Source organism: Dermacentor andersoni, chromosome 3, assembly GCF_023375885.2.
Source record: "Dermacentor andersoni chromosome 3, qqDerAnde1_hic_scaffold, whole genome shotgun sequence".
NCBI classification, from domain to species: Eukaryota; Metazoa; Arthropoda; class Arachnida; order Ixodida; family Ixodidae; genus Dermacentor; species Dermacentor andersoni.
Window position 1 is genome coordinate 78,254,339 of NC_092816.1, and position 144,179 is coordinate 78,398,517.

Here is a 144,179-nt window from a genome sequence, read left to right on the forward strand (position 1 = left end):
AACTCGAACAACATTTCGCTGTTTTTTGTACAAATGCCAAGGCCAGAAATGAAGGTGATTGAGTTGTTTTAGTTTTCCTGGATGCTGAAGCGTGTTCGGGCATTTTAAGGCTAAGGAATTACTTTCAGCTAGAGATCGAATTAGAAGACGTGCTTTGTAAATGTAAGTGGGCTCTGCGGTCAGGTATATAGCAATGCAAAGCGCATTCGTTATCAGAAAATTGCGGTACAATAATCAGCTCCTCTAATTACGGTCTCATTCATCATTATGGCTTCTTTTCTTTTGTAGGGAATCGTCCACGTCGCAAGCGCCATGATTTTCGTCGACTTGATCAATGTGATGCTGTTCGAAAACATCTTGACATTCATAGGTAAGTTCGCGAACTGCGACAACCCAGGTTCTGCAAGAGCGAGCCTTCCCGGTCGCTTCCGTTTTCCCGCGCAAATGTTACGGGACGCGCCGAATCTGCGTCGCGAACACCTACGTGTTCCTACGGCATACCTACATATCTATTGGAATAACGGAACTGCTCGGGAAACCCCGAGTGTTGTTATCGCAGCGCCCAAACTTTCGCAATATAGGCCCGCCTGCGCTCCCCTCCCAAATAGGTCTCCCTCGTACATCAACGAAATAATATGTAGTTGACAACATCGTCTTCCCAAGGATTCGATCTTGTTTTAAAAGGTACCTGTACAGCGCAACAAAGCAAGGACACAAGAAGAAACGAAGACGAAGACAAACGCTATCAACAACGAAAGTTTACTTCCGGGATCGGACATACGTATCTGTCACAGTCATCACGTATCTTCACCGTTGATATCATAGCTGTGCACGTGGTTGTTTGAGGGTATATGACCGATCCCGGAAGTAAATTTTCGTCGACGATAGTTAGCGCTCATTTTCGTCTCCGTTTCTTCTTGCGTCCTTGTTTCGTTGCGCTATAGCTTTCGATGACGACCGACCAACAAGCCCATATCGCCAGCCTCTGCGATGTTATTTTTGTTGCCGCGGTGCCCGCGTTCCGTTGTGCAGCGCGCAACGTCGCGCGTTCGACCGCAGGCTACGTGAGCGACTCGGAGCTGGAGCGGCTGACGCTGCGCAACGCGCTGCGCTACCTGCGCCACACGTCGCGCGTGGCGGCGCATGCCGAGCGCGCCGAGGCGCGCTTCGTGCCCGTCGACTGGCGCTGGGTCACCGGGCGCACCTACGTCACCGACCTGCGCAAGCCGTCGGCCAAGGGGTCGACCGCCGTGCAGCTGGCCGCCATGAGGGACGCCGACGGAGTCGCTGTGCGTGTGTACATGTGTGCCACCGGCGTGTGTGTGGGGGGTTTATAGGTGGGCTGCCTCGCCCATTATATATATGGCCGTTGCGGGTGATAGCGACGCGCCTATTGTGACCGTACGTAGCCACACTCTTAACCTAGTTCAGCTTAGGCTCTAGCTGTGAACGTTCATTTCTTCTTTCGCAAATATTGTCCTTATCAAAATTGAACGGCGTTTCGCATAAAATCTCGAGGCTCCAAAAAAATATTACGTGTATTTAAAAGCCAAACAATTCTAAATCTGTTTTAAGAACTGTCTGCTAGCATATGCCTGGGTACATGCGTGGATCTCGTCAAGCTGTCATGGAACAAGCGTTTATTTTTACTTCTTTTTTTCTTATTGCCTGCATTTCTCGTGTATAAAATGCAGAAGTAAAATGAATGAATGAATGAATGAATGAATGAATGAATGAATGAATGAATGAATGAATGAATGAATGTCTTGGACGTCATTCCACATATTGTGTTTTTGTGTGGAACGTCGTTCCATTTAGATAAGGGAGAAATATTGGCAAAAATTGTCCGATTATAGCTCAAATCTAAGTGGAATTAAATTAAAAGTGCTAGGCACGTCTCTATATTCGCTGACAGAAGTTGTAAAAGCCTCTAGTTTTCATGATATGAGTCTCAGGACGTCCATACGTAACAGAGAGAAGAGGAGAAAATCGCCAATAAAGAGGAAGCTTTAGCTCTGGAATTTCTATCGAAATTAACGGTGAAATCGTTTTTCTTGGCACGCACAGTACCGAATTTGACGAGGTTTTGCTGCACAAATGCAATATCTGTTTTTGGTACAGTATTAGGGATTTGCAAACTTCGTGCGTCAAAAGCTTTTGTTTTTTGTTTTTGTTTTTAATTTATCAATTTTCGTCCCGTTGATGATAAGTCCCCCTTGTCGAACCGTTGGCTGTAGCGTCACCGCTTATTTGAACACTGCCCATTTTTAACGTATTTGCAATTTTCTTAAAACTCATGCCTTAAATAAAAGTAATGCTTTCTACAGTTGGTAGAGTTCGGCTTTCGCTCCTAAAGACAACGAATTTAATTGAAATTAGTTTAGTGGATGTCTTGACTGTTTCTTCGTTTCACATGTATTTACGTGTATTTGAATAGGGGATACGCTCAGAAGCAAGCTTCCATTTAAGTACATGCCCCTACAGCTGGTGATACCGGGTGTTTCAGCGAAGACTTCCAATATTTGTAAGAATTGCCTGTGGTAGATAGCACAATTCTAGCCCTTGAGCTGGTCTACTCGAAGAAGCGGGCATTATTAGCGAAAAAAATTCAAATGCACAATCGACTAATTAACAAAAATCACTAATTAGGCTTTTACTAATTACCTTAGGGCACATATTGCAATTCACACATTCTAGTCGGGGAGTTCGCAAGGCGGATCCACCTGGAAATAATTCTAAGGATGACACCGGTTTCGAAATATTAATTCCCGAACTTTGCGGAGAAATGCACTGGCGTTCCAGCTACTTTTGTGCTTCAGTGCATAAAACGACAATTTGTTAAGAAAGTAAGTGGAACGACAGTACATTTTCACCGCAAATCTGACGGCGCATATCTCGTAACTGGTGCAATTCGCGCAATCATTTTCAACTGGATGTGCCTTGCAGTCTCACCCGCTAGAATTTGTAAATTGCAATATGGGCCATGAGGTAGTTAGTTAAACATTTAATTAGGGACTTTTTGTCAATTAGTCGATTATGCATTTCATTTTTTTGTTTGCCGCTAATGTCCGCTTCGTCAAATTGGGCGAGACGTTGAATTCACTTCGTTACTTTTTCAACGCATATGTCTCTTTATGAATAAATGTGTACACATATATTCATTTAACGAAGTGCTTTCGATTCCTCTGTACAGAGGAATCGGAAGTACTTCGTTAAATTGAAAGTTTTGTTGAATCGGGTTACGGTAAATCAAATTTTGACTATACAATTGACTTGGACCTGGAAGTAGCGCGCTTAAGTATTTTACCGGCTACAAAGCTATCTTGGTCGCCCTCCTGTATATTGACCTTTAGCAGACGCTATAGTTAACTTCTGATACGTATGTCAGTGCACATTGCGCGCTGCTGGTTGTTAGGTAAGTGCCATTCCGTAAACCATCTGTATCGTCTTAAGTATAGTGCGCCTAAAGGGAAGCTGAAGAGTTTTCCAGAAAAAATGAGGGAAGAGCTGTACGTAATGGTTTTCAACCCTCTGAATCCGAATATCGCATCGAAATTGAGCGAAATAAAGCGCAAATAGATTTTATTTCGACGAAAAGTGCAGCAGTAGACTCGGGCAGCTCGCGCGCCTCGTTTCCGCCTGTGATTGGTCGGGCGCCTCGTGACGTCAACATTGGTGTTCGTCCGGACCGGCCGCTGCTGCTACACATGAAGCACGGTGCAAGGTGGTTTGGTGATACGGTAATGTTAAATTTCGATAGCTTGCGTCTCTCCGAGGAGTTCGGCGTTGCTCCCTACATGTATGCGTAGCCGGCCTCAAAAGAAGCAAAAGATGCTGGTAGCAAGCAGTACTTTCGACGCGAACGAAAGCGAAGTGTTAGCATCTCCTCGTGTTAGAAATGTTCTTTGGTGAGTATGTTTTTTGCAAAGCTGTATTCAGCGATCCAGTGAGTTCGTTTCCGGGCAAACAAATGTACTGTTATGTTCCTGCATGCCTCCTCGTGGAACGTAAGGAGGGATGCGATCGTCGGCATTTTTGCGCTGCCCCAAAGCTGTCGGCAATCTACACAGACGGTTTACATGTGGGAAAAGTTTTTCGGCTCTTGTAGCACGTGTAGTGGCCTTCATCAGCGCGCCATCCGCACGCTACTCGTAACCGGAGCCTAAAGGCGGCGAATTCCGTCGGCTGCGTGAGACAGCCGGTTTCTCTATGTGCGCGAGGGGGAGCGCAGCGTCTTGGCGTGCGCCGGATTTCAAACACATGAAAACTTTACACTTGCACTGCATTATAATAGCTGTATGTTGGCTGTTTCACAACACACGTGCGAATAGAAAATTAACGGCGGTTTGCGACGAAACCTGCGTCAAGGGTGGGAGATGAACATGTACCTTCCGTTCAGCCTGCAAACACGAAGGAGCTAGCAATAAATCAAAATCCAGGTTTGAACGAGTTCGTGTATTCATAAGGTCTCCCAAGACCAGTTACCATCCGTCCGCCCGCACCCGTCTCGCCTTTGTGCGTTCGTTGCACCGACCTTTTCGCGCTGCGTTTAGAAAGCTCGCTAGCAGAAATTTGTACTCTCATTCATTCACGTATTATTGATAAACTCTGGTAGTAATCGTCGTCACGGAAGTGGTTGGAGCACAGCACTGTTGTCCTTGAGCGCTTGAAATTCTTTCCATTCGCAGCAACCTCCCACTTAGCTGCAAGCTTCTTGTCTTGCGGGAAGTAATGGAACATCGTCGCGGCCGCTTGTGTTCGTGCAACCGTAGGCTGCACAGAACGCCGGCATGGTCGGCCCACCACTTCAATTGATGCTGCGCACGTCAACTACCACTCTACATACACACAAACAAAAGAATGCAGGCTCGAGCGAGGCAGATTATGACGGCACGCACGCAGAAACAAGCGCGGTCAGGCACGGTCACGGAGACTGCGAAGGAGCGGAACACCAGTGCTGACGTCACTACGCCGCGTTTTCCGGTCTCCGCTCGCATCGTCAGCGTCAGCAGCAGCGCGCGGCGCTCGACGGGGGGCGGAGCGACAGCGCAATTTTAACCGGCGATTACGTCGTTCCTAAGTGAAAAAACCCGCCCAGAACTTTACGCGCACGGTTTATAAGGTTCCCGCATCCGTATATGAGCGTCTTATTGAATTCGACAGACTCTTCAGCTTCCCTTTAACGAACGGCCAGGCAAAGCGCTCCAATGTTCTTTGTGTGCATGCGTGCTTGCGTGTGAGCGTCTCCATAAGTTTACACACAGTGCCTCAGTAGGCCTTGCAACCGAGCGCAAGGTCATGGGCTTGATCCCGAGCGCACAGCCCGTAAAACTCCAGAATTATTTTTTTTTATTTTTAGTTTTAGCGTGCCTGCGTTTCCTGGTGCATGCGTGCGCTGGTGTTACAGCTTCCGTTTAGTTAGCCCCTCGTGCATACAAACACAAGCATTTCAGTTGCTACACTGGGCCAACACGCTATGCACCTCCGAACTTATAAACTGGCCGCACTCTCGATGTTCTGGATTCTTCTCAATCAAATGTACATCTCAGACGTATACCCTGCAGTCCTTTAAGTTCGCAGGATTTAGGAATACGGCTGTACGTACCAGTAGTCTGCGAAATGATGGCAAGCGTCTTTCTTTTTTCCTTTTTTTTTTCAGAACGAACACCCAATTGAAAACTTCAGTGCAGACCAGGAAGCCGCCAACATGAAGGCTTACGAGTTTGCTATCGAAAACGCCATCCGCATACAGAGGGTGAGTGTAGGCGTAGACTGGATATTAATTACTACATCAAATTTCTCCGCTTTGAATGTCCTTTACCGGGTGCAGTTTACAGAACTATGATGCTTGTTCTTGGTGCAGAGCTACGAATTTGTAAACTTCGTGCTTCTATTTGTTTATTTTTTTGTTGTTGTTTTGTTTGTTCTTTTTTTTAACTTACCGATACTCGGCAATATTCAAGCCTTACGTAAAAATTCTGCTCCGAACAGTCACTGAAAATTTAAGCTTTTCCCTCAAGTGCAACAAATTTTATTACAATCGTCCCAGCTATAGGGGTTATCACACAAAAAAAAGCATTTGTATGTTTTACGTGTATCGTGGCATCGTAATTGGGCCCGAGCACCGTTGATGTGGCCTTTCGTCTCCAGCATCCCGATAATTATGTAATCTGTCAGCCACACTAATAAACAAATAAGTAAATAAATAGGTCAATAAATAAAATAAATAAATAAGTAAATAAATAAATATAAATATACAGGCGCTTGTCGCGGAGCTGCTCTACCGCGAAATCGCTTTGTCTCGCACCGCGCAGCTCCCTCTTCAACGCCATTTCCAGGCGCCCGCCGCAGTATTACGTATGTATACTCGTAAATACAGCTCCCTCACTATGGAGTTGCGCTGCTCAGCAGGACACCGTGAGTTAGATCTTGGTCGCGGCGGCCGTATTCCGATGGGAACCGGAATGCGAGAATGCTCTTTCTTTTTTTCCTGCGCGTTTGGTGCACGCTCAAGAAACCGCAGGCGGTAAAAAAAAAAATTACTCCCCAGTCCCCTACTATACTATACGTATACGGCTTGCCTCACAGTCAGATCGTGGTTGTGGCAGACGAAGCTTCAGAACTTAAGTTACAGTCGAAGCCAATGCGACTTACTAGAAACGTTCCAACAACGTTGCAGGTCAGCTACCAGAAGCAGTACCGGTCGGGCATGATCCAAAAGAAGACGGAGGCACGCCTGCTCGCCGCCTTGCAGTACCCGTACGAGAGCAAGACGTGAGCACGCGACGTCCTCGTCGCCGGCGTTTCTTTCTTTTTCTTCCAAGATTGGACACACACAACAGATTGACTTTTTCGTTACTTCGTAATATAGGCATACAATAAGGCGCAAAATACTGATAATATATACGAATCGCAATTGTACGTAGGCAATCGGCATGCGGTATATACTTAATAACAGCCGACTTACGCGCAGTAATCTCATAGACTATATAGATCCGAAGTATACAAGGCTTCAGCGCGCCAGTTCGCGCCATTTACTGGTTCTTCTTTTTTTTTAGACTTTCTTGCCAATTTGAAATTATAATTCCTACTTAAACCGCGAACGGCGGGCTCGATTCATTCCATTTCCACCAACGTCCCTCAACGCGTTCTTCTCAGGGCATTCGACTGTGTCAGCCTGCTGGAAACCCTGTAAGTGCTTATACAAAAGGGAAAAACGAAGCCCACGCTAGACTTATATAGAGAGCATATATATATATATATATATATATATATATATATATATATATATATATATATATATATATATATATATATATATATATATATATATATATATATATATATATATCTGTGTGCGTGTGCGTGTGTGCGTGTGCGTGTGCGTGTGTGTGTGTGTGTGTGTGTGTGTGTGTGTGTGTGTGTGTGTGTGTGTGTGTGTGTGTGTGTGTGTGTGTCATTGCGGTTGCGTTGGTTGTGGTGCACTCATAATGGCATGTTGGCCCGTTTTTGACGATGGACAGCAGCATTTGGCCTTCGGCTACTGTGTCTGCGCTGTAATACTGCCTGCCGTGGCAGTGTTCATAAAACGGGTTAAAGACAGAAGACGAAATGAACAAATATGACAGGACGGGCGCTAGCTGAACTTCCAACTAGCGTTTATTTATTTATTTATTTATTTATTTATTTATTTATTTATTTATTTATTTATTTATTTATTTGCGATACTGCCAGCCTCAGTGAGACCAAAGCAGGTGGGCATTGTATTAGACAGTTTTACAAAAAGAAACAAGCAGGTCATGCTACATGGTACACTAAAAGAAAAAAAAAAGAGAAAAAGCTTCCTTGACTGCTGCAGAAATCACCAATGACGATGTGAAACACAATACTTTTGCTTGGTATAACAATATCGCTGAGTAACAAATGTAGCATTACTAGAATTTATATAAAGATAGCGAATAAATGACCTGTAAGATTAGAGAAGTTATACAGCTAACAGATAACAGCGCAGAAGTGACCACTTTAGGGCTTGAAATGCAAAAATTCCAAGGGCAGAAATAAGTGTTGCAGTTATGTGGGTGTGTTAAGTGGCGTCTTCTGTGTTTGATGTCTCATTTACTTCAAACCATCAGCTGTTTTATGCTCTGCCAATCGGGTACATATACCGAATCGGTACACACACACACACACACACACACACACACACACACACACACACATACACACACACACACACACACACACGCACACACACACACACACACACACATATATATATACACGCACCCGCCGTGGTTGCTCAGGGGCTATGGTGTTGGGCTGCTGAGCACGAGGTTGCGGGATCGAATCCCGGCCATGGCGGCTGCATTTCGATATGGAAAAACACCGATGTACTTAGATTTAGGTGCACGTTAAAGAACCCCAGGTGGTCAAAAATTCCGGAGTCCTCCACTACGCCGTGCCTCGTAATCAGAAAGTGGTTTTGGCACGTAAAACCCTATAATTCATTTAATATGTATATATATATATATATATATATATATATAATGTCATCAGCTTGCCCTCGCATCTTAGTCGGCTCAGCTTAACGCTTTCTTTCTTTACTTCTGCCATGGGTAGAAAGCACACTCCACGGGCGAGGCTCGTCCAACGATGAGAATTAGTGCTATAGAAATAAAAAAGGTGACAGCCTTAGCTTAGATAACTGTTTTCATTACACTTTGTTCTTTGAAAGCGTTATACGTACATAACACTAAAACAAGAAAAGTGAGAAGTGCAGGTTTGCTGGTACCTGACCGAATAAGTAGCTGCAGCGCTAAACACACTAGAAAAGAAGGGGGAAAAAAGGGGGGGGAGACGTACTAAGGCGCAATAAAAATGTTCACAGGCGTTCCTGCGTTTTCTTTTTTTTTATAACAATATATTTATTCTCACGCTGACAAAGTGATATCTTCCGAGTGGTCTCAGGTAAGCTGAAACCGCGTCGAACAGAAATAGTCCTTCGCTAACAGTATTTTAAGGCGGAAGCCTTTCTAAGCTCATGGTGAAGTTTGTGTGCAGACCTGACCGCCGGAGTGTCCGCCGAAGAGTCATCACGCCTGATGAAGACAGATTAAAGACAGATTAAAGAATGGAAAATGATTGATAGTGACAGTTAGTGAATGATAACGTTATGATAGAGATTGGTAGAGGTTAATAATGACTAGTCATGACTAATAATAATGACTCCGAAATTACCATTATGTCTAACGACGGCTTGTAATAACCACAATTGATTACAAACGACTAAAATGCTTGCTAGTGAGCAGTAATAGCTAATATATTGACTGAAATGACCAATATGTCTAGCGATGGCTTGTAATGATCACAATTGATTACAAATGACTAAAGATGCTTAGTAGTGAGCAGTTGAGACTAATAATGACTGAAATGACTTGTAATGACTATGATAGTATTACGATATGCTCAAGCGATGCTCAAGAAATGAGCCGCTGCGAGAACGACGACGAAGTTGGGCGGTGCGCTTGGCGCGAGCGAGTGTCAGCCTGGCTGCCTGGCTCCAGTGTAAATAGCCTGTAAATAGCCTCTTCTGTCTGTGTCTTTCCACACGCAACATTCTGGTGGAGGTCAGCGATCCCCGTCCTCACCACGGAACTCAGAAGTGGTCGGCACACCGAGCTCGTCACCATGCCTCCCGGTGACGCGCCCACCTCTGCAACGGCTTCGGCATGTCCCACTGCTCCAATCGTCACGGTCGCCCCACATCGCGACCCAGGTGTGTTTTCTGGCCTGGAGGGCCAGGATGTTGACGACTGGATCAAACTCTATGAACACGCCAGTGCTAATAACAGGTGGGACCCAACGATTATGCTCGCCAATGTCATCTTTTATCTCGGCGGCACCCCACGCGTGTGGCACCAAACGCATGACGACGAGATAACCAGTTGGGACAATTTCAAAGCGAAGCTACGGGAACTGTTCGGCGACCCCATTGGGCGCAAGGCTGCCGCGAGAAAGGCTCTTGCGTCTCGTGTACAGTCATCTACGGAGCCGTACGTTTCCTACATCCTCGACGTCTTAGCTCTATGCCGCAAAGCTGACGATGGTATGTCCGAAGCCGATAAAGTGTCACATATTCTAAAAGGCATCGCCGACGACGCTTTCAATTTGCTTGTTTTCGGCAACGTCTCGACTATCGACGCCATCATCAAAGAATGCCGTCGCCTTGAGCAAGCTAAGAGCCGCCGTATTACACACCACATCACACGGTTACCCAACACTGCTGCTACGTCGACATGTGAGGGTCGACCACGTCAGACCACCACCTCTGACGACGTCACCAGTATTGTTCGCCGCGAACTCGAGGCCACCAGTTCGCCAGCTTTCTCCACGACGCCTCCCGATCCGCCAGCAACCACCATTGCGATGATCCAGGCCGTCGTCCGACAGGAATTTCAGAACATGGGTCTGAACTCTGTGTGTTCCACGTCTCAACCCAACGTTTCCCGGTTCTCTAGCGGCCCTCTTCGTCCTCGGCAGTCTTTTTCCGCCACATCTCGCCGCAACCCGTCCGATTGGCGTACCTCTGATGACCGGCCGATCTGCTTCCACTGCTGTCGCATCGGCCACGTCGCTCGTCGCAACCGATGGCCACCAACTCCTCGGACATACACCGCCGCTTATTCCCGCACCGTTGGACCTTCCGTTCCCTTTACCAGCCGCCATGAATTTACTGCCGCTGATGCTCCTGCTCCGAACCTTCGGTACAGCCACTCGCCCTCACCTCGACGCCATCAGTCTCGTTCGCCCCAACCCCGTCGCTTCTCTTCGCCGCCTATCGCCTCCCGGATCCAGCCGGAAAACTAGGCACTGCAGCTTCTGGAGGTGAAGCTGCATTATCGACCCTGCCCTCAAATCCTCTGCTCACGTTACCCACGAACCGAAACCTTCTTGACGTTGACGTTGACGGCTATCCTGTCACGGCACTCATCGATACAGGAGCACATCTTTCAGTTATGAGTGCTGCCTTCCGACGACGACTCAAAAAGCTCCTCACCCCAGCGTCGGCCCGCGTCGTACGCGTTGCGGATGGCGGTACTGTGCCTATCATCGGCATGTGTACAGCACGCGTCAGCATCGCCGGCCGCCACACTCCTGTCCTCTTCGCCGTAATTTCTCATTGCCCCCACGACCTCATTCTCGGCCTCGATTTTCTCTCCGCACATTCTGCTCTTATTGACTGCTCTTCCGGTACCCTTCGCCTTGAGTTGCCGATGCTCGCAGAACCTTCTGACGCACCCCACTGCCGCTTACGTCCCACCGGTTTTCTTCGCCTGCAGCCAAAGTCAATAGCCTACATTGAACTGTGGTCTTTCCCACCAGTTCCTGATGGCGAGTACCTCGTCACTCCTCTGCCCGACATTCCAATAAGGTATGACGTTACAGTGCCTCACAGTATACTTAATATTACTGGGAACCGCACTCGAATGCCTGTCTGTAACTTTGGATTGGCAAAGCAAATTCTACCGCAAGGTATTTGCCTTGCCACCGTTGATTGTCTCGACGACCAATACGTGGCAGCGTTATCGGCCGATGATTCTCGCGAGCTTAGCAGGCCCCTCGCGCCAGCCTCGGGTGCCGATCCCAATATAAAGAAAATGGTTGCAACGGACCTGTCCTCGGCGCAGGCTGAAGAGCTTTGCCAAGTATTATCGTCCTACCGAGATATTTTCGACATCGACGATCGCCCTTTAGGCCAGACGCTCGCGGTCAAGCATCGTATTCTTACTGGCGATGCTACGCCTATTCACCGACGACCGTATCGAGTTTCTGCGTCGGAACGCCGAGTAATTCAAGATGAAGTCAACAAAATGCTCGATAAAAACATCATTGAGCCTTCTTCGAGTCCCTGGGCGTCACCTGTGGTGTTGGTTAAGAAGAAGGACGGCACGTGGCGCTTCTGTGTAGATTACCGTCACCTGAACAGCATTACAAAAAAGGACGTCTACCCGCTCCCACGTATAGACGACGCCCTTGACTGCCTGCACGGTTCCCTTGAACGTCTCACAACTATACTTGATGTATTTCGAAAGGCGAAGCTGCAACTTAACTCGTCCAAATGTCGTTTTGGCCACCGGCAAATTACTCTTCTGGGCCATCTCGTTGATGCTTCCGGAGTACAGCCTGATCCCGACAAAACTCGCGCTGTCAGAGAGTTTCCGGTTCCGAAGACAGCCGCAGACGTTCGAAGTTTTGTAGGGCTATGCTCGTACTTTCGTCGTTTTATTCAAGATTTTGCGGCAATTGCTAGACCCCTCACTAATCTTTTGAAGAAAGGCGTCCAATTCTCGTGGGGTACTGTAGAAGCCGCCGCCTTCTCTCGTCTCGTTACTCTTCTCTCCTCACCACCCATTCTCGCCCACTTCGACCCTGATGCCCCTACAGAATTGCGTACAGATGCCAGCGGTCATGGCGTAGGTGCCGTCTTAGCCCAGCGTCAGCGTGGCCAGGATCGCGTAATTGCTTATGCGAGCCGCCTCCTCACACCATCGGAGCGCAACTATTCTATTACGGAACGAGAATGCCTTGCTGTAGTCTGGGCGGTTGCGAAGTTCCGTCCTTACCTTTACGGTCGCCCTTTTTCCGTAGTAACTGACCATCATGCTCTCTGCTGGCTCTCTTCGCTAAAAGATCCTACAGGTCGGCTTGGTCGCTGGGCTTTGAGGCTACAAGAATTTTCATATTCCGTGGTGTACAAGAGTGGCCGCCTGCACCAAGACGCTGACAGCTTGTCGCGTTACCCTGTTGACGACTCTGACTCCTCTAATATTGCCAGTGCTTCTTGCGTATTCTCTGTATCATAGCTGCTTCATTTCGCCGACGAGCAACGCCGTGACGCCTACATCAGAGCACTCATCGACCGTTTTGAGCACTCTCCGGCCGATGCTACTCTACGCCTCTTCGTCCTCCGCGACGGTACTCTGTACCGTCGTAACCTTCATCCGGACGGCTCTGAGTTCCTACTTGTAATACCTAAACACCTCCGCTCCATCGTTATAGAAGAGCTCCACGACGCACCAACGGCAGGACATCTCGGCGTATCTCGAACCTATGACCGTGTACGTCGCCGTTTTTTCTGGCCTGGTCTTGCCCGTTCCGTACGACGTTACGTCGCCGCTTGTGAAGTTTGCCAACGACGCAAGAAGCCTTCTCAGCTCCCCGCTGGTTACCTGCAGCCGCTCGACATTCCTGCCGAGCCCTTTCATCGTGTCGGCTTAGACCTTCTCGGCCCATTTCCGGAATCTACATCAGGAAACAAGTGGGTTGCAGTCGCGGTGGACTACGCGACCCGCTACGCCGTAACCCGTGCTCTTCCGACCAGTTGCGCAACTGATGTTGCGGACTTCCTCCTACGTGATATTATTTTGATGCATGGTGCTCCGCGTCAATTGCTAACAGACCGTGGCCGTACGTTTTTGGCCAAAGTCATCGACGACATCATGCGTGCCTGCTCAATACGTCACAAATTTACCACCTCCTACCATCCCCAAACGAACGGCCTCACTGAGCGCTTGAACCGCACCCTTACAGACATGCTATGCAAATACGTTTCCGACGACCACCGTGACTGGGACCTGGCTCTACCTTACATTACCTTTGCATATAACTCTTCCCGTCTCGACACTGCTGGCTTTTCCCCGTTTTACCTCTTGTATGGCCGCGAACCAACGCTACCACTGGACACTGTGCTTCCGTCCGCCACAGCTTCAACTAGCGCTTATGCCCGTGATGCAATCGCCCATGCTGACCACGCTCGCCAACTTGCGCGCAGTCGTCTACAAGTGTCTCAAGACAAGCAGAAGCAACGCTACGACCTCCGTCACCGTGATGTCCATTTTGTGCCCGGCAGCCTCGTGTTGCTTTGGTCACCTTCGCGTAAAGTTGGCCTATGTGAAAAACTCCTTTCTTGTTACACAGGCCCATATCGCGTGCTCCGCAAAGTGACCGATGTCACCTATGAAATCGTTTTAGCCACGCCCACTACGTCCTCCGCTGTGACAACCAGGGACATCGTCCACGTCGCCCGACTCAAGCCCTACAACTCTCCACGCGCCTTGGATATTTAACAGCACCGTGGCGGTGCTTTTGCCGCCGGGGGGTAGTATTACGATATGCTCAAGCGATGCTCAAGAAATGAGCCGCCGCGAGAACGACGACGAAGTTGGGCGGTGCGCTTGGCGCGAGCGAGTGTCAGCCTGGCTGCCTGGCTCCAGTGTAAATAGCCTGTACATAGCCTCTTCTGTCTGTGTCTTTCCACACGCAACAATATGACCAAGATATCTAACGACGGCTTGTAATCATCACAATTGTTTAGAAATGACCAGAAATGCTTAGTAGTGAGCAGTAATACGGCGTTTCTTATCTCAAAGAAAGCAATAACTTTTTTTACAACACGTATTGCCGTCTGCATGGTGCGTTCTTGCTCTCTCACAAGGACCTCCGCAGCTACCCTGGTTCTTTTTCTCAACTTAACGCTGAATATCGCCATTATATCAAGTGTTCTCAAATCTGGAGGAGAAGTAATAAAGAAATTTATTCCGGACAAACACCCTTCAGTTGCTGACTATCGAAGCGGCGTATACAGCCTTGAAAAGGGACGAATTCGATTCTTCGCAACATTTACAGACGGCTCGATCTATAGTGCAGACAAGACGGTCTCCAGCTATCCGAAATAGGAAAGATCGTGAAGTCACGCTGCTGATGTGGGGATAATCACTTTGCGCTAAGATAACCGGTGTAAGGTTACCGTTATCGTCGAGTGTTTGACGAAAAATCGTACGACGAGGGAAGATATGATAGGTAGAAGAAAGCGTAAGTGCGATTTCTTTTTTTGGCATGGAGCCATTTTGGCACAGGAAGACATATATTAAGCAGTCTCTTGTCTGTAAAGACTGCAACGTAGTCCTTCTCCGATTAACGTTTAACTAGACCCGAGGAGACATTGTTAAAATCACTTACGTCCCTGCGAACCGTTGCCGGGACTTCAAGGTGACGTCGCCACCTGTATCGGTTTTTCAAGCGAAGCTTGTATTGGTTCACAAGTTTCGGTGTTGGTCTGTTCACGCAAAACCCTAGTTGTTCTCAGAGCGGAGCAGCTGCAGGAAAGGGCGGTTTGATGAGCTGACAGCTGCGCCGATGCCGGAGCGGGAGTCATTAGCAAGGATTCCAGGTGCATAGGCGCACGCTCTCGCCACGCGCGCAACCAGTCAGAGCCGTTTCACTTCCGCCGGGGAGGGAAAGGGCAGGAAAGGGTTTCGCGCACGCTGAGCACGCTGCGCCGGCTTCGTTTCCGTTCAGTTCATTCTCGGAAAACGGGTGGGACGGCCACGCGCCGTGCGTTCCCCCGAGGAACTGGCAGCGTTCGACGAGCGGCGGCGAGAACTCGCCCGTCAACGGGCTAGCCGTCGGCGCGTCGATCCAGAAGTTAAGGTCTAAATGTAGTCCGACATAATGCGAACGCGCGCACACGTTACGTCACGTTGGCGAGAACAGCGTCTATAGTACAACGATTGGTTCGACGCACTGGCGCCGCCAACGTAACCAGACGCGCCCGTCGTGTAACGACGCCTGACCGCGCGCTGATAACGTAGGACTACAAACGCGCATTTAAAGCCGCCCGAGCCCGGGCAACCAACCCCACAGCAACGAGAAGATCCCGAGCTGGAGTAGGGGGAGGCCGAAGCAATCCGGCACCGTTACATGGGGGTTACTTAAACGTGACGAAGGTCAGGGGCACGCAGGACAAGCTTGGCTTACCCACATTTCCCGGTAGGGGAAGGGGTCGTAATTTTTTTACCTTTCTTTTTTCTTCCACAAGAGTGGCGTTTTTGTTGTTGCAGAAACGTAATTTTCCAGTACACCTTAAGCTCATATTGCTCCTCAGTGTCGCTTCAAACTGTTACGTGCAAACTTTCTGATACGGCAACATCTGGTCGATTGAACTTTTCGCTACGTGGGCAAAAAAAAAAACACATTTCTCATTCGTTGTAGTTACGCAGCATGTTTTTGTCGTACATGAAACGTGCGAGGCTTCATGCTACGCCACTCTCCTTCGCAGGTACCTGAACATCGACATGATCCGGCAACTGATTGCCGTGCCCCCGTGGGTCAACTGGCTGGTACGTGCGACGGTGGTCGATATAGAATCAGACATTTTTCACGCTACTCGTGTGTGCGGTTAAATTGCTCTGCACATATTTCGCTACGCGTGCGAATAAGTCTGTCGTATTTGCCTTCACGATCAGCGTCGTGTCGGCGAGGATTTAGACGGACACCCAACTGCGTGTCGTGGGCGTAAAAATTAGGCAACTCGCGATATTCATTGTGTAATGCTGTGCTACAAGTACATTTTGACTACACAGGGGGATTCACATAACTGTAGAGCCAAGCTTTCCGAATACTGATGCATCGTAAACGAATGTCACCAGCGGCGCCTTGTTCACAGCCTCCTTAAGTCACTCAAACCTTCGCTTTTCTTTAGCTAAGTTACTTATCTGATTCACTAGTAACCGTTATATGGACTCTCTAATAATTGTTTTATGGAAAAGTTACGCATGTGAAGTTTAGAGCTACTTCAGAAACTGCCAACGCACTTCTTTCCGTGAAAATATTTTACGCGGCGCACTTCTTTTCCTGGAAATCTGAAGAAAGGTTATAGATAGCTTGCATTGACGTTATATGCTGTGGTCGCCACGTTTGGGTATACCAGCACGTCCAGAAGCTGTGCTAGCTAGCAAGAAACGTGACAGCACGCCAGGCGCGTCTTGCGCTGAGCGATAAACTCATAACAGCGATAATGCGGTGAAACACGGTCATCGTGAAAAAGCAAAACAACGTATACGCGTGATAATAGGGTTCATTGAGTTCATAGGGGCCGCCACGTTCGGGTACTTACACGCCGAGAAGCACCGTCCGTGACGCCACGTGAAAACTTTCCTAAACTGCGGCAAGTGTGATTTCAATAAGCGGCGTCTTCAAATTAACGTTAATGCCTCTGTGTATGTTTATATCCAACGTCAGCGCAAGTCTCTGTGCGTTTAAGTATTGCCATCACATGAATCTGCGACAAACATGCGCTCAACCAGAGCTAATGGTTTTCGAGTCAGCAAGGAATCCAGCGACCAGAATTAAGGGCCTGAAGTAAAGCGTGCGTCGCATCACTTCCGCCCGCTGAGAGAACGAGTTTCTTCGATCCCGCTGCCTAGCTGTTATGTAAAATAAGCGTCGCCGTGCGATCTTCCGGCCTTTCGAGTAAAGTTGTCGTGGAGGAAGGAGAAACATAAAAGCCTCAATTTTGCGTGATAACCAACACCGATAGCTGCAGCATTTTATCAGACCAGCGTGTATCCTTGTCTGTGTTCCTGATAAGGTGTCGATGGACATTTCTATCCCATTTCGCTTAATCTGCACGAACTTTGTGTTTGTGATAGCGCAGCAGTACTAATGCGAGAGCAACAGCAACATCAGTACGAGCGGTGAAATAGTCCGTGTAACAGCTATCGCTGTAGATAGCTACGAATAGGTGCTGTCCATAGCTGGATATGAAAGTGTTGCAAACGTGTCACGTGTCATTTGTTTGCTGCGGATCTTTTCCAAAATGGAAGACCCCTTCCTTGTGATTGGGGGGACCAATGTGCCACAGCTGCCAACAGCGTTGCCATCTTTACGGATTATTCGCTATATGTGGCAAATATTTGTTTTTCCATTATTTATCTGTGAAAAGCGTTTTTAGAGTTCAGGCATGTATTATTTTTCGGCGGTTGCACACAAAATGCTCCTGAGCAGTTCTTGTACCCACCTCCCACTATATGCCCTGAATAAAAACATTAAAAATCCCTATCGCAGATCATCCTACGCATTGCACACTGCATAGCACACGGAAGAAGACGCGACGCATTTGTGCGTCCATGGTAGCGTGTGCTGTAAAAAAAAAAAGTGCGTCTCATTAACTGTAGCTCATACGTATCCTTCTACAAAGAAAGAATTGAGTGTTGGCTGACTGTTTCTTCTTGGGTGATAGCAAAAATGTAAAGTTTACGTGCTCTCTTCTTGCACCTGGACCGAGTCGCCTTCGTAACCGAAGCTCGAATACAACGTCTAACAATTCGCGAAATCGAAACGTGCGGGCAACGTCGCCGGGCGACCGGGTCTAAAGCGTACCACGGACGTTTAGTTTGTTAGAAGTGGCTTTGAGACACGACGGGACAGTACGCATGCGCGTTTATCATGGTGCGGGCATAGAGAAACATATATTCTTTTGCTGTTTACTGTATGGTTGTGACCTAAGTGCATTTTGTATTTACCGCTTTACTATGTTAGTGTGCTACCGATTTATCATCACGTTGTAAACCCAAGCTAAATCTACATAATCAGAAACCTTTGTACTTAAACTTTCTAACTGCTTAAATTTGCTTCTTTCTTTCATTTGGTGTAACCTCCCTTCATTTATGTTTTTGGTCCTGAGGGTAATATTAAATAATAATAAATAAAATGATACTGGTAAAGAGCGGACACTCCTGTAGGGCGCTGAGGCCGAGCTACTGCGCTGCCCCCAGCGCCCTGAGCGGCCAATCGGACCGCTCATTTTGTCTTCCGAGACTTTAGACGGGTGGTTTAGCTCGGTTTTGGTTTCGATAGCGATGCTTTCGATTCTGGTTTACATTGGGCGCAAAAGTGTTCAGTATACGTCGTTTCTAGTGAAGCGCGAGAGCTTTAATATTTCCTTTTTAAGCGTACCGTACAAATTGACGTAATAAGCTCGCGGATCGCAATCTTTTTACTGGAAAAGCCGCCAAGCTCCTCGAAGAACCAGCATCGCAGAATTAGCTCATGCAGACTGCAAAAATAATGCGGTCAGGGCTCTCTTTATTGCAGTTCTTTCGCCGTTTCTGAGCCGCTTTTCTCAGTTGCACACAATAGGAAGCAGTGGTTCCTAACAATAAAGTTTATTTTTTGGTTGTTTACATAGGGAATTGGACAGAAAAAATGCTGGATGACACACTTGGTAAATACACAAACTATACAAGAAGAATACTTTAACAATAACAAGCTACGCGTCAAGTAAAAGTGGCACTTGCGAACTGGGCCAGGCGCATGCCGCGTGCAGTGAGGTAAACGTCCTTCACAAAACGATCCCAAATGCGCATTACACTGCTCGAGCCGCGCCAAATGAAACATTTGTGTGATGGTACGGGCGAGCCGCATATAACAAGTTCTCTACTTTAAACCTAAGGTCTTGCGAGGGACTTATAGAAAATTAGGCGTTTGAAGCAATGCATGTGCTCTTCTGGAAAAGATGGGTGCAAAAACAAACGGATGCCTGCATGGTTAACGGGAGCCACGGTTCATATTATATGCTACACGTGCAAGCTACGCTCACCCGGCTTAACAAACGTCTTCCTGACAATGTTCTTAACGCAAAAAACAACAAAATTATCTCTGCAGAGAGAAGAAAACACCTTACCGCACGGGCGAGGCGACGCGTGGAAAAGCGCGGTGGAGTGGTCGTAAACATCGGCACATGACCGACGCACCACCAACGCCTCTATGGAAACGGGATGCGTGGACGTAAACCCGTATACGTATGATAAGCCGTCAACCTTTGATGTGAAGTGGAAGCGCAAATCGCTACGCCGCCTGGCGGGTGGTCAGACCCTTACTTGCTAGGCCGCGAAACGGCTCGAGTGTCGTGTGCACTTTACTTAGGTATAAGACAATGGTACGGCACGACCAAGCCAATCATTCGCATTGAATCTTATAGGGCATATTCGGCTGGTCGTGTTCGAGCCCTCCGGCAGCGATTCCATAGTTGTATAAAACAGCAACCACTAGTATAAACAGACTCCAATGACGACTCGGTATCTCTGACAGATTGCGTCTTCTACGAACCTTGAAGCATTGCCAGAGTGCTCTAAAACGAAAAGCCGAGAATTTGCCAGTAGTACTAAAGGCACGCTGTCGCTGACATCATCGGCTTTCGCTCGGCGTCTGAACGAATGGCAATCAAGCCTATCGCTGTAGAAGACACGTGACGATCTGCACGAACATCCGTGGAAAGCTGAGCAACTCACCGAACCTGAGCTAGTGAGTAAAAAATTGACTCACCATCCCGGTCCTGCGGAAGTGAACGTCCAGCGAAGCTGTTGCAAGGCCGCTGCACCTGCTAATAGGGGTATGAAGTATTTTATTGCTTTAGAGTAATGGCAGTGAGGATCGCTTTGTGCGCGCTCTGGTAAATCGTGGTGGGCTCCACTACAATTTCCGCAGTGCACACTCTGAGGTTTGTGACGTGTGAGCGCCTCTCTGACAACACGGACAGCCATTTCCTTCTTCGCAGCGTCTTTCATTCTCGAGATATACAGGTCACTTTCACATCACTGGCGGTCACATACACTGCATGATACACCAGATGCGTGGCCCACGAACTGACGCTTGAATTCGGTGTCGGCCCCCTTGAAGTTGGCCAGCTGATCCACATGGTACTTCTGTCATTCCGCAGCGTTCTCAGCTTACCGGCGCTCATCGTCGTCTTGGCGGGCTCGTCGCTTGCGCTCCGCAACTCTGGCGCGGACGCCCTCACCCTGCCGGGCTTGTCTATTGCACTGAGCTTTTTGAGCAAGGGCGTTCGGGTGGTCGTCCCTGGCTTGACGCTTGGGATCGGCTTTCTCGGGCAAGATTTTCATCTGTGGCCCGTGCGCGTTGCCGTTGTTGACATTGACGTTTCTGTTCCCTTCGACGTTCTTCGTATTCACGCTGTTCCTCGGGAGCCCTAACTCTGTGTGGCCTATCCACAGCAGTGCCGCAACAGGAATGTTTACGCGAGCTGCAATAGGGTTGGTTCAGCCAGCACGGGAATCATGGGTAGTAAGACTTCGTCCTTCTGGCTTCAACGACTACGCTACTTTGTAAACCCGTCATTTTCAACAAGGTGCTGTCTAGTAAATGAATAAGCATTATTGAAACTGTCGGACTGCAGGATTTCAGCACGTGACCTCTAGTACAGAAGCCCGATATTCAAACCACTATACGGCACGGACATATGCATCGAGAAGTGACGCAGAACGCCCTTGTCAATCTTTCTCTGCCTAGCCATCAAATATGTGGTTCGGATGCTTGTTTTCTGCTTGCTCTTTAATGAAACGAATGGTGTTCTGCATGTTGCATGCGAGATTCCAAAGAATGTTCGCACTTTTCGCTTCACTTTGCGGAGTGCTTGAAGCGTGCTTCACCTGAGCAGCGGGGTCGGTATACGGCGCTTGATGGTAACATTGAGCGTTTTCTTTCTGTTCCGTGAAAACTTCTTTACTTATATCTCTAATAATCACTACGAAGTTATTTGGGGTGGCGACTTTAATATTGATCTACCTGCATTAACCCCCTTGTGTCGTGACTTTAAGCTCTTATTACATGCTTACGGTTTTTCAAATGTTATCTCATTGCCGACAAGAGTGACCGGCCACACAGCCACCTGTATTGATTTATTTATTACCAATTTCCCTGAGTGTAATACGGAAGCTGGGGTCTATTCCTTTGTTTTGAGTGATCACATGCCAATTGTTTTCAGTGTAAACCACAAAATTAAGAGATCTTCGCCATGTGAATTTTCCACCCGGCTAATTACTCCATTGCGAATCCATAAATTTCGTGATGAACTGCGACATATTGACTCGAGTTAAATTTTCCAGTCAAACTGTGCTTACTTCGCGTATGAAACTTTCTTGGGCATTTTTTGTGTGCTCTACGACCGGCATTTTCCAACTCGCACTAAAACAAAGCGCTCCTCAAAGCCACCTTCATTATTGCCGCCTTATTTGGGGCACCACAGCTGTTACAAGTATTAACCGTTTGCTTGTAATACAAAAGAAAATTGTTCGCGTAATTAGTGATATGCCCTTTGACTCCCCATCTGAGCCCCTATTTTAAGAACTTCGGGTAAAGAAAGTCAGTGATATGTTTAACTACCGCCTTGCTCTTGGATACTTAAAAGAAACCAAAGAGAACTTAAGCCTTGTTTCATCTCTGGCTAGATTGAAACACAACATCCCATGTTATAACACCAGGTCCCTGGAATACTGGCATATGTGCCGCATATGCGTTCAACTTATGGTAACCCAGATGACTTGTTACACTCTCCCCACTTTGCTGTATAATCTCAGGTCTGCGTCCATCGATGTACCTAATTGTTCTGGTAGAGACAAGTATAATTTCTATTGCCCCAAGAATTGGGTTTGACCATATACCTAATCTTCTTTTTTAAAGAGTTGTGTGTATCTATATATCTATATCGTTTGTTTTACCAGAGCTGTTTGATGTGCGAAGCAAATTTGTTTAAATGAGATCCCCCTTGGTGCTATATGCCCTTACTCTCTTTTTCCTTTCTCTTTTTTCGTTCTTCCTCTTTCCTTTCGTTTAGTTTTTTTCTCTTCATTTTTTTTCTCGCTCCTTGCCGTCTGCTGCCTTTTGGACCTTCCATTTATTAGGACCAGACAAGTTGCTCTTTTTATCAACTTTTTTCCTAATCCCTTGGCACATTGTAGCACTTGCTTTCATGGATAAATGTATTATTATTATTATTATTATTATTATTATTATTATTATTATTATTATTATTATTATTATTATTATTATTATTATAGCACTACCTCCGGAATCGGTCCGCATTCTTGCCCACAAAAAAATGCTGACCGACGAGAGGCTCACAGTTTCGCTGTAAAACCGTTTTACCGAAGATCCGGCCCCTCTCACACACACGGTCGCACAGGGAGAGGTGGAAAGTGGCGCCAGGCTCCTCCTTCCCCGCGGGCCCCCTCTCCCGTCAAATATGTTGGCAGCGCGACGGTGGCGGAAGCAACTGGAACAAAATGCCGCGCAGGCGTCTCTGTTCGTCCGTTGCTCGTAAGACGAAGCTCAGTAACACTTTCTTCGCTAATAAAATAAAGAAACTAAACTTCTAAATAACAGTTGTATGGTATGGAAGCTCCTTTTAACAAAGTTGTAATGCTCATCTTGAGTGTTTTTAATTGAACGCTTGTGTAATGCTCTCTCACGTAAAAGAAACTAGAACACTGTGTATGGGCAGCGGGAGCCAGGTGAATCCATCTCATTGATCCGCATTGCTTGCATCGTACGTACTAAGTCTTTCAAATTGTTGAATCAGCTGATGCCCTCCGGTGGAGCTTCGTGTGCGAACTGCTGGTGCCAAAACATTGGATGAATGCACAAGAATCCTAGAAAAGAAGCGTTAATATCGAGCAAAGTGCTTCTCTTGTGGAACACATTTCGCCCGTCTCTGTGCTTTTCTGGACTTCTCAGTACACTTGTGGGGTCTACCGCCCCCTACATCGCGGTGATGGATGTACAGCACCCCGAGGACCCCCACGGTGCTTGTTCACCCGCGAGCATCAGTTCGAGGAAGCGAGGAGATACATCCAGTGATAGCGAAGGCACAGAGCTGTACTCCGCATCAGGAGATGAGTCCTCAGAAGACAGCTTTCGACTTGTCCAGTACCGCAAACCAAACGAAGAATTCTCAACGGATCTTCGGCGTCCAGCTCGAACACCGTGACAATTGCACCTCAACGATGGCCTCACTCCATCCTCTTTGTGCCACAAAACGCTACTGACAACCTACGCGTCCTAAACAGGCAAGCACTCTCCCTCTACCTAGAAAACACCGTGCCGAACGAGATAAAGGATGTCAGGATAAACACTAGGCGAAACATCCTGGCAATCGATGTTATGAACCCAAGCGCGCTGAACATACAACATGTAACGCAGCTGGGTAACACCAAGGTCCGCTCCATCGTGCCAGCGAATGGTGCCACCACAACAGGAGTCATCTATGACATTGACGATGAAATACCTAACGCAGACCTCCCAGTTCTAATAAAACCAGCAAGTGAACACAACGTCATTGTGCATGTTGGTCGCCTCCGGAACACACGTTGTGTGAGGATAACGTTCAAAGGTGACTGCCTTCCGTCCTACGTGAAGGCTGGTCACTTTCGCCACCAGGTTCGACCATTTATTCCAAGACCAATGCAATGCTTCAATTGTCAGAAGATTGGCCATGTGAAAGGTGTTTGCAGAAATACCGCCGTTTAAAAAATTAAATTATGAGGCTTTACGTGCCAAAACCACTTTCTGATTATGAGGCACGCCATAGTGGAGGACTCCGGAAATTTCGACCACCTGGGGTTCTTTAACGTGCACCTAAATCTAAGTACACGGGTGTCTTCGCATTTCGCCCCCATCGAAATGCGGCCGCCGTGGCCGGGATTCGATCCCGCGACCTCGTGCTCAGCAGCCCAACACCATAGCCACTGAGCAACCACGGCGGGTGTAAAAAAACCGCCGTGTGCCCTCGATGCGCCGAACCCTACTCTGAAGACAACTGCAGCGCTACCACTTTGAAGTGTCCTAACTGTCAGGGTGATGACTGCGCCTCTTCCAAAGACTGTTCCCAGATCAAGAAGGAGATCGCCATTCTTAAACAAATGGTGAGAGACAGCTCTACCCACAAAGAGGCCGCGGGGAAAGTGCGGCGAAGACGACGTCACCGTCGAAGGACTACACAACGGAGGACATCAACTTTTCAAGAAAAGTCAACTCGTCACGCAGCACCATCAGCGGAAGTCTCCAGCACCCCAAACACCGATGTCGGAAGGGAGAAAACTCTCTCTCTACAAAGGAATGGCCGCCACTTCAGCGTACACGACCGGCAGAAGAGCCGCAGAAAAGGCCGCCCCCAGTACAGCAAGGTGCTGTATCCGAGGAGTCGCGAAAAACAGATGAGCAAGTGATAGCTCTTATTCGGGCTTTAATGAATGCCGCTCGCGTGTTGCTAAGCAACATGCACACACCGTCTGCCAGAAGTGCGCTCCAAGTACTGGACGGTCTGAGTCCGCTGATGGCAACCCTTGAGTAGATCATGGCTCCCCAGCCACTGTCCTTCAGGGATGAGGTCCGACAAGCAGCTATTCTTCAGTGGAATGCCCGCGGACTCAGAGCGCGCATTTCGGATTTCCGTCGCTTCTTGTATGCCAATATTTTTCCGACTGTCGTCATTAGCGAGCCGAACTTATCGAACCCGATCAGGGTTTCTGCATATGAATCGTTTATGTCGCGAACTCTTGGCGAAAGTAGTAAGGTTTTGGTGTCATTGACATTGAAGTGCTCAGGACCCATACAAGGCATCTAACCAGGACTCCTCGTCACCACTTAGCCTCTCTACCAGCGGACAGACCTCGCACATCTTTCAGCCAAACGATTACCGCACGTGATGAATCACTGCCATCTTGTTTCACTCCGGCTGCGAGACCTTCGATTCCTCCATGGTGCCTCACTCAGCCAAAAATCAACCTCACAATACCTGGCATCACGAAAAAAGCTGATCTATCATCACCAGCCCTGAAACAGCTCACACTGCTATTTTTGTACGAGAGCTATATACCGTGACTCTGCACATATCTACACTGATGGATCTGTCTTGCCAAACAGCTCCGCGGCGGCAATCGTGCTACCAGCGACAGCCACAACAATCAAATTTAAGACGACTCACGCAACAACGTCGACGGCAGCAGAGCTCGCAGCACTCTTTACTGCCCCTTATTACATTGGTAATGAACAGCCACACAAGTGGACGGTATTCTGCGATTCGAAGGCGGCACTGCAGTCTCTACTGTCACCTTTACGACGTGGACCACACGAGTAGCTAATATTTCACATTACAGAGACGTTACACCATATAAATGATGCCGGCCATGAAATAACCTTCCAATGGCTTCCAAGTCACTGCGGGATTATCGGCAATGAACGGGCCGATCAAGCTGCCCGCTGTTGCGTACTCCAGGGTAGCGTATCGTACTGCTGCCGAGAAGTAGCGACGCCTGCCTATCGAAGCTCGACCGACCTTACTTATTGGGTAGCGTGGCGTTGTCGGCGGGCTGCAGGCATCCAGTAGACCATGGCGACCAAGCAAGGGCGAGACGACTTCTAGTGCGAAACTTGCATGGTTTATTCAAAGGTAGATGAAAGAAAATGAGAAAAGCATGAAGTGATTAAAAGTACATTTCGGAGCCCCTTAAATAGGCTCTCTAGAATCGTGGGCGGGATCTTGCTTCCGTCGACGTCACGTGACCGGCACAGAAAGAGGGCCCCTCCTTCTCTGGTTATACCGAGCCTGCTGAAAGGAAGAAGCCGTCCCGCCTCCTGGAATTGTAGACGCCTGTCCGCCTCTTCTGAGCGTTGCGGGTTCGTGGAAGTTCTCCTCTAGGTCCAATTCGAGAAAAGGGCCCCTTTAAACTCGCACACCCATACACACATACACACACAAACGGGGCTGCGGGGCTTCCGGCAAACAGGCAGACACTCGAAACGGTCATGGCTGATTAGAAAGTCACGCTTCATTTCGATGAGGCCTGGTGGAAGAAGGTCGGTTGAGAGGAAGTTCTTTCTGCAAGTGGATCGGGACGCCAACGATAGCAGGCGAAGTCACGCCTCATTTCGACGAGGCAGGGTGAGATGGTCGGTTGAAATTCCTTTCAACACGTGGTGTCAGACGCCAACCCTAACACCGCTCAGCCCATATTGAAGAGCACCTCGTACTAATTCCGCTTTCTAGAACTGACGCAGCACGGAAGCTCCGCCTGCCTGCTCAGCAGTGCACCACGTCGCAATGGAATGAGCCACATTTAAGAAATACGCGACTTTACTCCCTTGATCCGACATTAAGTCTCCGAGCGCCATCACAGCTTCGCCGTGGAGACGCCACTCTCTTGTGTCGACTGTGGTTGGGCGTTACCTTTACCAAAGCCTATGCATTCCGCATAGGGATGACCGACACCGCAAACTGTGACCACTGCGGCCATGAAGAATCAATTGAACATATTTTGTGCGCTTGCCCGCAGCACAGTCCACAAAGGGTATGCCTTCGCCACGAACTTGACCAACTGGACGACCAACCGCTATCGGAAAAAAGAATTCTACACCACCGAAGGAACTTAACGTCACAGAAGAAGGCCGTGCAAGCGCTATTGCGCTTTCTGCGATCTACCGGCCTTCGCGAACGTCTTTAACTGGAACGCCTTTTGTGTGTGTGTGTGTCTCCATGTGTGCGTGTTTTTTTTTCTTTTTTGCGTTTTCCTCTCTGTCATCTTTCTAACCCCTATCTCCCATCCCCAGTGTAGGGTAGCAAACCGGAGACTGATATCTGGTTAACCTCACTACCTTTCCTCTTCATCTCTCTATCTCCTCATTTCGCAAGGCGTCGTGCGTCTACCTTATGCAATTGCACGTTGCATAGATTCGATGCAGGCTTGTAAAGATAGTTCGCAATGATTTTTACTAAATAATAAAACGATTCCCTACAGACCGCGCGTGGTTGAGCAGTAGAAGCGAAATATCAGATGCTACGGCGATCAGTGCAGCCGGCGCGACGTGTGCCAGCTAGCGTTCAAAACGCACGCGCCCAAAACCGAAACCGGAAGTGTGGTTCAGGTATTAATGCCGGCGGCTTGGTGCGTTGCAGCCAATTTGGGCGCTGGGCTCGATGGGAGTGTCCGTTCCTTTTTAATGTCTTTCTTGATGTCGGTAGCAACACGTCCTAGGCGGTGGCTGGCGACCACTTATAAACAGCTAAAAAGAAATGACAGAGCTTCATGCTGGAACGCGCCGCGTTTGATTTTTCGCCGTCTATGGCCATCGCTGGAACTTGAGAGTGTGCGGGCCCTGGCGCAGCTGCGACGCCTCTCCGCAGTGGATCACGTGACGTGACGTCACACCTTGCCACTTGCGCGCCTGCGGCAGAAGGTCAGACTCGTGCCGAGACTGACTTTGGGATTTGCACCTCGAGGTGTAGAGCTTTCGCTCTAAAACAATGCGCCGGAGCGATGAACGCTGTTGCCCAAACTCTCTAGTCTATGACGATGAGTGTAGAAACGTCAGTGTATGTGTATAAAGTAAAAAATAAATGAAATTTAAAATTTACAGAAGAAAACAAAGAAAACCTAAAGAACGAACAGAAGAAAGCAGAAAAAAAGACGACACAAACAACGAAGTTATGTGTTTGTGCCTTTATTCAACCAATGTAGCATAACCACCATATAGAATTTAATATAGCTGTTGAGGAATACAGCTTCGCTGGTCTTCCTTCCTTGCATAGCGGAATTTTTTTCACTGTCGCGTCGCCAGTTTTTGGCCAGCCATTAAATGTCGCTTGTCGCCCAGAAGTCCACGCGGCGACTTCCGCCGGGGACAGCGTGATTGCGCAACAATAAGGAAGCGACCAGTCCGCCTGATTTGATCTAAACTTGCTCTTGCAACTTCCTCTCTCTCGTGACAGCAAAAAATTTAAAAATCGAGGGCATTTAGGTATCCCTACGTCGATGAATGCGAAAGCATTGCGACGGCTTCCCGATGACGACCCGTTTTACAAAACGTAATGGTATTGTTTTCACGTTGCCGTGCATCACTTGAAGCCGCTCATCTACAAAAGGTTCTTAGACGATATATTCTTTATTTGGTACCACTACGCAGGAAGTCTCCTCAGTTTTGTAGCAGATATTAATTCAGTTCACCCATCTATTTCACATACAGCTATTCTAAATCAGTTGTAAACTTTCTTGGTGTCACTGTACAAATTGAAGACGATTGCGTATTCACAACGTTATATAAAAAGCCAACCGACCCCCACCAATATCTTCAGCAGCTATCCGCAACATTGCGAGAAAGCCATCCCGTATTCACAAGCCCACCGGTACCGCCACATCTGCTCTGGCGAGATAGATATCGAAATTGACGCGATCGAACTAAAAACGGCCCTGTTGGCGAAGGACTACCCGAAAAGTGTTGTTGATGATGCTGTAAGCCGAACACAAGCCTTAGACAGAAACGAAATCTTGACGGGCTCAAATCCGCGCCATCCTAAAAATCCAACCAACTTCGTCCTCGCTTACTCATCTACATTACTGCTAGTCAACAATATCTTACCCAAACACTTCAATATTATTCAGCAGCGCACGCGTATGTGCTCAATTTTAACATAGCCACCCCGAGTTGTATATCGCCAGGGAAGGAAGCTAAGAGATATCTTCGTCAGAGCTAGAACAACCACCTTCCAAAACATAGAATCAGGCTGCGGGTTTTGTGATAAACAATGCTGCAAAGTGTTCAAGCATATGACTCCAGCCTGCCTGCTAAGGCTACTTTCTCTGATTTTACATTCAAAATTGAGTGACCTCTAAATTGTGACAGTAGCAGTGGCCCACATGCTCCATTATAACGTCTGCGATCAACAGTGTATAGGCCAGACTGGGACCGCGTTCAGACCCCATCTAAATAACCACAGAGCTCACGCCCGCGCGCTGCCACATCTATTTTCAGAACATCTCAGTCTACCAGAGCATTCATTGACAAAATACGTGTCACCCTTCTCCCGTTAGGCTTCCGCTCTTCTCGTGAACAGGAACGGAGAGAGTCATATTTTATTCAGAAATTTAGAACATTCTCCCGCGGCATAAATGAACACATGGGAGCCTCTCGTTTCTTAGTCCATAAGTTAGGGTAACTAAATAATAGTGCTTTAGTTGAGCATGTTTACGCTCCGCTAAGCAGTTAAGCGGAGCGGAAGCGCGAATGCGCATGCGCCGTCCGCTTAGCCGTAAGCGGGATAGCGGAGCGAGGAACACAAGCTGCCTGAGCGGAGCGTGCCGCGCAGCACTTTGGCTAGCGTTGGCGTCCGAACGAATTGGATTGGATGCCGAAAGCAAGCGCGCTGGCTAACACGTGGCGTTCCCCAAGACGGCGCTTTATTTTCCATTGGATAAAATGGACCGGTAACGCATTACAAGCGCACGTCTAGATACTTCATGGAGAAACAAGTTATATATATACATATATACGTTTTACGGTATAAGAGTGATCATAAATTGTTTTTATTTTCTTTCGTTACCCTGAATTTAGCCAGGGGGCGCTGCAACTACGAAAGGACCGCTCCGCTACGCTAAACGTGCAACTAAAACGTGAAAATCGCCCGCCGCTCCAGCGGGGCCGCTCGGAGCGGAACGTACCGTAAAGACGCTCAACTAAAACACTCTAATAACTCAATCACCGCATACGCAAAAGGAATACGTGGGTGATGCTGGCCCACCACTCCATTGTGGGAGCCGACCGACCCGTGCACATTACGGTACCTTCTTTTAGAGCGAAAGCTCTACTCCTCGAGGTACCACTCCCAAGGTCAATATCAGCGCGAGTGTAACCTTCATCCGCCTGCGCGCACGTGTGACGTCACGTCACGTGATCCGCTACGGAGAGGCGTCGCAGCTGCGCTCGCTGGAGCCTCGTCGCCATGTGCTCGCCACTGTGAACCACGTGACTAGCGGAGGGTTCCAAGGGCCGACGTAGCGTGAGCGCGCGCATACGTTACATCACGTTGGCGTTACATCACGCACTGGCGCAGCCAACGCAACCGGACGCCGCCAACGCGCTCCGACGCACCCTGCGTCGAGCGACGCTCGCCCGCGCGCTGATAACGTCGAACTACCTACGCGCCTTAACATAGATGAAACACGCGCCGGGGCGAGCGCGTCAACTCTTCGCCGCAGGCGCCAGGCTGCGCCTGAGCACCCTGTCGATATAGCCTGCCGGGAAGGAGGACTGAAGAACCGCATCTAATTAACCTTGCTTAACAGTGCTCTCACTCGTTTAACTAGGTTCAAGCCACGTTCAGCCCCAGCAAATGTATTCTTTTTTTCTTTTCGTTCTTATTTCGCCACATTATTATTACGGTTTTTTTTTTTCTAGATTGATTTTTCTAGCGTATTTCCTGTTTTACCCTTTTTCTTTTCTGTCATGGTCAGTTCTACGTACTCCTCGGAACTGACTCTGCCCCTTGCCTCTTTAAAGGGCCCCTGAAACGGTTCGGACAAATTTTGTAGGCGCGTAGGGTACAGCTTAAGTAGAACATTCGCACCACAATTTAAGTGAAGCGTTACGTATTAATAGAGTTACAAGCAATTAGAAGTTACCCTCCTCCCTAGCCATGCCTTTCCTCCTCAACTCGCTCGCCGAGCGAGCGGCGCTAAGCTCCGCCTTCACTGGTCCTGCGTCACGATGCAACGTCACATCGTCCACTTCCGGTTGTTGGAGCACGCCTCCTCCCGCGCGAGACCTCTCCGCTGGCCGCTTGGCCGTCGACCGAGAGCCATCGAAGCAGCGTGCGTTGCGAGCATTCTGTCGTAGCGCCGAAGGTGGCCGGTATTCCGGTAACCACAGGCAAGCTGGTCATTTCGGCAAATGACTGGAGGCATAAACTCAAGCTGATGAAGGAACTTCAGAGTAGACGTGCGTGAGCAGCCTGATCGGTCTGCACGGTCCAGACACTTGTTGGCGCAGCGCTTAACCAGTCAAACGAAGCGCTAATATTGCTCTAACCAAGTGTAAAACATTTTAAACATTTATAAGAACAACGTGTTGATCATTACACTCCTGCGAAAAATACACACCAGCAGCAAAGAAGAATGCACTTCGTTGCTGCTACTGTGTATGGTTGAGCTCTGTGCCACCAGGTGGCTGCACCGTGCAGACCATTCACATTTACCTTTCTGCTCATCTCATGGCTCATCCCGGCACAGTCAAGCGGCCAGACCCTGTCCTCTTGCGCTTGTGTTTGCCCTAATACCGGACTTGCGAAACGCTATTGCGTTAGTAATCTTCCGCTGTAAAGTGACGGCCACAAACGCGCAAACCCTGGCGCCCATCGGATAGCCGCAGTCCGATGCGCAGCAGCCAGTTCGCTCGTATGCTGCCTTGCAGAGGGACACGATTTCGCAACTTCACATCTTTCCAGTCGCTACGTCTGCAGCCCACAACGCAACAAGGGTGATTCATCGTGCTCACGAAAAGACTGATCGACACTGACGGCGGAGCTCTCGTCAAAGACTGCGCACGTTGTAACACAAGCAGACGACACTTGCTGTGTGCCGGAAGTGCTCAAGTGTACTAAAAAACTATTCTTGTGTATTCTCTTTAAGTTATTTTCTTTTTACAAAGACAAAGTAACTAACATTCCAACTATTACGAGCATCATTTGTTCACCATAAAGTTGGAAAAATTATCGACCACGCGCCCTGGTCAGCCAATCAGATAGCTCGCCCATGTGACGTCATATGGGTTATTTGCATCATATGGGTAGGGGCGGCTTAAAATTCCGCCGAGCAGTGCGCTGCGATCGACAGCGATGTGCATTTTTAAAACCTTATAATAAATTACACGCTTTACGCAGAGCACTTAGATGTGTCAATTAATGATCAGAAGAACCTACTCTAACGACTCAGTACGTTTGTAGAAAATCGCCAGAATCGTTTCAGGGTCCCTTTAAGAGCGGAGCGCTTTAGGGGCCCGGGATGTCGTCCGTCCGATTTCGTTGGGTGTCACGCACACAGCCTGATGCTGAAACTAGTCAAGAGAGGGCGCCACAGCTTCTATGAATATAAGTGCAGCCATAATGAAGCACAGAGCGTTATGGGGATACAATAGGTACGAGGTGCTTGGAGGTGTGTGGGAAGGTGTAATGGTTCCAGGACTTACTTTTGGAAATGCGGTTGTTTGCTTGAAATTAGGGGTACAATCGGGACTCGACGAGAACCAAAGGTCAGTGGGTCGCCTCGGATTGGGCGCTCACGGGAAGACTACAAATGAAGCTGTGCAGGGTGATATGGGCTGGACTAGTTTTGAAGTGAGGGAAGCTCGCAGTAAAATTGAGTATGAAGAACGACTGAGGAATATGGAAGAAGTAAATGCGCTGGGAGAGTTTTGAGGTATCTGTACAAGAAAAACGTTGATTCACAGTGGAGGCAAAGGACTAGGAAGCTTACAAGCAAGTATGCGGCCTGTAGGGTAGGCAACACAGCAACAAAGAACGTCAAGCGGAAAGTCAGAGAGGCTGAAATAATCTCATGGGTGGCGGCAATGGAAAGGAAACCGGCCATGAGTAACTACTTAAGAGGAAAAAAACGAAATCAGGAAAGAAACAATTTATGATAACTCAAAGGGAAGCTCATTACTTTGCGAAGTGAGATCAGGATGCCTTAGAACACGCACCTATAAAACGAGCTATAAGGAGGAAGGAGAAGCATGTGCTTGGCTGCGGTAAAGATGGGGAAACGATGGAGCATGTTTTATTAGAATGTGAAGATGTCTGCACAGCGGTCGATTTAGAAACCACTGACCTCCTTGAAGCACTTGAGTTCAGCGAGAGCAGGGGAAAAGTAAATATGTCCGCAATAGAGGTTAGTAAGAGGCGATTGGAGGATTGGTGGAAGAAAAGTGGGGAAACGACAAAAAACGGAGACGTGCAAAAGCACTGTTCGCAATAGGGGATCAGAAAATCTGGTTGTTGGAGTTCATAGTATTTTTTTTCTTTTCTTTTTTTCTTGTTTAACCTAGGTAGGACATTAGGCACTATAATAAGAAGAGTTTGGTGGCGCAACCCACCGCACCGTTCCAAAGGGTACGCTCATAACATCCATCCATCCATCCATATAAGCTTCCGAATAGAGCCTGCGAACAAAGAGCCGGTCTTTCCCGCCACGGACGCCGAACAGTTGGCACGGATGAAGCGACAGCGGGCGCTTGCTTGCGAAAGACAGCGACGCCGAAGGGCAGATTCGTCTGTGCGACAACGTGAAGCAGAAGCCAAGCGTCTTAGTGCACTTTGAAATGGATCCAGTAGAAGAACCACTGGCGGTTCACTTCACTGACCACAAAGCCGCAATAGTGAAAAGAAAACGCAACCCTGCGCTTGGCACTGCATACGAGCACCAAGAGGATGAACCAGTGCAACAAGAAGAGGACTATTCAAACTACCAACAACAAGACAATACGTAATCATGATGTCAAAGAAGAAAGCATACGAGAAAATGTACACACACATTGCCAATGAAAAGCCAAATGTAAATAAATGTACATATGTAGTAATGTACATATGTAGAAAGTTTAAACCATGTCTACTGTCGTTACTAAATGTACTGAAATTACAAAAAAGTCAAATGTAAAGTCAACCTCAAGTAACAAAGGAGAAAGAACCATGGATAAAGATAAAAAAATTATAGATAAACAAAAGCAAAACACAGAAAAAGAAAACCTGAACAGAGAAAAAGAAAAGCTAAACAGAGAAAATCTTTGAATAAAAACAAAACACTGGCGAATCACTGCTCCGCACTTCCGACAGCTTTCACGTTGAGTGGAACTGCATCCATTTCTTCTTCTGTTTTTGAATTATTTCATTATTTTTTTTAATTATGGGGTTCTACGTGCCAAAACACTTTTCTGATTATGAGGCACGTCGTAGTGGGAGATTCCGACCACCTGGGGTTCTTTACTCTGCACCCAAATGTAAGTACTTGAGTGTTTTCGCATTTCGCCCCCATCGAAATGCGGCCGCCGTGGACGGGATTCGATCCCGCGAACTCGTGCTCAGCAGCCTAACACCATAGCCACTGAGCAACCACGGCTGGTTCAAATTATCTTATTACTTTTACGCCAAAATGTAAAATTGTTTTTTCGTAATGTCTTTGTTTTACTCATTCTAATAATTTTGCAACGCCTTTGTTTGATTAGGACACCACAAAATGGATTGCGTCTTTGTCCTCCATGTAAAAGCACGCATCACGAATTCATCTCACCCCATTACCCCATGACACCTGTCCTGAGGGATGTATCAAACACTGAACACTACCAATGATGAGGGGAATGACCCCGCACATCCACCAAGAATAACCCCGTTACCAAGTAAGCTCTTTCCACTTCGGGCTTCGTTTCCTTTTTTTTTTTTTACGCATTCTACTCAATTTGATTAGGACACCACAAACACTAAAATATGGCTTTCCTGTTCGTAGATCATGCAGAATCACGAGTGACGGGGGCCGTGTCAACGACCTGCACACTGCCGATGATGAAGGGGCTGACGGATGCGCCGTGAATAATCCCGTTACCAAAGCGTAGTAGTATGTATCTCTCTGGCCCTATAGGCTCTTTGCCTCAGGCCTTTTATTTTTCTTTTGCTTTTCTTTACCCTCCCTCTTGTTCCTTTCTTATCGTTCATATGTGTATATTTATATATGCGAAGCGGTTGCATACGTAGATCATTTGTAGTGCAGATCACATAGCCCACTGCAGATTATTGGCACACCGAAAGAAACGCGGCACACCTGTGCGTCCATGGCAGTGCGCGTTGCGAAAAAAAAAGGGGGAAGAAAGAAAGAAAAGGTACCTCTCACTAATTAGCTCATACGTATACTTTTACAAACAGAGGATTGAGCGTTGGCTGACTGTTTCGTCTTGGTCATAGCCAAAACGTAAATTTTACGTACTGTCTTCTTGTACTTGAGCATAGGCGCCTTCATAATTGAGGCTGGAATACAACGTCTAACGATTCGTGGGCAACGTGTGCGAAATCGGAAAGTGCGTGCAACGACGCGAGGCGACCGCGTCTAAAGCGTGCCACAGACATTTCCGAAGTGGCTTTGAGACACCGCGGGACAGTGCGCATGCGTGTTTATCATGGTGCTGGACAACGGCACGACACGACCAGGTCGCACCGGTCTGCCAAGTCGAGCCTTCGCGTTCAATCTTATGCTGCGGCAGTGATTCAATGGTATAAAACGGCAACTAAGCTTTAGCAGTAGTATAAACAAACTCCAATGGCGATAATGAAGACTCGGTATCTCTCACAGATGGTTTTATTCTCGCAGTACAGGTATAACCGTCTTATGCGAACCTTGAGGCATTGCTAGAGCGCTCTTAGAGGAAAAGCCGTCAATATGCCAGTAGTACTAAAGCGACGCCGTCGATATGATCACCGGCTTCCGCTCGGCGTCTGTACTAATGGCAATGAGGCAATGAGTACATGATTACAATGAGGCAATGGCAATGCGTACATCGCTGTCGAGGACACGTGACCATCTGCACGAACATTCGTGGAAGGCGGAGCAGTTCTCCGAATCTGAGCTATAGTGAGTAAACTATTGACTCGCCATTCCGGCCCTGCGAAGGTGGAAGTCCAGCGAAGCTTTTGCAAGGCCTCTACATCTGCTGATATGAGATGCTTTGAGATGTTTTATTGCTTTAGAGTAATGGCGGTGATGATCGATTTGTGGGCGCTGTGGTAAATCGTGATCGGTGCCGCTACAACTGGCGCACTGCACTCCGAGGTATCTGACGTTTTCTCTGGTAAGCGCCTCCATGAGAACAAGGAGAGCCGTTTCCTTCTTCGCAGCGTCCTTGATTATCGAGATATACAGGTCATTTTTATACCACAGGCGGTTACATACACTGCACGATACACCAGATGCGTGGCCCATGAACTGACGCTTGAATTAGTAGTTGGCCCCCTTGAAATTAGCCAGCTGATCCATGTGGTACTTCTGTTGTTTCGCAGCGTTTTCAGCTTGCTACCGCTCATCATCGTCTTGGGGGGCTCGTCGCTTGCGCTACGCATCTCTGGTGCGGGCACCCTCATCCTGCCGGGCTTGTCTATTGCACTGAGCTTCTTGAGCAAGGGCGTTCGGGTCGTCCCTGGCTTGACGCTTGCGATGGGCTTTCTCGCGCAAGATTTTCACCTGTGGCCCGTGCGCGTCGCCGTTGTTGACATTGACGTTTCTGTTCCCTTCGACGTTCTTCGTATTCACGCTGCTCCTATGGAGCCCTAACTCTGTGTGGCCTACCCGTGGCAGTGCCGCAACAGGAATGTTTACGCGAGCTGCAATAGGGGTGGTTCAGCCAGTACGGGAATCATGGGTATAGTACGTGGATTTGCCAGGACTTCGTCCTTCTGCCTTCAAGCGGCTACGTGACTTTGTAAACTCGTCATTTTCAACAAGGTGCTGCGTAGTAAATGAATAAACATTATTGAAACTGTCGGACGGCAGGATTTCAGCACGTGACCTCTAGTACAGAAGCCCGATATTCAAACCACTATACGGCACGGACATATGCATCGAGAAGTGACGCAGAACGCCCTTGTCAATCTTTCTCTGCCTAGCCATCAAATATGTGGTTCGGATGCTTGTTTTCTGCTTGCTCTTTAATGAAACGAATGGTGTTCTGCATGTTGCATGCGAGATTCCAAAGAATGTTCGCACTTTTCGCTTCACTTTGCGGAGTGCTTGAAGCGTGCTTCACCTGAGCAGCAGGGTCGGTATACGGCGCTTGATGGTAACATTGAGCGTTTTCTTTCTGTTCCGTGAAAACTTCTTTACTTATATCTCTAATAATCACTACGAAGTTATTTGGGGTGGCGACTTTAATATTGATCTACCTGCATTAACCCCCTTGTGTCGTGACTTTAAGCTCTTATTACATTCTTACGGCTTTTCAAATGTTATCTCATTGCCGACAAGAGTGACCGGCCACACAGCCACCTGTATTGATTTATTTATTACCAATTTCCCTGAGTGTAATACGGAAGCTGGGGTCTATTCCTTTGTTTTGAGTGATCACATGCCAATTGTTTTCAGTGTAAACCACAAAATTAAGAGATCTTCGCCATGTGAATTTTCCACCCGGCTAATTACTCCATTGCGAATCCATAAATTTCGTGATGAACTGCGACATATTGACTCAAGTTAAATTTTCCAGTCAAACTGTGCTTACTTCGCGTATGAAACTTTCTTGGGCATTTTTTGTGTGCTCTACGACCGGCATTTTCCAACTCGAACTAAAACAAAGCGCTCCTCAAAGCCACCTTTATTATTGCTGCCTTATTTCGGGCTCCACATCTGTTACAGATATTAACCGTTTGCTTGTAATACAAAAGAAAGTTGTTCGCGTAATTAGTGATATGCCCTTTGACTCCCAATCTGAGCCCCTATTTTAAAAACTTCGGGTAAAGAAAGTCAGTGATATGTTTAACTACCGCCTTGCTCTTGGATACCTAAAAGAAACCAAAGAGAACTTAAAACTTGTTTCATCTCTGGCTAGATTAGAACACAACATCCCATGTTATAACACCGGGTCCCTGGAATACTGGCATGTGCCGCATATGCGTTCAACTTATGGTAACCAGATGATTTGTTACACTCTCTACCGACTTTGCTGAATAATCTCAGGACTGCGTCAATCGATGTACCTAATTGTTCTGGTAGAGAACTGTATAATTTCAATTGCCACAGGAATTAGGTTTGACCATATTGACACGTGTACTTATCTTTATCGGGCAACCACGTTTCGCCGCCTAACAAATGTAATCGCACAGCGTGGGACGCGCCTGCATGTATCCGAAGTTTCTGGAAAGTTATCGATGCTTCTATCCGTTGTCTGTTGTCGCCGAACCTTATGTTATCTGATTTCATCACCTGACGCGAATGGTGTAGAACTTTGTGGAAGGCACGCGGGTCCGAACGATTAGTCTGGAACATTCGACGACTGCTCTATAAAAGCCGACGCGCTTGACCCGCTGATCAGATTTCCGACGATCGCCGACTGTGTTCGCCGCTTTCGTTGTGCTATAAGTGTAGCCTGTATTGTGGGCACAGGTTCGCCCAATAAAATCTAGTTTTGCCTTTCACAGTATTGCTACTGTGTTCTTAACGTCACCACCACGTTACATCTGGTGGAGGTGCTTTTGGTCCATGTACCGGACGCCCCCGACAAGCCGTGATCCAAGCCCGGACCGTAAAGAGAGCACCAACGTAGTCACGGACCATCGAGTAAGCCGTCGTATACAACAGCTGCCCCCGGAACACGGACTTCTACCTGAGAAGACCAAGAAGATCGTGGCCAAGACAACCCCAATGGCTGCCCCAGCGACCCCGGTTGTCCTGCAACAACCTCGGGACCCACCGACCTTCCATGGAGCAGCAACTGAAGACCCGGAATCCTGGTTGGAGACGTACGAGCGAATCGCGGCTTTCAACAACTGGGACTCCGACGACAAGTTGCGGCATGTATACTTCGCCCTAGAAGACGCCGCCAGAACGTGGTTCGAGAACAGGGAGTCGACATTGACAACATGGGACCTGTTCCGTACCGGCTTCCTGCGCACCTTTACAAGCGTCGTGCGCAAGGAAAGGGCCGAAGCTATGCTGGACGCCCGAGTGCAGCTACCTAACGAGAACGTCGCCATATTCACGGAAGAAATGAATCGCCTGTTCCGCCACGCCGACCCGGATATGCCCGAAGAGAAGAAAGTCCGCCTTCTCATGCGTGGCGTGAAGGAAGAACTTTTCGGCGCAATGATACGAAGTCCACCGAAGACCGTAGAAGAGTTTCTTCACGAGGCGACCAGCATCGAGAAGACACTCGAAATGCGGAACCGGCAATTCAACCGCCGCACGAACTCTACCAACTACACAGCAATTCAGTCACTGGCCACCGACGACCTGCGCGAGACTATCCGAGCGGTCGTGCGGGAGGAACTACAAAAGCTGTTCCCGTCACCGCAGCCTCAAGTGGCTTCGATTGCCGACGCCGTACGTGAGGAGCTCCAACAACAACTCGGAGTAGCCCCTGAATCGCCGCAGCCTCAGCCGCAAGCGATGACATACGCCGCTGTAGCCCGCCGCCACGTTCCCCCTCCGCGCCCACGGCAGGGCCCAGTGACGACACAGTTCCGTCGTCCACCACCAACCCCGCCGCCAGCACGCCAACCCGTCACCCCACGCGGCATTCCAAGGAAGACTGACGTTTGGCGCGCCCCTGACCATCGCCCGCTTTGCTATCACTGCGGAGAAGCCGGGCACATCTACCGCCGATGCCCATACCGGGAGATGGGACTCCGAGGGTTCGCCGTGAACGCGCCGCGACCACAGATTGGCGAACGACCTCGCGATATCGCCGACTACCTCGCCGCCACTAAGTGGAGCCCTCGACGACCGTCCCGTTCGCCGTCACCAGGCCGTTACCTGTCGCCGCAGCGCCGACCATACACTGGCCCAGCCCGGGGCCGGTCTGCGAGCCCATATCCGGAAAACTAAAAGCAGCAACCGATGGAGGTGCGGTTGCTGTTCGTCGAACTGACGAAGATCCTCCGACGCCGACGGTGACGCCGAAGAGACCATCTCCACGACATAATAATGACACGCCGCCGTCCCGACGAAGTCAGAAAGCCAAGACAACACCGACAAAAGACTACGTGACGACGCGACGTTCCAGCTTCAGTTTAACGCGACGCAGCCGTGATCCGACGCCAAGACCTAACTGCAACGCCAGACAAAGAACCACCGACCTCGACGTGCTTCTCGACGGCCACACAGTTACCGCCTTAGTGGACACAGGGGCCGATTACTCCGTTATGAGTGGACACATCGCCGCCCAGTTGAAGAAGGTTAAGACCGCATGGGAAGGCCCTCAAATTCGGACCGCTGGAGGACACCTCATCACGCCGACTGGAATATGCACGGCAAGAATAACCATTCATAACCGGACTTACCCTGCCACCTTCGTTATCCTGCAACAGTGTTCACGAGACGTCATTCTCGGTATGGACTTCCTGAACCAACACGGCGCCATCATCGACCTGCAGTCGAAGTCTATAACGCTGTCGGAAGATAAAGCGACACCGCCGGAGAGCCCTCGTAGTCGCCACGCCTTGAGTGTGCTCGAAGATCAAGTGAGCATCCCGCCTCGCTCCAGCATAGTTATTTCGGTCGGCACAGAAACACCCGCTGACGTAGAAGGCGTCATCGAAGGCGACCAACGTCTATTGCTAGACCGTGAAATTTGCGTCGCAAGAGGGATCGCTCGACTGCATGGAGGGAAAACTGAAGTGTTGCTGACAAACTTCAGCCAGGAGTTCAGGCACATCAACAAGGGCACGACGATCGGGTACATTGAGGAAATTCTGGAAACCAGTAATGCGTTTGTCCTCTCGGATTCCACCGCATCTGCCCCGACGACCATGGTTCCCGAACCAAACTACGACATTAATCCAAGTCTCCCCGTGATTAAGCAGCAACAGCTCAGAAGTCTGCTCCGACGATACAAAGCCTGCTTTTCGACATCATCGAGGCTTCGACAAACACCAGTCGCCAAGCATCGCATAATCACTGAGGAGTGCACTCGACCACTCCGCCAGAGCCCTTACCGAGTTTCGCCGCGAGAACGTGAAGCTATAAGGGAACAAGTCGACGAAATGCTGCGCGACGACATCATCCAGCCGTCGAAAAGCCCGTGGGCATCCCCTGTTGTCCTGGTGAAGAAAAAGGACGGAACCCTACGTTTCTGCGTCGATTATCGTCGTCTGAACAAGATCACGAAGAAGGACGTATACCCCCTCCCAAGGATAGACGACGCATTGGATCGGCTGTGCAACGCTAAATACTTCTCGTCGATGGACCTCAAGTCTGGCTATTGGCAAATAGAAGTCGACGAAAGAGATCGCGAAAAGACCGCCTTCATCACCCCGGACGGCCTCTACGAGTTCAAGGTTATGCCATTCGGACTGTGCTCGGCGCCCGCAACGTTCCAACGGGTGATGGACACGGTTTTAGCAGGTTTGAAGTGGCAGACCTGTCTCGTTTACTTGGATGACGTCGTTGTCTTCGCCGGCAATTTCGACGATCACCTTAGGCGGCTTGCAACAGTACTAGAGGCCATCATGTCATCAGGACTTACTCTGAAGCCGGAAAAGTGCCACTTCGCTTACCAGGAGCTTCTATTTTTAGGCCACGTCATCAGCAAATCTGGAGTCCGCCCCGACCCGCAGAAGACAGCTGCCATCGCAAAGTTCCCGCAGCCCATCGACAAGAAGGCAGTGCGTAGATTCCTTGGCATGTGTGCCTACTACAGGCGCTTTGTCAAGGACTTTTCACGCATCGCGGAGCCGCTAACCCATCTAACCAAATGTGATGTCGAGTTCAAGTGGGAAACGCCGCAGGCCGACGCATTTCAAGAACTCAAACGACGCATGCAGTCGCCGCCCGTACTTGCGCACTTCGACGAGCACGCCGATACCGAAATTCACACTGACGCCAGTAGCCTAGGCCTCGGTGCCGTCCTAGTCCAGAGAAAAGATGGACATGAACACGTGATAGCTTACGCTAGCCGGTCGTTGTCAAAAGCGGAAGGCAATTATTCTACAACCGAAAAGGAATGCCTCGCCATCGTTTGGGCTACAGCGAAATTTCGCCCTTACCTATATGGCAGGCCATTCAAAGTGGTCAGCGACCATCACGCGTTGTGTTGGCTAGCTAACTTAAAGGACCCTTCAGGACGGCTGGCACGGTGGAGCCTCAGATTACAAGAATACGACATCACTGTAACATACAAGTCCGGACGAAAACACTCAGATGCCGATTGCCTATCACGCGCCCCCATTGACCCGCCGCCGCAAGATGACGAGGGTGACGACGCCTTCCTTGGCATAATAAGCGCCGAAGATTTCGCCGAACAACAACGAGGGGACCCGGAGCTAAAAGCCCTAGTCGAGTATTTGGAAGGGCATACCGACGTTGTCCCTAGGGCATTTAAGCGTGGATTATCTTCGTTCACGCTTCAAAGCAACCTACTCGTGAAGAAGAACTTCTCACCAGTCCGCGCCAACTACCTTCTTGTTGTTCCGTCGGCGCTGCGTCCAGAAGTACTGCACGCCCTACATGACGATCCGACCGCTGGGCACCTCGGTTTCTCCCGAACGCTATCGAGGATACAAGAAAAGTATTACTGGCCGCACCTAACCGCCGATGTCGCCCGTTACGTCAAGACATGCCGAGACTGTCAGCGACGCAAGACACCACCGACAAGGCCAGCGGGATTACTACAGCCGATCAAGCCTCCTCACCGACCTTTTCAGCAGATCGGGATGGACTTGTTGGGACCATTTCCGACATCAACTTCCGGAAATAAGTGGATCGTCGTAGCGACGGACTATCTCACCCGCTTCGCTGAAACTAAAGCTCTACCGAAAGGCAGCGCAGCCGAAGTGGCGAAATTTTTCGTCGAGAACATCCTGCTGCGACATGGTGCTCCAGAAGTCCTCATCACCGACAGAGGAACGGCTTTTACAGCAGAGCTCACGCAAGCCATTCTGCAATACAGCCAGACAAGTCACAGGAGGACAACTGCCTACCATCCGCAGACGAATGGTCTCACGGAGCGCCTGAACAAGACCCTCGCCGACATGCTAGCAATGTACGTCGACGTCGAGCACAAGACGTGGGATGCGGTCCTGCCGTACGTAACATTCGCTTATAACACGGCGGTACAAGAAACAACACAGATAACGCCATTTAAGCTGGTTTACGGCAGGAACCCGACGACGACGCTTGACGCTATGCTGCCGCACGTCACTGACGAGGAAAATCTTGACGTCGCTTCCTATCTCCAGCGCGCCGAAGAAGCTCGACAGCTCGCCCGCTTACGGATCAAGAACCAGCAGCGTACCGACAGCCGACAGTACAACCTGCGACGACGCTTCGTCGAGTACCAGCCCGGCGACCGTGTTTGGGTATGGACCCCGATACGCCGACGAGGACTAAGTGAGAAGCTACTGCGACGCTATTTCGGACCCTACAAGGTTATCCGACGTATTGGCGCACTGGACTATGAGGTCGTGCCAGACGGCATTTCGCATTCACAGAGGCGCCGCGCACGATCTGAAGTGGTCCACGTGGTGCGCCTTAAACCCTTTTACGGACGCTGACGAACTTCCTTATTTTGTTGTCTTCTTTGCTACGAGTGCTTTTCCTTATTACTTTCGTTTGTTTGCAGCATCGGGTCGATGCTTTTTAAGAGGGGGGTATTGACACGTGTACTTATCTTTATCGGGCAACCACGTTTCGCCGCCTAACAAATGTAATCGCACAGCGTGGGACGCGCCTGCATGTATCCGAAGTTTCTGGAAAGTTATCGATGCTTCTATCCGTTGTCTGTTGTCGCCGAACCTTATGTTATCTGATTTCATCACCTGACGCGAATGGTGTAGAACTTTGTGGAAGGCACGCGGGTCCGAACGATTAGTCTGGAACATTCGACGACTGCTCTATAAAAGCCGACGCGCTTGACCCGCTGATCAGATTTCCGACGATCGCCGACTGTGTTCGCCGCTTTCGTTGTGCTATAAGTGTAGCCTGTATTGTGGGCACAGGTTCGCCCAATAAAATCTAGTTTTGCCTTTCACAGTATTGCTACTGTGTTCTTAACGTCACCACCACGTTACAATATCCCTAATCTTCTTTCTTTAAGAGTTGTGTGTATCTAATATCTAGGTCGCTTGTTTTTCCCGAGCTGTTTGATGTGCGAAGCAAATTTGTTTAAATGATATCCCCTATGTGTTATATGCCCTCACTCTCTCTTTCCTTTCTCTTTCTTCGTTCTTCCTCTTTGCTTTCGTTTACTTTCTTTCTCTTCATTCTTTTTTCTCGCTCCTTGCCGTCCGCTGCCTTTTAAAAATTAAAATTATGGGGTTTTACGTGCCAAAACCACTTTCTGACTATGAGGCCCGCCGTAGTGGGGGACTCCGGAAATTTCGACCACCTGGGGTTCTTTAACGTGCACCTAAATCTAAGTACACGGGTGTTTTCGCATTTCGCCCCCATCGAAATGCGGCCGCCGTGGCCGGGATTCGATCCCGCGACCTCGTGTTCAGCAGCCCAACACCACTGCCTTTTGGACCTTCTATTTATTAGGAGCAGACAAGTGGCTTTTGTTTTTTACTAACTTTTTCCTAATGCTTTGGCACATTGTAGAACTTGTTTTCATGGATAAAGGTATTATTATTATTATTATTATTATTATTATTATTATTATTATTATTATTATTATTATTATTATAGCACTACCTCCGGAATCGGTCCACATTCTTGCCCACGGACGCGGACACACAAAAAAAAAAATGCTGACCAACGAGAGGCTCACAGTTTCGCTGTAAAACCGTTTTACTGAAGAGACGGCCCCTCTCACACACACGGTTGCACAGTGAGAGGTGGAAAGCGGTGCTAGGCTCCTCCTCCCCCTGGCCCCCTCTCCCGTCATATTAAGATTAGTGTTCCTGTATACGCTCCCGCAGGGAGCAGAGTTGCGCATAGGTCCGCCGTCGTGCTCCAGCTCTGCAGTGAAGCCACTCCTCGCGCGCGCAGGAGCCAAATGCCGCGCGGTGTTCCGCCTTTTTCTCTAGTGGTCGCGAACTACAAGCGCCAATTGTTCGCAGGCGCTTAACAAAGGGCACTTCTTAATACATGCTACGCTCGAACGAGTCATCCGTGCAGCCGGAGGGGGTGGGCTTCCAACCAACCGAAACTTTGTACGTACCTATGTAAACACGCATATACAAACACACACACGAACGTACAAATAGGGGGTAGGACCGCCTTCGATTCCCCAAAATAAAATACTCCCGTGCCTCGAACAGCGCCAAAGTTCGCTCGCAAACGCGCAGTACGTTGCCACAAAAAGCGGTGCAATAATTTTCGGAATGCATATGAAGTTGTCTTATCATGGTCAGAAACAAGAAATGTTTTAAAGAGTGTTTAAAGAAAACTTCAGACACGTAAGGTGGACACTTAGCGCATTTTGGCTGCCGAAACCAGCCGATTAATGACCGTCGCCAAGAGAGCTATCGTGCCTGCAGTTATTTCAGCGACCGTTAACAGAGCGTCATTTGTCACTAACCATCGTTCACAACAGCTGCACGTTTTCGATACATGCAGTGCAGACACAGATTTAAGCGCATTTCAAATGTTCACATGCGCACATTTTAAGCAAAGCTTACTTTACGATTCATTCATACCGCAGACTAATCAGCTATTTAGTAGCAGCAAATCTGCAAGTAGAAAAAGATTCAAGATGCAAGAGCTTCTAGATCAAATTTATTTCATACAAGGGAATGCATGAACGGCTGCTGGCAGCAGGCCAAGTGTGCTGGTTCTTGGAACCTTGGGGTCAGAATTCAAGGAAACTGGAAAGGCAACAAGTTATTAAGAGTATACAACAGGTTATTTTTATTGCACTAATCACATCAAGATGGCAAACTTGCAGAGTAATTATTCACACAGTGCAGACTGTAATATGACAACACATTTTTCTTCATCTCTTACCACTCAGAGAAGAGCCAGTAGTTGAAGACACTGTATCAAGTCAATGAAATCACTGAAGCAGGCTTGGCCAAAAAGCCAGGTTACATACCTTTGTGACCTATTGCATCAGAGGCAAGGAAATTTTACGCCATTCAACAGTGCATTCACTCCACTCCCGCCCACAGGAAACAGCATTCACCAAAGCACAACGTAGATTTCCAGCATGTTTAATTGAACGACAAGTTTTGTTCCACTGGCACCGCGTAGAGCGCTTTACCGCCTTCCGTGCGGTTTGTGCAGTGTGGTGCGCTGCACCCCGTCATACTGGAATACAAGTGCCACTACGATGTGTTTCGTATCACTTCACCAAGGTCCTTGACTTCACATTGTCGAATACCGTGCCTGGAACCCGCAGCTGCTCCTCTGAACGCACCAGTGGAACGCACGATCGACGGTCCGCTGATTACAATGGCGATGGCACTGACGGAAACGACGAGTTCGCATGAGTCGGCGATGCGCCCGTAAAGGTGGCTTCGCTGCGGCGCGGATCATTTGACGTCATTTTTCGCGCTCGGCCAATAGCGGTGCGAGCGGCGCCGGAAAAGGTATGCGCAACTCTGCTCCCTGCGGGAGCATATACAGGAATACTAATTAAGATATGTTGGCAGCGCCACGGTGGCGGAAGCAACGGGAAGAAAATGCCGCGCAGGCGTCCCTGTTCGTCCATTGCTCGTAAGACGAAGCTCATTAACACTTTCTTCGCTAATGAAATAATAAAACTAAACTTCTAAATAACAGTTGTATGTTAAGGAAGCTCATCTTGACAACGTTGTAATGCTCACCTCGAGTGTTTTTAATGGAACGCTTGTGTAATGCTCTCTCACGTAAAAGAAACCAGAATACTTGGCATGGGCAGCGGGAGCCAGGTGAATTCATCTCATCAATTCGCTTTGCCTGCATCGTACGTACTATTCTTACTAATCACACAATATGTACGTATGCGCCAATTTTTGGAAGGCTTCGCCCTTGTTGGCGAGGCCTGCTACATCCTCAAAATTAGACAAAACCTCGTGAACTTGCATTGTGCGCGCTATAACGCAGCAATGTATGTAGCGAATGGGGAGATCCGGTCAAAGTTCGCGATAGGAAATGCGTCGTATTAATATGAATGTCCTCTGTTAGCTGCAGCGACCACCGAAAGTGTGAAATTGTATAATCTTTCCCGCTAAAGCCGCAGAAGCTTTGCGTGTAAATGAACTCGTACTTTGCCATTTATTTTCTTGCGTCACCGAGCAACAAGCTAACGGCACGCCATCAAAGCGAGCGAGGCAGTTGTGCATGTTCCCCTATTCGGCGACCCGTCTCACGATTTTTCTCCCCCCCACCGTCGCCTGGTTTGTTGGGTTCCAGGCGTGTTCTTGCGCTCCGGCTGCACTTTGACACGGCACCACTTTTCTATTGGATTACGGCCAGGTAAGACATTTTGTCTGCCAGTCTGCGACGCATTTCAAGCAATTTTAGGCTTAATACACAGATCTGAGACTTGTGACGCAGTTAGCGAAAAACAGTTCCGCCGTCCTGGCGCATTTAATTTGAGTTAATGACTCGTACTGCGAGATATTTACGACGCTTTCTATGGGCCCCAACATTGCTGTAATTTATTTCGCTAGTTCTTGGGTACGCTCGCTGCATCCGGCTTTGTGACGCAGTTAACAAAAAGCAGCTCGGCCGTGTGACGCACTTAGTTTCGCGCGTACTGTACCTTGCTAGGACAAGTTCGTGACGTTTTCTCTTACGCTCAACATTATTGCAATTCGTTATTTTTGGGATACGCTTGGGGCGCGGTCGGCGCGCCTGGCATTGTGACGCAGTTAAGAGCAGCTCGGCCGTGGTGACAAAAGTATTTTGGCGTGTACTGAATCTTAGTGTGACAAGTTTGTGACGCTTTTTCTGGCCCCGCAACAACAGACACCTTCTTTCGGTGGTCACGCTTGTCCAAAACGCGCAGAACGATTGCCAAGAGTGATAAAACGGGAGTGTGTTTGCCTGTGCCGGCAGAACGCGTCAGAGATAATGCCAAGGAGCTCAAAAACCAGGAACTTGTAACCCGGCAGTTCTGTCTTCTGAACGATTGAAAACCGCCTTTGCACCAAGCATTTGCCTTGAGTGCGAGTAGAAGGCATTTTGCGAGCGTCTAGCATGGTGAGGGCCGCTATTTTGTAGCCATGCCTTATGCCTTATTCTATGCTATTCTTATCATCCACTACACACGGCCGCCTGATCGCGTTGATAATGTGAGCAGACCGTCGCTCTGACCAGTGGCCAAGTGCGAAAAGCCTGAAAAGGCATAGAATCGGAAAAGGCATCGCTACAAAATACCGGCCCTGGCTGAGAGCTTGTGATGTGGCCACTGTCTGTACGTCGCGTGTAGTATCACGTCGCCTATATATGGCCAAGTTGTTTTGGAAACGCGCAGTCGCCCGTGTATTTGGGTTCTTAAGGTGCAGGAAATAAGGCCCGGAAATGGGGGAATGCTTGGAAATCGGATGTTTTCGTAATATTTACGGTATTGTTTGGGATGAGTTGGATATTTTCTAGGCCATGTATGTAAAAGCCAATTGTTTTTAATGCCGCCCACTCACCACTTTCGCACGTTTCGCCTCTACACGCAGTATTCCCATAAGGTCTAAATACCAAAATGACACACGCTCTTAATTTACTTTCTTCAGCTGATGCTCTCCGGTGGAGCTTCGTACGGCAGCTATACTGCTGCTTACCTGGTGCCACAACATTGGATGAATGCACAAGAAGCCTGGAAAAACCATTTATATAGAGCAAAATAAACGTTTCCTCATTTCCCATGGCGTCTTGCGTCTACCTTATGTAATTACACGTTGCATAGATTCGATGCAGGCTTGTAAAAATCGTTCGTATTCACTTTTACTAAATAATAAAACGATTCACCAAGACCGCGCCCGGTTGAGCAGCAGAAGCGAAAAATCAAAAGTTACGGAGATCACTGCAGCCGGCGGGACACGTGCCAGCTAGCGTTCAAAACGCACGCGCCCAAAACCGAACCAGGAAGTATATGGTTCAGGTATTAATGCCGGCGGCTTGGTGCGCTACAATTCCGCCGCCGGGTTCAATGGGAGTATCCGTTCCTTTCGAATGTCTTTCTTGATGGCGGTAGCAACACGTCCCAGGTGGTGGTTGGCGACCACTTATAAACAGCTAAAAAGAAATGACAGAGCTTCATGCTGGAACGCGCCGCGGTTGAGTTTTCGCCCTCTGTGGCCATCGCTGGAACTTGAGAGTGTGCGGGGCCTGGCGCAGCTGCGACGCCGCTCCGCAGCGGATCCCGTGACGTGACGTCACACCTTGACACTTGCGCGCCGGCGGCAGAAGGCCAAACACGTGCCGAGATCGGCCTTGGGATTTGCACCTCGAGGAGTCGAGCTTTCGCTCTAAAACAATGCGCTGGAGCAATAAACGCTGTTGCCCAAACTCTCTAGTCTATATGACGATGCGTGTAGAAACGTCAGTGTATATGATTAACGTAAAAAATAAATAAAAAGTAAAATTTAAAGAAGAGAATAAAGAAAAGAAAACTTAAAGAACGAAAAGGAGAAAGCAGAAAAGAAGACGACACAAACAACGAAGTTATGTGTTTGAGCCTTCATTCAACTAATGTAGCATAACCAGCATACAGAACTTGGTATAACTGTTGAGCAATACAGCTTCGCTGGTGTTCCATTCTCGCAAAGCGTAATATTTTTTTACTTTCGCGTCGCCGGTTTCTGGCCAGCTAGCATTTTCGCTTGTCGCCCAGAAGCCCATGCGGCGACTTCCGCCGGGGACAGCATGATTGCGCGACAGCATGGAAGCCACCAGTCCGCTTGATTTGATCTAAACTAGCTCTTGCAACTTTTTTCTCTCTCGTGACAGCAAAAGAAAATAAAAAAAGTCGAGGACACTTAGGTATCTCTACGTCGATGGATGCGAAGGCATTGCGACGTCTTCCCGAAGACGATTCGTTTTACGAAACGTAATGGTATTGTTTTCACGTAGCCGTGTATCGTTTCTCACATCACGTGCCTCGGCCTTGATCGCGTGCTTGCGTGGACGTCCATCCAAAGGAGCCGGGCGCAGCTACTGACTGAGAAGTGGAAGGTTCGTTAATCGGAGCGCACGAAAAAACTCAGTGAAGTTACCGCACCCTCCATGGCAGCGCCGCCATGCCGGCCTTAAAGACCGGCCACCGGCGCGGTGTGTCTCCGCGACCACGTGACGTTTTGCACGATCTCCGTCAAAGGTTCGCCCATCGAAGCGCGTGACAGACCTCACCGAAATCATTGCATTGACTGGCAGTGGGTCAGTACAAAGGACGTTTAAAAAGGTAATTCTGGAGTGGAGGTGGTGCCCTGAAATTGAAGCCGGCTGCCGCCATCTTAGTCAGGGAATCGATTAATGTTAGGATGTGGCGGAGTAGAGGAAGCGTTTTCTTTCCGCTTTCAGCGGTTTTGAAACGGCCAGTTTTGCCATGCAGATTATTCTTGATGGGTCTGTCTGTGTCACTCGTTTTAGAATCAAAATTCAACGTCTTGACAACTTGTTATGGGAGATCGCGATATGATGACTAAGCCAATGGCAATATTCTAGCCCGAAACAACAAGCTATCGGCGCTGTCTTGTCGTTATCATTGACATCGGTTGTTTGTTTCGCCGGTGTTAGGCATGAGACGCCACCGAGAGCTGCGAAAGTGTTTTTAGGTTCTACTCACCAGATGATACCGCGGCATTTCACGCTGTCAGCATGGAATAGGTATCCACTAGCGATGATAGCGTACTAAGGCTATATCTGATACACGATACACTTCTACATCATACACACTTCTATGAAGACGTGGAATAGGCGATGGGTAAAGTCAAAACAAAATATACACTGTACTGATGGGCGACTTCAATGCCAGGGTAGGCAAGAAGCAGGCTTGAGACAAGTCAGTGGGGGAAAATGGCATAGGCTCTAGGAATAGCAGGTGCGAGTTATTAGTAGCGTTTGCAGAACAGAATAATATGCGGATAATGAATACATTCTTCCGCAAGCGGGATAGCCGAAAATGGACGTGGAGGAGCCCGAATGGCGAGACTAGAAATGAAATAGACTTTATACTCTGCGCCAACCCTGGCATCATACAAGATGTGGACGTGCTCGGCAAGGTGCGCTGCAGTGAGCATAGGATGGTACGAACTCGAGTTAGCCTAGACTTGAGGAGGAAACGGAAGAAACTGGTACATAAGAAGCCGATCAATGAGTTAGTGGTTCGAGGAAAAATACAGGAATTCTGGATCAAGCTACAGCACTGGTATTCGGCCTTAACTCAGGAAGAGGACCTTAGTGTTGAAGATATGAACGACAGTCTTATGGGCATCATTAAGGAATGTGCAATAGAAGTCAGTGGTAACTCCGTTAGACAGGATGCCAGTAAGCTATCGCAGGAGACGATAGATCTGATCAAGAAACGCCAATGTATGAAAGCCTCTAACCCTACAGCTAGAATAGAACTGGCAGAACTTTCCAAGTTAATCAACATGCGTAAGACAGCTGACATAAGAAAGTATAACATTGATAGAATTGAACATGCTCTCAGGAAAGGAGGAACCCTAAAAGCAGTGAAGAAGAAACTAGGAATAGGCAAGAATAAGATGTATGCGTTAAGAGACAAAGCCGGCAATATCATTACTAATATGGATGAGATCGTTCAAGTGGCTGAGGAGTTCTATATAGATTTATACAGTACCAGTGGCACCCACGATAATAATGGAAGACAGAATAGTCTAGAGGAATTTGAAATCCCAGAAGTAACACCGGAAGTAGTAAAGAAAGCCTTGGGAGCTATGCAAAGGGGGAAGGCAGCTGGGGAGGATCAGGTAACAGCAGATTTGTTGAAGGATGTTGGGCAGATTGTTCTAGAAAAACTGGGCACCCTGTATACGCAATGCCTCATGACTTCGAGCGTACAGGAATCTTGGAAGAACGCTAACATTATCCTAATCCATAAGAAAGGGGACGCCAACGATTTGAAAAATTATAGACCGATCAGCCTACTGTCCGTTGCAGACAAAGTATTTACTAAGATAATTGCAAATAGAATCAGGAACACTTTAGACTTCCATCAACCAAAGGACCAGGCAGGATTCCGTAAAGGCTACTCAACAATAGAACATATTGACACTATCAATCAGGTGATAGAGAAATGTGCGGAATATAACCAACCCTTATATATAGCTTTCATTGATTACGAGAAAGCGTTTGATTCAGTCGAAACCTCAGAAGTCATGGATACATTACGGAATCAGTGTGTAGACGAGCCGCATGTAGAAATACTGAAAGATATCTATAGCGGCTCCACAGCCACCATAGTCCTCCATAAAGAAAGCAACAAAATCCCAATAGAGAAAGGCGTCAGGCAGGGAGATACGATCTCTCCAATGCTATTCCCAGCGTGTTTACAGGAGGTATTCAGTGACCTGGATTGGGAAGAATTGGGGATAAGAGTTAATGGAGAATACCTTAGTAACTTGCGATTCGCTGATGATATTGCCTTGCTTAGTAACTCAGGGGACCAATTGCAATGCATGCTCACTGACCTGGAGAGGCAAAGCAGAAGGGTGGGTCTAAACATTAATCTGCAGAAAACTAATGTTTAACAGTCTCGGAAGAGAATAGCAGTTTACGATAGGTAGCGAGGCACTGGAAGTGGTAAGGGAATACAACTACTTAGGCCAGGTAGTGACCGCGGATCCGGATCATGAGACGGAAATAATCAGAAGAATAAGAATGGGCTGGGGTGCGTTTGGCAGGCATTCTCAGATCATGAACAGCAGGTTGCCATTATCCCTCAAGAGAAAAGTGTATAACATCTGTGTCTTACCAGCACTCACGTACGGGGCAGAAACCTGGAGGCTTACGTAAAGGGTTCTACTCAAATTGAGGACGGCGCAACGAGCTATGGAGAGAATGGTGGGTGTAACGTTAAGCGGTAAGAAAAGAGCAGATTGGGTGAGGGAACAAACGCGAGTTAACGACATCTTAGCTGAAATCAAGAAAAAGAAATGGGCATGGGCAGGACATGTAATGAGGAGGGAAGATAATCAATGGTCATTAAGGGTTACGGACTGGATTCCAAGGGAAGGGAAGCGTAGCAGGGGGCGGCAGAAAGTTAGGTGGGCGGATAAGATTAAGAAGTTTCCAGGGACAACGAGGCCACAATTATTACATGACCGCGGTAGTAGGAGAAGTATGGGAGAGACCTTTGCCCGCAGCGGGCGTAACCATGATGATGATGATGATGATGATGATGATGATGATGATGATGATGATGATGATGATGATACACGATCGCTAAAACAGTGACCTCGGTGGTACGTTTGAGACTCCTTTACGGACACACAATGGCATTTGTTCGGACATCAGTGCAAATTTGTCGCTACTCTTTTTCGCGGTGTCTTGTCCGCGCATGTGGTTGCTCCACGCCGCGACTCGACAGCGTGCGCCTGTCACATCGCTTGTCGCTGGTGCCTGAATATCGCGTGCATGTGGCTGCCGCTTTGGAACGCGGTTAGACGGTCTTCAGAGACGGAGGGACGCGGCAGTGAAATGAACGCACGATCAGGCTCCGCTCGATCGCCTCGGCAGCGTTCTGCCTACCGCTGCTGCTGGCATTATATCGTTGTGAGCACACGCGTCACATAGTGGTTCATCTATAGACTGGTCTGAGCGAAAGGGACAGTACGGTAAACACCGTCCAGCTAAATCAATCACATGTTTTCATTGGCTGGTGACAAACGCCGGCGGTTTACCGTCGGTCTCATCTCATGTGATGCGCTATATCGATGTGATGTGAGCTGCTTCTGCCGTTCCTCGTTGCGCCAGCGTTTGTGACCGTGGAGGAAGGAAATATATAGGAGAGGGCATTACGTCACGAAGCCAGCTTTGGCAAGCGAAACGCTTCGCGAAGCCACAATGGTCGCCCAACACGTGACCTCTTGCGTCGAGATCACGGAGCAAGAATACATATTTCCTGAGATGTTTGATTTCCAGTAGCTGTGCCAGTAATTTCTATTCCACGTTTTTATTCGGTGCGCATTTTTTTCGGCTGCCCTGCCATGACTCTGCCTGCAGACAGGGCGCACCAAAACCAGCCGCGCACTTTGACGTGCGATCACGTGTTTGGCCGACAGGTGTGGCTTCAGTCGCGTTACGGTGTGATCCCTCCTATCTCTTCCTCCGTGGTTGTGACACGGCTGGTATCGGTTATGGCGCTGTTTCCACTGCACAACAGCAGTTGTTGCGCCATGCTGGCCCCGCGTATTGCTGTAGGTCAGGACGCCGTGCGAGGAGCGAGAGCGCCCTTGCAGTCGTTTTTAAATGCTTACAACTTAGGGGCGAAGGATTTATTATTGCCAAAGAATTATATGTCCCATCAGGCAGCTAAGCCGGCGTTGTTGCCAGCAACCAGTGGTACCAAAAATACGCCATCAGAGCCTTGTATGACTTCAGTAGCAATACAGAGTAAGTTAGATAACGTGACTTTAGGTGGAATAAAGTTAATTAAAGCTAAGTAAAGTAAATGAGGGTGATTGAAAATGAATTAAGGTGGATGAAGGTGAATTAAAGTATAATAGTATAGTTTAGGGTGCATTAAAGTGGTTTAAGGTCAATTTTAGTGGTGGAATAAAATGGATTAAGGTTGGTACAAATTAGAGCAACCTGGATTAATTGGCACAAATTAGAGCAAGGTGGATTAAAGTGGATTAAGGTAGAGCTGTAAAGGACCCGTGGCAATGTATGACGTCACATATCATGGTGACGCGATAATTGGAACTTAGTGAAGTCATAATGCGTTCGCATTCAAATGGCGTAAGGTTACTTAAGTTACTGTCAATTTATTTATTTATTTATTTATTTATTTATTTATTTATTTATTTATTTGAAGATACTGTCACTCCAGTATTGAACCTAGATAGGAGTGCTGAACACAGTATCAGATGAACACATTAGTACATCTATACGATAACACTTTGGTACATCACTACCACAAAAATTAGGCATTATAATTTCAATGACGTAATGCTATACAAAAGCTATGCTTGCCATCATTGTGAAAAAATAAAACTCACCGCGACGATTTCGATACTCCCTAATGCAAGATTTGAGCGCAGCTCTATAGCTGTTTTCATTTCACGATATATTGGCTGGCGTGGACAGTCTTTCTTCTGCGACACGTTGCAAATGGAGTGAAGTGCGACGCGACTGCCTCGCTTATCTGGAGGTCGCGAGATCCAGCGCGTGGGCGCGCGTATTCACAGCGGCCACCGCCGTCAGACCTCCCAGACGGTGCGCGCCGCTCTGGCGCCATCTCGTAACCATCGTCGCCGCACGGCGCTTTTCTCCTCACGCTTTCGCCACACCCTCCTCCGCTTTCCGCCTCATGGTTCCGCTGCACCCTCTTCTCCGCTTTCCTTCTCGGGTCTTTCATCCCCCGCTGCGCTCGGCGTTCGCTTTCATCTTTCACTGCGCTCGTTCGCTCGGTTACGCCGCCGCCGCCGCCGCAGACGCTCGCCGTAGGAACGGGCGCCGAAAGGCGCCTTTATAGTCCGACGTGATCGGCTCGCGGGCGAGCGTGGCGTGACGCCGGGCGCGTCGGAGCGCGTTGGCCGCCTCTGCAGGGTTACGTTGACTGCGCCAGTGCGTCGAACCGCCGGTCGAACTGTAGACGCTGTTCTCGCCAACTTGACGTAACGTGTGCGCGCTCACGCTACGGGGGACTATACTTAGTCCTTAAGAGCAGCGCTCCGAAAGCTTAGAAAACAGTATTACGACACCTGCAACATGAGTAGGAATGCACAGTTTCATTCGTACACGAGCAGTATTGTGCAATGCATTAGCACTTTAGTAGACAAACTGATATGGCCAGTCAGTCTAGCGGGAGCCCGCATGGCCGGATGAAAGTTCTTGAAAGAAAAAAATTGCCATCCACACGACTGCAGCATGAAGCTATACAAAGGAAGCCCATATATGGGTTTCCCAGAAGTGAAGCTTGGCAGTAGAATAAAATTTCGTCCTGGTTCGGGGATCCAACCCGGGAACAGCGCCTTTCCGGGGCGGTCGCTCTATTATCTGAGCTAACCGGGAGTGGAGGAAATTCACCCTTGTCTTGCATAATACCGGACCAGAACAATATCTTCGACTGTGAGCTTTCTTTCTGAGAAACTCGTATGGGCTTATAGTCAGGTGGATGACAATTTTGCCCTTTCAAGATAAAATAATACAATAAAGTTTCATTATACTAACACTATATCCAAATGCTATTCTTGAATATAGTCTAAAACTAGGATGAGAACAAAGGGTGCTTTTCGGCAATTCTAACGCAAGCAGGAAGACGATTTAATTCGTGCGCGGTCGACGAAAAAATGAGAATTTGAAATAGTTCTTTGTGAAATGTACGGTAGTTCCATCACATGTTCGTTAGATTTATAGCAAGCAATCCGCGTCATTTCTTTAATTTTATATATCGTTACCTTTGTCTCCCAGAACTAAAGCATTCAATATGCACTTAAACGGAGCAAGTCTTTCCTTCTCTGATCAAGAATAGACAGGTTCGCATCATAATAAAGTGGTATCACGGAGTCTTACCTTCTGTAATAGAAAAAAAGAAAAGACCATCTCTACACCTGCTTTAGTCATGCGACCAAGTCTTTGGTATAACATAGACAACGCCTATAGGCGTTATCTGTGGAGCCTTTAAGAACGCGTTCCTACATTCGTTATTTTATGCGTTGCATATTGCAATCACTCAGTTCAGCCCTTGGGCGCGGCCGGGCAGCCACCATTGACCTTTAGCGCAACCACGTGACGTGACATCACGACAGCCGGAGGAAAAGCTGGGCCCCAACTCGTGCGGTCGCGCGCGGCCGCAGCCACCACCTGACTCCCGCTCCTCCCGCTAGGGGCGCTGCGCCGGCGCGTGAGGCAACAATTTAGGCAAAAATTTAGGTTTGATATTTAGTGTTAGAAAATCAGGTGTTATGGTATTCAATGAAAACAGTGAACAGACAGTGGAAATACAGGGCCAAGAAATACCTCGGGTAACAGAATATAAATACCTTGGTATATGGATAAACGAAGGCAATGGATATATGGAAACACAGGAAAAAACCATAACAGTCAAGGGGAAGAGAAATACAGCCATAATGAAGCACAGAGCGCTATGGGGATACAATAGGTACGAGGTCCTCCGAGGTATGTGGAAAGGGGTAATGGTTCCAGGACTTACTTTTGGAAATGCGGTTGTTTGCTTTAAATCAGGGGTACAATCAGGACTCGACGGGAACCAAAGGTCAGTGGGTCGCCTCGCATTGGGCGCTCACGGGAAGACTACAAATGAAGCTATGCAGGGGGATATGGGCTGGACTAGTTTTGAAGTGAGGGAAGCTCGCAGTAAAATTGAGTATGAAGAACGGCTGAGGAATATGGAAGAAAGTAAACGGGCTGGGAGAGTGTTCAGGTATCTGTACAGGCAAAACATTGATTCACAGTGGAGGGAAAGAACTAGGAAGCTTACCAGCAAGTATGCGGCGTGTGGGGTGGGCAACACAGCAACAAGGAAGGTCAAGCGGAAAGTCAGAGAGGCTGAATTAATCTCATGGGTGGCGGCAATGGAAAAGAAACCTGCCATGAGTAACTACTTAAGAGGAAAAAACGAAATCAGGAAAGAAACCATTTATGATAACTCAAAGGGAAGCTCATTACTTTCGAAGCGAGATCGGAATGCCTTAGAACACGCACCTATAAAGCGAGATATAAGAAGGAAGAAGAAGCATGTGCTTGCTGCGGTAAAGCTAGGGAAACGACGGAGCATATTTTATTAGAATGTGAAGACGTCTACCCAGCGGTCGATTTAGGCACCACTGGCCTCCTTGAAGCCCTTGGGTTCAGCGGGAGCAGTGGTAAAGCAAACAGGTCCGCAATAGACATTAGTAAGAGGCGATTGGAGGATTGGTGGAAGAAAAGTAGGGAAACGACAAAAGACGGAGACGTACAAAAGCACAATTCGCAATAGGGGATCAGAAAGTTTGGACGCGGTAGTTCATAGTGTTTTTTTTTTCTTTTTTCATTGGTTAACCTAGGTAGGATATTAGGCAGCATAGTAGCAAGAGCTTGGTGGCACAACCCACCGCCCCGTTCCAAAGGGGACGCTCATAACATCCATCCATCCATCCACGTCACGGAGGAAAAGCTGGGCCCCAACTCGCGTGGTCGCGCGTGGCCGCAGCCACCACCTGACTCCCGCTCCTCCCAACTCCCAAATATGCAACGCATTCTTGGCTTAACCAAGCTAAGCCTGGCCATTTTTTTTTGTTATTCAGTGTTTGTGCAAGCCGCCTCTGCAGGTCTGGCAATTTCGAGTTGACAAGCGCAGTGCGTGCACTGCGCGTTAACAATTGTTTCTACTAAGTACATAAATTTAACATTCCTGTGCGCCGCGGATATAAGCTTAAATTTCAAGCCAAACCCCGTTTGCCCTTCTCCTCGGGGGCACCGCGCTCCCAGCCGGAGAGTCGACGTATATCGCACAAGTGCGCTTGCGCATATGGCAGTGCTGTGACGTCGCTCATAGAGGCACGTGACTTTGAGAATCATTCGAGCCAACAGCATTTATTTGTTTGATCTGTTGTTTCAATTGACCAATTAGAGTTTCGAGAAATAGTAAAACCTACAAACCGAATTTCTGCGTGTCTTTGTTTCACTTCGTACAGTAGCAAGAGAGCTGTGCTTCCGTTTCGTCTGCCTTTTCCCATGTAGTGCAGTCGCGCGCGCAGAAATCGAAACTATGTAGTTTTCTACTGTGTTCCATCGCGCCATCATGCTCTGTGGTCCGCTTGCGTCTGCCTTGGTGTTCATGCAGCAGTGACTTATACCGCTAGTAAGGTCTTCTCGCGCGCAGCGCGCTAAATCGTGCGCTGCGCGAAACGAGACAAACTAAACAGCTCGCGCGAGTGACCGCCAGTGGAAGTGCGCCTCGCAACAAAAAAAAAACAAAAAAAGCGAGGAAAATGAAGAAGGCAGGGCCCGTGACGTGTGCGTCACGCGATCATCTGGCTGCGTCATGGGGGAACGCAGGGAAAGAATTTCGCTTGCGGAGGCTAGACGAAAGGCAAGTGCAGAGAGCGTTATGTTGGTGGTGTCGCCAAGTCTCCCGGGGTTCGCGGCACTGAAATATTTCTGCCTCGGCTATTAACGAAACAGTTTGAAAAATTCTTGCAGTAGAACGCACCTATATAGGGCGCGTATAGCAAATTCCAGTGTATAACCAAAATTTGCCATGTGGCCTGATGAGGGGCCCTTTAAAAATGGTCCCACACCTCGCAGGCATATATTCTAACGCTGGAAGGACAAGCATCTTGTACGAGGCTAGCTTTATGTCTGAAGAGGCCAGTTTAAGCTCGCGTTTTAAATATGCTCACGTTTGATTACGATGGCAATCACGCACTCTCTCGAGACGCGCTCGAGTCGCCGCCTTCGTACTGTCCCTGTTGTGCAGCTCGGGCGTTGCGAGACATGCAACGCGTCTGGTTGCACACAGACACACAAAAAATGGCAGTTTCGTTTGAAGGGACAATCGGTAAAAGTGACAGCAGAGTTAAGCGTCGCACTGAAACTTATCAGAGTTTCAGTGCAGCATGAAAGAACGTTACGACGTCACCTGTTAAGGTAATGCGCATCTCTTGGCTGAATCAGAGCCCGTTCGTGCTAAAAATGCATCCTTGGAGCATAGTTAGTTACTGAGGATAAACTTTACCCTAAGCAATAGCTTCAGAGTGCTTTTGGAATTGGAATTAAAGAACCTAATGTTAGGGCATCAACGAAGCTTGATAAGAAGCTAATAAGGACTCTGCAACCCACCGGTGGAACGCAAGATACGCGTATATATTTGTAACGTTATGAGACAGCAATAAGGAGGCACGTATTAGCGACCAAGATTGTGTATACTGCCTCTTCTACTTCATATTAAGAGGAAGAAATTACGTTAGGCAGGCTGTGTGGTGCAGCGCGATGCGGAACAGGAGACACGGGAAAAAGCTAGGACAAGCGCTTTTCCCTGTGTCCCCTGTCCCGCTTCGCGCTGCACGACACAGTCTCATAGAAAACCAACTAGCCCAAACCATCACCCTTCTAAGTTAAGCAAGCCGTGTAATGCAGATAACCAGGCGGCCGAATATAGCAGTGGACTAGGTGGCCAAGGCAAAGGTAAAGACGTTGAGTAATGGAAAAGGTTTAGGTATATATATACAGTGTGGGGAGAACAGGAAGTTTGCAGGAATATATGTCTGCAACAGAGCCGGCTAGCACAATACGCGTAATTGAAGATCGCTAGGAGAGGCCTTTGATCGTCCTGTAACGAGCATAAAAAAAGATGATTATGATGGTCCTTACATCCGGCCTTGATGCCGCTGGTGCCCGTTGAATCTGAAGTGGATCGAAGCCCCCGTGTACACTCGCGCAGAAGTCCTTGCTGAAGAGCGGCACCGGCGGCGACGACTTCGGCTGCGACGGCCTCGCCGACCGGGGCGAGGGCGGCGAGTATTCGTTCGAGATGAGTATCCGCGAACGCGTCGTCGAGGTGTTCGAGCACCCGCGCTACGACCTGGTCCAGTGTTCGGTCACCGTTAGCGCAGCCGCTTGCCTCGGGGGCGTCCTGCTTCTGCCCATGTACGACCACCGGGTCGGAGTGCTGGCGATCGGCGTGCAGACCGCCTACCTGGCCGCGTTCGCCACGGAGATGTCCATCATGGTGAGAAGCTTCGCCTATACACACCACCAGCACGGCGCCAAGAGATGGCCCTACATACCATATATAGTGTACACGAAATCTTTCGTTCGTGGTGGACGTCTAAATATCTCCCGACGGCAGAAATATGCCTGATTTTTGAACTGCGGCTGCTGCATGCAGAAGCATATATATATATATATATATATATATATGTGTGTGTGTGTGAGGTCCGCAGACCAAATAGAAACGGGGAGCTCGATGATTGATTTGCGGTCATAATGCATTCCGTTGGGTGGCATCACACCCGGAAGCAGATGGTGCAGCGTGAATTCGATTGGGCGTCCTATACTGTGTGCAGGGGCGTTGCGTGGTCAGCCTCCCACCGGTAGTCGAGGCCCGTATATGCGCATGTGCTGGTTGTTTGTGTGCTGCGAACAACCTTGGCTGCTCGCAGCACACAAACAACCAGTACCGCGAGCACGTACGTTTACATGCGCGCTTTGCCAAACGTGTATCTACATGCCTCGGCGAACGTTACCGTCGCTTAGCTGAAGCAGTTAGCAAGCTAGCGAAGCAACCTTATCAGGAATGCCTTCAGAACGATTAGCCTTCCCCTGTAAGGGAGGCGCCACCGTGACGCGGCCATGACGTCTTCCCGGCGTGTGGCGGCCTGCATACTCCGGCCCGAAAAGAACGCTTTCCCTCTGGACGACATGGTGCTTCCATTGGTCACCGCAGACGCATCAGACCGGGCACATTTCCTAGTACCTCGGCGTGCGCCACCTTCTTCGTGTGTAGCTCGTATCTGTGCTAGAGCGTTCGCGTCAGTTCGTTCTCAGGTCCGTACTCGTATACACAGATCGATCCGCGCTAAGCCAAAGACTGAGTCGCCTCCGCTGTGAACCAATCCTGTGAATTCGTCCCACACGAAGCCCGCCCGCCGCTTGAACCAACGTGTAGAAGCCATGCCGCACCGTTGAACAAATAGCCAGAGCGCAGCACCTTGTGAACTGCACTCTAGAAAAACTTTACACCCTTTGGAGGTGTATCGTGTTCCCAAACAATAATCGTTCTATGTATTGTATTGCTTGCGTTTCCTTTCTTGAAAACTCGGCATTAGGTGCTTTCCTCTCAAGAATGCTGTTTCACGCTGATAATCTGCATGCCGTTCGTGACTTGGAAGTACCGGCTTCGCAGCGTTGAAGAAAAGGCAGTCAAGATAGATGATGGTCATTGTTTGGGGACAAGATACGCCTCGCGGAATGTTCACTTTTCTTAGAGTGTCATGGTTGAATCGAACGAGATATAGCCTAGCTCGAATATATTACAGTTAGACTGGATAGAGCGAATTAATCTCTATATCTTACATGCGAAACTTACCGATCGATACTCTTGGAAAATAACTCGCTCATAATGAACAACTCGAGGCGCCCGCTGCCAGCTCCATAAAGGTGCTCGCATGCTGCGAACGAGAGTCCGGGTACCAGTTATTTTTATTGCTTTTAGTCCTGCTATATTTTGCGCACTTTCTGCAGTATGTGTTGCGCCGGTTCTGTGCAAACACTGATGAAAGTAGGCTGCAGTATAGACCTGAGTTCAAGGCACGAATAAATATTGACTACACTACGCGTAGTTACTTTTATTTCATTTATTTATGCGATACTGCGCACTCATGGTCCAAGCATCGTGGTCGATACAAATACAAAAGAAATAGAAAAGAAACAGCAACGCAAGAAAGCAACAATAATACAAGCTCAGATAGGTTACTTCGCAGTTTGATCACTTGCCTTGGTAAGTCGGTTCGAAAGAAATTCTAAAGTTTCGCTTTCGTGCGTGTAATAGGGGAATGTCAATTGCTTGCATTAAATCAGAAGGTGAACCTAATGTGGAAAATATATTAAAAATAAGCTTTACGGCCTTTCTCTGAATACGTTCAAGACAATCAATGTTGCGCTTAGTATGAGGATCCCATATAATGCACGCATATTCCAGTCTTGGCCGCACAAGAGCAGTATAGCAGAGGAGCTTAACATTAGTGGGAGCAGTTTTAAGTTTGTTTAAGGACACAAAGCTTGCGGAATGCAGATGAACAAGCATTATCAAGATGAAGATTCCGAGACAGGTTTGAAGTGAGTGTTACACCGAGATATTTATAACAACTTACTTCTTGTAATGGCGAAGGCCCTAATATGTAGGTAAATGACAGCAGATTTTTTTGCGAGTTACTGGAAGGCAGGCACATTTGTTCGTGTTAAGGGTCATTGCCCATTTTGCACACCATTCATGTATATTGCCCAGACTAGTGTTGAGGTTGTTGTAATTGTTAGTGGAACTAATTTCTTTAAAGAAAACACAATCTTCAGCAAACAATCTTATTTCTGCACCAGGGCGAACAAGATCAACAATATCATTAATATATGATATAACGAGCAAAGGGCATAACACACTGCCCTGAGGTACACCAGATGTGACTGCAAGACAGCCCGAGTGTTGACCTGCTACATCAACGCATTGTTTGCGATTATTCAAGTAGGCTGAAATCAAAGCAAAAGGTATGTGTAGACTGCCTATTGTTTCAACTTTGAAAATGAGTTTACTGTGAGGAACTTTATCGAAGGCTTTGCAAAAATCCAAGAAAAGCATATCTATCCTACCGTGTCTGTCGAGGGTTATTGCGGGAGAATGAAATGATGTGGCGAGTTGAGCTCCGTTTGATAATGCTTTCCGAGACCCATGCTGAACTTTGGTCAATATGCAGCGTTCCTCGAGGAAGTTCGTTATACTAGTAGCTATGATATGCTGAATAATTTTACAGCATTGCGAAGTTAGTGAAATAGGACAGTAATTTCCTAATGTCAGGCGGTCTCCCTTTTCAAAGATGGGCACAATTTGGGCTGTCCTCCAATCGCTGGGCAGTTGTGAAGTCAGCAAAGAATTGCGAAAAATATTAACCAAAAATGTATGTTTTCAATAAAGTAATTGCTTCCTTGTTTTGTTTTTTCTCCACGGGAGATCATCATTCGTATATAACCAACACATCGCAAAAGTTCGTTTGAGTTCTCTACATGCAGACGACGATGGGCGTGTGGAATTTAGCTGATATATCGAACTTTCTTTAGCTCGCGTAAGCCTGCTCGTTATAACCTCGGGTTCGGCTTCATTTCGTATATTGCACACTTCGTGTCGCAGGTGTTCGTGTACGGCCAGCGTTTCGTGCGCATCGAGCAGTACAACCTGCTGGACTTGTTGCTGGTCGTGGCGTGCTCCGGGCTGTACGGACTCCAGGTGGCGCTGAGGGTGGTCGACCAGCGCCTCAGCGACGGCACCGTGGGCATGGCGCTGGCGACGCTCTTTCTGTGCGCCATGCTCATGCGCCTCGTGCACCTGACGCAGTACGGCGAGGTGAGGCGACGCGTGGTGCACCGCCTCGCGTTTGCATCGCTGGCGGCGATTTGGGGCAGCACCGTACAGGCCGCGTGAAAGTAGTTACACACCCTGGCATTGGAATTGCAGTGTAATGCAACACGCGCGGGCATATATATGCTCTAGCACAAGTGTGTGCGTTTGCGCTCCAGCTTCGGCTTTATACGGTATAGCCCCCTCGGCGGTGGCTGCTTCCTCGCTTAATGCGAAATCGGGCCCGCGGAATATGAGCCCCGAAACCGTTGTAGCTATATGAGAGCACGGCTGGTAAAGAAGAAAAAAAAGAATCCGCAAGAAACAGCGGAATCCTGCGAGAATCAAAAAGTCAGTGACGAAGCGCGATAATGAGCACGCGAGGGTTTCAGAGCAAGCCACTTGTGCAAGGTCACCTCTGTAGCGTTACACGTGGTAACTGCAGCTGCCTCGATCTGCTCCCAGGCTGGCGCGGTTAATGTTGTCGGCGACCTTTGCGTACAATGCCTCGTCATGCACGCAAACTGTTGCAATGCATCTAGCGTGTTGTTCACAAAATTGAGCTTGCGAATTCTTCCTGATGCCTCCTCTCCCTGCACGGGAACTTGGTACTTCGCAGAAATATCAGGGAAGGAGAATTATCGCATTGCGTCCGTGGTAAGCAAGGACGCGCTCTGCGGCCGCTATCCGCTGCCAGCTCGGCAGCTCTCTCCTCCTCGACTGCACATCTCCAACTGCTCTGCTCCGGTATGAGAGGAAGAAGATGAAAAGCTTTTATTTTACCCATTTTCGATCTCGTCGTGCACCGACCAACGTTACGCCTTCGGCCATTCATCCCGGCGAAGGCGCTGTCTTCACGAGTGCGCGCTCTCCTTGTCTCGCCACGAAGCATCGTTTGTTTTCTGCGCTTACGGAGGAGACGCTCGTGACGCCTTGGATGGAGCGGACGTGTTTTTATGTGCTCCGCTCTTCGATCCTGCTCGAGGGCTGCTACTCGCCACGTAGGCAATTGTTCGCATGCCGTGGTGATATCGGACAGTGCTCCCGGAAAGCCGAAGCCAGTTTATGTGCAGGTGGGTCATCCGCCGACCACTCTAGCGGCTTCTTGAATCACCAAGTGTACGGGAACGCTGGGTCGTGTTAGGCTTAGCGTCCCCCAACGCTTCGTCGGTAACACCGCGCCAACGCAAGCCCGTTAAGCCAAGAAGAATGGAATATACTCCTTTGCCGCTGAAGACGTTTCCTCGGAACAGCTCTCGAAAGAGGGCTGGGAACGAGTCCTGGGACACCACCAGAAGCACAGCCCCATCGGATCCAGGCAATCCGCCTGTGCCTAGAAGGCGGGAAGAAGCAGTGCCAAGATGGACGCCACAGGAGTCAACCTCACCGAAGGTGCATCCGAAATTCCCTCTGCCGGCAGACTACCAAAAAGTAGTCGTGCGACCAAGAGGTTTTGAGCTTCGGGCTTAAAGCCCCAGAGCAGTTCCTCAGGCAATGGCTGTCTCAGTGAATCCAGACCCGGTACCGGAACTCAAGGAAGATTGTGCTCGAGCCAACTTAAACAACAACATGATCACTATCGGCACCAAGAATCCCGATCGCTTGAGAAGTTATCGTCGTTTGCAATCCGTGAATCCGGAAGGCAAGGATTTTCCGGCTATGTTATATGTTCCATCACCCTACGACTCGATCATCCAGGGTTGTTATCTACGAAGCCTGTCACCTGAGAGAAACGCCCGATGCAGAACTGGACGCTGTAGCAAGCCACAATCCGGAATCGCCAATAATTTCTGCATGAAAGATTGGTAAAGCTCGTTTCGTTTTGGTGACGTTTGTGGTTGGAATTGTTCCAGTGCGATAAGTTCTGAGAAAAAGTCAAAACCTGCTTTAATTGCCGCATGATTGGACACCGCCGCGCTGACGTCTGCAGCAAGTCGCAGCAGCAGCGGTTCCACAGCTGCGGCGAACAACCATCACCTCCAGGCCCTGAAGAGCCACCCCACTGCACTCCTAAGTGCATTGTTCGTGGAGGCGCACATGCAACAGGGAGCAAGAACTGCAAGTACCACTTCGCGGATCAACTTAAGCCCGCTGAGCCGATGAACCGGAACTCTGAGGCCGGACCATGCCGCGAATCAAGACCAAAACAACGTCAAGACAAGGCGAGTGAACAACGAACGCAGTACGCCGCCCGTGACCGCTCCAGCTCATTTCCACCTCTCCGCGTAAAGTCGTAGTCTCCTTCCCGAGCTGCAAGGGACGGTAAGAGACAAGCAAGCCCGAGAAACGGGTGAGCTGGGTAGCCAGGGTCCCTTAAGACAAATCCCAGAAGCAGGAAAAAGACAAAATTGACTCCCCTTTTGAGTAAGTTCTTCAGGCCATTCGAAACATAAATAAGCGCCTAGACTTTATGGATCAGTGGATAGGAGCTAATCAGGCTGCCGTTAACAATCTATTCACCAACCTGCCAAAATTCTTCGCTGTTAACCCGCATCCTAGGACCATGGACAACCAAATCGTGGACACTACGGGCAGCAGCAATGGGCTCAAACGCCCTGCAACCTCCGATAAGGAACCGCAAGCCAAAAAGATGGCGGAAGCCCCTTCAGATAAGAAACCTTAATCTAAATCTGTAACCATATGAAAAGCCAATGAGTAATGTATCATTTACGTCAAAGAACTTGATGAGAAAGTTGAAAACATGTTTGTCAACTTTCACTCACAAATTATGCAATTATTTAAGTCCCTTCAAGAACTCCAAACCCCGCTTCCAGCTCAGGTAATTCAACTCCCCACGCTTAGTACTCCCGCCCCCAGCCAACATGGCTCCACTCACCCGGGCAATTGACGTATGGCAGTGGGACTGCAGGGGATATGTCGAAACAAAAAAGCCCACATGCAGTTCCGCTTTTAAAACCTTCAAAAACCTCCCGACATTATAGTCCTTCAGGAAACTAACGCCGTCGTAAAATTAGCAGGCTATAAGGATTAAGAAGTTTGCAGGGACGACATGGCCACAATTAGTACATGACCGGGGTTGTTGGAGAAGTATGGGAGAGGCCTTTACCCTGCAGTGGGCGTAACCAGGCTGGTGATGATGATGATGATGATGATGATGATGATGATGATGATGATGATGATGATGATGACAAAATGATGGCCTCTCTTTTCGCAATGACGCGCAAATTGTCACCAGAATAGGCAATAGCGTCAGTGTCGATACATCTCCAGACCTGACGCTTTACAGAAACATAGGTAATATTCGATGGTCCAACACAGGCGTCTCACTTGGCAGCGATCATTATATTATCTCAAGCACTTTTCAAATACAAGCCAAAAAGCCCCCCAACACCACCTCAAAAATCATGGATTGGGACCAATTTCGCAAAATTCGGGAGCAAACCGCTCCAACAATCTGACCAGGAACATTGGATCCCCGATCTTGCCTCTGATGTAAAACGTGTCACCTCAATGCCACCTGCGTCTGAAGAGCAACACTACGGACAGTAAATTACTCCAGATGTGGGAAACACACGCCAGCCTTCTTTAACGCTGGAAAATACAGCGCTTCAATAGGACACTCCGTGTGAAAATTGCTCGCTTAGAAAGGGAGATTGAACAGTATACCCTTGGATTGAAAAAAACAAAACACTGAGGCCAAATTTGCGATAGCTTGACTGGACAATTGGGGACAAGAAGACGTGGCTCCTATTCAGCCATCTCCTAGACTCTAGTACCAATACATCGACCAAAAAAAATGAATTGGCTCGACTTATACACTAGTACTCGGGTACAGAGGACACACTCGTTAATGAACTGCAACGACGATATGTAAACACTAGAGACAGTAGATCGCTGCGGACAATGCGTAACTAGACAGGGATAGCGAGGACGCAGAAGTGTGGAACGCGACAGGCGAACTCCACACAGGCTCAGCACCTGGAGCGGATGGAGTAACTAATAAGCTTCTCCGAAATCTGGACTCTCAATCGATCATCGCAGTAACGGATTTCCTCAACCATCAGTGGCAATCAGGCAGCCTCCCACAAGGGTGGAAACATGCCAAGATTACTTTCATCCCTAAGCCTGGCAAAAAGCTAGCGCTGGAAAATATAGGGCTCATTTCCCTTATAACCTCTTGTCTGGGCAAGCTGGTGGAGCATCTTATCCTTAATAGGCTTCAAAACTACGCTGAGGATAAGGCACTCGTCTGAGACACAATGATTGGTTTCAGGGCAAACTTGTCCACTCAGGATGTCATGAACCGTCTTAAACGGGACATCATCGACAGAGAAAGAAACAAACATACCAGAGCTGTCCTGGGCCTTGACCTGAATAAGGCCTTTAACAACATCTCGCACAAAATAATCCTCGTAAATCTAAGTAATATTAACCCAGGCATCAGAATTTACAATTATATCCGATCCTTTCTGTTCAAACGCACAGCCGTGATAACAATAGGAAACATAACATTCGCCCAATAACGCTAGGTACTCAAGGCACTCCACAAGGCTCGGTCCTATCACCATTTCTGTTCATTTAGGGCTCATCCGTCTTCCAGGTATACTTGCGAAAATTCAAAATTTGAATCACACCCTCTAGGCCAATGATATCAGCCTCTCGGCCAATAAAGGCAACGAAGGAGAAATCGAAGCAACTCTTCAATTGGCGGTTGATCAAGTAGAAAGTTACGCCGCACAAGCAGGACTCACCTGCTCGCGGCCTAAGTCTGAACTCCTCGCCATTCGCTGTAAGGTAAGAGGTAGGTGGGCACACCAAGATCCCTTGCTCATCACAGTTAATGTTAGCGGCCAACCCCTACCAGACGTCCAAACACTTATAGTATTAGGCCTATTCATCCAGGCTTTCTACCACCACCCATCACACAATCCGTCTACTCAAATGGATTGCAAACAGGAGAAAGGGCATGAAGGAGAAGGATCTGTGCAGGTTAGAGAAGGCTTTCCTTCTTAGCCGCTTCACCCACTCAGTGCCCTACCTACATGTCTATGCTGCAGAAAAGACGAAGCTTGAGTACCTAATCAGACAAGCATTCAAGTGGCGTCGGGGCTACCCCGCTGTACATTTACAGAAAAATCTCTCAAACTCGGTATTCATAACACACTTCAAGAAGTCTGCGCGGCCCACATCACCGCACAGATGGCGCGGCTCATGAAAACTAAAACAAGCAGAAGTGTCCCCGTCAAACTAGACGAAAACGTAAAACCACAAATAGATGAACCAAGGGACCTACCCACACCAATCAGGAAACGGCTCACCATTAAACCTCTTCCCAAATATAGGCATCCTATACACCGCGTAGGTAGGAGGAATGCCAGGGCTCTGGCAATCCATAAGGCATATAATTATAAACAGCAACGGGGTGTCACCTACGTCAATGAGGCTGAATATCCAACTCCGAATAGAGCATTCGCAGCGGCAGGGATTAAGGGTACATGCATGGCGCAGTCCTTTCCGCCTCCATCCATGTACGCACATCCGCAATGGCTGAGGAGGCGACCATGACTTTCGCCATTGCAAATTCACAGGTAGATATTATTTTCAGTGACGTCAAGACGGCTATACACAATTTAGCCCGGGGCAGAATTGCTCAATCCACTCTTAATATTCTTAGTAAGATCACCTCCCCACATAGGGTCATCGAATTGAATTGGGTACCGGTACATTCTGGCAACCCTCGAAACGAGGCGGCTCATCAGACAGCCCGAGGTTTAGTCGGCCAGGCAGTGAGCACCTCCGCTCTGGGAACAGCCAAGGATAGCATAATTTCATTTCACAATCTGACCCACCACTTCCGCCTTGGACGAAGAAGGCTTCCGCTCCCACGTAAGAAGCTCAATAAAGAGCAGGAATTAGGCTGGATGAGACTATACAAACTCTTTCCCTAACCCGGTAGTTATTTCCCATATGTTTCAAGCACAGTTTTCTCCCGATTGCATACTGTGCGATGATATACCCTAGGTATGCAAGGAAAACCACTCCCTCCCCCCAACCTCCAGAATTAGGGAAAATCCTGCTTCCAGACGACCGGGAGACCCTGCTGTACGCAACTCGGACCCGGGGTTCCAAGACCGGATCATCAAGCGCGCCCATGACGTCGCCAGTGGGATTGACCTGCTGGCGATCTAATAGTGCAATGTGACCCGGCCCTGCACCACTATCCGACTAAATATAGCTTTCCTCTCTCTCTCTCTCTCTCTGTTTCTCTCTGCGCTTACGGACGCTTGGAAAAGGTATCTCGCGGCGACACTGGTGGACGCAGCCAGCGTCTGTTAGAAACGTGCCAGGCACACGTATCCATGAGGATTCTACGAATCATCGTGCGCTTTCTTCTTATGCGTCAACGTGCAGGACCTGGTGGAGTGGGTGATCAGCCTGATCCACCAGTACATGGACTCGATCATCTACGCGGCCTACGAGACCGGGCTGGCGCTCATCAAGGGTGAGGAGGACGTGCGCGAGAACATCTGGAAGACGGTCGACGAGTTCATGGCCGACCAGATTCGCGGCCACGCGGGCGAGAACCGCCTCGAGGTATGCGCGCGCACTGGTGGCCGCGGGAGCGACACGCTGCGGCTGTTAGCTGAAACCTAGCAGCCGATTGTGGATCGATAATCGTTATGTATATATATATATATATATATATATATATATATATATATATATATATATATGTACGCTCATGCACCGGAGGTGGCTACCGTATAAACCCGCAGATGCAGTGCAAACGCATACACGTGTGCTGGCATATACATGTATATGCCCGTGCACGTTGCACTACAATGCAATTCCAATGCAAGGGTCTGACAATACTTTCACGCTGTCTGTACAGCGCTGCCCTAAAATATATATATATATATATATATATATATATATATATATATATATATATATATATATATATATATATATATATATATAGTTCTCGAGCGGAGCTTTCCAGTTTCAGTAGTACAACGCAGCAGCAATGAAATACGAACGTGAAAAATCACGAACGGCAGCACGACTCATTGGTCGACAAGTTGGTGTGGTCTTCCGTACGTTCTTTTCACTGGTGCATAGTAGGTATAGCACACAAAGCGCTCGTGGCTGTTCCATTCTCTGTGCGTTTTGTTTACTTCGCGCTGTTGAAAGCAATGTACAGAACAGAAAACGCATTTTTACATTCGCCAGTGTTAGAGGCGCTGCTGTGATTCGTTCGCAGACGCTTATACTCGTGTTGCTGGAGCGTGTTTAGCGCCAGTTTAACCGCAATCTCGTCTCAAGTTCAAGTATAATTCAGAGTAAAAGATGTTACACTATCCCTTCTCGCCTAGCTCATTCCGTCCATGGTAGCGTTCACCTATGCAAACCATCCGGCGGTCGCGAAAAAAACGGGTCAGTTTGCGGCGCATGCAGGTCCTTCGACAGGTGGTGGAAGTGCACAGCAAGTACCCGGGCGTGGCGGTGGCCTTCAAGAGCCGCCAGGCCTGTCAAAGCATCCTGAACGACGTGCGGCGACACATCAACGACCTCCTCCACAACGGCGCCATGGACACCGCCGAGCACCGCAAGATGATCACGGCAAGGGTGTTTTTTTTTTGCTTACATGCGAGCACAAGTTATGAGCTGCGGCATGAACCCGATTACGACGTACATACTTATGTGCTGGAAGCATACTTCAACATATAATTCGGTATACACCCGAACTCGACCATTGTGACGAACTTAAACGGAGTTTTGTAATGAGTTCGTCGTATATACACGGATTTCTTATCTCCCCTCGAGATATGAATCAAGAAATGAATCTATTTATCGAAACGTGAAAGTAGTAGAAAGTAATTTTTGCATCTGCTTTGAATATTTCTCAGTGCCACTAACAATGGCTTTGTCGATGCGTGATGTTTTTATGAGGGAGCTACATTTTACGTGGCTATCGGCCAGCGAGTCTCGCGTGTCCAAAATGAGAATAATTCGCGCCATTCATGCTCGCAATATTGTGGTTCGATTGTATGTGTAGTGGTCGGCTGAACAAGTCCCTTCGTCCTTCCGTTCGCAACTATATAGACCATGCAGTATACTTCGACTGGCGCGTGCCAGTGGTGCTCGTGACGTCACAGGATCTCCCCGCGGCGACTGCGTTGCCGGACCGCGGCGCCCGCATCCACAGCTGCAGCCGTAGACACAAACTCCTAGCGGACCTCGAACGTGGATCCCTGATAACGCGACGAGGGAAGCAAATATTACGCATTACTGGTTAAAAAGAACCGCGCATACATCAGCTGTCGTCCAATGAGGTATGCGCAGGGTAACTTCAATAATTCGATTTCAAAGGAAATCGGGGCTCCGAGCCGCGTTGCGTTGCATTTACACTTGACGTGGACCTCGCCGTCGCACGCCGGCCCTCGCCGCACGAGAACCGCACGCGGACGGGACGGCGCGCTCGCGTTCGTCCAGTGCGGCCGTGAGTGTGCGAACTACAGCGGAAGACCTCGTAACAGCTTCGTGGTAAAATTTACAATCGCCAGTGCAGCGCGACATGGGTAGTGGTGGTGGTGGGCGAAGTTTCCTTCATCGTCGCATGACAAGGACGAAGACAGAGGTGGCTTGACGATGATGGCATTATGAGAAGGACGAACGGACGAGAGCTTTGTGTGCGTCTGTGCGTACTAAACGCACGCCACTGGCTATGGGAGCGTTGCAAAGGCTTCAAGTATTAAACAAAGCGTGCGTTTGTGTGTGTGTGTGTGTGTGTGTGTGTGTGTGTGTGTGTGTGTGTGTGTGTGTGTGAGAGAGAGCGAGAGAGAGAGGGAGAGAGAGAGAGAGAGCGCTATGCCGTCTTTTCATGAGGTGCAGTAAATATGGAAGAGACGGACCTTAAATGTGCTGCTTGGTATTTCTTAGTATGTGCCAAAATTGGCATACTATGACAACAGTGTAGGACGAACACAAATGATAGGTCATGACAGGAATTTCATGATGTGCGTGTGATGTAGGTCATCAAACAGCCGCCTATGTCTTTGTGCTCTCATAGTCGTTTCGTTAACATGGTATGCGCCGAAACTGGCATAGTATGACGAGAGTGTATGACGAAGTTAAATGTTAAGTATGGCGTGAATGTCACGACTTGTGTATCATATAGGTCATGAAAGAGCCGCCTATGTTTTGATATGTACCAAAATTGGTATAGTATCACAACAGTGTATGGCGAACATAAAAGATAGTGTCATGACTTCCGTGTCATGTAGGTCATGAAACAGCCGCCTATGTCTTGGTGCTCTCACATTCGCTTCGTTCACATGGTAGGACTCCCCACACTGGTTCGCATAACAGCGATACCCGTAGAGCGTGGGATCTGCCGACTTGGTTTCTTTTTTTTTTGTTTTTTTTTTGTTTTTGTAATTATTCTTCGATTCGGCGAATATACCTGAACCGATTCAAATGAGTTCGAACCATTATTTTCTCGCCCTAGCGTTGAACTAGAACTGAACTGTTCCTAGTGAACCGCAAGGAATACTGGAGCACTGAAAGAAACGAGAGACCTTCGCTAACAATGTATAAGGTTTTACAGCTGTCGCTTCGCTAGAGGCATCCCGATGATTGCTTTGTGTGCCCGCATAGTTTTAAACGATTTACTCTTGTACCATTCTCACCAGTGCTATGAGCAACCACTTACCTAGATGAGCCGGTGCTGGGAGGCGGAGGGTGCCATCCTTCGCCGATGGTTCAAGGTATACAGTCGAGGTTGATCGCGCGCGCAACTACTATGCCGTATGTTGTGGTCAGTAAAAGCACAAAAGGTATCTGCAGGCTTGTTATCTAGCCGCAGAGTAGCTGGAGCGAATATATTGTACTGCTCAAGGTTTGAAGGTGTTTGCTTGGCACCCAGATACATATCGAGTGCTTTATCACTGGCATCAGGACTGCATCCCAAAGTTTCACACTCTTCTACTAGGTGCTTACCTTAGCGCATATTAGGAATAGACTATAAAATAATTGTTCCCACGAAAGCATTGATGGGCACAAATTCAAAGATTGTCTGTGACAAGTGGCGCCACGCTTGGCCATTTATTTTTAAATGCCATAACATTGTTCCTGCAGTAACAGTTTAGGGAGGCTCATTTGGGAAAAGAAAAATTTCTACAGGCATCCCTATTGGGAATAAAATAGGTTTGCTTTTAAATGCGAAGCGTTTCTTGGTGGACCTTTGTCGCTTCGATAGTATCTATATATCTATCTAGCCGCCTACGTCTTGGTGCTTTCATGGTCATGTCCTTACCTTGGTATGCACTGAAATGGGCATAGTATGACAAGAGTGAATGGAAAACGTAAATGACAGGTCATTACATGAACGTCACGACACATATGTCATGACGTTCGTGTAATGAACAGTTATTTACGTTCGTCATCTACTTCTAGCAGTATGCCAATTTTGCTGCATACCAGGTTAACGAAACGATCATCACAGCACCAAGACTAAGGTTGCCAGACAGACAGACAGACAGACAGACAGACAGACAGACAGACAGACAGACAGACAGACAGACAGACAGACAGACGGACGGACGGATGGACGGACGGACGGATGGACGGACGGACGGACGGACGGACGGACGGTGTTTTCCCAGCTTTCCCGGACGGACTGGCTGGCTGGCTGGCTATATATATATATATATATATATATATATATATATATATATATATATATATATAGAGAGAGAGAGAGAGAGAGAGAGAGAGTGAGACACACAGCGCTGTACAGTCTTTTCAGCTATTGAATAAACGAAAATAAATAAACGGAAATTAAATATTAAAACTATTACCACTTGCGAGACATCTTGGCTCACAGTGTGCTACGAAATTCACCGGCATTCCGGTTGACAGTTTCCCCAAAATCTTAAGACAAATAGTTCAGATGACCTTAACTGTGATGCCAATGCACTTTTTAGCGGATTTTGGAGGCGTACCTTAATTGTGTGTCTGCTAAGACACACAATATCAGCTAAGCTGGCAAAAGTTCACTGCTACTCGGTCTGTATTTCTTAATTGGAGCATGTGCCTTTGAGCGTGTAATTAAAAGTTAATTAGGGACGTCTTTTTTTTTTTTCACTTTTATTTGTACACCTGGACAATGTGATTTGTCGCGCTATATTAACGTCCGACTCTTCGGGCGATTCACCTCAACAGGCCGAATTGAGCGATGGGCTCCAGGCGATCCTTAAAGGAATCGTTAAAAATAAAATAAAGGGGAAAAAATACATTTTGCAGCGCGACGATGCGTGCGCAATGACGCAATAGAGCGCAACGCGTGCATGCAGGCCGCCGAGGAAGCGATGCAACAGGTGATGTCCGCGCCGTACAGCTTTCCCAGCAGCTACAAGCCCATCTCCGTGCTACGCGCCGTGCCATGGATGGGCACCGACCAGCTCAGGCAGTTCCTAGCGGTACGTCTCGTCTGCTTTCTCCGAGACTCGCGTGCAGTAGCATCGAGCATGCATCGAAGTAAGTGCAAAAGCCCGTAAACGGTCTTGAGCCATCGCCGTGGGGTAAAGGTTTCTACGCACCTTGGGGCAAGGGAATTGCCTCCTCGCCGAATAACGCCCTGTGAATTTCGACTTGGCCCAGTGACTTTACGACTAATCCACGGCAATTGCTGATGCCACGTGACCGGCGGTCATTCACAGGGAAGGCCGCGTGCCTCTTTGCGCCAACAGCGTAACGGTCCCGAGGTCACCTGGAGGCAGCCATTGGTATGTCGTGTCCTAGAGCCCTTTCACCACGTGTACGCTACTAATGCGTCAGCATTCTTAGTGAATTTCACGTCTCCGAGGCTATCTATCTATCTGTGTCTATGTTTGCATCTATGTTTGCATGGTCGAACGGCTAGGGTATCGGGCTGCTGTGCTGTGCTAATGGGACCAACCATCCGACCAACTTTACTCACCTAGTAGAAGTTTAATATACCTGGTAGCGAAGCTTACATAGAAGCCCATACTTTCAAAACATGGTGGTTCTTCGGTGGTGCATGGGGCTTAGCGCCATCTGTGTGACGAGGGAACACTTCCGGCGGAAAAAAATACAATGTGACGCCATATCCGTTAAAAACAAAAGTGACGTCATCTTGTTCTCAAAGGCGCGAAATTTGTTTCCGTGGCCTGCCATTAGAGCTGTGTATTCAAATGCCCCGCCATTCGACTTGATGGGCGTTTCGAGCTTTCAGCACGGAAAGCGATGCAAGAAAAGGTCAGCCGTACGGGTGTCGAAATTGCACCCCTGAACAGAGCATACTTTCTTTGGAGGCCGACGAAAGCTCTAGGTGTGCAGTGCTGGTTCTATCGTCGGACACCAAGCCCGTTGGCCTGCGCAGTCGCACGAGAACAACTAAAGTAAGCAATCATCTGGCGATCGCGACTCACTACTTTTGACTGAACAGGCTGAGAAACGATGAAGGTACCCGTGTCGCCAAATTCCGACAAACGTCGACAAGCAAAACAGCGCAACGTGTGAGGGGGCCGTATTCTAACAAGTGAACTTTACGAGCGCGCCTTCCTGCACACTTCAAGAGCTGCATTGCTTTGCAAGAGATAGCGGCCTCAACTCTTAGGAAGGGCGCTATAAAAAGGTATTTATTGACAATGATAAAATAATGTTGTCTTTTTATTACTCGTCACGCATATATGGATTTAACTGTGTCTCGCTCAAATAGAAAGCGATTTTCTCTTTCCCAATGTTTGCTCCTTCCAAACATAGCCGCGCTTCAATCGCCGCTCCCATAACCACCCTTGTTGGTGTCGGTGGCAATTAGTTCTGAACAGCGCTTTTCACCCGAAGCTTCGCGACCTATTGGGATTGACCTTGCTCAATATGTGGCAATATGTACATATGTGCCGCTCTTCAACGAACCTCTGGTCAACTTGGGTCAATGCGTATGCGACACTAGGTTTGCGGCAAGCGAGGGTCCAATTCTCAGCGTTTGCACGCATCGGAGCTCCACGCTTCTCGTCTCGGAGGCCACGCCCAGACTTCTCGGCAGGGCCACAAGGTGGCACAGCGTCTTTTGAAAGAAGCACTAGAGAGGATCCCGGCATCCGCATGACGCGTTTCTCAGCGTTTGCACGCACCGGCGCGCCATGCATTTCGGAGACCACGCGCAGGCTTCGTGGCGGCGCCGCTGGATGGCGCCGGGTGTTCCTAGGGAAGAAACGGGAAGAAATCCGTAGGTGGGGCTCGGTGGCTGCGCCACAACGCTGTCGCATGACATGCTAGTTTTCACCATGCAGATGATCACCGCCGTTGTTTGCGACCTGCTGCTGCCTCCACTGCAGATGGCTTGCATCGTGGCACCAACGGAGCATGCGCCATCGCTATGCCGATGCCCCAACCAGATTGACGTCTCACCTACCTTGGCTTCGCTGAAGGAACCTAGATCGCCACTCGGATACTGGATGTTCCAACCAGCGTGGGATCACGCATCGAAAGAGACGCTATCAAGTCTGTCAACTATAAAGGAGCAGCAACTATCGCGACCACCTTGTGGGCTCGGTGGCTGCGCCACAACGCTGTCGCATGACATGCTAGTCTTCACCATGCATTTCAGTAAGAAATGTGGTGCAGATCCCGAGCCCTCAGTGCTGCTTCGCAATACTTGGCGAATGTGCCTATGCCATTCAGCCATTGCTGTTGCTGTCAGGCGATGTCGAAACTAATCCGGGGCCTAGTATAAATGACGTTTTCGCTGAGTTGCGGAAGCAGACAATTGGGCAAAGCGTACTAATCACTGAGGCAAACGCCTAAATAATCAACTTTTGTGCACCGATGCAACACTAACGGATTTAAATAAGCGAATGATGGAACTGGAGCAACACTACCAGGCACTGATCCCCCTGCGAAGCGAATTAGAAGCTGTGTACGCTACTTCCTCTGAAACTGGTCGCCTGGCATCTAGCCTAGAGAGCCGCATAGAAGATACTGACAACCGTTCACGTAGAAACAGCTTAATATTGTCTAGCATTCCTGACTCCAACCCTCCTGAAACTTTTGCACCATCAGAAAAACTATTTGTTGATAACATTCATGAGCACATGTACATAAGCCTCGATCCGAAAGAAATTGAGCGTGCGCACCGGCTGGGACGCTATTCACCTGGACGTAACCGCGCTATCATTGTCAAGTTCGCATTCTATAAAACAAAAGAATTGGTCTTGTCTAATGGTCGCAAGCTAAAGGGGAGTAACTGCAGTACAGGCGAGACCTTTTCACCCGCTGTTCGAAATGCCCGCAAACAACTTGTTGTTTTCGGCAAAATCATGGCAATACCTTTCAAACTACGTACGTTTCAAGACACTTGTCATAGGATCCAAACACTACGAATATGACGAACCATCTAATACCGTAAAGGAGATTCACTAGCAATCAAAGTGCAATAGAGGTTCGCTTAACCCTCTCCACATAACCACAACGAATAACCTTTCTTTATCTGTTATTTTCACTAGCGCCCGTAGTTTTCTTCCCAAACGCGAAGATATATAAAGTCTCGTTTCTTCATCCGGCAGTAATCTTATTATTTTAACAGAAACGTGGGTAACATCGGAGATCAGTGACAACGAGATATTATTCGACTTGCCAAGCTTCGAAAATCATCGCTGTGACCGCCAAGGAACGCGAGAAAGGGGTTCTCATAGCATTTAGCAAGCAATTGCCGTGTACACCAATCGCGCCTCCTACTGCCCTTGAGATAGCCTGGCTACTTCTCCGCTCTTTCCCACAGGCTGTCCTGCTGGGTGTGTGTTACTGACCCCCTGTTAATAGCCCTGATTTCCCTGGAAAATTAAACCGCATTTTATGCCAGGTTACTGCCGCACATCCTAACGCTCATATTCTTTTATTCGGTGACTTTAATTTTCCTGGTATTGACTGGCGTGACCTATCTTCAGCAGCATGAACTAATGCTGAGGCGATTATTCGAATGCGATTATTATTATTATTATTATTATTATTATTATTATTATTATTATTATTATTATTATTATTATTATTATTATTATTATGCGATTAAATAATGCGATTATTAGAAGAAGAAAAAATGGATGGGGGGGGGGCAATTCGCGGCAAAACCTCAGCTCATCTACGTCGGTGTGACGTCATGGATCTCAGATTATTTCTTTTTTCGTATGTGCACCCTCGTAGCGCACTACAATTAAGTTCTCTAAACTTGCTAAGTTCAGTCTATTGGCTCATTCAAGTACAACGTTGCCTACTTTTAGAGATTAAAAATTTAGGCCAGAGCAGACGTCGTCAGAGTCCATGACCTCACGGCCAGGCATGGTGCAGGATCTTCAAGGTGGCGTTGCCACCTGTTTTTCGTTGTCGCGTCTTTGATGGCTTTCCGTGCCTCATCTCACAGTATATTTTAGAGCGCAGCACTTAGCAGCCTGTTCCTGCGTTCAACGACGGCATGCCTTGGCGTCGAGCGCAGCGGGAGATGAAAGAAGAGAGCGCAAGGATGAAAGTGGAGGAGGAGGACGAGGCTATAGTGAAAGCGAGGCGGAAAGTGGAGGAGGGGCGGAGGGGAAACGGCCTGCTGAGGTCAGTAAGCGGTACCAGCATGTGTGATCGGGATCACTCCTCCAGCAAGGGGCGATGACGAGCGGCTAGGAGTAAGGCTCGATGTGACGCTTCCTTGGGTGCTGTCGCCGCTTACATTGGTTGCGCGATTTCCCCGCGACGAAGGGCTGCTCTCGCCGTTGGTGGAACGAAAGCGGAAGAAGAAAAGCGCCGCGCAAGACGGGCTCTGCGGAGACGATGGCTACCATACGGCGCCAGAGCAGCGCGCGACGTCTGTATGGAACCAAAGCACTGCACGAGTGGTGGTCTGTCTGCGGCGGCTGTTGTGAATTGCGCCCACGCGTCGCCCACGCTCTGCCTCTCGCGATCTCCCGAATAGCGAGGCAGCCGCTCCACACTTCGCTTCGTTTGCAATGGGCCGCACGAGACAGATTGTCCATGCCAGCCACGCTACTCACGGCTTTCTGTTTCCTAATAAAAACCGTTTACCTATATAACCATAATACAAAATATTGACACTCGAAATGAAAACACGAGTTGCGCTCAAATTTCGCATTGGGGAGTATTGTAATCGTCGGTGAACGTGTGCGTATGCGTGTGCGAGCTTGCGTGCGTGTGTGTGTGTGTGTGGGGGGGGGGGTATTTTTGGGGTGCAACGTGGAAGCCAGCTGAAGAGTTTTTAGAAGAGGTCGCCACCACTGATCTGGTCGCTGTTACACACTTTATATAAGATGTTGTGCTTTTTCCCAGATGACCATCAGGCCTGTGTCCTACGATCCCGGTGTGGTGATCATACACGAGAACGAGGACACTTCCATCGTCGTAGCGACCTCCGGTATTGTGAAGGTCTGTACGCATTCACACGCAAGCGCCACCTCCTCGCACTGACTGTTGCTTATCATGCTGTTACTATTCCCAGACAACGGGTAATTTTAGCGTGAACGGAAAGCTGCATTTGCGAATCTGCCTTGGAGGCTGCAGCGTTATTGTTCATCATCATCATCATCATCATCATCATCATCATCATCATCATCGTCGTCGTCGTCGTCATCATCGTCATCATCATCATCATCATCATCTACTTAAAGTAGAAAAGCAGAAAACAGGCGTGTCACTGTAGTGCAGTAACCAGAAGAATCCAACGTTCAACTAAATTAAACTGGAAGACTACAATTTAATGCAACCACAAAAAGATACGCAAGTCCAAATTGCTAGCCGAGCGAACTACAACTAATTCAAAGAATACAAATAAGAGACGGCAGAAGCGTGTCTTACACTGAAGTCGCGTAGTAGTGCTTTTGAAGTAGGCGTAACGGCATGGAGACTCAACTTCCGTGCTGACAGGCCGCCAGGTGGCGCTGCCGTTCTTGCCGGAGCGAAGAACACGCACCTATAAAACGAGACATAAGCAGGAAGAAGAAGCACGTGCTTGCTGCAGTAAAACTAAGAAAACGACGGAGCATCTTTTATTAGAATGCGAAGACATCTGCCCAGCGGTGGATTTAGGCACCACTGGCCTCCTTGAAGCCCTTAGGCTCAGCGAGGTAAACGTGTCCGCAATAGAGATTAGTAAGAAGCGACTGGAAGATTGGTGGAAGTAGGGAAACGACAAAGAACGGAGACGTACTAAAGCAAAATTCATAATAGTGGGTCAGAAAATTTGGTTGTGGGAGTTCATCGTGTATTTTTTTTTTAACCTACGTAGGACATTAGGCAGTATAATAGCAGGAGCTTGGTGTCGCAACCCACCGTCCCGTTCCAAAGGGGACGCTCATAACATCCATCCATCCATTCATCCAAGCTTCGCCTCGGGGTGTTTCGGCGCAGGTGTCTGGCGAGGTGACGGAGAACGTGGACGGCGCGCTGCCCAACACGGCCTCGTTCCTGTACTTCTACAGTGATGGATACTTCGAAGATTACATCCTGGCGCCCGACATCATCGGCACGCTGAGCATCGTCTCGGACGAGCCCTGCGTCACCACGGTCACCGCCGAGACCGCCGTCAATGTAAGGAGCCTTTGTATATATATATATATATATATATATATATATATATATATATATATATATATATATATATATATATAATTCTTATAGGTTGTCTGTGGACGATAGCACAATTCCAGTTCATGAGGGGGGTCTGCTCGAAGCGGTGGACACTACTTGCACAAAAAGTTTAAATGCATAATCGATCAGTTAACAAAAATTCACTAATTATGTTTTAAACTAATTACCTTATGGCCTGTATTGCAATTTACAAATCCTGTCCGTGGAGTTCGCAAGGCGGATTCACTTGGAACGAATTCTGAGGATGACATCAGTTCCGAGATAATTCCGGAACTTTGCAGACAAATGCATTGGCGTTCCAGTTACTTTTGTGCTTGAATGCATAAAACGACGCTCTATTTAGAAAGTAACTGGAACGCCAGTGCACTTCTCCGCAATATTAAGGATTTCAACATCAGTCCACTACAACAATGAGTGAGTCGGCGAGCGAAAGACCTGAGAACTGTTCGGATCCATAACAGAAGCAGAAGAAGCTCTCCCTTTCTTCGTCTTTCCTTTTTTTTTTCTAATCTCGCAACTGCTAAACGTACATTCGCGGAACTTTTGTGCTTGAATGCATAAAACGAGCTTTTGTTAAAAAAGGAACGCCAATGCATTTCTCCGCAAAGTTCAGGAATTAATATCTCGAAACTGGTCTCATCCCTAGAATTCGTTCCAAGTGAATCCGCCTTGCGAACTCCACAGCTAGGATTTGTAAGTTGCAACATGGGCCATAAGATAATTAGTTAAAAACTTGATTAGTAAATTTTTCTCAATCAGTCGATTATGCATTTTAACTTTTTGTGCTAATATATGTACGCCTGTTCGAGTAGACCAGCTCATGAGCTATAATTTTGTTGTCTGCCACAGGCAATTTAAACAAAAAAAAAATGAGAGTGTTCGCTGAAACACCCGATATATGGTTCGCAGTCCTCGAACCACGAAGCACCCAGGCTTACTTGATGGTTTACAAAACACAGAACAAATGCTTGTCATTTGTGTTTTACGGCCATGGTTCTAGCTCCCGTTTTTCAGCTTTTGTTTAATTTGTTTATTAAAGGACCCTGATTCAGCTTCGGACGTACTAGCTCTCAAGCCCGTAAATGTGCACGCGACTACCAATTCCTCTGTAACGCTATTTCCGTCATCTTTTAAGTCTGTGTGGCAATGACGCATCCACTCGTTTCTACAGCTTTCTCGGTAAGTGTGAGATATTTCCACTCGTTTCTTGTTTGTCTTCCTGACTGCACAGCTATATTGCTGCGTAACATATATTGAAGCACAGACACTCTGAGATTACCACGCCTCTTCCTTTCAGCATGCTACAACCCTCTGTTTTTCCTATACCTGCAAAGCACCGGACTTCTACTATACGCATCACTTAACTCGAGAGCCGGGGATGCTCAAGTGTGTACGCGCTCGCAGGCATACCTGATCCCCAAGGAACGGCTGCTGGAGGCGCTGGAAGTGTTCACCGCGTGGCCCAGCTTCCGCTACCAGCTGTGGTACTTCATCTGCTCCACGCTGAGCACGCCTCTGCTGCAGTCACAGCCGCAGTACCAGGTGCATCATTCTCTCTATATGCGTTTACACCCAAATCATACAGTAATATGCGGCACGCACAATTGGCGACAGCGCAACTAGTGCCTGAAAACCAGAACCTGAGAGAATTTAGAGCTGACATTCTGAAGAAGTGACGTCGGTTGAACAAAACACAATGTCTTGCTTCATCGTTCAGCAGAACACAGGCATCAGCTCGTTATGTATACCCCGTTTCACAATAATGTAACAGCGGGAAAAAAAGGTACAGCTACGGTGTCAGCCAATCAGGAGCTCGGTCGTGCAAAATGCACGTGTCCCCACGCCGCGCTTTGCGTCACTTACGGCGAGCGGTAATGGCAGCGCTCTTCTTTTTTTTTCAATTTTGGTTTTGAAATTGTCTAAGTTTGCGAGCTTTTTAGTGAGGCATCCACTCGTATTTTAAGCGGACAATCTTACACGGGGGCTGTTCCATATATATGCACTATCTGAAACTAGTCTTTGCACGAGCTCCAAAACGTCGCAGTTGGCCTTTAAAGCCGCAGAACATGCGCAGAACACGTTCTGCGTTCCTCTCCTGCGCAGACGTGGCCCACGGAGAAAGTCAACAACCGTCTGGAGCGGATGCAGATGCCGGACCTGATGAACGCCAAGCAGTTCCAGGTGAGCCCAGACATCGAGGACCTGCTGCTCATCCAAGGTCGCATCATGGACGCCACCACGGAGGAGGAGTACCTGGCACCCATGTACATCCCGCGCACAGTCACCAAGATCATCTTCCCGGTACGCACGACATACACCAACCTGGTTGCTCTCTTGTCTTGCTTGGTAAACGTTGCTACAGTCTCTTACACGCAGTCACACGGGGCGCTTTCGGTCGCGGTCAAGCACTATCTGGATCGAAAGTGCCCCGTGTGACTAGATTACATTTGTGTGGAGCGCCATGCTCCAGTATTGGTGCAGAATCCCGAGAAATACCTTGCCTGAACCTCGAGATGCAAAATTTTAGGACATTATGAACGTCCTCAAGGATTTATTTTTGTTGCTGTTGTTTTAATTCAACTGGCGTTGTTCGTCTACTTTAGGTACTTCGACTCCATCCGTCCGTTCATCTGTCTGTCTGTCTGTCTGTCTGTCTGTCTGTCTGTCTGTCTGTCTGTCTGTCTGTCTGTCTGTCTGTCTGTCTGTCTGTCTGTCTGTCTGTCTGCCTGTCTGTCTGTCTGCCTGTCTGTCTGTCTGTCTGTCTGTCTGTCTGCCTGTCTGTCTGTCTGTCTGTCTGTGAACAGACAACCATCCATTCATCTGTCCACTACGCCGACCCAACACAATAAGTTGTTTACTAGTTTTGGCCATCCTATCGTCACCACGTCGCTACAATCATGCTGTCATTCAATAATGATCACATCGCCGTTGTCATGCCATTGTGGTCATTTCATCGTCATCGTATAGATGTCGTGATGCTATCGTGGCCGTCCCATCGTCGTTATTCCAGCTTCGTCATCCGATTTTCGTCGTACCATCTCTGCCACGATGTCGTCGTCACGTCATCGTCGTCACGTGATCGACGTCATAGAGTCGTCGTCGCGCCTTTGTCATTTCGGGCTGGTCATCCCATTATCATCATGCCGTCGTCGTCATATTACCTCGCCGTACGCACGGTCGTCATTCTTTTTTCGTCATTCCATCATCTTGCCACGTCGTTGTCACACAGTCGTCGTCATTCCATCATTGTCATGGGCGACCGATAGAGGGGGCATGTGAAAACGCCCGTTTGCCGTGGTCAGAATTAAACCGGAGCCTTCCCTATACATACGGTGTCCCCCATATAACCCTCTGTCCACTTTGGGCAACTTAACCCTACGACTAAAATCTGTACGCGGGATCGTTCTATGCTTCAGGGTGAGGTGTACAGCCGCCCGTGTCCCGTGATGGTGATCATCGCCAACGAGCAGTACACGCTGCCCGAGGAAGTGGACTGGGTGTTGCGCGAGCAGCGACGCGGCGACGACAATAACGAGCAGCGCGCCGCCGCCGCTCCCTCCGCCGGCTTCTCGAACTTCGACGAGATGACCTATGTGTCCAGGGTGAGCACTAACTGCAGCTATGGCGCGAGTTGGCCCAAGTGAGCACCGTCAAACCTCGATATAACGAACGCTCATATATAATGAAACATCTATCACGATAAAGAAAATAAAAAACTTGACTGTGTGGTTATGTTTTTCACCTACAGCGCTAGTTTTTTCAAGCACCATTACAACCAAACCTCAATATAATGAAAACGCATATAATAAAATACCGGATACAGTGAACCAAATGGAAACTTTGCTGATCACGCTCTACTTTAGCTAGAGTTCTGCCGGTGTAACAAAACCGAAAGTGTCATATATACTACTATCCTGCACAGAGATGTGAAAATAAGCAAATGCCACGTAGCAGGGCAGAACAACGGTAATGCTGTTTGCCGTTGCTTGGAGATAATCAGATTATTTTTGCGTTCCGTCTAAATACATAATCAGTCTTAATTAATTAATCAACTACTCCAATAAAATAATTAGGTGAAAAGTGTCAATGAGAAAATCGTAGAACAGCACGAAATACTCTTGATACAGCTTTCTGTTGCTCAATACATGCTACATTAAAGTCTTTTTGTCATAACACGACAATTTGCTTTTTTGCAATGATTTACGTACAGGAAAAAAGTCGCAGTTTCCGCCGAAAGGCAAAGCACCGATTGCTTAGTAAATTAGAAGACAGCTATACGAAATAAGGATAGTAGTTTTATCGGCCGTATAGACTTTGAAGCATTCACTTACTAACTGAATTAACAAGGATTGTGTCAGCGCGCACAAGAAAACATGAACATATTACGCTGTCAAAGCGCTGGTGTGAGTAAGCGCGGCAGCAGCAGCGAGCGAAGTGACCCTCGTGCCGTTTGTCGCTTTAACGCAACAGCGGCTAGAACACAGCGCGCACAAAGGTATGAGCCGTCTGCAGATCGCTTTCAAGATACGACGCACGCGACCGCACGCGGCTGTACAAAGTACGAACTTGTTGGCGGAGTCGAAGCTGCCCTCCCGCGCTGCCTCCCAGCTTTCCTCCATATATGGCGCGCGAGATTGAGCCGCGATCGTCAGTTCCTCTTGCGCCCGGTCGCGAAATGCGCAGTTGCGGCGGGAGCACTACGTCACCGCCCTCTCCTTCTCCCCCCACGGTATTTTGCTCGATGGAAGACGGCGCATTGGCTTCCAGCTTTCTACTTCGCACGTGCCACATTGAGCCGCGATCGTCGGCTTCCCTCGCGTGATTTTACTCGCCCTTACAGCATACAACGCGTGGCGGCGGTGTTATTGCCCCTGGACTTTATACGTAACATCACGGCGACGGTAAAAATACTCCTGGGGTGTCCATATAGTTACTATTGCAATAAAAACAAGGCTTGCGAAATAATTGCTCTTACTGTCTTGAAGTTTATCTGGCACCAAAACACCGAAGCATCGACTTGTAACCACTAAAAAAGAGAGTCGCACTTACGCCCGAAAGACGAAGCATCGATTGCGATAGCAGATTGATTGACAGCCATAATAATTAAGGATAGCAGTTTTATCGGCCGTATCAACTTGTAAACACTCGCTTGCCAACCAAATTAACAAGCATGGTGTCAGCTCGCACATCACACTCGATGGCCGCGGACATTCGCTGTCAAAACGCTGGCAGCAGAGAGTGAAGCGACCTTCGTGCTGTCTTTCGTTTCAACGCAAACTGAGCGGCGAGAACACAGCAAACACAAGACTACGAGCCGTCGGCCCACCTAGACTGTACCTCCAAAGCAGATCGCTTTCAAGAAAAGCCCGCGCCCGCACCATACGCAGTTGCTGCCGAAGTAGAACGCCCCCTGCCCTTCCTCCCCTCCCCCGGTGCCATGAGCGCGACGGAAGACGGCGCGCTTCCTCCCTGCTTTCCTCCCTTGTGCACGCGAGAATGAGCCACCATCGTGAGCTCACCATTGCACGCTTTCACTGTGCACACGCAGTACACGGCGCGAGGCGATGGTTTTATCACCCCTGCACTTTATACGGAACACCACGGTGACGGCGACTGCAAAAGTGTGCCTGGAGTGTCCACATAATTCCTATCGCAATAAAAAGTACGCATTATGAAACTTCGTTCCAGCGCACAATTGAACACGGACGAGACGAGAAAGACAACACGAACGCCGGACTTCAACTGTTGATTTCGACTGTTGCCTAGACCAAGGAAATCTTTTTGGGTGGTCCTGCGCACTAGCAGCCCCCCCTCCCTCCCCCTGTGTACATAAAGCCCTGTTTTCCATGAATAAAATTCAGTTGAAGTCCGGCGTTCGTGTTGTCTTTCTCTTCTCGTCCTTGTTCAATTGCGCGCTGGAACGATGTTTCATAATGCTAATCACAACCAACTAGCCCAGCTGTCCATACTTAGTAAAAAGTACGCACCTACAGGCTTTGTAAAATGTTGCGAAGCCTTTGCGTAGGTGACAAATCCCATCGATTGTACCCAGTGTGGCCTCCCGGATCGGGCGACGGAGGTTACGGCCGTACCATGTATGTTTCCTACAATAGTTGCTAGAGGAGACTCTGGCGCTGCGATCGTTCTATTACTAGGGTGCCTCGACGTCTTCCTGGCGCGCGGCTGCGGGCAAGGAGGACATCGATGCACCCTATCAGCTACAATGAGAATGATGGGTAGTTCGCGGATATGTCTGATCTTCCTCCTTGTGGCTTCTCACGTTCTTGTGGATTTGTAATTACTACGCTTTATCTCTGTAAATTTCTGAGTAATCAGCTTTTTACAAACCAGTGAAGGCAAATAGCGTCCGCGCACCTGCACAATCGCTGCGAACTGTTGCATTTATGGTGCAATATCCTGTTCAAAAATGCCCAGTTTGGATTGTTACAAAGTTGCTTGAAGACGGAAGGACCAAGTTTAGGCAAATCTACCTGTGTACTAACCATCATTCGCACGCTGCCTGAACCGTCATGCTTGCAGCTCCCAAACACCCTAAGCTCTTCTACGTGATTTTTTGCATAAAGGTGTATGGTCCCCAGGGGACCTGAGATAAATGGTGGGACTGTGCTAGCTGCTGATCTTCGCGTCGTCCGACATGTCCTGAAGATAGGACTCGATGACGAAGCGGCGCGGTGGATTCGCAACTTTCGGCAAATATTGTAAAAAAAAGAAAGCTAATGTGAAATTCTGATAAATCTGCATGTCCTCTGTTTCCTTTTCTAGGTCACCGGTGCGAAGAAAACTGCCGAGACTGAGTGAAACATTCGTGGAGCCCGAAGATATGTATGTGCGCCTACAGTGAAGTGCGGTGTGTAGTTATTTGATATATGGCGTGCTAAAGCTGTCTCCCTAATTAGTTCACTCGTACCAGTTAGCACACACATCTGTATAAAGAAATATTACGTAAGCATGACTTGCATTGGTGTACGACGAGTCCCAGCTGCAATGTTATCACTTCTTAATAAAGATACCCTTTTCTCCGAGCACCCTGCGACAACCGTCAAATGATTAAGCATAAGCAATTCGAGGCCATTACGCTACTTTCTAATATCCAAACTTCATGTATATGTAAAGCAACTGCGGACATCAGAATTTGTGCCGTAACTGCAAATGTAATTGTTGATCAGCGAAGTTCGAATACACAAGGTAATGAATGAACAAACTTAATAAATATGTGCACATCCCATGAGCTGTGCGAATCGGTATAGGCGAAGTTTTTATTGGTGTTTGCGAAGAACGTTGTTTTTGTTCAGCGACCTTTTGCAACTATCTGCACGCATGTTTCGCTGCAAAACGCCTCGCTCAACATGAACGTGTAGCGAACCTACACGAATCCCACGCATGACGACGAAGGCGTGACGATAATGTTATGACACTGGAACGACGACGACGGAATTACAATGACGACGGCATGACAATGGGATGAAGATGCAGGAATGACGACATCATGACGACGGTATGAGGAAAATGGCATGACGAAGCTGAAATAATCACTACAGAGTAGATATAATCTTCATATATAGATATTCATAAATGTATCCAACAAGGATACCAGAACGAGCGCCATACCCCCGGTAAGAGGCAACGAAAGCTGTATAGTGCTTCCACATATTAAAGAAAAGAAAACTTCGACTAAAGTTAGCTGAAAGAAAAGCAACCAACCAATTAAGATACCGACCACGGTGGAGGATAAATAATTAATTGACTGGTATTATGACGTGATAACATATGGCAAGCACCTCGCGGTGAAATTAAAGACGTGATAGAATGACGGGGAGCTACCTTTAAATGTATGGCACTTTTCAAGATCAAAACGTTTCCGATTAACCATGTGGCACTAAATGTGGCTGCTAAGTATATATACGTGAAAAATGAGAAATCGTTTTTCTCGACAGCCACTGCACTAAATTTGATGAGGATTGTTGCAATTAAAACGCAAAGTTAAAATCTAGTTACTATCGCTGGCGAATATTCAAATTAGACCATCATGTTTTATGTGACAGTTGTTGAAGATTGTGAATTTTCAGAAAGCGACCCTATCAAGCTTACAACTCTAACTCAGCAATGAACAAGGATATCACAATTATGTAAATTGCGCCTAACAGTACTTCTAAGGCGGACATAATTGATGTATTATACATGGCTCTCAAGATGGGCGCTACTATGTGAGTGAGACTTTTGCACCGCCCTTGTAAATTATTTAACGAATTCACATAAGATATAAATTGATACATCAATTTTGTCCGCGTTTGATGCTCTAACGGGTGCTGTTTACAGTACCGGAATATCTGTTCTTGGTGCAGAGCTACGAATTTGCAAACTTCGTGCTTTTATATTTTCAGACCTACCAGTTTTTGAAAATTTCAGTAAAATAATGAAGGCCTTAAATCAAAATTGTGCTTCTAACCGTCTTTATAGTTTAACCAATGCCTTTGGTTTAACTTTCTCTCTCAAACATAATTAAAATCGGTCCAGTCCAAAAGCGTGTCTGCGTATTCCATGTATTTGAATAGACAGCATCGGAGCAGAGCCAGAGATAAAGCTCTGAAGGGCCCATCACCAGGCCACATAGCAAATTTTGGTTATACGCCTCAAGCTGTTACGTGCCCTCTAGGGGGCGTTCTACCGCAAGATTTTTTTTTAATTAGTTTGTTATTAGCAGAGATAGAAAGGAAGTGTCGCGAACCCACGATTTCACGAGGCGAGCTTCATTGCCAACGTCGAAACTCTCGCCACAAGCGAAATTCCTTCCCTGCGTTCTCCCATACCGGAACCGGAGGATCGTGTCACGTACACGTCACGATCCCCACCTTCCTTTTTATTTTTTAATCGCGTTTTTTGCTGCGCGGTGCACTTCCGGTGACGGTTTCGCGCGCGAACTGTTCTGTTTGTTTCGTTTCGCCCTCTGCACGATCTTGCGAGCTGTGCACAAGACCTGCGTTGTTGTTTGGCTGCTTCTGCGAAATGGATCCCTCAGTGCGCGCACGCTTGGAGAGGCTAGCCTGGCTCATGAATCCTTACCGCGATGCATCGCGTCGTTCTACCGCTGGCACCAGACTAGCAGTATGATAACAGCGCCACACGAACACTGCGATAGACGCGAAATTATCAAACAGCATGATCGCGCTGACACACGGTAGAGAATTACATAGTTTCGTTCTCTGAGCGCGTGACTGCACGACGTGAGAACAAGCAGAAGAAAAACGGAAGTGCATCTCGCTTGCTACGGTACGAACTAAAACAAAGACACGCAGACATTCGGTTTGTAGGTTTTGTTATTTCTCTAAACTTTAATTCGTCTATTGAAGCAACATATCGAACAAATAGAAGCTCAATTACACCGGCGGCTTGAGCAGGTCGCGCGACCATTTGGGACTGGCGGCCAAAGAAGCACTGAAGGCGACCGATGCACACACCGACAAGCCCGGCTTAGCATGACCTGCAAGTCGCATTCCCGAATATTATCGTTTTCAGCGAGAACTATGTAGGGATCTATGCAGTTCGCGCGCACATGAGTGAGTGAGTGAGTGAGTGAGTGAGTGAGTGAGTGAGTGAGTGAGTGAGTGAGTGAGTGAGTGAGTGAGTGAGTGAGTGAGTGAGTGAGTGAGTGAGTGAGTGAGTGAGTGAGTGAGTTAGTGAGTGAGTGAGTGAGTGAGTGAGTGAGTGAGTGAGTGAGTGAGTGAGTGAGTAAACTTTATTGGGTCCAGCAAAACGCGATAAAACGCGCACCCGGCTAATCCCACCACGGGACTGACAGATCTAGCCTGCCGGCCCGATCGCGGGCGCGCTGGATGGCCAGGATTTCGTCCTCAAAGACGGGACTTCGCAGGAGCGCGTCCCACTCTTCCTTGGTGAACTTCGGGCCCAGCGACCCGCACTCCCAGCATATGAGGCAAAGTAGCAAACTCACCACAGGCCACGCAAGAACAATTCGGATAAATCTCAGGATATAGGCTGTTAAGGGACGCCAGATTTGGTTAGGAGTTCGTTTGCAAGAATCTGAGCTTGACCGCCTGCGGCCTGCTTAGCTTGGAGTGAGGCGGCGGGAATACCCTTCTCTCTAAGTAAAAGAATTTAGTAAGTTCATTGTGCGTGATTCATTGTCTCTGTGTTCTGTGTCATTGTCTCTTGAGTTCATTGTCTCTGTGTCCGGCGAGAGAGTCGCCCGATCCGAGGGCAGCGCGGTCGGTAAAGCCACGCGCAGCCTCGTGGGCAGCCTCGTTGAGGTTCAGAGGAACCCCCTCAGTCGCCCCGACGTGGGCAGGGAACCAAAGGATGGAGTGTATGGAGGTGTCGCCGTGTTTGGCGCCTTTCAGAATTTGAATTACCTGCCGGGCTACCCGGCCTTTCTGGAATGCCCTGACGGCCACTTTCGAATCGTCTTGCATGGCGAGTGCAATGGACACTTGCTCGGCCACCTGGGAGTTCGTCGTCCGGACGGAAGCACAGTTGATGACTTTGCCCAGCGTGTCCACGGCGGAAACCGCAAAAGCCTTGCCGTCTCGGTATGCAGCTGCGTCCACGAAGCTTGCTTCGATCTTGTCCTTGTTTATTTGCTTCAGTATATTCGATGCTCTTGCCTTGCGACGACCTGCGTTGTGAACGTGATGAACGTTGCGGGCCAAAGGGGCGACCGCGATCTTCTCCCCTATTTCTTTGGGGATTTGGGTGTTTTCAGCCAAGTTCTTGGTGGGTGCGAGTCCGAGCTCCTGGGGGATACGCCTGCCGGCCGGCGTGGTGGACAGCCGAGTTAGCTGAGCCCGTTCCTGAGCCTCGACTATCTCCTCCATGGTGTTGTGTATGCCGAGCCGAAGGAGGTCCTCGGTATGCGTTCTGACGTTCAGCCCGAGGGCTCTCTTGACGAATTTTCTAATGAGGGCATTAAGCTTTTCCCGCTCGGCTCTGAGCCAGTTGTGCATGGCCACCGTGTCGCTGAAGTGACACAGCACAAAGGCGTTGATGAGCCGAAGCAGGCTGTGCTCCTTGAGGCCACGATGTCTGTTCGCGACCCTTAAAAATTAAATTATGGGGTTTTACGTGCCAAAACCACTTTCTGATTATGAGGCACGCCGTAGTGGGGGACTCCGGAAATTTCGACCACCTGGGGTTTTTTAACGTGCACCTAAATCTAAGTACACGGGTGTTTTCGCATTTCGCCCCCATCGAAATGCGGCCGCCGTGGGTTCGCGACCCTTCTCGCCAGTTTCGCGTTCCGGCAACGAGCCGAGGATTTTGATCCGAGCGAAGAGGAAGACGTCATCATTGTGCTGACGTGCCCTGCAGTGGTGTCAGCTGTGGCAGCTCGGAAGGCCCCGAGGAAAAAGCGATGCTAGTGCGTGCGCCCGTGCCTCCGTTCACGGTAAGTGGCCGGCCACGCTATATACAGCCGCCTCCTGCCCGAACTGCGCGCGCATGATGAGAAGTATTATAGGGAGTAAGTTGTAATCTCGTAGTTCGCTCTGGCGTATAGTATTCGGTGCATAATTTTTTCTGCATTCTTTTGCTGCTGTTTAGCTTCCGGCGAATGCTATACCGCGTACATTCGACACCTTGCTGGAACCGCTGCGCACAACCGCATCACGAGGCAGGACACCAATTACATTCCTGCAATCTGCCATGGTGGCGTGGACTTTGTATTTGGTGCGACGCAGGAGGACGCTGGATGAAAACACATGCTAACATAAGTTTTGGCATGCAGCTGATTGGTTTAGCAGTTTTGCGACTACGGTCGCGCGACTGAAAAATCCTGTCAAAGTGGCTGATCTGACCTAACCTATGGACATAAGTTTCTTGGAGCACGAGAGTATCTACTTTTTTTTTTATTTAGCTAAGTTGCTAATGACCCGGTTCTGCCTTAAATCCCTTTGGCAGGAATGAGGCGAGGCGGGGCTGACGTCAACCGCGTCGCTTTCATCGTTCCTCGCGGAAGAAGTTCAAGGTGCCTACTACGAGTCCTCACGGCAAGGGGTCAGCAGTTCTGTGTAATTTTGAAGGCTGTCAGTGGATTCGTCGTGGTGCTCTGTGCCCTCGGACTCCTCAGTTCGACGCACTGAAGGGGGTTGGGAGTTTCGGAGAACTTTGAAAGTCGTCAGTGCAGGTTTGGAGCCCAGCACAAGGGTAACCACTTCAGAAGAACGCAGAGAGAAGGGGGAGGGGTGGGGAGCGCCCGTCGCCTCGATGTTAGGCACGTAGTGTAGCACAATAGTAGCTCCTCAACGGGAGAGAAAGGGCCCACGGGTCGTTTGAAGGAATGCCAAATTGCCCAAACCCGTTTGGCGGCGTACAACAGCGTGGTTGCCTTGAATCACCGCAGTTGGAACTGGCTCTGAAGTGGCTCGTTCTCCGTGAGTGGCTTGCTTTGCGGAGTAAACATACGATCACAACATTAAGCATTCAAGGACTCTGGTAGTAACTAGCAGACAACGCGGCGAGCCATCCGTATTATGCACGGTTCAGCCAGTGTCCGCCAGGCGGCGACTCCGCTCGATCTCGCTTCCATATTCGAGGATCCGGCATAGTAGCACAGGCTTGCAGCTGCGAGCTTCTGTGGGGCTGGTTGTACGAGACTCGGTGAGTAAAGCATGCTTTGTCGGTTCTGCGTTTGATCTTTCTTGTTTCAGGTTGCCGAAGGGAAACGGCCCTTCAACGCATTTAACGTAACACAATGATTGACCGCTTTTGCTAGCGAAACAAAGAAAAACTCAGTGCCATTCCACTGTGTGAAAAAAGATGACCAGCGAAGCTGTGTATGTGGGCCCCTTAATGGCGAACTACACCTCATTTGCGGATCTTGGGGGTCGGCGCACGTATGGGGAGAGCTTAATGCCTGCTTCACCTCCGCCACGGGTCGGCCCGGCATTGCACTATCTTCGGGATTTTGCATCTACATGCGGGCACGGATCCCTTAAAGGGCCCCTCACCAGGTCTAGCCATTTCGAGCTGACAAGCGCAGAGCATACAATGCGCGCTAACGATCGTGTTTGCAACGAATTACATCGCTACGCGCCGCGGAAAGGTCTGAAATTTCAATCCGAACGCCACTTTCCCTCGTGGCGACAGGGCTCCAAAGCGGACGGTGACGAACTCGTGCCCCTGCGCCAACGTACTCGTGTCCGCAGTGTGACGTCGCTTGCGCTGACATGCGACTTCGAGAATTATTCAAGGCAACACCTGTTATTTGTGTGATCTGTTGCTTGAATTTAGGAATCGAAGCTTAGAGAAATAATAAAACACAAACGGAATGGCAGGCGTGTTTTTGTTTTACTTCGCACCGAAGCAAGATAGGTGTACTTCCGCTTTGTCTGCTTGTTCCCACGGTCGTGCAGTCTCGTGCGCAGGTACCATAATGATGCCGTTTTCTACCGTGTTCCAGCGCGTGATCATGCTCTGCGATCCGCTTGTTCTGCCTCAGTATTCGTGTAGCACTGAATTACACCGCGAGTCATGTGTCCTTGTTCACAGCGCGCAAAATCGTGCGCTGTGCGTAACCAGACAATCAGAGCAGCTCGCGCGCGACGACGTCAGCGAAAGTGCGCAGCGCCGAAAAAAAAAGGCGAGGAGACGAAAATGAAGGCGGGGCCCGTGACGTATGCATCACGCGATCCTCGAGGTCCGGTATGGGAGAACGCAGGGAAGGCATTTCGCTTGCGGATAGGGCAGGGTAGGGCAAGTGGAGAGAGTGTCTCGCCACGCAGTGGAGATCGTGTCTCGCTCGCCCCCTGAAATAATGGTTCGCGGCACTGAAATATTTCTATCTCGGCTGTTCATGGGCCGATTTGAAAATTTTACGCGGCAGAACGCTCCCTAGAGGACACGTAACAACTTCCAGCGTATAACCAAAATTTGCTGTGGGGCCTGGTGAGGGGCCCTTTAAAGGAGTACTGACAAAATTTCGAAGACGAGTTAACGTGTGAGATCGATTTGTGTGGGCACACACTCACACATCGTCTGCAAAATATCCACGGCGAATATAGCTTAGAACGTATCTAAAGAGATGGATGACGCTTAAGCTTCGTCTTTAAGAGTGGAACGTGATAGCACTCAAAGATCCTCGCGCTTCCCGGCAACTGGAGCGTATGTAACCGTAATGTTTACCGGGTAAAGGCTGTTTCACATGGCGCGATTTTCAGTCAGCGACACAGCGAATTCTGTCGCTCAGCGACCGCCGCGACGTCGTGGGCTCTCCGCGACTGCATTCCAACAAGTTGGTCGCTCAGTCGCAGCGATCGGCGCAATGTGGGAGGGGCAATGTGTGTGATGAAACAAAGCGCCGTCAAAATAGGCGCTTTCTTGTTTTACCGCGCGATGGTAGTTCTGTTGAGGAATGTCGCGCTCCAGTTTTAGATATATGTTTAGGGCGTACCCACCAGCGTTTGCGGCTTAGGAGCTTCATAACCATTTTTCCTTTCTTCCGCTTACACAATTCGTTTGAAAGGAGAAGCTGCACGCTATCCAGGTCGGGAGAAGGACGCCGCTTCAACATAAGGCACGTACCCACTTGATCGCCACCGTCGTCAACCTCTTGATCGCTACAAATTACGCCAGCTGCTTATACATGCACACTAAATAGTAGCTTGTTCTCCTGCAAAAGCAAATACTCATCCAGGAAAGAAAGTTGTGGCTACCATAGTAACAACGAAACCAGAGTGTACTAAACGGAACCACGCCGCACAAGCCGCACGCTCATACTTGCGGTGTTGTGCAGCGCCTCACTCACCGTATCTGCAATGTCGTAAAGTCTCAACGCTTTTAAACGTTAAAAATGGTGTACCTATTCTAAAATAAATATAGGAAAATTCGAATATTTGGCTAGTTTCCATGTTGTTTTTATTTAGCGATGCAGACATGGATACTTCGTGAGTAGGAAGCAACCTTGCGCATCGCTGCGACGGATATCGCGCTGCCGCAAGCATGTGAAAGCTGTCAGCGAAAATCGCTCTGCGACGTGCGCGGCAGAACGATTTTTTTTCGCCCCAATCGCGCCATGTGACCCAGCCTGAACGCTTGCCGCGAACGCTATGCATGAAGGCGGGGGAGAAACGCGGCCTCTTGCGTTGCCCGCGATGCGGCGGAGGTGAGCCCCATCTGAAGGTATTGCAAGGAACCAGGCGCGCCGCCCCGTTGCCCCCAAGACCCTTGGGCGCCGACTCGCGCAAATGGCGGGCGCTGTGGCCGGTCTATGAATGGTGAAACGCTAGAAAAGGGGTTGTTTTGAGTTTTCGTGTAACAAAATTATGTGTTCTCGTATCGTCAAATTACAATACTATCACAACTGTAGGTTGTGTGCAAGACGTACTTTACGGTTTTTCTACGTACTTTAGCTTGAGAAATTCAATTAGTTCAGTAGCTTCCTTGCGCCACATGGAGGGCCTGAGTATGGCTGGTTCGAAAACTTTTTGCCGAAACGACGTCCAATGCCAGACGCCGACGCCGGATTTTCTGCATCACGGGTTCTTTAACGTTGTCGCGTTAAATCAGCTTTAAAGTACGTGCGCGCACTGAACCGCGGAACACAGAACCTCGCGGCATCGACATCAAGGAAAGATTGTAAGTATCTGAAAACGGGGAATGAGTCGAAAGAGGAGAATGCAAAGCATGTCAAATGTATGGCCAAGGACATCAGGGAGTTAGCTATGAAACGGGAGATAATCATCCTAGGGGACATGAATGCACATTTGGAATACTTTGACGGCGCGACAGATGCAACAGGGTAGATGTTAGTAGATTTTTGTGAGGCCCATGATTTTGTAATAGTTAATACTGAAATTAAATGCGACGGGAAGGTAACATGGGAAATAAATAACTCCCACTCGACAGTCGACTACTGCATAATGTCCCACAAACTTTATGAACGGTTGGGAGGTATTGAAATTGATGAGGAAGGTACAAAAAGCCTGGGGATGGATCACAAACGAATCAAAATCAGTTCTGGAAGGACAGTACCACTGATAGAAACTAAAGAAAGGAAAAGTATGAGCAAACTGAATGACAGGCAGCTACAAGAAGTGGCGAAAAACATTGAAAACATGGTATCCAAGCAACCGCAAAGGGCATGGACATACGATGAGTTAATAGGTATTTTTAAACGAGAGCTAGAGAAGAGACAGATTAGGAAACTAGGAAGTAAGCAGGGAAAACATAAACCGAAAAACTGGTGGGACCGAGAAGTTAAAGGGGCCATAGAGCAAAGCAAAGATGCGTGCAGAAAACACAGAGCAGCAAAGAAAAGGGGAGCCCCACCAGAAGAGGTGGAGACAAAATGGGAGAATTACCTTGCAAAGGAAATTGAAGCATCGGCATTAATTCAAGCCAAGATAGCAAAAGTTGGGGCACAGTGGTTGTTAGAGATATGAAAAAAAAAGACAGAAATGCCTCTAAGAAGTTTTGGGAACACATAAGGCAACAGAGTAAGAAGACAGAGGTGGCTCAGCACTCACTGACCACACCAGAAGGAACAAAGGTAGAGGGAGAGGAAGCTCAGGAATATATTAGGTTAACAATAGAGGCAGCATTTGCAGAGCCAGAGGGTAGCGAAATGGAGAACGATGACAACACAGGACAGAAGTAGAGGAAGAGAACAGAAGGATGACAAGTAAGGAATGGGACAGAATTGACCCCGTGGGAACAGTGACAGGACCTGATGACATACCTATGAAATTGATAAGCATATTAGGCCAGAAAAGTAAATTAAAATTAGGACAACTTATTGAACACATAGTTGTAGGGGGAGATGTGCAGGACTGGAAAACAAGCAGAATGATATTAATTTACAAAGGTAAGGGAAGCAAGGACAACATCAAATCCTACAGGCCAATAACTGTCACATCAGTCATATACAGAGTAGCAATGCAAATGGTGAAAATGAGAATGGAGGAATGGGCAGAATGTGAAGAGATCTTGGGAGAGCTGCAGAATGGATTTCGAAGGAACAGAAGGCTAGATGATAATTTATTTGTTATAACACAGTGCATAGAGATAGCGGCAGCCAGGCAGCTTTATTAGACAATAGAGGAGCCTATGATAATGTAAACCGAGAAAAGTTATGGAGCCAGTTGAAGGAATATGGTCTAGATAGAAAGTTGGTTGAATTCCTACAACAAGTTTATACAGATAATGAGGTTGAAAAACATGGGAGGGGGAAACTACAAAGCCAGCTAAAAGAAGAAGTGGTCTCAGGCAGGGCTGTCCATTGTCGCCCCTGCTTTTTATGATTTACATGAGCCAAATGGAAAAGAGGCTAGAACAGAGCACAATAGGAACCGACATAAGCTATATGCTGGAAGGGCAGAAGGTAGCTCAAGTACAAACCGGACTGATGTATGCAGATGATATTGTACTGCTTGCTGACACCCGAGTAGGGCTACAGGAACTAATGAGGATATGTGGAGAGGAGGTAGAAAAATTGGGACTGCAGTTCAGAAGAGATACGTCTTGGATAATAGTATACAATGAAGAAAGGGGGGAACCATTGGAAATGCAAGGCACTAAGATTGATCATGTCTAAAAATACAAGTATTTGGGTACATGGCTAAACGAGGGCAAAAAGTACTTGGAAGAACATGAAAAAATTGATTGAAAAAGTGAAAAGGAACTCAGCTGTAAGAAAACACAAGGCACTATGGAACTATAATAGGTACGAGGCGGTTAGAGGGGTATGAAAAGGGGTTATGGTACCTGGCCTCACATTCGGAAATTCTGTACTGTGCATGAAATCGGAAGTTCAGACATGCATGGAAACAAGACAGAGAAGTGTAGGCAGGTTGGCCTTAGGAGCGCACGGGAACACCCCTAATGAGGGAGTGCAGGGGGACATGGGATGGACGTCATTCGAAGGTAGAGAGGCAATAAGTAAGCTAAAATACGAACAGAGACTCCCAGCACTGGGGGGAAAAGGGTGGGCGGGAAAAGTGTACAAATATCTATACATGAAAAGTTTGATCACAAAGTGGACACTCAGAACTAGGAAGCTGAGGATTAGATGCCTACAGCCGAGGGAGGGGGTCCAACGTGGTTCTAGTGTGGGAGAGGAGGTGAAGGAGACGGGAAGAAAAATGTGGGAAGAAAGACTGCTCGGAAAGCCATCACTAGCTATGTATAGGACACAAAAACAAGAGATAAAGAGAGAGCTCTTATTTGATAACTCGCGGGGCAGCTCACTATTATTCGAAGCTAGGACGGGGGTTTTGAGAACGAAAACATACAGGGCTAAAATTGAAGACGTGGACCTCTTATGCACAGCTTGCGCAGCCGAAATTGAGACCACAGAACATATAGTGCTGAAATGCACAGACCTACGCCCGACTCTGGCTGAGGGAACAGTGACAGATATGGAAGGGGCATTAGGTTTTCCCGGGGAACGAGGGCAAATAGACGAGAAAAGAATGGCAGTAACGAAGGGGAGGCTAGAGGATTGGTGGAGGAAGTCAAGGGAGAGATAATACCATAAATCGGGGAGCTAATGTTTTCTGTACTATTTTAGATATTTATTCTGGGGGGAGGAGGGGAGTGCAAACTAGTTTAAGAAGAAGGGGATGTAAAGAAACAAAATAGGAGGGGGAGCAAAAGGCTAGGTGGCGCCAGCCGCCGCCCGTTACAAAGGGTGTAGCCGCCATCCATCCATCCATCCATCCATCCAAGCAACCGAGAAAACGCCACGTCACGAGTTTGCTCTGCCGTCGGTGCGGGCCCTGCGAACAAGTTTCCCGCCGCTCCAATCGCCCCGGTATATTTTTGATTGCGATAGCAATTATATGGACCCTCCAGGCGCATTTCTGCCGTCACCGTGAGATTCCGTAAAAATTCCAAGGGCGATAAAATCGTCGTCGCGCGCCGTATGCTGTATGTGCAAGTGAAAGTGTGCGAGGGTGAGCCGGCGAACGCTGGTGCCAGTCGAGGGAGAAGGGTCGTTCTTCTCCCGCGGCAGCTAGGGTGCCTCGATGTCCTCCACGCCAGCCGCTCCGTACAGACTGGAGAGACCATGGAGGAAGGAAAAAAAAGAGGAGGGAGCACACGGCAACGCGACTGAAGCCGAAATCTGCTGGGACTGTGGTGGCCCAACACGTGATCGCACGTCAAAGTGTGCGGTTGGTTTTAGTGTTCCAGCTCTGCAGGCAGAGCCACGGCAGGGCCGCTGAACAAGCGCGCACCGAGTAAAAGCTACTGGCATAGATACTGGGAACCAAATGTCTCAGCAAATCTCGATTCTTGCTCCGTGATCTCGACGCAAGACGTCACGTGTTGGGCCCCCACTGTGGCTTCACGGAGCGTTCGCTTGCCAAGGCTGGCTGCGTGACGTAATGCTCCCTCCTATATTTTCCTTCCTCCATGCTGGAGACAACCGCGGCGTTTACTACGGCGTCCACCAATCGCGTGCCAAACGCCGTAGTACACGCCTTTGTTTGCAGAGTGCGCGTAGTGCCAGTAGCTTCGTATGCGCTTTGCTTTTGACGTTTCCTTCGCATTGAAGCGATGGATGCACTAAGGTGAATTCGCTTGCTGTTGCCGCAATTCCTCACTCCAGCATTTTGACAGCGAGTTCCCGCGCTCATCGAGCGACATGTGTTTACCAGTGCGCGCGTGACACCGTGCTTGTCAATTTAGTTAAAACACGTTGGATAGAATGTGTAAGCGCGACTGAACAAGGACGTAGAAAGAAGCAGAGACACAGACAGCGCCGTCTCTGTTTCTTTCTACGTCCTCGTTGAGTCACGCTTACATATTCTATCATTGTTAATTTAGTTAGTAAGCGCATATTTACAAGTGTACACGGCCGCTAAAACGGCTATCCTTACTCAGCACAGCTATTCACTACAATCGGTGCTTGGCCTTTTAGGCGAAACTGCTACTTTTTTTTTTCACCGCTGACGGCAGCACAAAAATCAGCTAAAGTTCGTTTCCGACACGAAATAACTCAGAGTAAAATGACCTAGAAAGTGTGCATGCTATAAAACGTTGCGCAAAATAGTAAATTGTTGGCGTGGTTTTGACTCGCAGGCGGTCAGTGTAGCCGCCGCTGCAAGTCTCTGCGAAGTGGCTCGCCTAGCTAACGTGTTTTCTCATCGTTACCAACGGCGTCGGGAAAACTAATTGTATTGTCACTTATGAGCGGCGTAAATGTGCAGACGTTGATTGTGTTTACGAATATAGGTGCTTTATTACGAGCTGCGGACGGATCGCGAGGGCCGTCATCCTCAGATCCGACGGCCAGCGAGCGAGGCCGTTGGCTGGGCCTGTATACTGTTTCCCACCGATCGCCAGCTCGCCTGGCTTGCTCGTTCGCTACCGTCGGCGTCGATAAGCGGAAATGGTCCGAGCTCGAGCGCGCCGCTGGACGTTTGCTTGTTTCACTTCGAGCGTGCCTGGTATAAACAAAACCCGCTGAGCTTAGAGCAAGCAGTCCGATGATCTCCCACGAAGACTACGTACCCCTAAGCCTGATGCCATACTGATGCTGTGCCGACATTTACCCGGCCTTGTGGCCTGCTCCGAGATATGCTTCATTCCCAAAGCGCCTTCGACGAATGGTTCGTACTGCTTGGAACGGTGCGTATGCGTATTGATAGCTGTCGCTGGCCGCACTTTCCGAGTCGCTGCTTTGCAGTGGACCCGATCAAAAGTGGTTGACCACGTCTAATACGGCGGCGACTCCCGCCTGCAGGAAATAGTCCCCGCTGGAGGGCGAAAACGAGGACAACGATGATGGCGAGGACATCGCAAAGCACGTGCAGGCGTTGCAGACCAACTAGCAACACGAAGCTCGCGTGCCGGCGAGCACGCCGGTGTGCGCACGTCACAGTTTTGGGCGATCACGTTTCCAGCTGGGTCTACTTTAGAGTGTACTAGAATATGTTAGTCTAGTACACTCTAGTCTACATTCCTTTTTTTGCTCATCTCGTTGCTCGTTGAAACCGAAACTTGGACTGGTCGCTACAAACAAAACTCCAAATAATTACCTGTCGCGCTCTGAAGCAAATGATGTCTCGTGCCGTGATTATTGGTTCATTAGCTACTTACTGCAGCAGAAAAAACAAGATCGAAAATTTTTGTGTCAGTACTCCTTTAACAGTTTCGCTGTTAAAAAAAAAAACAAAGAGAGAGAGAGAGAGAGGTATAGAAACAACTAAGAGAGGACACGGACTTCCAATTAATCATTCAAGCGGTGGTTTATTTCATGGCGAATTCAACAAATCACATCTAGGCTCCATGGTCCATTATGATTGGATGAAACGGCACATCAGTGCGCCCCGGTGCGATTTGTGGAGTTTGCCAATAGATACGATTTAGATTCGTCTATACGGTCCATGATACAGTCTATACTGTATTTGAAGCTCCCGCTACGCATAGTGGAAGAAAACGTACGGAGCCAAGCGAGGTCAACTCACAGTCAAAATCGTAGATCTATCCAAAGCCGCTGTCAATGCCACTGTACGTGTGCTGCCATCTGCGTGAGGCGTGAAGGAAGTTTCGCCGGAAAACAGCTACGCTCGGTCAGTTCTCTCACTCTCCGATCCACGACGTTTCCGTTGCAGTGTTCTCAGCTGACGTGTGTTAAAATGAGTGGGTGATACCGCCCGTCTGTCGTCCAGCATGTGTTTATAAACATTACTTCAATAACCACCCGCCGCAAGCTGTTGCTACCGGTACGTACTCTTGCTTGCTGATCTGCGTGTTCGCTTTTCTAAACCTTTGCCGTGTATTCCCCCGCTGTGATGACCCAGTTTTCGGCCCACTGGTTCGCCCGACATGTCTTGGTTCTCTCGGGGGACTTGGGAAGCGCGCGAGTCCTACTGATTACGCCCACGCGAACGCATATTGTCAAGGCCGTCGATTTAACGACCAATGGAGGGCACGATCCATGTTTGTATGACTATCGGGGCCTTCTTGGTCGCGACGGCTGGCTGTTCCGTGTCGGGACGACCCGAGACTCCTTGCGAAACCAGAAAGACCGTCACAGTTGGGCGAGCGCGTGATTGCAACCAGTTTCGACGGTTTGATGTCCTACGATGCAGTACGGGTGGTCATACGGTTTAGGATCCTGGTTGTTCGTTAATGCAAGTTCTTCGCGTGGAAACTGGTTGTGGTCTCGCGATTTCGCGGTGACAAGACGCAGTGACACGACACCGCTTCCCGTGTCACTCGACGTAATCTCCTGTAAAGTTCCATGCTGATGTTGAGACGAGATAAACTTACTAATGCGCGAGGACGCATAATATTTTACCTCGCTCTGCTTTGCAGCAGCTTCTTCTTTTCTTTTTTTGCGGTTCTTGACTTGGATTTTGTATGCGTGTGCCTGCTACGTTCATGTCTACAGCATGGGGCCTTTAGTGTTCAGTGCTCCGTAGGCGCAGTACGGACGTAGACAACCCCGGGAACGAATGGCAGTGCGAGCGGTAGCTGTACGAAGGGGGAAAATAAACATACAACGAAAAAGTAATGTAGGAAGCACGCGCGGTTGTGGAGAGAAAAGCAGTAGAAGAAAAAAAGAACGTGCCGTCGTCTCAAAGCAGCTGAGTGCACAAGCCGACAGGTGTTTGAGGCTCTGAGCGCTACGTCAGCTTAGCAACGGCGTACGCGCGCATTCCGAGGTGGATCTTCTATTCGTCTGAAAGCGGCAAACAAGCTCGACTAAAGGTCCGCACGGAACGGCTCCCGAAGTAAGTGGATATTCGCCGCGGTTCGTGAACTGCAATTCCCCCGATCGAAGCGGTCGGTGCCTTCAGCACCGAGCACCGCGAACAGGCGGAATGTCGCGACCTTCTGCTCGCTTTGCAAAACGCAGCATTCGCGCTCCCGTAAGCATATGCTCGGCTGTTTTGAAGTAAAATTCGCTACTGGCTTTTGCGCTTGTTACACGAGCGGCGCTTGTTTTCAGTTTCGGTTGATCGATCACTGTGATATTGATATCACTTTGTTGCACGTTACTATTCGCCTCTCCATTCATTTTTTAACCCTTAAACGAAAGTAGGAGTTTCTGCAGATGTGCCTACTGGTAGATAAATAACGGCACAAATTTATTTTCATGAAATTTTGCTGTAACGCTAATACTTTGTTGCTCCCTATATGTTGTGTTTGCTTAGCTGTAGACTGTTTCCTTAGTAGTGTGATGAATTGCTAAATAGGTTCTATGATTATTGCGCTATTAATATTCACCAGCGGTCAGTTTTTGCTGTCATTAAACATATTGCGCCTAGTGAGTAGTCCACCTTCAGTTAATGAGCTTGTGGTAGCTTAGCGGCTATGGTGTTGCGTTGCCAAGCATGGGGTAGCGGGATCGAATCCCGGCCGCATTTCGATTGGGGCGAAATGCAAAAATGCCCGTGTCTCAGGCATTGGGGGCACGTTAAAGATCCCCAGGTGATCAAAATTAATCCCGAGTCCCCGACTACGGCGTGCCTCATAATCAAATCGTGGTTGTGGCACCTAAAACCCCAGAATTCAATTCAGTTAATGAGCTTCTGTTATGCTGCAGAAAGTATATTCTGTGAAGTTGTGAAGTGGCAGTGTGGTATTCTGTGCGGCTCTTGAGGTATTTATTTCACACTTAAAATACCACATGTGTATTCCCGCCTCCCCCTCCCCCCCAATAAAAAGATAAGTGTGGAAGAATGGCTGTACATTTAAAGCTTGTATAATGAAATTGCATCCTACACGAAAATGCCCTTGCTATATTTGACAATCATTGTAAGCCTATATTTGTTACTGATATCTGCAGAAAAGAAACCAGTATATAATTACTTTATTATATCCTATATAAGTCATTATATCTATATTCCTCATATTGAGGTTTTACTGTACTATAAATTTTCGCACATAAGCCTGCAGCCTTGACTGGGGAGCTAAAAAGTATTAGAAAACAGTTTCATCAAAGGCTATTCACACCAGTGCTTAACCAGACCCAATCAAGTTTAATAGTAGTGAATGAGCACTGAATAATAGTTTTTCTATAGGTGAACAGTGGCTGCATATTCTGGGAACTTGTGTTGCGGTGTTGGCTTGTAGCCGTAAGCTTGACTCGTGCAAAAACCCTGCAGCCTCTCAAAATTTAAAAAAATGTGTTTCTTGCACAAAAGAACATTTTCGTTTCCATTGCACATGTGGTGCAGCATAGTTTATATCAAGTGGCTGCTCCCTTGTGTGGCAACAAGTGCAGACGTTAGTTTTCCAAGATATGTATTGTTGCAACCGCCTACAGAACAGTTGCTGTGTAGATGGAGCTAAGCATCCTGTCTCCGCATCCTGCGATGTGCCTTACTGCATGCAGTCTTGAGTAATCCAAGTGCTTACACACAGACCCATGTGACCTTTCCTCTGGCTGCATGCATACTTTTTCTGCTTTGGTACATGATTGACAGCAGTGCCTTTTGTACCCTTGACGCCATACACAGGCTCAACACTTGAGCATATGAGTGCGTCTGATTTGCATAGTGCTATCCATATTCAGCTGATACAGCAGGCACTCATGAGCACACTCTACTTGCCCTTAAGACTGTTCTGCAGAAAGGTCAGCATCCCAAGTGAACACTTCATCATCAGACAGCTGCGTCAATGAGGTATAGGCAATGCCTGCTGTTGCCCCTTTTCTGTAATCAGAATGTGTGGGTGCCACGTCTTCTGTTTCTTTACTTGTGACCATTTCATTGGTCATATAATTTGACGTCAACCAGAAGTGGCCATTTTGAATTCATAAGCTTTCGTTAAGCCTGGCCTTGTGCCTAGTAGAAACAATCATTGTGCCTTGTTGTGCTTCCATTACTTTTTTTAAACATACGCGAGTTAAAAGGAAATTTTGAGAATGTTTGCATAGCAGGATTTTTACTGATCAGAATGCTCCTGCTGTTAATGCTGCTGGTAGCACGATGATGGTATTGCAGTGAAGCATAATGTGCGAACGGGGTGTTTCTTTTGTTTGTTGCATGCTCGATTATATCAGGGATGCTATCTGTCCAGCTGTGCAATAAGTTTGCACAATACCATGCTTCCTTTTTTTTCTGGCCAGGGCGGCCGCATTTCGATGGGGACGAAATGCGAAAACACCCGTGTACTTAGATTTGGGTGCACGTTAACCCCAGGTGGTCAAAATTTCTGGAGTCCTCCACTACGGCGTGCCTCATAATCAGAAAGTGGTTTTGGCATGTAAAACCCCATAATTATATTTTTAACCATGCTTCCTTCATTTCATTGCTAAAATAATATGTTCAAATCACAAGTGAACAAACAGCTCTTGTTTTCCATGGTAGAAGAAAGCGCATTCAATTATTCAAATTATTCAATTAGCTGGTCTCAAGAGAACATACTAGAACGGATTCCTAGTATGCTCAACCTGTACATTTCAACCTTCCTGTGCAAACTGAAGTGGTTCCATTGAATCAGTAGCATCCAGGCGCCAGGAATGACTATGCTGAGATGTGAGAAGCAGCAAGGAAAGAGTCAGTCCAGAATGACTGCATTTGAGGAACCATTGCAGTTGTGGACATTCAGTTCAAGACTGAAGACCGGTAGTGGTTTAGCCGTGTAGTGACAAGACTAGAGCTATCTTGGTAAGAAAGCAACACAGATTAGTTTCGGAAAGACAGTGCTGATAATGGCAAGTAGTGAAAATATTAATTTGTTAAACACGAAGAAAAGAAGATGCACTTTTATTTTAAGTGCAAGAAAGTGAGGTAAGAGTGTAATCCTAGAACATAGGTGGTGGTATTTTATCTTTAGTGTCATGGTTGCAGCCTGTGCTTCAGCATTATGTGAATCATATAAGAGCATTTAGCACACACTATGCAAGTATAACTCTGGCTGGCTGAAGTCTAACTTGAGCTTATCGGCCCTATCGTGATGGTAAACTGGTTTCCATGCTGCTTGTTGATCATTAATTGCTCAGGGTATATTTTTCTTTCTTTAAACTGAAACACAGTAACTGAAATAAGATGTAGGCAACTCAACCCAAGCGAGATTTAAAAAAAAATTGTAATGAGATCTCAAGTCCAGCAGTGCTGGATGCCATAAGAAGTGTCTGGAAGCATGTCTATTACGATTGCTCAAGTGTATGTTTTCTTACTGCAGAACTGTAAAGTGTATAAAAAAAGCAAGTACTCGGCGTTATTTACAAGAGCATTACTTGACAAACGTGAGACATTTTGCTCTGAATGGCCTGAGCTAACCTTTTGTTCTGAATGAGTGAATCATGCATAAAACTAGAGCTTGCCAAGTGAAAAAGCATAATACAATAGCCTAGCCAGTGTGCATGATGGTTTTTTTTTTCTTTAATGCTTTCAGCTTTCTTGAAAAGAGCAGCTTTTAAGCATGAGCAATTAACCTCCCAGCCTGAGCTGCACCCATTTTTCCAGTTTGCACCAATATTGCCTAGGGCAAAGCCTACTCGTGCATTCTTTGCATTGCTCTGCAGTGACGAGTCATGCACATCAGCAAGTTTCACTGATAGCTGCTGCCTTTGGACATTCGTGCATGTCCTTTTCTGGTTTGTTTGTATCACTCTAATGAGGGTCGAGAATATTATTGCATACTTTTATTTACTTTTGAGAAAAATTATCTGCTGATGTAATAACTCCATTTGAAATCACGCACGCCACCACCAGATTATCACAATGTTATAAAAACTCTTCATTTTGCTGTTTGACCATGTGACAGTATGTTTCCATTTACCAGGGAAGTAATATATATTCATTTAATACGAACGTCACATGCAATTGACAAAAGAAAATAGGAAATGGGGAGATTTTATGCTATGTTCCAGGAAAGAGCTTGGGTATAAGGCCAACTGCCACAAAACTTTACTTTTGCTAAATTGTTTAGAAATGAGACATATATGCTATCAAAGAAATCTTGGCAAAGCAGCAGGGCTGGTAATGGTCCTATTTTTTTATGAGTGGCCTTTAAGTAGCACCTAAGCAAACGGCGCATGCACGTGGTGGTTAGTGGACATGGTGCAAATTGCTGACCTTGGCGTCCAAGATTTTCAATGTGTCGTGGGGGCCACCCAATCGCGGATGTCATATCGGGGAGTCGTGCTGGTTCTTAATGTTCCAACTTCTGCTACATTTCTGGTGAGAAGTAATGGCAGTGTTTTTTCCAGTATCGGTATGAAAAATGTCCATTTCTGTAAGCTTTTTCTGATGCAGCCACTCTTATTTCAAACAATAATTTTGTGCAGAAATGGCTGTGTACCTGCAGAAGGATCGACATTTGGGCGAGTTGGTACTGGTTGAACATCTTGAAGGGGCAGCGCGAAAAAACGAAGACAGAAGGCAGGAACACACAGGTCAGCGCTGTCCTGTGTGTTCCTGCCTTCTGTCTTCGTTTTTTCGCGCTGCCCCTTCAAGGCTGTGTACCTACATTATCTGAAACCAGGCTTTCTGCACAGTCCAAAATTTTGTTGCTTCACTTCACTTCACTTTATTACCTTAAAGACCACCGTTTAGGGTTGATTACATAATGGGTCTTCAGGTACAGGGGTGAGTGAGATTATCTGCACTCCAGGTGTATTGTAAAATTTTTTTGGCTTTTAATCAGAGGCCGCTGCTGCTGCTGTCATGGCTGTGCAGGTTTGAACATGTCAGCTATAGTCCCTAGAATATTGAATATAAAGTATCTCACACCTTGTCTTACATTCTTTACAAAGTTATTCCTCAGAATTTTGAGTGATTGCCCACAAACAAACGTCATGAAACAAAACACCGACAGCATATGCCTTTTATGTTAAATCTTCTCAGACTGAAATATTAAGCGTGAAACAATAAGAAGATTGTCTAATGCAAGATGCCACGCTTCTGCCAGAAAACTCTCCTTCGTGCATAGCATTCGCCACCAGCGTTTCCTGGGAAGTAGACAGGAATCTTTGAATGCTATCGTGTTCCACTCTTAAAGGCAAAGCTTAAGCGTCCTCCAATTTTTTTTACTGTATTTAATCGAAAAATACAAGTTCCAGTTGCCGAAAAGGTGAGCAAATGTATACAACCAATTTCTGTTTTAAGGATTTTGCTTATTACAGATAGACAAACTTCATTGAAAAGTTGGATGTCAAATACAGACCTTCTTCTGCTAATCCTTTTCTTGAAGGATGAATAGCATGGATTCCTCATCAAGAGTGCATCTACTTTTTAGTCACCCTTGAAATTCAAAGTAATATACCAGCTAAACACATCACAAGCAGCACACAAAAGATTTGATTTACCAGCAACTTCAGCACAGTATGAAGTTATACACAAGTTTCTCTGTGACTAGCCTATCCAGACTATCTGGATTTTGCTACCCAGACATGAACATATCTCACTGTGCACTCTATATTACTCTATAGCACTGTTTTAAACGTTTATGGTGTGCCACACTCCAGACAAACTTCTCTTAGTTCAGTGTAACACAGCTTGAAGCAGCAGTTCGTCTTGGCTGAACAATTAGGCACGTTAGGAGTCTGAGATGAATTAGTCAAATTAGATACATGTTATCTATTCTGGGCAAGCAGCTTGTGCTGGCTGTTAGCAAAGATGGACACATGCTCTGAGAAAGGCAGATAAGATCAAGAGAGAGTCTGTAGTGCCACTTGTTGCATGTGACTGGCTGCAAAGGCTAGGGTTACGTGCCTCGTGATAACGAAATCGCAACTTCGCTCTTGCCGCTCGCTGAGGTTTTGTGTTGGTGTCCTTTGCTGACATAAATGACTGCGGCAATGAAACAGTAAAGGGTAGGCTAACTTGACAGTGTTTTAGCTTTGGTTTTATTTTGACAGCATTGTGTCGGATGAGGGAACTGCTGACCGCTTTGAGCAGATGTGCTGCAAAGGACCGGTGCTACTAAGTAGTGTACAATTATTTTTTTAAGTAGATATCACATTCTCACCAAGGGTGCTTTGTGTGTTAAAATCATCTGCAAGAGTCTGCCACTGTTTTTATAAGTGATGCCCTTTTGAAGCTTGGCTTCAATTAGAATGTTGTGTTGTGGCTTGTGTTCATGCGGGCATATATGTTGTAGTGAAGCATTGATTCCACTCTAGACACTATTTCAACTGGACTTTATTTGAATAGATCACTGTATGTGCTATTCAGGCAGCAGTGTAAGTATGAGTAACTCGCCTGTCAGATTGCATTTGCAGTAGTAAGGTATTGGATGCTGTTCTGGTGAAAAGTCCTCATGAGAACTCCTTTGGACGAACATAACGCAAGCGGAATATTTATTAAACAGCTGTTTGTTTACGCTTTAAGTGATTGGCAGTATTCTGCTTACTGTAAATTTATCATGTTAGCTTTGTGTCACACATATAAATGTGGATACAACAAGTACTGCACTTAGATGCAACATATATGATGTTCCGTGCGTGTCTGTGTAGTGCTTGCTTAGATCTCCTGTGTGTTTGTGAAAATGCATAAATTTAACAATACTGGCCCCAGATTAGGTGGCAATATAAAGTTCTGTTCCTCACAAATAGTCTTTTTTCTCCCTGTTTCAGGTAGCAGGTTGCAGATCGCACCAAACCAGAGTCCCTACTTGACGCAAGTACCACCAAGGTATCTGCAAGCATGGATGACGGATTCGATCCGTGCGAGTGCATCTTCAGCCATGAGAATGCCATGCAGCGACTCATCTCGTTGGTGAGTGACGCACCTTGCACGATGTGAAAGTGTTGACGTAAATCTGCAGGCTTTCTCTGTTTTATTGCAATGCCAACTATATGGACGCTCAAGGTGCATTGCCACAGTCGTCGTAGCCGTGCTGTCTCACAGCATCGACAATACATGCGTGGCCCACATACATTGGAAGGTCTCCACAGACACAAGTGATGTGCACAATACATTGGGCTGCAAGAATGACCTAGCCAAGCGAACGCACCGTCACGCTTCACTCAAGCAGCTCTGCAGAAAAGATGGGGCAGTGTGTTGCCTTCAGCTCCTGGTGTGAGTTGCTCGCACACACGCGCTAGGTATTCCTGCTGACCAGCTGTGTGCATACCACACCATGGTGTGTACGCTGGTTTGAGTGGAATGGACAGCAAACGTAAAGCAAAAACCATCTACCCTCTCCATTGGGCGCTGACAAACGCTGATGGATTATTGTTGTTTTCGTTTCATGCACCATCAAAGTGTGATGCCTGCAATGCCATCGATGGTGTTCCTTATCCCACCAGCGTTTTGTGGTGCCTGGTAGCTGCCAAGGTGCTGTATATGCTGCACAGCAGCAGTTGGCCTCACATGCTGAGTCGCGCCAAGATGGCCTCGCGTATTGTCAGAATACCATCCTAAGAGATTGAGCGTAATTCTAACCCTAAACCTTGCTATTGCTTTCTGTGCTTTGCCCGTCAAGCAAAACAGCCGCCTCCTTTCTTTTTTTTTTTTTATCTTTTTTTTTTACAGCGATGTAATGCCTAGGCGAAACGCTTGCGGTCCAACCACAGAAACCCCCGTAAGTTCATACCCCCCGCAACCTCCCCATTACGACTACAGAAGAGAAGTGAAATTCTGCGTTGGAATTATAGCGGCAACGGAGCCAGCTGTGGAAGACGACAACGCTCAAGCCATTCCTGATGATAGTTTTTGCACAACGGGGCCATCTGTGGAAGACGACGATGAACGCGCATGCAGTGGCACTAGCGCGTTTGCGCAGTTGGCGCCCAAGAATTTAGAAATGCTCGCAGTCCGACCACAGAAACCCTTCGGCAGAAGCTGTGACGCGCCATAGGCTACGCCGATAGGGACGTCGTTTCTCTCTCGCAGCAGAGCCCGCGCACAGCGAACACCGATAGAGGGTGTTGCCGCAGCAGTCGTTTGTTCTCCCAAGGAGCAGCTGACCTACAAACAACAGCGCCGAGAGCAGGAATGGGAGAGATCTCGTCGGCGTCGCGTCAACGCCTCAGCAGAAGATCGGGCCCGCAATGCGGTGCGCAAGTGGTCGTGCCGATCCGGCGGATCGTGCGGCCGAGCTAGTTTGTGAAGCGGGGCTAAAGTGGCAACGTTACACCGCCGATGCCGTGGCAGAGCGAGATCGCCAGCAGCGACATCAGGCCGAGGACTGGAGTTTCGTACCCGCGAGGCAGAGCAGCGACAATGTAGTCGTTAGCATAAACACCGGGGCCACACATGTCAGCTTCGCTGGTTTGCCATCTGTACGGGGTGCTTGGGCGGTGTTTATTTCCCTTCTTTTTACAGTCTCATTCCGTACAGGAACATTTGAAGGTGACGGAGCACGCCAAGAGTGTGATAATTAGGGCAGGTTTTCTGTACACACTACATTGCCTCATTACAGACAGTGAAGCAGCTGTAATGCCTTACTAGCAGCAACTCTTTAATTCTTCAACTTCTCTGTTGTGCCTGATGTAATGCCCGTCAAAGCCACGTACATTTGTCAAACTACTGTCAGTTTTTCAAGCTCCCTTATGGCTTAGCATATGAACCACACCACAGCCTTTTCTAACTGGCATTTATCTGTATGCAGTCATTCTCTGTAGGATTCCTTCACTTTTTCATCATTGACAGACGTCTATATCTTCACTACTTGGCATGCTGCAACTTAATTTTATGATGTCCTGAAGCAAAATGACCTGGTTATATTTTCCATCTGGTCCTTGATCAACGAAATATGTGCAGAAGCAGCACATCAAGGGACTTCCCAAGTTGTGTGCTTGAGGAAATTATTGCGCTTATCAAAGGACCATGCTGTGCAGTGATAAAGATTGTTTTGAGTGAACTATACTTTGCTCAAGGGCAAATGGTGGCATTGTTTTGCAGTCTCTTCAATAAATACACCCTGATCGAAAATTGTCGCTTACAACTACACCGATAAACCAAGGTGTCACAAGAACTGATGCATCATTCTGTGCATATTTTAATTTGTTAAAATTCCATTGTTGAAGCTTGTAAATTGCTTAGTTTCATTGTACCTTTGCTTGTATGAGATTTAGTGTTAGCTAGCACAAGGCTGAATAGTCTAAAATACATCTATAAGTGGTATCTGATGAACCTTTCCTAGTACTATACCGAGTAGCACCATGTTGTAAAGGTACTACGATGGCTATAAAATTAATTATGGCTATATGTTAATATGTTTATGAGAACAGGTTTTTTTTTTACCCCACATTTTTTCTTTCCTTCAACGCAGCCTTCTCTTTGTTTTTTTCCATGTACAAATGGAAACTAGTCTTTCAACCAAATGTGCTATTTTCATGCCCACTGCTTTATTCTGCACAGGCCAGAATTTCTCTCTTTTAACCACATTATGTCATGACAAGCCTGAACTGCACTTGGTGTACATCTAGTTGTTGCACGGTTAGAGATAATTTAACTATTAAAAATGAAAAACAGTGCTTTTTACCTAATGGCAGTGCTCTGCTCTGTAGTAAGCCTACTGTGCTTAAGACCAAATTGTGAGCACCATTAATGGACTTGCTCCTGCAAAACAAAGCTATACTTTGCAGACTTGTAGAATTAAGTGCTAAGCAGTGCAATGATTGAGATGCAGATGACACAAAGTGTGTCTGTTCCGATACCTTGTGTCACCTTAATTCTTGCCCTTCTGACATTGCACAATTCAATAAGTGTCCTTGTTGCGACTTACCCTTATTTCCATGCTTTGCAGCTGCGAAGCTCTCAGTCCGCCTGCACGGACTCTGAATGTTTCCAAGAGAGTAAGTGGCCTTGGTCTTTAATTCATCTCTTTTCGCAAGGCATATTTTTCTTTAAAGGGGGCGCTTCCGCTGCGGCTGGGATTTGATCCCACGACCTCGAAAACAGCTCAGGCACAGAATTGCCTTTCAAGGCTGTTCTTGGCAAATCAGTTCTGCGGACGCCCGCAAGGTGGATAAAAGTACATGAAAGTGAAAAATTGGCATCTACCCGAATTGTAGCATGAAGCCACGAAGGAAATCCGTATGGGTTTCTCAAAAAGAAAGCCTTGCAGTTCCAAAAAAATTCGTCCTGGTCCGGGACTCGAACCTGGGACCAACGCCTTTCCGGGGAGGTCGCTATACCATCTGAGCTAACCAGGAGGCTACCGATCGCAGAGTGAGGGCGAATTAACCGGCAACTTGAGACACTGGGACACTGAATATGGCAAATCAGCTCTGCAGAAGGTGGAGGAAAGTACATATAAAAGGTGCAGTAAAGTGCATAGAGAAACCCATATGGGTTCCCTTTGTAGCTTTGTGCTACAATTCGGGTGGATGCCAATTTTTCCCTTTCATGTACTTTCCTCCAATTTGCGGGCTTTGGCAGAACTGATTTGCCATATTCTGTATCCCGCTGTCTCGAGTTGCCAATTAATTTGCCCTCGCTCTGCGATTGGCTAGTGCCCTGGTTAGCACGGATAGTAGAGCGACCACCCAGATGGGCGTTGGTCTCATGTTCGAGTCCCAGACCAGGATAAGTTTTTCTTCAACTGCGAGGCTTTCTTTCTGAGCAACCCGTATAGCTTTCCTTTGTAGCTTTCCTTTGTAGCTTTGTGCTACAATTCGGGTGGATGCTCGTTTTTCGCTTTCAAGGCTGTTCTTATTACCGATTGGTATCCAGTAGTGATCACAAGGGGAGGACACCGGTAAGGCAAAAAAGAAAGCAATTCTAGCTGCTGGTGAGCCCACCTTAATGGCACGGCCGCACCAGAAGAAAAATGCGCATTGCACACCACCAGTGCGGGTAAGGTGCAGTGAAGCCACAACACCAACAGCCGGTTAGTTGCAGCAGCAGTCACCTGACAGCATGAAGGTATCGCATCCGCTTAATAAAGTGTGCTACCCTCGAAGCCCGATGAACGTAAGGGCGAAACAAGCCGTCCAGCGGGTCCAGATGACTCTAGCTGCATCATGCACATGTGAATGAAGTGGTCACTCTTACTGGTCGCCTCTCTCTGCGAGACCCATCCCTTAAGCGGCTTAAGTCTGCTGCGCACCAGCTTCTGCGGCACACATTTTTGCTAAAACATATCGGTAGTCTACTAAGGAGCAAAAATGCAGGCCATAAGTAGACATGCAGGCCAGAAGCAGATGTCAAGAGACGGAAAGCTTTCATGTCTCTTGGAGCTGCTAGCCTTTAGCCTCGGCGGACTATACGGGCAAGCACGACTACGACGCCCGATGCCATAATTTTGACAAAGGTGTCTTCTTACACAGAAAGTAGCCCTGCTTTGGTTTGCAGGCATCATCAATTCTTGAATCTGATCAACTAACGATAGGTGTCGCATGATGAGGACTACAGAGGGCACTGACAAGCCACAAAGCTATAATTTCAAGTTTCATTGAAACATCTCTTGAGCGAAGGAGGATTCTAAATCAATCAGTGACTCACCAAAAGTGTGTGAAATTTGCATTGTATTATGGCATCAAAGTTGTGGCACAAAGCTTTGCCACAGTATTTTAAACTATGAAGAAACATGGCATGTGCATAACGCAGGAAGTGGGACTGAGTAATTAAGGAATATACAGATCAGAGCCACAACGGTTTAAGTTGATCACTATGGGTCCCTATATGCTGGCTGCTTATTTGAATGCATTAAACTCTAAAGAAAGTTCTGTCGTCTTAATTTTTCCTTTAAAATGAATCGCTCTCTTCCCCCTGCCTTTGACTGAATGCATTAAGTTCTAAAGAAAGTTCTATTGTCCTTCTTTTTTTTGCTAAAGAAAAAATTATCACTCTCTTCCCCTGCACCTTTAATTCAGTTTAATTTTATGTGCTTAACTAGCGTGTAAGGTACAGTATGTCTAACATGTGCACTTGACGTATGTATAACACGCATGCATGCAGGACAGCTATGAACCACGGTATGTACACAGACCTTGCCTTATCAGCAGTGAGCACTAAAATTTGATACGGTATACAAAGGGTCTCTGGATGATATTATAGTCCACCCATTTGCTCCCAAAAAAGCAAACACAGAGTCCCTGCAGTTATGTTAAGGTTTTACATGCATCTTAAGACATGCTTTTCCAAAAGCAAGAGTGTGAAATGAAAAGGCCATTTGTATTTGTCGCAGGTGACAGTTTACCAACCTAGTGAGTAAAGTGCTGCCAGTATTTGTAACGTTTAAGTGCTACTGCAGCTGCGCGTACCATGTTGGCTGCTATGTAAAAAAAGCAAATCACAAGCTTGCTTGTTTTCCAACGTTACACCTGCTTAGCTCTCTCGCACCACTCACTATGAAGGCTGACAAGGAGGCATTCATGCATAAAGTAGTCCTGCCATTCGTAAATTTCTAGGCACTGCCTAGAAATTTGCTGGCTGGCGGTGAAGCAGGCTTCCACAGATGTCTCTGTGTCCAGCGGCTTGTTATGTGGTCTGCAACACGGAGACTTGTGGCGGCACTTAACGTTTACACCAGTGCACCACCGATGACAGTGCAAGTAGTTTTGTGTGGAACTCCTGAACAATATGCTATGTGAGAGTACAGTCAAACATTGTTATAACAAAGTTGCATTCGACAAGAAAGTACTTCATTACATGCCAATATTTGTTATAGGCAATTCATCACACGCCGATATTGGTGAGGAACATTTTAGATTTACTTCATTATGTCCATGTTCATTACATGGAGGTTAGATTGTACTGGTGCTGCATCTTATTTTCAGTTTTTGAAGCGTCACACCCGTATTAATGACAGTAAAAAATTCTACCTGATGGTTTCACTGAACATATTTATGTTATTTGCTCAAGTGCGGACTATCACCAGCCATCTCCTTTGTTTGTGCATTGTGTAGATAACAAGCTTTGGGATCAGCTAACAGTAGTGGCCTATGCGATGTAATATGGAAGGTGTATCGAAAATGTTAATTCACTTTAGTGTCCCATTAAAGATGTCCTTACATAGATCCAGGATATAGCAAACATAAGAAGTGAAATGGGCATGTCGTGCTGTGTCGACAGTTTCAGTGAAGGATTTCATTTTGACTAAATTTTAAAGTATTCAAAGAACATTGTAGTAGAGATAAGGAGTTAGACGTCTTTTTTTTTTTTACTTCATTGCATTGGCCGACTTCAAATATTGCAGCATAATTATTTAGTTATTCTATTTATTAAAATGGGCATAACATGCTTGGTATTAATTACTTTAGAGAACATGTTGCGCTTATGGACTCCAAAAAGGTTGTAGACTAGCACCAGTTTCAAGCTATATGCCCATAGATTTATGGCTAAGCATTTTGGCACTAGTGCTGTTAAATGGGCTTTGGTCGCCAAATTCTTGATTCACATTACCAGAGCGATAGAAGAGAGCACAATGTTACTAGCGCTTTCAGTGTTTGTCTCCTCTTTGCATCCTGTTTTTGTCATGCTGGTAACATGAATAAAAAACAGTTTGGCATTCACATTGCACATTAATGTGGCTCTGCCGTGCCTCACCAGGCATATTTTGCGTTCAATTTTCCCGAGGGAATATCTTCCTCCTCTTCTTTTTACAATTTTGATGTGGGCTGCTATAAAAACAGGAGCAAGGAGATTTGGGCAAGGTAAAAAAATATCAATGCAACCCCACATCACGCAGGGTGTAAGAATGCATGTGTGTGATTTTCTGCCTGCAGTGCCAGCGATGCAGCAGGCTGCCGGTGGCTCTGGCTTCTTTCTGGTCATGGTAGGGTGGATGGTGCTAGCCGTGGTGCTCTACTACTTGCGCCCAAACTCACTGCGCAACCGTGATAACGGCAAGCCCGACAGACAGGTGGGTGCAGTTGATAATGCTTTATGGACGAGTGCTGCCTACAACACACAAGAAAAAAAGTTTTTTTCCTTGACAAGTTTCAATGTACAGAGTTTCTGAATAAGTGTTCCTCGGCCAACACTGAATGATGGGCAGCGATTGTCATTTGTTAGATTAGAACGAGAACGAAGGACAAAAAAACAAGGAAGTTTGGCATGCAACTAACTTTCTTTTGAAGGCATGATACGAAGAGAGACATAGATGCAGAATCCCCAACTGTGTTGGTAACACACCGGTAATATAGACTGCATGCAATGTACTACTATCAAGCTCAATATAACCACTGCACCGCCGCTTTGCCACACACTAGCGCATTGTAGCTCTTACTAAGCATGTTAGTGCACCCCCGTTTCACACCCAACGGGACCTGTCAGTACAAGTTCCACACGAAGCCACAAGTGGTTTGAGGTGGAGCTCACTTCCAGTGCTGGAGCTTGCTTCCAATGTGTTAATGATTAGATCACGAGAACTTGCAAACTGGCTTAAAGGTGTGCATTGTAGCCACCAGTCTAGTCACGTTCACAAGTCTAAATGCCTTCCAAACTTTGACAAATGTATAATCTTGAAAAGTTTGAACAAGGAATACGGTGAGATTTTTTGAAGCGTTTGCTATCCATGAGTATGGCAACATATGTGTCAGTGAGCTGCTTGTTTCTCTGCTCAGGAAAGAGTTGTTATATCTCGATTGCGAAATATAACTGTCTCGCTTCATGGTCATGTGTCAAGGTCCCGTGCACTTGGTTTCGACCGCATATACATAGCCTTTCATTACACGAATAAACAGTATGGTTGCTTAGTCATTGCTCATGTCTGTCGTCTCCCTTGTCCTGTTCTTAAGTGCTGTAAAGAAACAGCACTTAAGTCTGTATTGAGATTGAGTTGCTGTTCGAATAAAACTTGTAGTTCCGTTCTATCCTTTTTAGTCACACATAATATGTTACTGGTTGAACACATCTTCATTGTTGCAGAACTACCAGATTGAGCATGTTTCTTCTTAGATGGGAATGCTATTACTTGCAGCTTACTTTTAACTTTAGGCGAAGAGAAAACACGAGCCTTTTTCTGGTGCAGAGTGAAAAATGCTTGCCGGTCGGTCTGTATTGCACCATTGATATTGTTCTTTTGTTTTTAATATTGCTCATCATCTGTGCAGGGTCCAAGCAATGACCCCCCCAGTGGCTCAGTCTTCTGAGGGAGGAGCCCAGCCCAGCCCCTAACAGAAAATGACCAAGCCGAAGAGCTTTAGCTGGTGGCACGGGGGAGAGGAACGCTGTTGCATTAACTGTTCTGGGCTTCTTTTTCTGGGGGAACCACCACCGCCGCTCACCATGCCTGTCTAGTATGTGTACATAACGTGTACATAATACGCATGCACCGCGGGACACAGACAGCGAAAAAAAAAATGTATGCAGGAAAGCTATGGACCATGGTACGCACACAATTAGACACTGCATGTGCAAGACTGTTGTTGCAAGGCCACGCGCGTGTATATATACTGCACGTCTCTCGCACAGCAGGTGTTGTTTTTTTGTAGAATTTACCTGGGGATTGTTTTAACGGGGTTTTTATTTATTTCATTATTTCAGCTGGTAAAGGTGTAGGTATTTTTTTTTCCACCCCTTCTTCTTCTTTCTTAAATTTGGGAGCTGTTCACTTGTTGTTTTGTTGCACTAGTTTATCTTTTGTAGTGACTTGACTATACAGTGGTATGTGCTCTTTCGCCCTGTGCCCTAGATATATGTATGAAGACAAAGGCTTGTTTTGGATCATTTGCAAAATAAAAAAAATTGTGGCTGGATGACACCTTCGTCCAATTTTTCCATTTGCTTCTGTACATGCGACTGCCGGTCCTTGGTGAAATGACATCACCTTAGCCAAAGATGACAAGTCTTATAATCGCCAGGCTGCCTCCACTCCTACCTATTCAGCCAAGTTAACTGCAGTGCTGCTTCTTGCCTGAAGTGCCGACTGCACTTAGTAATGCTGCTCAACAGTTATTGAGCTGTGTATAGGTGACTAATCTTTCTTTGAGCCACAGAGTTTCATACAATTACTAGAGCGAACTGTGGCACTAGTGTCAAGAGCTAGAAGCAGGACAGCTCAGCCAGCAAAGGAATGGTGGGTAGCACCTGGATTTGCCTAAACTGTGTCCTTCTGGCTTTAAATAACTTCTCAACTTTTCAAAGTGACAATTTTTAAGAAAATATTGCATTATAAATTCATCATCCAAATCCTGCCATCAGATTATTTTAAACACGAAACTTCTAGCACAGAATCCCGCTATTAAAACCATTATGCCATGGATGCGTAGACAAGCGGAACCACTGCAATTGACAGCAATTATGCATGCTGGCCGAGCTTTATTACTCACTGGAATAAAGGAAGTATGAATTGCTATGAAATTGAGGCCAATTTACGCCCAGACAAAGCGTAACAAACGAATCCACAAGAACGTCTGAATTCCCAAGCATGAGGATCAGACAAATCCGTGTACTATGCAACATTCCCGTGGTGCATGAACGATCGCAACAGCGCCAGAGATGTCTAGTTTGTAGGAAACCCTATGCTTTTAGCATTCACTCAAAAGAAGCTCGTAATGAAATCGTAGTTTTGGCATGTAAAACCCCACAATTCATTCAAAAGAAGCCAGAGGTGCACAGCACCTCTGGCTTCCCCTTTAGGCACTGTGCATTCCAAGACAGTGCATCACAAGCAAAATCGCTGATTAAAATGCTTGCCATGCCACATATATATCAAGACACTTCTAAATGGACCTTTGCCACAAATGTAAAATGCGTGCAAAGTACTTTAGCGAAAAGTTGGGAAGTGGTTCAAATCTGGGCATTTGCTCTTTCTGTACATTGCCGTGGAGCAGATTACCTTTATTTGTTTCCGACAACGTTCTACATACATCAGGTATATTTTACAAGTGGCTCGGTGGGTGCTTTTCAAATATGCTAGGCACGAAATGGTTAATTTTCTCATATCTGCCGCTTCTGCACAGAGTTTGCACGTGGAGCCCACATTCTGTTAACTCGGTAAAACTCGCTCGACAATTTAGAATTCTTATAGTGTTCTGCTGCAGGATGCTTCTAATGATTCTGAAGATGCAAGAAACTGTGAAGGCAAATTTTCAATGTACAGAATTGGTTAATTCATTTGCGGGGTTTTACAATTATGATCTGATGAGGCATGCCATAGTGGGGGACTCCGGAAATTTGGACCACCTGGGGTTCTTTAACGTGCACCTAAATCAAAGTACACGGGTGGTTTCGCATTTCGCCCCCACCGAAACGTGGCCGCCATGGCCGGGATTCGATCTCGCGACCGCGTGCTCAGCAGCCCAACACCATAGCCACTAAGCAACAATGGCAGGTACAGAATTGGTGCCTGAAGAAGTTATACTGCAGGAATCTCCGAGAAACATTACTGGGAGAGGGAGAGATAAAAGAGGTGAGAAAGGCAGCTAGGTTAACCGGGAGATAGATATCCAGTTTGCTATTCTGCACTGGGGGAGGGGTAAGGGGAGACACAGAGATCTTTTAAAAAAATGCACCCACATGAGAAAGAGTGGGAGAGGGGAAAAAATCTCAGTGCCCTTCTACTATGTGAAGAAGGATGACCAGTGAAGCTGTGTTTGTGGTCCCCTTAATGGTGAACTGCACCTCCGCCACTGGTCGGCCCGGCATTGCACCATTTTTGGGATCGGCCCACGTAGGCAAGTGCTTAACGCCTGCTTCACCTACACTGCGGGTCAGCCTGGCATTCCACTATCTTCAGGATCGGCCCACGTATAGGAAGTGCTTAATGCCTGCTTCACCTCCGCCAGGGGTCAGGCCGCTATTGCACTAATTGCACTATCTCCGGGATCGGCCCACGTATGGGGAGTGTTTTGCTTACGACATGACAATTTCCTTGGACAGTAGAGGTATACAGCTTCGCTGTAAAAATTAGAAACACACACAATGTAACGCAGGAGTGTCAGAGTCGTTCAAGCAGAAACATTACTGAAGCACAGCTACTGCACATGAAGGGCTATGCTGCCCTCGATTAGTCAAATTCAATAGAGTTGACTGCATTTTTTAACGTGGGGGTCAGTACATACAGTAGGTTACAAGTACACAGGATTTGCGAGAAAGTCGCAATTCCTGTGAATCATGGATACATAGCCTCGTATTCAAACTTTCAGTGTGTAGCAGCCCTTGCAACTTAAACGGTCATCCATTAAATTAGAACTGACATGCCATAATGTAGCGGAATTTAGCATTTGTCAAGGAACTTGTCCCATAAACTTTTGTGGTTGACTGTAAAAATACATATGCTTTCGTTGCTGAAAAGCCTAAGCTGCAGACAGTACAGCCTGACAACAGATAATGTATCAATCTGCCAGCACCCATTAGTGTGCTACAGAATAGGTGGACTTGCGTACACTGCATTGCGGTGTGCACATAACTTCAACACTGCATGTGGTGCTTTATATGAAATAGTGGTCTATACATACGAGTTTATGCAGATGTCAGTGCAAATTTGCTTTGCAGGATTTTCTGTAAAAACTAAGCAGCTATCAGTACTGATATACTAGTCAAATTTCATTACTACGAACCCCACATTACCGAATGTCTCAAATTTACTAACATTTTAAAAATCCCCACCAGATTGCATATATTTTCAATGTAAAAATATTTCAGAACTACGAATTTCAATACAGCGCATATTTCACAATAACGCACATAGTTTTCTCCCTTTTATAACCGAGGAACATCAGTATTACGAATTCGGCTAAAAGTAACAGCGCCACAACTCTCACGTGAAACAGAAAACGAAAGTGCAGTAGCTATCATCATCACAATGTCGAGTGCCAACTGCTTCACCACAAACTTCACCAAGAACTTCATGACAAAGGTTTGGCGATGTTTGCGTGAGATCCAACGATGAATGCAGCTAGCGACGGCACCATGAAGAAGCGAAAGCAGTTTTTGCGGCAGGACAAATTGCAGGAAATTGACGCAGGAAAAAAGCAAATCGACGTGTGTAGAAAGCATGGCATTGCCCCATCGACCGTCACGACCATTTTGAAAGACCAAGACAAGATTGTCAAGCTTCAGTGGGAATCGCAACTCGCTCCTATGAGGAAACGGCTGCGAGTGGGAAACTCAAAATGTGGACCAAGCTGTTCTCACGTGGTTCAAAGATGCCAGACTGCAAAACGTTCCCGCGTCTGGCCCAATGCTAAAAAAAAAAAAAAGCCAGCGAATTCGCCGATGCACTTGAAATAACTGGGTTCGACGCAAATGCGGGTTCATTTTTTCGTTTCCACCAAAGGAACTGAATAACTTGGCAGGTAGTCTCGGGCGAGGAAAAGGCTCCTGACGGAAAAGGCGCGGATTCCTGGCGTAATGATCGTTTTCTAGAGGTGGCTGAATCCTACTCTGAAGACGACATTTTCAATGCGGATGAGACCGCATGTTTTTATGAGCTCCTGCCAGATGGGACGATTCACTTAAAAGGGCAGCAGTGCAAAGGAGCGAAGTCTCATCTTCGGGTGATAGTTCTGCTCTGCTGCAATGCAACAGGCATGAAGAAAATTTAACCGCTTGTCAAAGGCAAGTATGCCAAGCCTCGCTGCATGAAAAACGTCATGTTGTTACCGTACAACTACCGCGCCAGGAAACGAGCCTGAATGACCAGAGAGCTAGCTCTTTTCCGAGTGGCTCATCAAACTAGACGTCCAAATGAGCAGGGATGACCGAAGGATTCTACTGCTTGTCGATAACTGCTCTGCTCCCATTGTGAATGTTCGCTTGAGGGACGTTCGCTTAGAGTTTCTGCCGCCAAACAACGTCTTTGCTACAACCCCTAGACCTGGGCATTATAAAGAGTGTGAAAGCAGAATTTCGTAGGCACCTTCTGCAGCGTTTGATTATCAACCTCCGCCTAAAGCAGCTGACTGCAATCAATATTCGTCAGGCAGCGGAAATGCTCACAGGAGCTTGGTGGAACTTGAAGGCGTCCACCATTAGCAACTGCTGGCAAAAAGCACGGCTTGTCAAGGCACCTATGTAGCTTGAAGGTGAGCTGGAGGTTACAGACAACAACCCAGGAGACCAGTGGACCAAGGTTACGGAACTGCTGCCCGCCATCTCTTCCTTCGACAACTACGTGAAGAGCAACAGCGTAGCACTAATGGCAGCGGACCTGACAACCGAAGAGATTGTTTATACTGCGTTTGCAACATCTCCAGTGACGATGACGACCCAAAGGAAGACGACTGTGGGTCACTGAACAAAAAAGATGAGATTGTGTCAAACAGTGATGTTTCACTTTCGAGTCCGCGCTTTCATCGCTCGGTGCAATGACGTACCCGATGAGGTATAACGCAAAGTGGAAGATGTAGGCGCATTCCTACTTGGTAGTGGGTGCTGCACGTGCCAGAAGAAAATTGCTGATTTCTTCAAATAAAGCAGCTTTGAAGTGAGTCAAGCATTTTTATTTGAGAGTATGCTTGTCTGCACACGCGTCTACTGCCAGGGCACATCATTTTCATTCCTAGGTTTGTCCGCTGGCTTATAACCGCAAGTTTTCCATTACAACAATATTTCAAAATAACGAACGGCTTTCCGCCGTCCCGCGTGATTCGTTAAATTGAGATTGGACTGTAATCAGATAAGTGAACGTAAGCATGGCATCGCAACACTGGTACTGAGCACTGATATACGAACGGGATAACCGAATTGGTACTCATCTGCAAGCACAGGTGACCTGTAGTTACGAGGGTTGATCCAAAAACAAGGTTCCCAAAGAGCTCCAGCCACACGGGAAGGTGTGAGGCGAAATCCGGCAGCACTGCTGCGCACGGCTGTTCCCCAACTCTCGTTTCCCCCCGGCCGCGCTTCGCTGCACCGCTCATTTCAATATGGAGGTTCCCATTGTTGATCCTGCCAAGTGCGAGATTCTTTCCATAATTCGCTTTTTGCACACCAAAGGTATTCCACCCATGGATAATCATCCTCAGTTGACAGAGGTGTATGGCAACAAGTGTGTGTGCCTCCAACACGTCCGAAAGTGGTGCAATGTCATTTTAGTGCCAGTCGGAAGGAAATCCACAATGAAGAACGGAGTGAAAGACCGTCAGTTTCAAAGGCGTTATTGAGATGGCCCAACGCGAAGTGCTTCAAAACAGGAGGATCACCGTCCATGAACTTGTTGCTCAGATTCCTGGGAGTTCTTACGGTACAGTGGAAAGAGCTTTGACTGAAAAATTGGGGTATCACAAGTGTTGTGCTCGATGAATACCACAGCTATTGACATCGTACCTCAAGGAGAAACACCTTGACTTTGCTCGCCAGTTTCTTCAAAAGTGTCAAAATAAGGAAGGATTGTTGGACTCCATTGTTACGGGAGATGAAACGTGGGTGTTTCATTTCACTCCTGAAACAAAACAAAAATCCAAACAGTGGCACCTCCCAGAGTCACCAGTCGCAAAGAAGTTCAAGCAAGCTCCTTCTGCTGGCAAAGTCGTGGCCGGTGTTTTTTGGGATCGTACGGGGATACTGCTGATCGATTTCATGGAATGTGAGACAACAATAAACTCGGACAGTTATTGTGCAACACTAAGAAAACTCGGGCGAGTTATCCAGAACCGCCAGCGAGGACGACTGGCAGCCAGTGTAACGCTGCTTCACGACAATGCGCGGCCTCATGTCTCCAGTCAAACCCAGAAACTTTTGACAAGCTTTAGGTGGACTGTCATGCCCCACTCACCGTACAGTCCAGACCTCGCTCCTAGTGATTATCACTTGTTTCCCAAGTTAAAGGAACATTTGAGTGGCCAACGCTTCCAGAGAGACGACGAAGTCAAAGAAGGGGTGAAACGCTTGCTCAACGCGTTGACGGCAGAGTTCTACGACACTGGGATACAGAAATTGGAGCACAGTCTACAAAAATGTGTTGAAAAATATGGCGATTATGCAGAAAAATAGAGCAAAGTTTCATTTTTCCAATGATGTTATTTTCTATGAGAATAAACAACGTTGTCCGCTTCTAAAATTGATGGGAACCTTACTCCTGGATCAACCCTCGTATTTAGCTGACAAAAATGTAAATGATGAAGGGCAGTAAAATCTCGCTGTAACGAAGTTGAAGAATGATCCAAAATTAATTTTTTCGACTATTAATTACTTATAGCCATTGTCAACCCTTAATGCCAGCTCTGCAACAGCCGATCACACACCAATGCAGGAATACAAAAGTGAAGAAAAAATAAAACCATGTGTGTTAACTTGGTCTTCCAACTTGCAGCATAATCAGTGGCACTTGTATGTTGGCATCCAGCAATGAGCATCGTATATAATTGAAAGGTTGCAGTATTCTGCCGGCACATTCATGCAGTGCTGACATAAGCCGAGTGAATGCCAAGAACCTAAGGGAACGAGTTTATCAAAGCCACAGTAACGCCCGTTTCAAATGGCACGATTCTGTGATGCAAAATGCTTCGTGAAGCAGTGGCATCCCGCAGCGATGATAGGTTTGTTTTATGCGTTTAAACAACTTTGAGCATCTGCCGACGTGCTATCCACCACTGCCAGCAATGACTGACAAATCGCAGACAAACTGCAGTATGTAAAACGGCCTTTAGACGACGCAGCACGTAATGCAAGCCATGCACTCAAATAGGTTTCGTCCGGTAATGGGGGGACACCTGGCCAAGGTTATAGCTTGTCAGTTCAACGAGTGCAGTAGTCTGTGGCAGCAGAGTTAGAGTGCAGACTATGAGAGCAGATGTGTCTGCTGACTCGGCAGCGCGGCTGGTTTGGTGCAATGCCAGGTGGCCAACAGCTCGCAGGAGTATTGAACTGCTGCATCAGACAAGTAAAAGATAATATTCTGGGATTTTACGGGCCAAAACCACAACCTGATTGCGAGGCACGCCATAGAGGAGGATTCCGGACTTATCATGACCGCCTGAACTTCTTTAATGTGCACCTAAATCTAAGTCTTCATATAGGAGGTTCATTAAGGTCCAATGGACCGATGGTCATTAAGGGTTACGGACTGGATCCCAAGGGAAGGGAAGCGTAGCAGGGGGCGGCAGAAAGTTAGGTGGGCAGATGAGATTAAGAAGTTTGCAGGGACGGCATGGCCACAATTAGTACATGACCAGGGTTGTTGGAGAAGTATGGGAGAGGCCTTTGCCCTGCAGTGGGCGTAACCAGGCTGATGATGATGATGAAATCTAAGTACATGAGCATTTTTCCACTCCGCCCCCGTCAAAGAGTGGTGCATCAGGCAAGTTACTTGCAGGGTTGTGCACCGCCACATTTTAACGTCAGTGCAAAACTATCACTAATTCAAATAAAAATAAAGGCTTCTTGTATTCTTGTAAAGGCTTCTTGTAAGGTATTTATGACTTGTTAAAAAGATTTCAAACCACGAGTTGGCATGGGAATTTTCAATGGTAACTGCAATCTTTATTATCTTCATTAGCTTGTTGTAGCCCATTTTGCCATGGCAATGTTTCACTGTAGTGTTGACCTTTAACTATACATAACACCACACTTGCAGGAAGGAAATGAAGTATTTATTCAAAAATCTACAACAGCAGGATCTAAAAAAAAACTCAATAAATATAGTATTCTGTTCGTTTGCATTTACAATGAATGATATTTCGAAGTTTCGTTCCTTCCTTGCATCCCATTAAACTTCGCACAGTAGGCTTTTCTTTTTTTTTTACAGAAACAAGAAACAACAGGCGAAAGAAAGGAAAGACAGAGGTGGGGGTGGGGAAATAAAACAATAACTCGCAGAAAAAATTTCCCTGAAACAATTTGTGTGCAGCTTCATTGGTTGCATTCACACACTGTTCTTTGCCGACACAGGGATCACGAGTTGTGTGCTGTACAGAGATGTGCATATGTCCAAAAGCATGCACTCTGAGGTGGCGGAACAAAAATGTCAACGTTAAACACAAACTACCGCACACACTTATATAATACACAGCGGAACATCTCCGAAGTGCTTCTGTTCTTCAGGCTGCACTACGTCACAACCTTCTCATCTCTCACTGTATTTTCTCAAACCTAGATTATCGGCAACTAAAGCCTACATAAAAGGCAACTAGTACACACTGCCTAGCATATCACACACTGAGCCACAAAAGAAACTATATGCACAGACTCAAGAAAAATGTTTACATCCTTTGTGGTGTATCTTGTCCCAACAGAGTTTTAGTGGGTACAGTATTCCATTAAACGTAAGTGGACTGGGCGTTCTGCTGGTTGGGCGGAGACGTTAATGTGAGCAGCTTGCCAGTTCAGCCAGACAAACACAGAGCTAATATTGCAGTAAACAAGTGTGTTCTACTTCGCAGCACACAATTATGTCGCTGACAAAGATTTACACCACCATCAAAGTAGAAGGCACTTGTCTACTGCAATATTAGCTCTGTTTGTCTGGCTGAGCTCTGCACCAACATGTCGCCCCACGGCTCTGGCCACTCGCGTTTATGCCTTGGCTCACCCGGTATCCCACCTGTTTAACAGAACACCAGACAAGCTAAAGCTCTATTACTTATGTGTCTTGTTTGAGTCTCCTTTCTTGAAAACTCTATACACACGCTACTTTCCTGTCAACAATGCTATGTCATGCCAATAATGCGCATGCCGTTTGTGACCTGAAGGCACAGTGTTAAATGAAAGGCATGCAAGAAAGAGGATTATTGTTTAGGGACAAAATACGCCCCAAAGGGTACAAACTTTCCTTAATGTGTACGCTTGACCTGATTTCCAATGCTTTTAATGGCACTCAACGTCACCTGCTGCTCTGGTTAACTGCTGCGACCACCACTTCTTTTCAAGCTGATGAGCAAACTCGTGCAACCAGGTTTTTATGAAGCATTATTGTCGCGAGCTGCTTTCAGCGGTCCATCCTTGCTACGCAAAGGCCAGTGGCGCAGTACTCGTTTGGCCACTGAATGCTTATATAGATGAAAAGGCTCTCAACATTGATTAAAAAAAAAAAAAAATCGCAGCTTATCTGATGTACAGTCGAACCGGCTATAACAAACGGGCTCATGCACCAAAAATAGCTTGATACATCCCGTAATTCAACATACCCAAACTGCCATATAACGAACTTAAACTTTTCTTAGATGTCCATTATAAAGAATTTCTCATCTCCAGTGGAAAAACAAAGCAAGGAAAGACTTCACTGATTGAAAGCAAAACCAAGCAAAGTAGGCAGCAATTTTTGCATGTGCTTTGAACTGCTTCTCTGCAATACTGAGAATGGCATTCTCAATGCATGAAATCGTTTAGGCCTACTCCAGTCCACTTCCATCAATGTCAGTACAGTGCCGGCACAGCACATCCCCCACAAAAGGTGCAAAAGAAAAAAAAAGAACGAAAGGAGCCCCCCCCCCATAATCTAAAAAAATTTTCTTATGCAGAGAACCACCCCAAACACCGAATTCGCAGCCCGCAAGTGGCTTTATGGCACTGAACGTGGGCACCGCAAATACGATATATCAAACGTCCAGTTCATCAGAGGTAGTTATTTTATGTGAGTATCAGTCATTAAGTTTCATGTGTTCAACAGAAGATCATTCGCTTTATTGAAGTTCGTTATATTCAAGTTCGAGTGTACTTCAAAGAAGTCGCGCTCCTAGCAAATCTTTTGGGCAGAGAAGTTCACATGTGTAATGAACATAAAAAAAAATACAAGCAAACAAAATTTTCCATTCAGTGAAGCTTGCAAGCCAAATGTAACTTCACGTCTGCATGGCATAAAAAAAGGAGCGAGCCTGGTGTGAATGCACTTCTCGGCCTAGCAGCATGAGACTAGACGGTGCTGCCACCTTTTTTGTTCGTGCATACAGTTTTATCCACAGAGCAGCATATCCTACCTGCCCCCCTCAGGGACCTACACTGCCTGCAAGGCAAGCTGGTGCAAATTATATTACATGCTTGCAGATGGGAAAGACGCTTTCATTCGCTTCCCTGCACCCACCTGTGTGCTTTTAAATGGACATTGCTACTCTGCGTGTCAAAGAGGGGACAGTTAAAATTCTGCGAGCAAGGGTCTCCTCCACAGCACATAACAAACCCGCAGGGAAAATGGGGTCTCGAACTCCGAAGGAACACCTGGAAGACAGCCTTTTCGCTGTTGCATTGTGCTCCGCAGTAAAGTGTTGCTCGCAGCATTTTGATCATCCCCAACTATCACTGGACACAGCTTTCATTGACGGCATGCATTTCGACACGTCAAGGAATAAAGAAAAAAAGAAATCGCATTCGAAGCAGCCTAGATCACAACACAGGTGACAAAATTCGAAAGCCCAGCAAAATTCAGACAATATAACTGGAACAATGCGAGCCGAAGAGACACACACACGCACGACAGGTTTCTTTTTTTCGAAACGGAAGACACACCTAAAGCCCCAGCAAAGCGAAAAAGGGGGGCGCCACACACGATAAAGCAGAGCCAAGAAGACAACCACGACGAAGAACAAAGCAGATGAAGAAGTTAACTCCAACTGTCATCCTCGGCAACATATCGTGCAACACCGACAGCGGGGTGAAGGGAGGAGAGCGCCGCAAGAAGTGGCGGAGGCCCCGAGGAACACGTTAAGAGTGAGCAGCAGCTTTGCCACCTGGCCGAAAAAATGAGCCAATGCCAGGTAGGTGGTCGTTTTGACCTGCCCCCGGAAGCAAAAGACAGCTACAGTATCTGCGAAAAGGATTTGAACACAAGAGTCGTAAGGGGAGGCTGAAACAGCAATTAAGAAAAGAGTGGGGCCGTGTCATTTCAAATCTCAAATGGCTTCGCGCACAAGTGCCTCTCTGTCTTGCTAACATTCTGCGAGAGGCGCTAGCCCTATTTACATGCTACGTCATTCACAATATGATAGTGCAACCATGCCACTTCTGCAACAAACACGTATCCAGCAGTCGGCAACCCACGAGCCATCTCCATCGTACTGGCATTTTCATTGTGCTGGAGTGTATGTCCAAAGGCGCCGATGGAAAAACCTGGTCGTGTTATGCTCCTTAAACAACCGCGCTGCCCGTTTAAAGGGAGCATGCAGCACGGTGGACGAGGGTCATAACCGGTAACGAGAGGCTTGACCATTGCTGCATCCGCCTCATCTCCCAAAAGTATATGACACACAGCGAGAGAGGACAGTGCAAAGAAAAAGGGGGGGGGAGGTCAGACGAGCAGTGGTGGCAAACAAGGAGGCGGTCACAACAGGGACAAGCAAGAACAGCGTGCACATGGGAGAGTTGGTGTAAACTAAGGTAAAAACAAAAGAGGAGTGAAACGAAAGAGAGCTGCAATGGAAGAAGAGTCCAGCCTCAGTGCAGTATTACGTGACACGGGTGCTCTGCAACGTGTGCACACAATCTGAAACAGGTTTCTGCACACGTGAACAATGGCAAGCACCTGAGCCATGTGCCATGCCAGGACAGAATTCATGGTCCGCGTGACTCTCTAACATTGCGGAAGATAGGCAGCAGGTGGGGAGGGGAGGGCACCTTCGTAAAGTACAGACATCGTGAGGAGTCCGTTCTTGGGATCCAGCAATGATGGCAGCGGCCGTTTCTTTGGCAGCTACTCAGCACGGAGTCCAGCACAGGGGGTGAGGGGGGAGGGTCAAAACGTCTTTGCGCCACTGGGGGCCTTGCAAGTTGCCCGAGGGACATGAGGTCACCCGTGTGTGGCACTGGAACTCTGCATGGAGCAAGGGTGCGAGGATGAGTGCTGCACCAATTCCCTACTACCACAGTTCACATATCCAGACACATAGTTAAAGGGACCCTGAAACGATTTTGACGATTTTCTACAAACGTACTGAGTCGTTAGAGTAGGTCCTTCTGATCATTAATTGACACATCTAAGTGCCCCACGTAAAGCGTGTAATTTATCATAAGGCTTTAAAAATGCACATCGCTGCCGATCGCAGCGCACTGCACGGCGGAATTTTAAGCCGCCCCTACCCCTATGACCGAAATCACCCATACGACGTCATTGGGGTGAGCTATCCGATTGGCTGACCAGGGCGCGTGATCGATAATTTTTCCAACTTTATGGTAAACAAATGATCTTCGTAATAGTTGGAATGTTAGTTAATTTGTTTTTATGAAAAGAAAGTAACATAAAGTGAATGCACAAGAACAATATTTCAGTACACTTAAGCACTTCCGGCACACAGCAAGTGTCGTCTGCTTGTGTTACAACGTACTCCATTTTGACGAGAGCTCCGCGGTCAGAGTCGGTCTTAGTCTTTTCGTGAGCACTATGGTTCGACTTTGTTGCCTTGTGGACTGCATACGTAGCGACTGGCAATATGTCAAGCTGCGACATCGTGTCCCTCTGCAAGGCAGCATACGAGCGAACTGGCTGCTGCGTATCGGACTGCCGCTATCCGATCGGTGCCAGGATTTGCGCGTTTGTGGCCGTCACTTTGCACCGGAAGATTACTAACGCAATAGCGTTTCGCAAGTCCGGTATTAGGGCAAACGCAAGTGCAAGGGGACAGAGTCTGGCCGCTTGACTGTGCCGTAACGGGATGAGCCATGAGATAAGGGCAAATGTGAATGGTCTGCACGGTGCAGCCACCTGGTGGCACAAAGCTCAACCATACACAGTAGCAGCAACGAAATGTTTTTTTCTTTGCTGCTGGTGTGTATTTTTCGCAGGAGTGTAATCATCAACACGTTCTTTATAAATGTTTAAAATGTTTTACACTTGGTTAGAGCAATATTAGAGCTTTGTTTGGCTGGTTAAGCGCCGCGCCAACAAGTGTATGGACCGTGCAGACCGATCAGGCCACTCACGTACGTCTACGCTAAAGTTCCTTCATCAGCTTGAGTTTATGCCTCCAGCCATTTGCCGAAATGACCAGCTTGCCTGTGGTTACCGGAATACAAGACACGTTCGGCGCTACGACAGAATGCTCGCAACGCACGCTGCTTCGATAGCTCTCGCTTGGGGTCGACGGCCAAGCGGCTAGCGGCGAGGTCTCGCGCGGGCGGGGGCGAGCTCCAAAACAACCGGAAGTGGACGATGTGACGTCGCATCGTGACGCAAGCCAGTGAAGGCGGAGCTTAGCACCGCTCGCTCGGCGAACGAGTTGAGGAGGAAAAGCATCGCTAGGGAGGAGGGTAACTTCTAATCGCTTGTAGCTCCATTAATACGTAACGCTTCACTTAAATTGTGGTGCGAATGTTCTACTTAAGCTGTACCCTACGCGTCTACAAAATTTGTCCGAACCGTTTCAGGGGCCCTTTAATATCTGTAGCTTATGGTTGGAGCAACAGCTCAGGGAAGATAAACAGATAAGACAAGCAGACTAGGTTAGCACCCGTTCGGTCCTCTTCTCATCTCTTTTTTTTGGACTTACCTACGCTGTTACGCCAATCATGCACACATACAAACTCGCAACAATTTTCTATTCTTTAGCTCACTGAAATACACATCTGAAATGGTTGATGGGTAGTCCATCCTGAGTCTACACTGCAGGAAGCATCAAGGGAAGAAGCAAGAAACAGCAGAGAGACAACACGACAAGAGAAGTAACAAGCAACAAGTAAGAAGTACAGGAGGGTACACTGTTAAAGGGATGAGACACGCTAGCCAACCATGAGTGAATTTCCCTCAGTGGCAAGCTTCAAAACATGCTACATACAGCAGTTTCTGCAATCCGTAACAAGTTTTGCTCGCAATCTAAGGCACAGGCTCTCCCCAAACGTTCACCATAAAAGCAGCATGTTTAATGCTAAGCATTCTTTGAATCATTTCAAGCACTTCACGGTAGGTAAGTAGGTAGGTTTCTATCTCACCTCGTTTCATGCCTCTTCAATAAAATAGTGATAAGATGGTGGTATTGAACTTCTAACTCTAAGTAAAGCAGCCCGATGCTCTAACCGTTAGGCCACAATCGCACGCCACGTTTCTCTCATAGCCAACACCAACTGTAGCTCTTTCAGATGACTGGTGAGTGCATTATGTGACGCAGCACGAGCTGAAGTGTGTGTACATGCGCTATTTTCCGTTCGACCACAGAGCGCCTTTCCCTTACATCACGAGTGAGAGCGGGTCAGTTCCTCCCATTCTTGCCTGGTGGCAGTTAAAGCATTTACACGCTGTGTTAGACTCCACTGTGTTCAAAATTGGCCCACATTCTCCAGTCTTTTCCTCGTACCAGATAATGCTTTGAAAATACTGCGCGACATTGCACTGCCTTGGAATCGGCCCAAGTCATAATGGAACAGGTTGTAACATTTTTTTTCCGAAAAATGTCAACAAAAAAAGAACCTATCATGGCATCACTGTCACACTATTATTGTCACCACTGCCGTCTTGCTTCTGTCATCACACACACAACTGCTTGCTTTACATAGACATGTTAGTCCATCTGGTAACTCTTTGTGAAGAATCCCAAACTGTGCTAGATAGCCAGCTATACATGCAACATGCTTCGTGTAACATCGATTCCCACAGTGCATAGGATCTGCCTAATTTTGCATCTTCGAGATGCGACAGCTGCAAAGACGACACGGAACACAACAGACGGACTCTCTGCACTCACCCGAGACAGACATACACTATGGAAGTGGCAGCAGCACCATCAGCTCAGGAGGAGGCTTGCTGTGCCGGCCTGCTGGCGTTGCGCGCCTGGAACAACTTGGTCTCCTCAAAGACCAGCAACTTGAGTTGCTCCTTGGGCAGGTCATCCAGCTCCGTCTCAAACTTGAATGGCTCATCTGCCACAGGCTGTGCAACACAAAAATGCATCATGGCGTACAAGTGATATCTCGGCAAGTTTGTTAGGTTGCAACTCTCTCAAGAAAGACAAACAGACTGCAGCTGTACTGGAGAACAAACGTACAAACAGAAAAAGAAATACATCAGTTGGAAAGGTTCGCAGAAATCTGTTTCAGATTTGTTCCCTCATTTAAAGCCCTACCCCTTCTATTTCCCTCACGACGAAAACAAATTACGATAATGAAAGGCACATGAGACAACTGTGCATGAGCCACAATATTAAGCTTTCCTTACACGTTGAGAATATCAGTTCCATATCTGTTCCTCTTTTAATAGTGAATAGTACCGAGGCCTTATACTGATGCAAAAGGACAGAAAGTTGGGCAAGTTGGTACAGTAACATGATCTTGGATTGTAGCGAACAGTGACACGGACAGAGACTAGAAGCAGACTTCTTATCTCTGTCCGTGTCACTTTGCGCTACAATCCAAGATCATGTTACCTTATATACTGATACTGCACCCTAAACGATGATCGTTCGTCACTTACAGCGTGCATGCATGTCTGTCATGCAGATTCAGCTTAAAAAACAAAATTAAATCATGGGGTTTTACGTGCCAAAACCACTTTCTGATTATGAGGCACGCCGTATTGGGGGACTCGGGAAATTTCGACTATCTGGTGTTCTTTAATGTGCACCTAAATCTAAGTACACGGGTGTTTTCGCATTTCGCCCCCATCGAAATGAGCCTCCATGGCCGGGATTCAATCCCGCGACCTCGTGCTCAGCAGCCCAACACCATAGCCACTGAGCAACCACGGAGGGTCAGATTCAGCTCAGAGAACTGTGTCGTGTCCCTCTCGTAAAGCACGCTTGCACAAATTTATTGTGGATACCTGAGCCTCGCCTCTTTCTTATAACTATCAAAGTGAGGGACAACTTGCCATCAGTTGTACAATGTAATGTCGCTGCATTTTAGACTGAAACAGAAAAAGAACAACACAGAATGTACTTTGTCATTCTCCCATTATGTCAGTTAAATATTTCTTATTTTTTATGTGTGTGTTAAATTTTGTTTGCGCTTTTCTTTTTTTCTTGACATCATGCATGTACCCGTCGCTTTGCCTAGCCGTGCCACCATGTGCTCTCGTGTCCCGCCAAAGTGGGCAAAAAAGTAAGAGGCGAAGGATTTGGCAGCGAAAGTAGAAATATTGAAAGCCGTGAAGGCAGGGGTGCCTCGGCAGGTCATAATGAATAAATTCAACGTGAAGAGAAGCACGCTCAGCACGTACGTGAAAAATGAAGCGGAGATTCTTCAGGCGTACGACAGCGACAAGTTCGCTGACAACAGAAAGAGACTGCGAACGGCAGCGCACCCAAAATTTGAAGAAGTATTGTTAAGATGGATTGCTGATTCGTGGGACGCACAGCTGCCTTTGAGTGGCCCCCTTATCTGTGCGCAGGCCGAAAAGTACGCGCTGAAGCTCAGTATCGAAGACTTCAAGGCATCGAAAGGCTGGATCGACCGATTAAAGAAATGACACGGCCTGGTCTTCTGAAGCGTGTACGGCGAGAAAGGGGCTGTGAATGAAGGCGTTGTCGAAGATTGGAGGGCCATATTACCCGCACGCCTAGCCGATTATGATGCCTGCAACATTTTTAACGCAGATGAGACTGCGCTCTTCTACAAAGCCCTACCGGATAAAACCGTGACATTTAACCCTTTCGCTGTCACTGACGTACCGGTACGTCATCGCGCTTCCCCCCCACGGTGTCACTGACGTACCGGTACGTTCTCTATCGTGCGTTCAAAATTTTGCGCCTGAGCGCAAAAACAGGCGCTCCTGGATTGGCCACGCCATCTGTTGACTCTTTCTACAAGTTCGTATATTCGCTCCGACCTGTGTCAACCCATGTATTGAAGAGTACGGTGCGACTGCCACTCCCCACTTTCTCTTTGCTGAGTGGCGCGGTGGCTCCGCGTTCGCTGGATCATGCGTCGCGCGCGTGTGGTTATGGGTTCAAGGGTTGTTCTGTAATCTCCGCTGGTTTGAAGGTTTTTATTTTTCTTCTATTGGTGTGCCTGCTACGGCGCGTCAAGTTCAGGCGCACGTGCCGTTGCCTCTCCAAAAAGGGTGACTCGATTGCTGCTTTCGCTCTCTCGCCGCACCCTCGCTTATGACTTGCAGCAGTAAACGTAAAGCCCTTCGAACTTTGTTTAGCCTTTTTTCATCTCCCTCTGTCTTCTTGATCACGGAACGTCCCATTTCTCCCCGTTGCGCGGGCGACTGAAAGCGCATCCTCCCTGCGCGCGGTTACTTTCGGATGGCTTGGCGCGCGGGACCTTCGTCTGCTCATGGGAGCGGTGGCTGAATTCCGATTCAGAATACAAGCCGAGCTCGGATTCGGACTCGGACAAAGTCGCTTGAGACGAAGAGGATTCCGCATCGTCAGATTCGGATGTTGAACAGATTTTATAGTCAGGCTGATGATGATGATGTTTACTAACAACAGCTGCAGAACACTGAAATGTGCATATTGCATTGACTATGTTATTTTTATACCAATCATAATCAAAAATAAATTGCTATGTTCATTCCCTGTTATGCTCGTTCCCTGAAACCAAGCCAACACTGGGGGTGCGTCACGGCCAGAAACGTCCGACAGCGAAAGGGTTAAGGGGGACCCTTGCGTTGGTGGTAAATGAAGCAAGGACAGAATAACAGTTTTGCTGGCTGCCAACATGACTGGCACGGAGGGGCTACTGCCATTGATAATCGGCAAAGCAGAAAAGCCGAGATGCTTCAGAAGCATTAAGAAATTTCCTGTAGACTATCGCCCGAATCGAAAGGCGTGGATGAACTCAGTGATATTTCAGGCCTAGCTGCACGAACTGGACCGCCGCTTTTGTGCAAAATCCCGCAAAGCGCTAATTGTTCTCGATAACTGTAGTGCGTACAACAATGTGTTGGGGCTGACAAACATACAGCAGCTTTTCTTGCCGCCTAACACAACGGCTTCTCTGCAGCCTCGGGATCAGGGAATTATTCAGTATGTGAAAGGACGATACACAAAAGTGCTTGAGCGCATGTTGCTCTGTATGGAGGCAAAGAAACAATATGATGTAACTCTGCTCAGTGCAGTGCACATGGTGGCGCATGTGTGGAGCAACACGCCGCTCGCAGTAATTGTGAACTGCTTCCTACACAGCGGCTTTGTCTGCGACAGCGATTCTTTGGACGCTGGAGGTGCAGATGTTAACTGAAACGCCGAGGAAGATGACAGTCGCTTCGACAGACTTCTGCCTCCGGACGTCCCGCTGAACGAATACAGCCGCATCGATAGTGACGTTGCCATTGCCGGTCGCCTCAACGACGACGAAATACTGGATGTACCAGGCGACAAAGAGCCCGACTCTGATAGCGCAAATGCGCCCGTCATAGATGCATGTGAAGTGCCACGCTGCACTGCTAAAGAGGCCGATGACGCCCTTCAAGTATTGGACGACATCTGTGTCGTTTCTCCCGACAGTCTGCGCGGGCTGCACCACCTACAAGAATTTCGAAAAATTGTGCTTCCCGCGCAAATTTCTCGCGTGCAACAAGCAACAATAACCAATTATTTCATGAAGTAAAGGTATGTTGATGTTTTACGAACTTTTGAGTTATTATTGTCGAAACCTCGTTAATTCGACATTCGGTCAATTCGGACATTTTCTCCGGTCCCGTGAAATCCGAGTTAATGGGGTTTTACTGCATTTTCCTGGTAACAAGACTCCCAGCACAGACTGCTGAACTTGGCCCATTACGGCATACTGACCACCGGCAAGAATAAAAGATAGCAATAATCTCTACCACAAAGCCAATGTGCACGACACAGATGAAAAAAAGAATTTTTTTTTCCAAGACACGTGGGCTCACCTCATCACCAGGGTCATAATACTGCTCCAGGTAAGGGTGTGCAAGCGCCTCCTCAACATTTATTCTTCGGTGTGGGTTGAAGGTCAGCATCTTGTCCAAGAGATCCAGAGCTGCAACATAAATTAAGCAGTTAGAAAATTGCTCAGCCTCTGTTACAAAATATAGATTCAACCTCCAGCACACTGAATCTGCTTCGTTCTGCTCGTGTATGTGTACACCCGTGAGCAAAAGTATATGGACTGACCACAGGGCGGGCAAGAAACCTGAAGTTCTTTGTAATTGATGTGCACAAGCTGAAACTGATGAGTGCACTGGAAAGTTGGCAATGCCAGGTTTGGACTTTAACCCTTGATTTCAAGTTACACTTTCAGGAAGAGGAGAAAATCAGCTTTATTGTGATATCACTGGTCCATATACTTTTGGTCACAGGTGTACCTTACGTAGTCCTAGAAAGCAAAATTATAATATGGAGTTTTACATTTCACGATCACTACAAGATTAGAAGGCACGCTGTGGTTGGAAGACTCCAGACTAATTTGACTACCTGGTATTCTTTAACGTGCCCCTCAGTCTAAGTACACAAGTGTACTAGGGTGGTTGCTTGAGCTAGTTGGTAATTCATGATCAAAAATAACGTACAGCGCGAAAGACAAGGACGGTGAAGACGACATACACAGCGCTGTGTATGTCGTCTTCGCGCTGTACGTTATTTTTGATACACAAGTGTTTTTGTATTTTGCCCCCATCAAAATCTGCCTGCCGTGGCTAAGGTCAAGCCTACAACTATGAGCTCAAAAGCGCAATGCCATAGCCACTAAACTACTGCTGCATATCTTACCTTGTCCTTACCTGATTCAGCGCTGTTTTGTCAAACATGAACATTCACCAACTAACCCAAGTTTCCCTGCTACCACTTTCTGGATAGCCAGGCTACATTATACATCCAAAAACGACCAGCGTACCGTATCAATATCCGAGTTTTCAGTAGTGTGTCACCCCTCAGAGAAACAGTGTATTCAAAGCAAACTTAACAATAGACACGAAGCAGCATAAATTTATGATGAAAGACTACCGCCTTAAGACAGAAGTGGTGCAGTGAAAACAAGCCAAAGTCACGACTATAAACAACCACTTGATTGACCGGTTACCACTCTTTATCGAAGTTGAGAAATGCATTCGAGGTTAATACAGACTATTTCTGAAATACTTTACCGCAAAAAGCACTTTGATGCGTTCAGCAGAAGTGCAGTTATTGGCAATCAAAGGTGATGTACGATTCCCTTCACGGCACTTCTGTTCGTTCTTTAAAGGGACACTAAAGCAAAACAATAAATCAGCTTAGACTAATAAAGCATTGTTTGAGAACTCTGTAGGCATTCATTTCAAAATAATAGTTTGATTATTAGATGAGAAAATGAAGGTTGAAGTATCAGTATTTGAATTTCGCACTGAAACGCCGACACTGGTACGTCAGTGTGACATCAGGGATTCCAAAGTATGTTTTCGCAGTTCAGCCACGTTGGCTGAGTAAAGGTTCACGAAATTTGCTATGTTTAATATTTGATTCCTTTAGAACACAATGTAGTCGACCTGTATACGGCTATATACTTAAGTAGGCCCTAGAAGATGCTATCAAAATCCATGACGTCGCAGCGACCAGGTGCGGGAGCGTCAAGGAGGCGTCGCCACCCGTCTTTCCTTCTTGTGCTTTTTCTGGCTTACCAAACGTGTTATCGTGGTAAGAGTGTTGTTTTTGGTGTAATAGAGAGGCAATTTACTAACGCAGAAGAAATCATTTTTCTCTTTAGTGTCCCTTTAAAGCCTCGCACTGAAAAGGCTACGACGAAGCGAGGTGTGCCCACAACACTCCGCCTAGTGAATGTCACCATGGTGTGTTTAAGTTTGATTTTGGATGATCACGTAGATACCATTACTACCGATTTTGGTGCCTACGACGCGCCGAACACGGTTGTTCTCAGTGTGATGTAGTGCACTCAGCTAGTGGACTCATCGCGGCACCCCGCGGCGGCCACCGTATCTGTGCTACATAGCAGACTGCAGCTACATGCAGCTGTAGTGTTTATGCGCGTCTGCCTTGTGCACGACAGCGTTTGAGTGTGCGCTTGTGCTCATATGCTCCCATCTGGCCATGCTACGTGGTGTGGACTGGCTTTTTCCTGCACCAGCATGACCTTGACCGACAGATAGCAGCTGCCCTCAACCTGCACATTTTGAAGCGAAGTCTGCCAAGGCGTCAACAGGGAAGGGCCAAGAGTGACCACACGCTGGCAAGCGTGCGTGTGGTCTCACCTTAAGTTTTGCGTGGTTCGAGGCTAGTTGGATGATGAAAACTAGACGAAATTAGTGAGACCCGCCGGCTATGACACCAATACCAGGGCGGCCAAATTTAAATTCCTACGCGGGCTACCGCGGCAGAGCGTGAGCAGACAATAGTCGGCTTCTTCTGGAAGTATGCAATTCTTATTAAAATTTGAAAGCAGATTTTCGCTTTCTTCAGCCTGTTTATTAAACTGCATCAATAAATATACACAGTAATGGTAGGAATTAGTGCACTAATGCAGACACCCTTCTTGATTGGCCACTAGCAGTTGCATAGGGAAATCTGCTATATTACGAAATAAAGCATCCAGGAAAGAGTGAGGAGCAGGCTTCTGTTAAAAAGACAGAGAGAAAGGTGACTTCACTCTGCCTGCGAGTTCCACGCGCCGCGCACGACTGCAAGATTTGCACATGCTATCCACAGACTGTGTTTATTCACCAAGCCCGAGTGGTCATCCAAAACCCCTTTAATGTCTCAAAGCAACATTGTAGCTATGACAATACACAATAGTGCATGGCGCCACGTTAATTTTGACCATCTTTGACCCAGCTGGCGGATGAATCATGCAGGAAACATTACGCGTTCACGATCGATGCTCTTCTAAAGGCTCACTCACACAAGGCCGACCCGACAACAATTTCGATGTGCCGACTGTCAGCGACAGCGTGCCTTTTTTTTTTTTTTAACCTTCGTGTCGGCTCTCCGCCGACCGTCAGCGGCTCGTCAGTGTCGGTACAGTGTGACAGAGGCGCCGACACGAAGAAAAAAAACCTTGTCACCGACAGTCGGCAGACCGAAATCGGTGTTGTGTTGGCCTAGTGTGAATGAGCCTATAGCAGCAAGGGTATAGGGTATAGCAGGTACCTTTAGGGTCTGCATCTGGATACAGCTTGGACCAAGGTATCTTGGCCTTGTGGGGCAATGACTGCAGGTAGGAGCGCGCCTTTTCGTTGATGATGCAGTTGAGGTCGTCAGGGCCAGGTGAGCCAAGGACACCGAGGATGTGGTTCAGCTGGTCCAGGTAGTGCTTTCCAGGGAACAAGGGCCGGTTTGAGACCATCTCGGCCAGGATGCAGCCCACAGACCAGACGTCGATGGCCTGACTGTAGCCCTTCGAGTTGAGCATTATCTCGGGCGCCCGGTACCAGCGTGTCGCCACATACTCAGTCAGGAAGCCCGTGTGGTCATGCTCGGGGTCTGCCACTCGTGCCAACCCAAAGTCACAGATCTGCTCACATGCAAATGAAACAGATCAGCTTGGTTGGTGATAATGCTGTGATGGCACAAAGCAGAGGCAACAGCAGTGGCCCTGTGGCATAGAACAATCGACAGACTTCATGGTCATCACCTAAGATGGCATCTCTAGAAATGCCCTGTATGTGACACAAACCTCTTGATCGGCTAACAAAGATTTACTCCAAGGCATACAAGCTTTAGCCTCAGGTTTTGATAATGCAGCTCGTGCACTCAAAACTAAGACCTCTAACATTGCTTTTCGTGGGTCGTGAAGCAGAGAAATGGCATGTATAGACTACAATCTTTACACTTAGGGGAAAACCTTGTGCTCTTGCACCTGCATTTAAAACAAGTGTACTTAATCTTGGCCCCCGTCAACTCCGCAGGGGCTTGTGACGGGGCAGCTGATGACAAAGCCATGATGAGTAAACACTGGTGGCAAGCATGTGACAACACATTGAGCACTATCACAGCCATTCATACCGCCAGTTCCCGCAGCCCTTGCCAAAGATTCCTGCCACCTACAAGCGCTGCAGATTCTGGTCTACAGGAAACACGAATCACGCGATGCCTGGAGGCAGCTACTACATGTAACAGCAAATCAGTCAAAGCAGCAGAAAGCAACAACACAAACAAGCGCCATCACTAGGCAAATATTCCAACATTTCAGGAGGAGGTCCGCACCTTGAGGTCGCACGTTGTGTTGAGAAGCAGGTTACTGGGTTTGAGGTCTCGATGCAGCACATTGGCAGAGTGAATGTACTTGAGGCCACGCAAAATCTGGTAGAGGAAGTAGCAAATGTGGTCGTTGCTCAGCTTCTGCGTCTTCAGCAGCTTGTACAGGTCAGTCTCCATCAGACACTGCACGATATAGCTGCACAGTGCCATTCGGAGGGCATCCGGTCAAGAAAAGCACCTTTGATGGGAGTTCACAGGCTAACATTCTCTTAAAATGCACTTGCGGTGATGATGAGAACAAAGTGAGTCAGCCAAAGGAATGTCGCTGAAACAGAATGCTCCTACCAAAATGTGTATCAGCCCCAATGCTACTTCAACAATGTGTGTTGTCACAAAACTAATATAGGCTCAAAACCACACAAGCTTATAGAAAGAAAGCTTTACCTTTCAATCTGCAGTGAGTTTGTAGAGACGGAGGAGGTCATAAAAATGGTTTCTGCTAGACAGGCAGTACCTGCAACCGCCTATGAAGTTGATGAAGCCATAGGCAAACATATATCTTTACAGAGAAAGAGAAACGGTAGTA

General features: G+C 47.6%; 3 protein-coding genes across 5 annotated transcripts in view; 2 read left to right on the plus strand and 1 right to left on the minus strand.

Moving 5' to 3' along the window:
* Nucleotides 1–1,074: 1,074 nt before the first annotated feature.
* On the plus strand, nt 1,075–88,970 carry LOC126544367 (sperm-specific sodium:proton exchanger-like). Its single transcript, XM_050191676.2, has 13 exons — nt 1,075–1,289; nt 5,660–5,755; nt 16,118–16,178; nt 64,090–64,302; nt 70,669–70,851; nt 71,716–71,880; nt 75,615–75,740; nt 80,611–80,706; nt 81,688–81,867; nt 83,332–83,469; nt 84,031–84,228; nt 85,344–85,529; nt 88,711–88,970. Exons 3-13 carry the CDS (start codon nt 16,134–16,136, stop codon nt 88,744–88,746), a joined length of 1,566 nt encoding a protein of 521 aa, XP_050047633.2. The 5' UTR covers nt 1,075–1,289; nt 5,660–5,755; nt 16,118–16,133; the 3' UTR covers nt 88,747–88,970.
* Nucleotides 88,971–103,536: 14,566 nt separating this feature from the next.
* Nucleotides 103,537–120,213, plus strand: LOC126544475 (small integral membrane protein 14). 2 transcript variants are annotated; one of them, XM_050191818.3, is made up of 5 exons: nt 103,537–103,625; nt 111,437–111,578; nt 114,556–114,604; nt 118,481–118,617; nt 119,810–119,939. In XM_050191818.3, exons 2-5 carry the CDS (start codon nt 111,507–111,509, stop codon nt 119,846–119,848), a joined length of 297 nt encoding a protein of 98 aa, XP_050047775.1. In that variant the 5' UTR covers nt 103,537–103,625; nt 111,437–111,506; the 3' UTR covers nt 119,849–119,939. The 2 variants fall into 2 exon arrangements, with proteins under 2 accessions (XP_050047775.1, XP_050047768.1); XM_050191811.3 differs by lacking the exon at nt 103,537–103,625 and adding an exon at nt 104,551–104,639 and having other exon boundaries at nt 119,810–120,213.
* A 7,998-nt stretch (nt 120,214–128,211) lies between these two features.
* The window catches only part of rl (Mitogen-activated protein kinase rl), a 23,640-nt gene continuing 7,672 nt past the window's right edge, over nt 128,212–144,179 (minus strand). For both annotated transcript variants that reach the window (XM_050191641.3, XM_050191649.3), the window contains exons 4-8: nt 143,600–143,789; nt 142,544–142,907; nt 139,339–139,448; nt 135,242–135,426; nt 128,212–132,381 (exon numbers count right to left, since the gene is read on the minus strand). In XM_050191641.3, the coding sequence (XP_050047598.1) occupies nt 135,286–135,426; nt 139,339–139,448; nt 142,544–142,907; nt 143,600–143,789 (805 nt within the window). In that variant the 3' untranslated portion in view covers nt 128,212–132,381; nt 135,242–135,285. The remainder of the gene's footprint in view (nt 132,382–135,241; nt 135,427–139,338; nt 139,449–142,543; nt 142,908–143,599; nt 143,790–144,179) is intronic.

What these genes read in the sequence shown, in the direction of transcription:
- LOC126544367 (XM_050191676.2), top strand. Translation starts at nt 16,134, where the DNA reads ATGATCCGGCAACTGATTGCCGTGCCCCCGTGGGTCAACTGGCTG. An exon ending in ACCTGACGCAGTACGGCGAG is followed by an intron (nt 64,303 to 70,668) that starts GTGAGGCGACGC and finishes GTCAACGTGCAG; the next exon opens with GACCTGGTGGAGTGGGTGAT. An exon ending in CGGGCGAGAACCGCCTCGAG is followed by an intron (nt 70,852 to 71,715) that starts GTATGCGCGCGC and finishes CGGCGCATGCAG; the next exon opens with GTCCTTCGACAGGTGGTGGA.
- LOC126544475 (XM_050191818.3), top strand. Translation starts at nt 111,507, where the DNA reads ATGGATGACGGATTCGATCCGTGCGAGTGCATCTTCAGCCATGAGAAT. An exon ending in TGCAGCGACTCATCTCGTTG is followed by an intron (nt 111,579 to 114,555) that starts GTGAGTGACGCA and finishes CATGCTTTGCAG; the next exon opens with CTGCGAAGCTCTCAGTCCGC. An exon ending in CTCTGAATGTTTCCAAGAGA is followed by an intron (nt 114,605 to 118,480) that starts GTAAGTGGCCTT and finishes TTCTGCCTGCAG; the next exon opens with TGCCAGCGATGCAGCAGGCT.